Genomic DNA, 132252 nt, shown 5'->3' with positions numbered 1-132252 from the left:
AGATCCCACATGCCGCGGGGCAGCGAAGCCTGCGCGCTACAACTAGAGAAGCCCGTGCGCCCCAGTGAAGAGCCTCCGCATCACAACAGAAGATCCTGAGTGCCACAACTAAGACCCTACGCGGCCCAATAAATAAATATTAAATAACTTTTAAACAATAGAATTACCATATGATCCAGCAATCTCACTCCTAGTTGTATCCCCAAAAGAACCGAAAGTAGGGTTTAGAAGAGATATTTGCACATCGACATTTACTCCAACATCTTTCACAGCAGCCAAGAGGTAGAAGCGACCCGGATGTCCACCGATGGATGAACGGTTAAAGAAAACGTCCTCTCTCCATACAATGGAATACTATTCAGCCTCAAAAAGGAAGGAATCCTGACACATGCTACAACATGGGTGAACCTTGAGGGCATTATGTTGAGTGAAATAAGCCAGACAGAAAAGGACAAATATTGTATGATTCCGTTTACGTGAGGGACCTAGAGGAGTCCAACCCCCAAGAGCAGAAAGGGGAGTTAGTGTTTAACGGTTGTAGAATTTTCTACTTGCCGCGTGAAAAGCTCTGGGGAGGAGGAGGATGCCAGCTGCACAACCACGTGAGTGTACTTAGTGCCCCTGAAACTTACACTTAAAAGTTGTACAGGGACTTCCCAGGCGGTCCAGTGGTTAAGACTCCACGCTTCCACTGCAGGGGGCACAGGTTCCAACCCTAGTCGGGAAGCTAAGATCCCGCAAGCCGTGGGGCATGGCCAAAGGGGGAAAAAATGGTTAAGACAGTAGATTTATTTTATGGGTATTTTACAATTAAAAATAACAATTTAAAAACAAGTAGAGACAAGGAAGGCATTTCACTAAAAAGTTCCCTCAGGCCCCCTCCCACATCCCCTCCCTCCCCCCACCTCTGCCCCACGATCACTTTCTGATTCCTGTCGCCACAGACCAGCTGTGACAGCGCTTGGACTTTGGACCTCGTGGAAATGGAATCAGGCAGCCCGTTCTCGTCCTTATCTGGCTTCTTTAGCTAGCGTGATTTTTTAAAATTGAAAATCACATATCGAATGTTACCATCACAGCTTGTTTAAAATACATGGACGTTTGGACTGCTCTCAGGTGTTCCATTTCAAACTTTGAAAAAGGAGTTTTATACAAGTAAGAGGTAGTTATACTTGAGAAAGCCGATAAACTTAGATAAATTAGTAGAGGGAAAGAAAGAACTGGGACAGAGATCGGACAGCAGGGTAGGTTCGTGGGAGGAGGTGGGTCCCCCCTGGACCAGATGACCATGTCCACACACCCGACAGCTTCTCGTGCCCCAGCAGGGATCAGATGGACGACAGTTTTTAAAAACAGATTGGAATCCTGTCCCGGGCATTTTTAGAAAGTGAGACCAGGCCTTGGCATCCTCGGTGTTTCATTTCGATGTTTCTATCCACGGCATATGCTCTGAGTTACCAGGAATGGAGTTTGGATTTTACCAATCTGCCCCCTTCTCTGCCTGCCATGTGTCTGCAGCCCACATTTGAAGGGTTGTTAAGTCAACTTTTAATTGTAGGATAGATTCAGACTTACACAAAACATCAAAGAGAGCACGGAAAGTAGCCATACACCCCACACCCATTTCCGCATTAGTAACAACTTACTTCAGGGTAGTCACAACTGACGACCCAACATTGATACGATATTTATCATTAACTAGAGGTCCGAACCTTATTCAGATTTCCTCAGCTTTTCCCTAAGTCCCTTTCCTGTCCCAGGACCCACACGACGGTTGGTCGCCGTGTCTCCTGGGGCTCCTCTGGGTGGTGACAGTTTCTCATACTTTCCTAGTTTTTGATCATCTTGATGGTTTTAAGGAGGACTGGCCGGGGATTTCATAGAATGTCCCTCTATTGGGATTGGTCTCATGTTTTCCTCAGGACTGGAGTGATGGGTTTGGGGGGAAGACCACAGAGGCGAGGTGCCCTCCTCATCACATCGTATCAGGGGCATTTGCTGTCCACATGACTCATCACCGAGGACGTGGACCTTGACCACCTGGCTGAGGTGTGCTTCCAGGTGTCCTTGGTAAAGCTACTCCCCACAGCTTTCCTGCTGTCCTCTGGAAGGACATCCCCATGCACAGCTGAAGAGAGGGGGCAGTGCTCCCCTCCGGGGGGTGTCTGCATGAACCATCTGGAGTTCTTCTGCGTGAGACATTTGTCTACTACCCCCACTTACCGAGCCAATCATCTATTTGTATCATTATGGACTCCTGGCTATTTAGTTTACACCGTGGGTTAGAATCCAATAAGAAATTATTTTGTTGCTTAAATTTCTCCAGCTTTGGCCCATTGGGGGCTTTTGGGGGTTGGCTTTTGTGTCCCTTTGATATACACCCCACCATCGTGGGTTTGTCTATTTCTGGGAAGGGGGTTGAACAGTTCCTTACTTCCTGGCACCACAAGACGCTCCAGGCTCATCATCTGTACTTCCGGCCCCAGCCCTAGAATCAGCTGTTTCTCCAAAGAGCCCTGGATCCTTTCATCGGAGGATGGTGTTAGAAACCAAGATCTGGGCGCTGGGCTGCTCCTTGCCCTCGGGGTGTCATAGCATCTAAGCCCTCTCACAGTCAGAGCAAGGAAACATATGTGCACATTGGAACCTATGTATACACACATATCCATAAATATCTCTCTGTGTAACATCTGTATTTTTTTTTTTTTTTTTTTTTTTTGCGGTACGCGGGCGTCTCACTGTTGTGGCCTCTCCCGCTGTGGAGCAAGGCTCCGGATGCGCAGGCTCAGCGGCCATGGCTCACGGGCCCAGCCGCTCCGGGGCACGTGGGATCCTCCCGGACCGGGGCACGAACCCGTGTCCCCTGCATCGGCAGGCGGACTCCCAGCCACTGCGCCACCAGGGAAGCCCCTAACATCTGTATTTATATGAAGCTGATCACGGGTTCATACTGATGCGTCCAACTCGAATCCATCACCACAGGGACCATTCTAGCACCTCCCCTGCTCACCTGCAACGCCCACTCCAACAGTGACACCCTGGTTCCCACCATCCATTTACTTAAACGTGCCATTCCAAGATGCACGCACAGTGGGTTCAGAACTGCTACCCTGCGCTCCTGTGGAAACAATCTCATCACTGCAGCGTTTTGATGTCATCCACGTTATGTGCCTCTGTAGTTCCTTTCCAGTGCAGAGTATGTCCACCACGTGGCTACAGCACAGAGGCTGATTCACTCGCCTGCTGACGGACATCTGACTGGCTTCTGCGTTTTGGCTCTTACAAAGGAGGCTACCTGGAACATCCCTATACAGGTTTTTTGGTGAATGAGGTAGGCAGATTCTAAGACTGCCCCTAATGACTACCCTTCCATTTCGAGCAAGTGGGACCTGTGAATATGGCCAGCTGTTACTCCTGAGATCGAGTTACATTGTCTGGCAACAGGAGACCATGCGGTGAGAAGGACCTAATCACATGATCCTTTCAAAGCAAAGGGTTTGGGGGACTTCCTTGGTGGTCCAGTGGTTAAGACTCCAAGCTCCCAATGCAGGGGGCCCGGGTTTGATCCCTGGTCAGGGAACTAGATCCCATATGCCGCAACTAAGATCCCGCGAGCCACAACTAAGACCCGGCACAGCCAAATAAATAAATATTTAGAAAATAAGAATAAAATAAAATAAAAGCGAGGGTTTTCCCCAGTGGAGGTGGGGAGGGAGTCGGAGAAGAACACTGTGCTATTGCTTTAAAGATGGAGGGGGCATGAGGGTGACCTTTAGGAGTGGAGGGACAGCCAGCAGGAAGTGGGGACCAGATCTTACAACATGAAGAACTGGATTTGTCCCTGAGCCTCCAGACAAGCCCAGTCCGACTGACCTTTGATCTCAGCATCATGAGACCCACGTCACAAGAGTCTTCTGACCTATGGACCCATGATTTAATCAGTGGGTGTTCTCTTAAGCCACCAAGCTTTTAGGGGTTTGTTACGCAGCCACAGATGACTGATACAGTGATGTGTTTCCATTTCTCTCAGGTAAATCCCTGAGAGTCAAATTGCTGGGGTTTAGGGAAGATGCATATTTAATGTAGTAAGAAACTCCCCAAGAGTTCTCTGAACGGTTATATCGTTTTATATTCCCACTGGCAAAATAAGAGTTTCAGTTGTTAAATGTTCTTAATAACACTTGGTGTCATCAGTCTTTGGATTGTAGCCATTCCAATGGGTGTGTGCTGGTACCTCACTGTGATTTTAACTTGCATTTCCCTGATGTCTGCAGATGCTGGGTACCTCTCCAGGGTTGTTGGTCATTTGTCCATCTTCTTCTGTGAAATGTCTGTCCAAATATGTTGCCTATTTAAAAAATTGAGTTGTCTGTATTTTCATTGTTTGTTTGTTGGTGCTCTTTACATATTCTGAACACAAATCCTCATCAGAGATTGTACTGCGAATTTTTTCTCCAGCTTGTGGATTGCCTATTCATTTTCTTAATGGTGGCTTTTTTTAAAAAAAATTGAAGTAGGACTTCCCTGGTGGTGTAGTGGTTAAGAATCCGCCTGACAATGTAGGGGACACAGGTTCGAGCCCCGGTCACGGAAGATCCCACATGCCTCGGAACCACTAAGCCCATGCACCACAACTACTGAAGCCTGCGCACCTGGAGCCCGTGCTCTGCAACAAGAGAAGCGACCACAATGAGAACCCCACACACCACAACAAAGAGTAGCCCCCACTTGCTGCAACTAGAGAAAGCCCGCGCGTTGCAACGAAGACCCAACACAGCCAAAAATAAATGAATAAATTTATTTAAAAAAATTGAAGTATAGTTGATTTACAATGTTGTGTTAGTTTCAGGTGTACAGCAAAGTGATTCAGTTATGGTAATGGTGTCTTTTCACGAGAAGAAAATTTTGATTTTGATGAAAGCCAACTTGGCAGTTTTTTTCTTGTATGGCTGGTGCTTTTGTGACCTGAAAGAAATCTTTGCCTACCCCAAGGTCATGAAGGTTTTGTCTTATGTTTTCTTCCAGAAGGTTCTGGGTTTTTTTTGTTTTTTTTTTTTTTTTGGCTGTATTGGGTCTTCATTGCTGCATGTGGGCTTTCTCTAGTTGCTGCGAGCAGGGGCTACTCTTCATTTCGGTGCGCGGGATTCTCATTGCGGTGGCTTCTCTTGTTGTGGAGCACGGGCTCTAGGCACACGGGCTTCAGGAGTTGTGGTGTGCGGGCTTCAGGAGTTGTGGCTCATGGGCTCTAGAGCGCAGGCTCAGTAGTTGCGGCACACGGGCTTAGTTGCTCCACAGCATGTGGGGGTCTTCCCTGAGCAGGGCTTGAACCCGTGTTCCCTTCATTGTCAGACGGATTCTTAACCACTGCGCCACCAGGGAAGCCCAGTTCTGGGTTTTACGTTTAGGCCTCTGATCCATTCAGATTTCATTTTTGTGGGGAGAGTGAAATAAATGTTGAGGTTCAATTTTTTTCTCTGTGTATCCAGTTGTTTCAGCACCATCTATTAAAGATTTTTTTCCCTGTTGAATTGATTTGGCATCTTAGTTGAAAATGAATTGACCATATGTTTGGGAGTCTATTCCTGGATTCCCTGTTCTGTTTTCCATTAACCCATTTGTCTATCCTTCTGCCAGTACCACGCTGTCTTAATTACTACAGCTTCATAGTAAATCTTTAGAGTGTAGGCCCTTCAACTTTGTCAACTTTTCCAAAATTCTCTTGGCTATTCTAGATCCTTTGCAATTCAATTTCAAATTAAAATCATCTTTTTCTTTTGGCCTTGCTGCGCAGCATGCAGGATCTTAGTTCCTCTACCAGAGATCGAACCTGAGCCCCCTGCAGTGGAAGCGCGGAGTCCTAATCACTGGACCGCCAGGGAATTCCCTCAAATTAGAATCATCTTGTCAAAACCTTTTAAAAAGCCTCATGGAATTTTGATAGAATTTGCAATGAACTTCTACATTATTTTGGAGAGAATGAGTGCCTTAGAAGTATTGAGTTTTCTAGTCTACAAATACAGTATATCTCTCCCGTTATTTGGGCCTTCCCTAGTTACTCGCAGCAAAGTTTTCCAGTCTTTTTTTTGAAAGTCTTCTGTATTTTTTTTCATTATTTTGATTCCTTAATATTTTATTCATTATTTTGATTATTTGATGTTTTTAATGCTATAGTAAATGTTTAAGAATTTTATTTTCTGGGAATTCCTTGGTGGTCCAGTGGTTAGGACTCTGGCATGGGCTGGATTCAATCCCTAGTCGGGGAACTAAGATCCCGCGAGCCACGCAGTGCGGCCAAAAAAAAAATTTTTTTTCTCCAATGCTTCAGTACTAGCATATAGAAATATAGTTGATTTTTCTAAATTTACCCTTTATCCCTCAACTTTGCTAAATTTACTTATTAGTTCTAGAAGTTACTTTTGAAATTTTAGAAGGATTTTCTACCATAGGATCATGTTGCCCTTTTAAATTTGTATGTCTTCTATTTCTTGCCTCCCTGCTCTGGCCAGGACCTCCAGGACAAGGTTAAATGGAGGCAGCAAGGCTGGACATCCTGGCCTTGTTCCTGCCATCGGGGGCAGCGTTCAGTTTTTCCCCGTTATGCACGACTTCAGCTATAGGTTTTGGATATAGATGCTCACGTCAAGTTAAGTTCCCTTCCATTCCCACTTTGCTGAGCATCCGTGTCATGAATGTGGTTGAATTTTGTCAAATGCTTCTGCCTCATCCATTTTTTCAAAACATATTGATTTTGGCTGTGCCGGGTCTCAGTTGCGGCATGCATGCAGGATCTAGTTCCCCAGCCAGGGATTGAACCCGGGCCCCCTGCGTTGGGAGTGTGGGGTCTTCCCCACTGCATCACCAGGGACGTCCCCTTGCTTCTTCTATTGAGGTCATCACGTGGATTTTCTTGTTCACTCTGTTAATATGGTGCGTTATGCTGATCGATTTTAGAGCGTTAAACCAGCCTTGCCTTCCTGGGATAAACTCCCCGTGGTCATAGTGTAGTCTCCTCTTACATTTTGTGCAATTGGATTGACTAAGATTTTGTTAAAAGATTTTTGTGTCACTGTTTATGAGGGATATTGGTCTATAATTTTCTTTTGTGATATCTTGTCTGATTCTGGTCTCAAGATAACGGTGGCCTCATAAAATCTTATTTTCTGGAAGAGTCTGTGTAGAATTGACTTTTCTTCCCTGAATGTTTGGTTGCATTTGCCAGGGAAACTGTGTGGGCCAGGAACTTTCTCTGTGGCAAAATTTAAATTATAAATGGAATTTCTTTAATATTCTGAGTACATACTTCTTCTTGTGCCTATTTTGATCATTTGTGTCTTTCAAGGAATTTTTCCATTTCATCTAAATTGTCCAATTTTTAAAAATTAATTAATTTATTTTTGGCTGTGTTGGGTCTTCATTGCTGCATGCAGGCTTTCTCTAGCTGTGGTGAGAAGGGGCTACTTTTTGTTGCGGCCCGCAGGCTTATTGCGGTGGCTTCTCTTGTTGCAGAGCACGGGCTCTAGGCGTGCGGGCTTCAGTAGTTGTGGCACGTGGGCTCAGCAGTTGTGGCACACGGGCTTAGTTATTCTGCGGCAAGTGGGATCTTCCTGGACCAGGGCTCGAACCTGTGTCCCCTGCGTTGGCAGGCGGATTCTTAACCACTGCGCCACCAGGGAAGCCCTAAATTGTCCAATTTTTGGTCATCAATTGATAATACTGAAATATTATTCTTGTAATGTCTTTAGGGTGTGAAGTGATACCTTCTCTTTCACTCCTCGTATTGGCCGTTTGTCTCTTCCTTTGATTTTTCTTGATCAGACCAACTGGAAATTTATCCATTTTATTGATCTTTTCAAATAGCCAGCTCTGGGTTTCACTGATGTTCTCCATTGTTTGTACATTTTCTATTTCATCTATATCTACTCTTATCTTTATTATTTCTTCTACTTCTTTGGGGTTTAATTTCCTCTTCCGCAGTCCTTGGCAGGGTCTGGCAGCTCTGCTTGGCTGCCCGGGCAGTCTGGGTCCCCGGGAAGGGCAGGGCTGTGCTGGGACATGCGTCCTAACTTTGGACCCGGCTCTCTAGAGAGAACGGTCCTGGAGCCCCTTCCTCCTGCACTAGGGACGGGGTGGGTGACTGTTACGTCTGGAACCCAGGCCTCCAAGTACCAGACTCAGACTGTCCCTGGAGACTTGCGGGGCGGAGCAAGGGGTCCATGGCTCACCAGGTTCTGCCCTCACCCAGGCCTCAGGGTCCCCCTACAACACGGGCTGAGGGACCAGCATTCCTGCCAGGGCCTCAGAGACGGGGTGGTTGAACGGGCTCCATGCAGGGCGTCCTGCTGCCACAGGGGGGCAGTGCGGCCCCAGGAACGCCCACTGTGAGAGAGAGAGAGAGAGAGAGAATGAGGATGTGTGTGTGTGCCCGCGCAACCCTCCTCAAGCCACCAAGGTCTCACAGGACTTCTCTGACTCTCCCCATCTGAGCCCCCTCCGCACCTGAGCCACTCCCCATCTGAGTTCCCACCTGGGCCTCTGTGGTTGAGCCGGTGGAACACCGCAAGCGTCCACTTGGCCCAGCAGGTGGCGCCAGGAGCTTGGGGAACTGACCCGGGCGGGCAGGTGGCGGGCGGTGGGGGGGGTGCGGGGTGCGGGGCGGGGGCTCGCGGGGCTGCGGCTGAGCCCCAGGCGCTGGACTGGAGTGCGGGGGCACCGCCAGGCCTCACCGAGCTCAGTTTTCACCTCATTTATTAATCACCGCTGGGGCTGGGGGAGGCTGGGAGGGGCGGGGCCTGGGGGTGGGGATGCTGGGCGGTGAGCTGCGGTGGTCCCGCAGGTGGGGGCAGAGCACCAGGCCTTCCCGAGGTCTCGCAGAGGGAAGCGGTGGAATCCCGCCCAACGGGGGATGGGGTGGGGGGTGGCAGGAGGCGTGGGGGAGGGAACTGGGAGGAGTGTGGGACCTCGGGCTCAGGAGAGGCAGCGCACAGCAGGCGGGGCCCCACTCTGCCGGCCCCTGTTGAGGAGCAGGACGGGCCTGGGGCTTCGGCACTGGGGAGGTGACCATTCCCCCACTACCTCCTGGTATGGAGCTGGGCAGGATCCTCTCAGGCCTCTGGTCTCTCCCAGCAAACCCCCAGTCCTCTCCCGCCCTCTGGGGACTGAGCTGTGACGCCCCGTGCGTACCGCCACACATGGGCAGCCTGCCCAGCTGGGGCAGCGGAGGCATCGGTCCCAGGGCTGTGGGGACAGAGTTGGGGGAGGTGGGGTGGGGGGCTGGGGGGACCCCTGATTAGGGAGGGGCCCGGCAGGCTAAGAGGCATTTCTGTGGTGCCAAGGTGGCTGGGTGGGGTGTGCCAGGCCCCCCGTTCCCCCCAGGCCCCCCCCAGCCCAAACAAATCAGAGCAGCAGCATATGGTCAGCAGGGCCTTTGTTTGGCGAGAGAGGGCTGGGGTGCTGTGGAGGCCCCGTCCCAGCGCCTGGCCCATCCCAGCGCCTGGCCTGTCCCAGCGCCTGGCCCATCCCAGGGCCTGTCCCATCCCAGCGCCTGGCCCATCCCAGCGCCTGGCCCATCCCAGGGCCTGGCCCATCCCAGCGCCTGTCCCATCCCAGTGCCTGTCCCATCCTAGGGCCTGGCCCATCCCAAGGCCTGTCCCATCCCAGCGCCTGGCCCGTCCCAGGGCCTGTCCCATCCCAGGGCCTGTCCCATCCCAGCGCCTGTCCCATCCCGGCGCCTGGCCCATCCTGGCGCCTGGCCCATCCCAGGGCCTGTCCCATCCCAGCGCCTGTCCCATCCCAGCGCCTGTCCCATCCCAGGGCCTGTCCCATCCCAGCGCCTGGCCCATCCCAGGGCCTGTCCCATCCCAGCGACTGGCCCATCCCAGGGCCTGTCCCATCCCAGCGCCTGGCCCATCCCAGGGCCTGTCCCATCCCAGGGCCTGTCCCATCCCAGCGCCTGTCCCATCCCAGGGCCTGGCCCATCCCAGCGCCTGTCCCATCCCAGCGCCTGTCCCATCCCAGTGCCTGTCCCATCCCAGGGCCTGTCCCATCCCAGCGCCTGTCCCATCCCAGCGCCTGTCCCATCCCAGCGCCTGTCCCATCCCAGGGCCTGGCCCATCCCAGGGCCTGTCCCATCCCAGCGCCTGTCCCATCCCAGCGCCTGTCCCATCCCAGGGCCTGTCCCATCCCAGCGCCTGTCCCATCCCTGGTGCAGAGCCACAGGTCCAGGTGCTCCTGGGGAGCCTGAGCTGCAGGGCAGGACGCTGGTCAGGACAGTGCCAGGGGAGGACCCTGGTCTCTATCCCTGACACAGATGACGGGGGGGCGGGTGGCTCTTCTGAGTGATGGGGGAGGCAGCTGAGGGGCTCCGCTCCTGGTTCCCCCTCCCCGTCCCCGCCTGTGCCCCTCTCCCCTCTCCAGTGCAAAGCTAAGGGGGGGGGGCCCAGTTTTCTCACCTGTGGGATGGTGAGAAGGCTGTGCAGGGCCTTGCTCCTCCTGGCAGGTATTCAGGTCGGGGGCTCTCTTGGGGTTCACAGGACAGAGGGCTGCAGCCTTCAGGTCTGAGCAGTCCTGCCTCGGGGTCCTTGAGGGGCTGCTGGGTGCCTGGGCCCCCTGAGCCCAGCGGAGGGAGGAGGGGACTCGAGAGCAGCAGGTGCGGCTGCCCTGATCGACGGTAGTTTAGCCGCCAGTGGAGGGACGGAGGGAGGGCAGGTGGGGACCACAAGGGCTGCTGGTCCCCAGGCAGGTGGTCCCAGGAGGGAAGTGGGGCAGACAGTGGGCAGAGCTCTGTAGCTGGGAGGCCGCAGTGCAGGGGGTCAGAGGGAGCTGCCCCAGCCCCACCCCACCCTATTTCCCTCCTGGAGCGCTGGGTGAAGACCCCCCAACCTGTAGAATGCCCCCTTTCCCCCAGGCCTTCCGTTGGCCTTCAGGAACCTCCCTGGAGACCATTTAGCCCAACCCTTCATTGTGCACGTGGGGAAACGAGGCCCAGGGCCAACCAGCCTCCTGATGGCTCCCTGCTGGGACCTCTTCAGGCTGGGATCGCTCCCTGCTGGGACTCCCCCAGACACCTGCAGCAGCGTCTCCCCCACATTCCGGGCTGCAGCTCCAGCCCCTCCCCCCGCACCTTACCCCCCCACCCCCACTCCTGCGTAAACCTCCTGTGGTTCCTCTAGGTGCTCGGGACAAGCCCTAGCCCCAAGGAGCTGGGTGCCCACCAGAGGCCCCGCCCACCCGCCTCCACGAGGCCCCCCCTCCACGCTTGGAGGCTGCTGGAACCCTGGCTCCATCAACCTCCAGGAGCCCCAGGCTCTTCCTGCCTCTTCCCCCGCCCCTCCTCTCTGTCTGGCTCCTCCTGTGTCCTATTCCGGGCTCTGGTGTCACTTTTTCTGAGTGGCATCCTGGACCCCAAGCCCAGGTTAGGCCCCTCCTCTGGGCTCCTGAATCCCCAGAGACCGACTCCCCTTTCAGGCCCAGAGACCAGGAACGAGGAGACTTCCAGAGGCTCAGGGAAGTATTTTAATGTCTTTTAAAATCAGGAGAAAAAACTGAATTTTTAAGAACGAGAAAATGCTTTCATATATAATATTAATGTATTTGTCTTTAGACCAACACATCTGTAAGATCTAATTTTCACTCTTTTTGTTTTTTACGGAGGAAAGGACTTGGGAAGGCAAAGGGCCTGGGCTCACCCAGGTCACACGGCAACCTGGTCCCGGAGCCGCCTGATCCTGGGCCGGCCATGCTGGCACCCTTGCCTGGGACCAGCCTGCCTGCCTAGACCCGGGCTCCCCTGGGCTGGACGCGGTGACAGCACCGTCCGGGTGCCGCTGTCCCACCGAGGCCCTCGAGGAGGCCACGGCTACCAGCTACCTCCTTGCCTCTTCCTCCTGGCCCGTCCCCCTAAAGCCCGTGGGGGCCCCCAAGCGCAGCAGGTGGGTTCCCATCCTCAGGGGGCGGGCCTGCTGGTACCAGGCGGGCTTTGAAGCAACCAGAGGTCCCGTAAACTGGGTGATGGGGATGGTTAACCCCCAATAAACCCAGAAAGGAAAAGGGCCCTCACTGGAAGCAGCCGGGGAGTGGCTGAGGGTGTTGGACAGGCCCCTGCTGGCCTGGTACCTGGGTGGGAGGGCACGCCCAAGCCCGCCTCCCCCGGGGCCTGGCCAGCCTGTGGGGCGAGGGGGGGCGATGGCCCTACTGGGCCCAGTGGGAGGCGGGCGGTGGTGTGTGTGGGGCTCAGCAACTCACCCATCTCCCCGCAACTCTATGGTGTGGGACTCACGAGCGCCCCGTTTAATAGCTGGAAACTGGGGCTCCCCAAGCCACACAGTGCCCAAGCGCACGGAGCCTTCGTGTGCCCTAACCAGCAAGCCACACTGCCTCCTTCGGGCAGGGTCTGGGCACCCTGCCGTGGGCCCTGACTTGGGGCTGGGCCCGGCCTCCTGTCCGCAGCCCCAGCACAGCCCCTGGACACTCCAAGTGGACTTTCCCACGTCCCAGGTGTGGGCTGGGACAGCATGGGGGCAAGCAAGCCCCGCGGGGGGGTGCGCAGCTGTTTCTCGAGCTTTCCTATGAGAAAGGGCTTCTCCGGCCACGCCCTCGTGCACCGCTATCGGAAGCCAAACTCAGAGCTGGGGAATGTCAACACCGCAGGCACCCCACCTGGCATCTGGTGCCCGCGGGAGACCCCTCCGAGCTGAGAGGCTCGGAGAAGTGGGCAAATATTGTCAGCCCCTCCCACCCCGCTGTGACCTCCAGCCATGTGTGAGCTCTCGATGGGCAAACAGGCGGCGATAAGGCCCAGAGATTAGAGCTCCGAGTAAACACAGCTTCTTCCCCCCAAGCTCGGGGTGCCCAGCCTCAGCTCCTGGGAGGCTCAGGGAGCCCGAGTTGGTGGCTGCAGGGGCCCAACAGCCCAGACCGGCCCCCCTCCCACCTGGGGGCCCAGATCCGGCTCCGACACCCCAGCTCGGTGGTCCCCTGCGTCTCCCCCGACGTCTCCCCCCGCCCCCGTGAAGCTGCCCCATCCACTCAAGGCAGCCCCCGCCCCATAGGCTGGTGGTGTTGGGATCAGGCTGAGGTCTGCCTCCAGCACGGCTGACTGGGCTTCGGGTCAGACTGCCTCGGGTCGTGCTGTGTACGTTTGTGTATCACTGAGCCTGTCCGGCCCGGTTCCTCGTCCACGAAGCAGGGCGGGCGCGCTCCGCCTTTCAGGGCTGGCTGGAAGACGAGGTGGTGGAGGTGGCACGCTGGCTCACACGCTGGAGGTGGCATGGGTCCCACCAGGCTGAGCAGGCCTCCTGCCTCCACACCAGCCAGCCTTGGCCCCCTCGGCGCCCCCAGGCCTGCACTCTGGTCTCCCTCCTGCATCCGCTCCAGCTGGTCTGCGGACCTTTGAAAGTGCAGGGCCAGGAAGGGACACAGCATCCAACAGCGTGGACTGTCACCTTCCCGATCCCGGGGGCTGGCCCCTGCTGATGGGCAGCCCAGGATGGTCTCGGCCTGGGGGCTGAAGAAGCAAAGAGCCAGAGGTGGACAAAGCCGGAGTTGGACGTCAGCAGAGATGAGGCTGGTCTGTGCCTGGATCGGGGCCGGTCTGGTTGGGGTCAGGGGCTGGTCCAAGGCTGGGGTGTGTGCTCAGTTCACGCCTGTGTCAGGGCTCAGTCTGGGGCTGGGGTGAGACGTCAACCTGTAGCTGGGATCGGAAAGCAGCCCGTGGCTACAGTCAGGGGCATCTGCACCCGGGACCAGGGCTCAGCCAGGGCTGGGGCTGGAGCCCCATCTTCACGGCCTGCGTCCGCCCCCAGCAGCTCATCTGCTCCGCAGCAGCTGAACTTTGCTTCCTCTTTGGATCAGACCCGCCTTGGCCGGCGCCCAGCCGCTGATTCCTGGGGGAGAGGCCCTGTTCCCGCCAGTCACATTCCCACGCCTGCCTGGGGGGTTGCCAGGGTGTCGAGGGGCTGCCTCCCAGGGGGCCTGCCTCTCCGTCTCCCCAGCCTCCGACGGCAGCTGGTGACTCCTGCGGAAGGAGCTCTTAAGCTATGGGGCCCTTTCCCCAGAGCCCCGCGCCCCAGGCCCTCCTTCCTGCCCAGAGAACGGCCTGCACATCACGGCCAGGAAGGCCCGGGGCCTCTGGGGGCCCAGCTTGGCCCACGAGCCCAGCCGTGGGCTTGCACCTCCCTGGGCCTCAGTTTCTCCACGTGACAAGAGAACTGAGGAGGGTCTGTCCAGGGCGCCACTCCGGCCTGTCCCATGTCCCACTCTACCCCCGCCCCCCATTTCGCTGAGGCAAATGGGACAGGCCAGGTACTCATGCCACCCTCCTGGGGACCACCCTCGGCCTGGGTCCCCACTGGCCCTACAGGGGTGGTGCCCAGAGAGGATCCGGTTTTGTCTTTACAGCCAGAGGCCCACACCAGGACCTGGTGGGTTGAGGGGAACCACAGGCCGGCCTGACCTCAAATGAAATGGATTTGCTCAGGGGCCAGTCTGTCACCGGGGGGTTAGCCCTGAAGGGACTGGCTGGAGGCGGGGGCCCTGCTGGAGGGGGGCCTCCCCCCAGCTCTCAGCTGAAGAGTGAGCCTCACCAGGTCTGGCCGGAGAGATCCAAGGTCTTGTCCCGGGACTGAGTGAGGCTTGGGGGCCATCAGGCCTCTGTCCCCGCAGCACGTCAGCCTCGGGGGCCCTTAGGAATTCCTGGCCCTCTGTCCCAAAGTCGCAGCCGTGACGCTGCAGGGCCCAGGACTCCCGAAGTGTGGATTTCTTGTCGGAGCCTCCCAGCAGCCCTGAGGTAGCTGCCCTGTCATCCCACTCTCCAGAGGGGAAAACTGAGGTCAGCACTGCTGACCACACCGCAGACTCCGACAGCGTGCGGGGCGTGTGGGTGCACATGGGTGTCCCGACGAAACTTTACGATCCTCAATTTCCTCAGTTTCCAACTGAGGACCAGAGGGGGGCAGGGCCTTGGCCCAAGCCCCTGGGTCCACCTCTAGGAAGGATGGGAACCCGCCTCCCCAAGCCCACCCATGCTCTCTGTCCTCCCCAGCGGGGGGTAGGTGCCAAGGTAGGCGGACGGACTGGGACACGGGCCAGATGTGGGCCGGGCCCCCTGCAGCTGCTCAGCCGGTGTCGCAACCCGGCTCCACCACTCCAGGCCGTGTCTTGACTTGCGGTGGCCCCTGCCCCCAGGCCCAGAGGAAAAGCCTCGCCCACCTTCCCGGGATGGGGTGACAAGTCCCAGCACGCAGGGTTCGCCATGCCAGCTCCGAGCGTGAGAAAACGCTGGGCCGAGGAGGAAGGTGTGGCAGGCAGCGGGGTGTGGGTGTCAGCTGGTGTCCACCCTTCTGCTGCCCGAGAGGAGGCCAGGCCACCTCCGGCCCCTTCCCTGGCCCTTCCCGGGACTGGCCTGGAGACCACGCCCACCGCTGGCCCCTCCAGGGCTGACCCCTGGCAGCCGCTCCCTCCTACCCCATCGGTTGTCTCTAGCAGGAGCCTCAGCTGGGCAGCTTGGCCATGTGGCCAGTGGGGGTCTGCGGAGAGGAGAGCTGCTGGGACACTTGCCTCAGGCTCACCGAAGCCCGAGCCGCGCCGGCCCTTGGGGACAGGCCTGAGAGATGCCCAGAGGCCCTTCGAGAGACTATTGATCCCCGGCACAGGGGAGGACAGAGAGTCACCAGGCTCCCAGCAGTCCCTTGGGGCCCCGGCTCATGGAGGTCTGGTTTCTGGGTCTCTAGTTTGCCGGAGAGAAGGAGGGAGGAAGGAAGCGGGGGCCCAGAGCCAGGAGGGTGTGACCTGTGGGTGGGCACCTCCCTGACCCTGACTCCCAAGGGGGCATGAGCCAGCGGCGGAGCAGGAGTGCCATCCTCTGAGCCGCCAGCTGCAGTGGGCCCTGCCCGGGCATGTGCCGCCTCTCAGCACCTTGAGCTGCCTGGTGGGAATGGCGGGGGGAGACCCAAATGCCCAGCGGGGTCGGCGAGCGTGGGACCCCCTAACAGGCCTCCTGAGCGTCCTGGGTTTCCAATGTCCCGAGGGTCCAGTCGGGCCCCACAAAGGCCCCTCAGGGCTCCCTCAAGGCAGTAGGGAGATGCGGGCTCTTCCCATCTTCCCAGGACCTCTGGGGGGTGGCCCTTGAACGTCAGCACGACTTTCAAAGGGGGCTGAGCTGCCGCGGGAGCAGAGACGCACCTGAGGGATGGGGCACGGCTGCACCAGCGGCTGGGGGTGCTACCCGGGCGGGGGCACGTGGAGGGGCTTGGGCTCCTGTACAGAGGGAGAGGTAAGGCCCGGAAAATCTGGGCTTTGTGTGAGGCAGGGAGGTGGGGGTTCAGGGCTGTGGGGCAGCTGGGGGCTGCAAGGGTCCTGGGGGCTGGCAGAGGGACACGGTGCCGTCAGTTTGCTGGCCCTGGCCCTGAGCCCCTGACCAGAGGCTCCCCTGCGCCCACCTGCTCCCTCCACCGCCAGCTTATTCTCTGCCCCAGTCCTGGGTGCCTTACCAGCAAAGCCTATCTCCCACAGCCCCAGGCCCCTCCCGCCCCCCTGCCTTCTACAGACCTCGGTGGGATTCCAAAGTGGTTTGATTCCGGCCCTGGCAGAGCCCACAGACCAACGGGCCGGGATGGTGGAGAGAAAGGTGTCCCAGGGACCAGGAAGTGGCAGCATGGTGTGACCAGGGTGCCGATGGGGAGGGCAGAGGCAGCAGGAACACAGAGCTCACAGGGAAAGTGAGACCCAAGCTGAGAGCCATGGCGGGGGCGGGGGGCAGAGGAGTCAAGCTTCATCCCTTGGGGTGGGGGGGCATGAGAGGGTGCGTTGCTCCAGGTTTAAGCCAGCACTTGAGGAGGGGCTCCACTTCGAGCTTTGGGAAGATGCCTCGTGTAGCAGGACCACTGCCCTGACGACTCACTGTCCCTTGAGCAGTGCCCAACCTGCACACACGTGCAGGGCGGCCCTGCCCGCTTCAGAGCAGAGAGCAGCCAGAGGGGCCTGGGCCTGGTGCAGAGAGGAGATTGCCTGCCTTCAGGAGGCTTCTGGCCGCAGGGCCAGCCCCCTCCTCCGCTGAGCCCACCTGTGAGGACCCTGCTCTGACAGGGACGAGGCCCGTGGCTTGTTTATTCCCCGTCACCACTGCTCCTTCACCATCTGCTGCAGAGGAAGGAAGGCCCCACCTGCGGTGGCCTGTGCTGGGAACAGGAAGCCAAGGGTATCAGGCCACCTGCCCACCTGCCCTCGGCCTGCCCACCCCCCCAGCGCCCAAGAGGAGCAGGGGGGGAGGAAGGCTGGGCCTGAGGCTGGACGGGTCCTGGGGTGTCCAGCTAGAATCTAGGGGCCCCCAGTGCCCACTCACCCACCCAGACCTGCTGCTTCCTCCCAGCTCTGATCACGCCAGTCCTGAGGAAGCTTCCTAAGGCTTGGACATGCCTGAGCGGGACCCACCATCTCCCCGTGGCACCCAGGGTCCCCTTCCCACAGACCTCACGGAACCCCTCCTCCCAGGAGACAAGAGTGGGGCCGGCACTGGAGAGGCAGGACCCGAACAGCCGCCCGGCCCCGGGGCAGCCCTGGGCTCCTGGCAGAGTCAGGACAGCTCGGCCCTCTCACCTGGGGAGCAGCGTGGCACCCATTCTCCTGCAGGAGGCGCCCCAGGCATCTGACGAGGGTCTTGGGCAGGCGTCCCATTCCCGGATGGGGAAACTGAGGTGCAGGGACTGGGTGGACTTGCCCAGCTGCCAGAGGGTCAGGGGCTGGTTTCTTCCACAGCCCTGGCCGGCTGGTGGGACAGAGGCTTTTGCTGGACGGCTCCGTGCAGAGGGTCCCGTCTCGGAGCCCCCTTACGTGGGAGGCAGGGCCAGGGCAGTGCCCATGGCTGCCCTCCTGAGAACCTGCAGGCACGAGCCATGGGTCTCCACGGGGTCTGGGACCGGCGGCCCCGCCACGGAGAAGAGCTTAGTGGGACGGGCGGCAGGGGCACGTCAGGGCCTGAGCCCGAGATCGGGTTTCTGCGCAGCCCTCACGCAGTGTTGCAAGAGCTGGCAGGAAGGCTGGCCGCGGGCGCTGGGTGGGCCTGGGGTGGGGGCCCTGGAAGGCCCTTCACGTGGGAAGAGGGGCTTTCTGGGATCCCATTCTCCCAGGAACCCCTCTGCCCTCACGGGGCCCCGGGTGGGCGTGAACAGGTGTCTCCTTCCGCCCCCCGCTCCAGGCCACAAGTCATGCGCTGGGCCTGGCACAGGGGAGCCCCTGCCTGGGGCACGGGCTCGGGCCGGCAGGTCCCTGGCAGGGCCGTGCAGCCCTGGGAGCCCTGTGCAGGGGCGCGCCCGTGGCGGCAAGCACATCCCCGCCGTCCTTCAGCTCCCTCCGGAGTGGAGAGCAGGCAGCCAGGCCTGCAGACCGTGCGGCCTGCGTGGCAGAGGCCATCTGTGGGCAGGAGGCCGGAGCCCAAGCCCCAGTCTAGGCTCTGCTCAGACACACGTGGGTGTCAGGCAGTCCACGCTCTAAGTTTCCTCTCCAGCGGGACCCCCAGACTCACCCCGACAGCGCCCGCTGGGCTGAGCCTGTCCACCAAGTCCAGGGCCACCTCCCCGCTCCCTTCTCCGTGGCCACTGGGAGCCGGCCCTGCGGTGTGTTCCCAGCATCTATCTCCTCTCTGGGCAACTATCTCAGGCCGGGCGGGGCAGCTCCAGATACTGGGTGCGGGGGCGGGCTGGGAACGCCTCAGGCACCCCCGCCCCGTGCCCAGCCTGGGCCTGCTGAGGTCAGGGCTCAGTGGCCCCTGATAACCAGCCTGGCTGGGGGCTCTGGGCTCTGTATCCAGTGCCCCGCCAGGGGAGCCGAGATAACCAGGGTCCGACCAGCCCCTCCCAACCCCAGATCCGAGCTGGCCTGGGCCTGGGTGTCCTGGGGGGTGGGCTGCCGCCAGGAGCTGTGGGAAGAGCCGTCCTGTTATCCCCACATCGCCACCCCTGTGCCTCCCGCAGCCCGGCCTTCCCTGGCAGACCTGTGCCGAGGCAGGCCGATTCCTCACCTGGGCCCAACTCCTGTTGCCCTGGCCTTTGCCCATGGCCCCCTTGGCCTGCAGTGGTCTCTGCGGCTCCTCCCATGCACGGTCCACCCAGAGACACGCCTGACGCCCTCCCAGCCCTCCTCTCCCAACGCAGCCCCTAGGGCAGTCCCAGGCCGGTGAGCGGAGCCCTTTGTGACCCCCGTGTACAGAGGGGGGAAGGGTTTTGCTGCAGGGTGCACTTGGAAGAGGTGCTGACCAGGACTCCAGCCCAGGGCGCTCAGAGACCAGAGCCAGGCTCCGACTGAGGGCCAGGCTTCCTGCTCTATCCTGGGGGATCGAGGGCGCAAAGGGCAACATGATAGGGGCTGGGCTTGGACAGGCACCCTTGGAGGGAGGACAGTGGCCACTTGTGCGTGGGTGGGGAGGGTGGCCTAGCCCCTGGGAGACCCCAGGGAGGAGGCACTGGAGCTGGGTGGGGGATGGTGAGCGTGGGCCTCAGTGTTCGGAAGGGTAGTGGCGGCTGGGGTCCCATTGGCCAGCTCAGGTGGGGGTGACGTGTGGCCGTGGCTCGCCCAGGCCACCTGGGCTAGAGGGCCGCCTCCTGGGTGACCCCTCGGCCTGCCCGTTGCGTGCGGCCACAGGCAGCCGCTTTCCGGACCCCAGGTTCATTGCACAAGCTCACGAGGTCATCGGCACCACGGACCGGGTTGCACCACTAGGTTCCCAGCCTGGCTTCCTCTTTGCTCTGTTGACGGCCTCCCAGAGGGTCAGCAGCTCTCACGGCCGGGAGGGTGTGGACCTCCGAGCCCTTGGCAGGTCCCAGAAGCTGCTTCCTGGGCTCCTGAGATGAGAGTGTGTTGGGGGGGGGGGGGGCGTGCAGAGCATGGACCGGCCTCGGTCTGCCCAGGGCTCAGCCTCCAGGTCGCCAGGGCTTACCAGTGAACCCTGGAACACGACAACTCTTGGGCCCATTGTGCAAACGGGAAATAGAGGCACACAGAGGGAGCAGAAGCCCTAATACCTTCTTGTCCGTGAGCTCATCTGCTCTTTTCTGAGAAAAACAAACAAACAAAAATCTGTTCAGCCAGCGAGACAAGCATCTTCTCTCCATTTCACCAAGCGGTGAAGAGAAGTGACTAGCCTCCAAGAGCCCCTGAAATTCTTCTTCCTCCTCCAGGAAGTCTTCCTGGACTACTCCACCTAGAAGGGGTCTCAGCCTCCTTAGGCAACAGGGAGTCCTGCCCTACCTGCTACTACCCCCCCCAACTCACACCCACCCCTGGGCCCTCCCATGGCCAGCAGTGGCCCCTTTCGGGCTGCTCAGGGACAGTGTGTTCATCCAGTTCTTTCTCTTTTTCCTCCACTGGACTCAGCACACGTTAAGTGGTCCCTGAATGTTTGCTGATTGCCTCAGTTTCTTTACCTGTGGAAGGGGCGATGGCTCCCCTCGAGGGCTATGCCCATCTGTGAGCCATGGGCACCCAATGAGGCCAGGCCCCACCCAGGCTGTGGTCCGGGAGCCAAGCCTTGTTGTCGCCGAGCACTGTGCCCTGAGCCCTCGAGGGGAGGGGCGGCTGGCGCCAGCCTGCGGCGGAAGCAGGACAGGTAGCACTGTGTGAGGCTCGGCCCGCCCTCAACCAAAGGGTGTCTTGTTTACAAAACGGCCAGGCTGTACTGCTCAGTGCGCGGCAGGGAAGAAAGGAAAGAACGTGGGCGGGCAGGCGGGCGGGCCTGGAGCTCCGCGCTGTGGGCGCCGACGGCTGCTCGGGCCCCCTCCTCCCCCCAACCCAGACGGTTCTCACAGAACCAGAGCCACGCTGGAAGGGACGCTTCACAGTCCGCTGCCGTTTCCCCATCCTACGGCAGGCCCTGCACATCTTGCCTGACAATTAAACTGGGTTCACGTCATCTTGTCCTTTAGAAGGTTGAATCCTCGTTCAAACCGGGCCCTACTCAGGCTTCTCCCCGGAGTAATTGGCCAGGCAGCACCAGTGCCCCCATGCTCTCTGCCCTCCCGCCTGCCCTGTCCTACCTGGGAGCCCTGACAGTAACCCATCGCCCCCCACCCCGCCCAAGCAGCTTCTCCGCACGCTGCCCGTGGGCTCCAGGGTGGGTGGGGCTGCCCCATAATAGCAACGCTTGGGGCCAAGCAGGCCTGGGCATCGCATCTCCTTTCTCACATCCCTTTCTCCCGGTTTCGGCTGGTGGGGAGTTTATTGCCCTGAAATACAGGTTCTAGCCCTGGCCTGCCTGTCTCTGCACCTGTCCAGGAGGCCTCTGCGAGCCCTCCCCATCCGGGGCACCCCCGGAGCAGGTGAATGCCGGGGCCCAGGCTCCTGATCGCCCCAAACCTGGCAACTCCCTCGCAGCTGCTCCCCAGGTGCCTCTTCTCACCCACAATCTCCTTTCCTTTGCAGCAACTCAGCGTTCTGTTCCCAGTTCACAGGCGAGGCTCTCAGGCCCAGCGAGGCAGAGACTTGCCTGAGACCCCCTGGCTGGGCGGGGCTGCCTTCTCTCGGGAGCCCTCCCCACCCAGCGCCTCTGCACTGAGACTCACACCAAAGGCCTACGGTCCAACGGGGTCCCCACCTCCCCGAAAAGCACCTTGACAGCCGGCCCTAGGCCCTTGGGCTCGCCCCTTGCAGCTGGGCCGTCGGGCGCAGGGCCATCCCACAACAGGCCTGCAGCGGGGGCCCGATGCCACGGGCTGGGAACCTGGCCAGCCGGGCTGCCCTGGGGCGACCTCTCCCTGCCACCCCGCCCCCGAACATCTCAGCGGCCCTGTCCCCTCCCTAGCCTTTGGCTCAGGAACCTCCTGTCCTGGCACCTTGGGTCCCCCCACTCCTTGCCCCAAGCCTACCCCTCCCAGACAGGACAAGCCCTCTGGCCCAGGTGCCTGCTGACCTACTTCTGCACCAACTGCCTTGGTGAGGACTCCATTTCCCACCCAGATCCACGGCCCCGGGCCACGTGCACTCTCCGCCTTGGGCCGTCCTGAGCTCAGAGCCACCCCCCCCCAGCACCTCGGCCTCCCCGCTCTGGGGAGCGGTTGTGTCTCCTGGACCCGTCTGGGCCCAGACCCAGGGCTCGGCTAGGTCCCCACCCTCAGGGCCTGTTGGACCTCAAGGCTGAGACTCACTCCCAAACCCTCCCATCCTTCCCCTTCCCCCGCACCCCCGTGGTGGCCCATGGCTCGCTAACGTCTCTCAGCGTCCGCCACCCCTTGCACCCCTGAGGGTCTCCCCAGACCACCCTCTCCGGCTACCTCTTAAAGTCCAACAAGGGTGACAAACCCCTGAAACACCAGGGCTGGCGGGGGGCTCCTGGGCAGGACGGGTCCCTGAGCCCCCGTTCGGGAGCTGGGTCAAGCAGCCTCCCCGGCGGTCACCCCGTAGGCACGGGGTGTTTAGACAGCTGGGAGGGCCAGAGCCAGCCTGCGACCTGGCCCCGTTGCATTTTCAATTAGCCTTTTTGGAAGCGAACATGGAGGATGCCGAGGAAAGGAAGTCACCTCCGTGAGGGAAGAATAACTCAGCTGGAGGTGGAGGACCCCCACCCCGGCCGCGGTGGGGTTGGGGGGAGGGGGGGTTCCGGAGAAAGCTCTGGGGCTGGCTGTCAGCCAGGATCCAGGAGAACTCCCTCCTCAGGAAGGTGCTGGCAGGGGGCAACGTTTCCGTGACCCAAGAACGAACGCTCCCCCCCAGTCTTCCCCACCGCCCGCCCCCCGGCAGGAGAGCCAGGATGGACACACGTAAACAGCCGTGTGGCTGAGAAACTCCTGCTCTTGGCCCTGGGGTGTGGGCAGATAGAGGGGCTCCTGGGTCCCCCGCTTCCCAAGGCCGGGGCTCTGCAAAGCAGCAGGGGGTGGGGATGCTCAGGGGAAGACGTGAAGGACCCTGCACCCCCTCCCCCAGCCAGGACCCAGCACCCGCCTGTGCCTGCGCTGGTGAGGCTGCCAGGGGTCAGTCCGATAGGGCTGGAGGGTGTTCACGGTGTGACAACCACGCTGACCTGCTGTGCCTCGGTTTCCCCTGGGCACAGAGTTCCCCGCAGGCTCGAGATGTCTGTGGGTGCTCAGGGCTCACCTTGCCCCCGTGGGGCCGGTCCCTGTGGGGAGACGGTAAGCACTGTGACCTCTGTCTCCTGGCCTGGTGACGGGGCCCAAGCAGCCCACCCTTGAGCACGATGCAGGCCAGGCAGGACTTCTGCCCTGACCGGGGGCGACCCCGAAGCCAGCGCCCCCCACTGACCCAGACGAGACACAGCCCGCGGGGCACACGGCGCAAGCGGCCGCCGTCTTCTCAGGGCAGGGACGGTCCTGACGGGCTCACGGCCGGGCTGACAGGCGACTTGATGTGTCTTCCCAAGAGGAGGCGGGGGCCATGGTGGTGGCCGGGGTCCCTGGGCCGAGCAGGGGCAGGACAGGCCCTCGGAGGAGGTGGGGTGGGTGGGATCGGAGTAGGCTGAGGTGGCGGGGTCTCTGCCAGGGAGGGCGTCCGCGGGGGCAGGCGAGGGAGGTAGCCAAGCTGGCCCCCCGGCCCCCGCTGGCCCCAGCCTCTCCGGGCTCAACGGGACCTTTGTTCCAAGAGCCTCTGGGGTCCCTCCGGCTCTGACAGTCCAGCGGCTGCACTTCCTGAGCCCCTGCTGTGGCCGGGCCGGCGGGAGCTGGTGGGTGACAGTAATGCTCCCACCGTGGCGGGCGCTGCCCGTGCCCTGTTCATCCTCTAAGTGGCCTTTCGAGGCAAACAGCTCCACCCTGCCCCAGGACGTCTCAGCTCAGAGAGGTTGGGTAACTTCTCCGAGGTCCCACAGCCTGCAGTGGCCGACTTCCCAGACGGTCCCGGATCCCAGAGCGGAGGCGGACACAGAGAGGTAGAAGGAAGCCGGGGCTGAGGTGGAGCCGGTGGGCGCTGGCCTGCAGGACGGATGTGCTCCCAGGGAGGGGTGGCGGGACCAAGGCTCGGAGGTGGGACTGGGCGGCAGGAGTCGCGGGAACGCCGGGAAAGCAGGGCCTGTGCGCTGCTCGAGTCCTGAGCCCACGAAGCGCGCTCAGCTCCCCTCACGCCCTGCGTCTGCCAAGAGCAGCTGCTGGCAGGGGAGGGGTGCCAGGCTCCGCCCTGGGGGCCCCTGCATCTCAGGCTGGGGAGCTGGTGCCAGAGGGTGAGAGTGCTGGACCCAGGGTACACCCCTCCCCACTCAGGACGAAGCCTGCCAGGCCCAGCCTCGTCCCCAAGGCCCCTTCCCCAGACCCCCCAGCCATTACAGGGACCAGCAGGGCCAGTGTCATCCGGCCTGCTTAGCGCAGTGCTCGGGCCCTGCTCACAGCCTGGGCCAAGCCCCAGAAGGCCGAGGAGCCTCGTTTTTCGAGGACCTGGGCTTTCCTGCTTTTGCCTCTCCTGAAAATACCCCTCAGCTGGCATCTTCTGCTCCCCGGAAGATTCCAGCACGTTGGCAGGAGAGGGGCCTGGAAGCTGCTGGATGGGATTTAGGTTCATGGGGCCTGATCCTAGGTTGGTGTGTGGCCTTGAGCCACCTGCTTCCCCTCTCTGGTCCCTTCGGCACTCCCGTCCAAGGCCGTAGCGGGGGGCCCGCTGGGTGGTTAGGGGATTACAAGCCGCTTCTCCCCTGCCTCCTCTTGGCTTCCTGGGGTACACCCTTGGTACCTGGGAAGCCCCTGCTCTCAGTCCTGTGGCCACCTTGACCTCCGAGGCCCAGCCTGGCCCCTCCTGCTAGCTCAGCCGCCCAGCCTCCTTTCCAGGCTTGTCTGTCTGCTCTGACCTCAGGGCTCCCCACCAGCTGCTCCCTCTGGGAAGGCCCTTCCTGCCACACATGTCCCCGAGGGGTCTGCCTCCTCCTGCCCCGGGCCCAGCGACCCCCTCCTCCCCAGAGCGCCTGTCACCCCCCCCCACCCCGGTTCAGTGAGGGTTCTGTTGGCGGCTGAGGGGGGCCCCGCCCACCGAGCCCGAGCCTCTCAGGTCAGGGCGCGGAAGGCGCTCGGTCACCACTGAGGTCATGCGTGAACGGCCTGCTCTGTGGTTCAAACTGAGGTCCAGTGGTCAGCTGCTGGGGCTGCACAGGAGGCAGCCACTTCCTGGGCTGGCTGGTGACTCACAGTCCTGTTTCTGGGAAAACTACCCCCCCCACCAGATCTGATGGCCAGGGCTTGGCCGCGTGGGGGCCAGCTGTGGGAAATGTAGCTGTGATTAGGGGCCGGGGTCTGGGGGAAGGGAACTGGGCCCGGGACAGGGATGAGACACCTCCCACCCTCCGAGGCAACTGGGCTGTGCTCCCCGAGCTGCCAGGCTGAGGCTGGGCTGCCCTGGCCTCCCCAGCCGTTTTTATCCTAATGATAAAAAAAAAAAAAAAAAAGACCACACACACCTGGGGTGGGAGACGTCAGGCCCTGGACAGCCGACGAGGCTAGCACCCCTGGGATCCCCCGGCTCAGGGAGGCTGAGAAGCAGCAGAGCAGCCTCTGGCCAGGTCCGGGCTGTCCGGAGGAAACAGGCGGCTGCTGGCGGGGGTGGGGTATGAGATCTGTCCCCATGAGGCTTCCAGGCCAGAGACTAGATGCCATTTGCTCGGCGGGTCCCTGGACAAACATCCTTCTGGGAAGGTCCGACGGGGCGGGAGGGGAGGAGGGCTCTGGGCAGGTCAGGAGCAGGGCCCAGGCCTCCTGAACAAACAGCTCTCGACCCACGGCAGCCCGGAGCCAGGCCTGGGCCCCCGCTTCCCCATCCCATTTGGCCCCCGTGGCTACCCGCCCTCGTCCGCTGCAGGGGACACAGCAGTGGCAGAAGGCTCGGCCACTGCTCCTTTGTGTGGAGTCCGGGCTGGCACCCTGCCCAGCTGGGGACCCTGGGCAAGTCTTTGTTTTAACGGCGTGCTTGGGATAGAGTTCACGTGCCATCCACTCTACCCATTTAAAGTGTATGATTCTCTAGTGGGAAGCAGCCGCATGGCACAGGGATATCGGCTCGGTGCTTTGTGACCGCCTGGAGGGGTGGGATAGGGAGGGTGGGAGGGAGGGAGACGCAAGAGGGAAGAGATATGGGAACATATGTATATGTACAACTGATTCACTTTGTTATACAGCAGAAACTAACACACCATTGTAAAGCAATTATACCCCAATAAAGATGTTAAAAATATATATATATAAAAAATAGTAAAAATAAAATAAAATAAAAAAATAAAGTGTATGATTCAAAGGTTTTCAGTGCGTTCACAAGTACAGGTGGCCGTGACCACAATCAATTTTAGAACATTTTCATCACCTTCGGGAGAAACCCCTCATCATTTACCCCCCCCCCGCCCCCCAGCCAAGTCACCCTCCACCTTAAGGAAGCCCCTTTCTGCTTCCGTGGACTCCTCAGTTCTGGGTGTTTCCCACGAGTGGAATCGTACGTGACGCGGTCTTTGAGGCTGGCCTCTCGCTCAGCATGACGTCTCCAGCCTCATCCGTGCTAAGCCCGCGTCTGCACTCACTCCTCTCTATGGCTAAGTGATGTTCCACAGTCTGGAGGGACCACGTGTTTATCTGCTGACGGACACTTGGCTTCTGGCCGCTGTGAACGTATGTGTCCAGGTGTCGTGTGGACATGCTGTCATCTCTCCCGGTATGTATCCACCCAGGAGCGGACCTGCCAGGCCATCTGGCAGCTCTGTGTTTAATCCCCCGAGGAGCTGCCACCTGATTTCCGAGCAGCTGCCCCATGTCACACTCCCAGCATTAGTGTCTGTGGTTCTGATTTCTCCACACGCTCGCCAGCCTTCCCTGGACAGTCTGGGCTGCCCTCCTTCCGTGGGCAGCCCAGCAGGTTGTTGGTGTGAGCGCGAGGGCCCGACACGCACACGCACCGGCGGTCACTTGACGCCCGTGAGACTGGTCCGAGGAGGGTCAGCCCTGGGAGGCAGGAAGGCCGGGTCCCCATTTCGCAGGAGCGTACGGGCGGGAAATATGACCCACCTTGAGTGGGGGCCCCCGGCACGGGGGCGCAGGCCGCCTGGCCCGCCCCTCGCTGGGCAGTGTTCTCCAGGCTTCTGGGCGAGGCAGGAGCACAGTTCGGGGAGCACTTGCTCCCCCACCACTCACCCCGGCCCCGAGCCCCACGCTTCACCTGCCCCGGGCTCGAGCCGGCCATTGGGCCCGAAGCCAGAGAGCCCGGGACCAAAGCACATTCAGGCACGAGGTACTGGAGGGCCCTCGTGGCCCCCAGGGCTCCCTGCGTCACCGTGGCCAGCCTGTGAGTGGCCGCCCGGCTGTGATCCACAGCCCCCTGGGCTCTCCCCTCCCCCCCAGGCTCCTGTGGACGCGCACAGGGTGCGGCCCCTCCTCCCGCTCCTGCTTCCTCTCTGCCTGACCTCTCTGGTCCTGCGGGAGCCCCCTGCCCGCCCTGACCCCTGGTGGCCCACACTCGGTCCGCTTGCCACCCCCTGGATGAGGCTGGCGGGTGCCGGGGGCGCCGGGATTGGGGCGCCCAGGCCCGGATGCCGCGCTCACGGGGAGGGACCCTCGCCTCCCTGCCCTGGCTGGGCTGAGCTGCGGCCCCTCCCCCGCAGGAAGCGCCGGTGACCCTTCAGGCAGCACCGTCTGCCCACTCGCTTCCTAGAAACCGCCGTCCCTGCCCCAGGTGGTCTCCAGGGAGGTGGTAAACGGCCAGAGGGACATGCCAGGCACCCTGGCCTCTGGGTCGCCAGAAACCTCCGAGGGCTGGTGGAGTCGCCCGCACCAGCTGAGCCTTCTGGCGGGCTCGGGGGCGGAACGGCACCCTGCCCCTCAGCTGTCCGTGGGGTCAGGTTTCGACAGTTCCCCGGGTGAAGCCTTGTGAGGAGGCATCCGCAGCTGAGGCCACAGCTCGGGGTGCGGGGGAGAAGTGCAAACCCCAAATGCCATCCGTTCCCCCCAAGGCAGAGAGCGGAGACCCCAGGACCCCGCGCGCGGGGACAGCGGACTTCTGGCGGCTCCGACCGCCGTTCATCACCCCCTGCACCCTGTGTGCTTCCAGGCCTGTCAGGGTGGCCACCACCCCGACTCGGAGCCCCGTGGGGACAGACTGCCCAGTCACCTTGGCTCGCCCGCACCTCACGAGAGGCCCGACAGAGCGGACGCTCAGAAGACACTTGCTGAGTGAAGGGCAACCTCCTGGTGTCCAGGCCCCAAGAGCCCTGCTGTGTCCCCAAGGGTGGCTCCCCTGCGGTGGAGCTGGTCCCATGCCGCCACCCCCAAGCCCAGGGCCAGCTCATGGTTCAGGGACCCCGGGCAGCTGGTGGCAAGAGGCCCCGCGAAGAAAGCCCCCCTCAGAGGGGAGAAGGCTCCCAGAAGGGATGGGCGTGTGCTGCCCTGAGAGGAAGGGGAGCTGGGAGCGGGGCTGGGGCGAGCCCAGCCCAGGGTGGGGGGAGAGGCCAGCTGCTGGAAGGGGCCTGGCCCTGCCCGGGAGGCCTCGGGCTTCCCACAGTGGGGCAGGGAATGGGCTCCATCCAGGCGTGGCGACCCCGCCCATCCGCGGGACCCCCTCCTCGGAGCGTGGGCACCATCGGGCCTGCCTGGCACCGGGCCTGCTGCGGCCCAAGGGGAAGCCTGCGCCATGCCTTTCCGGCCCCCCAGGAGGAGCTTGTGTGGGGCGGGGGGCGGGGAGGCCTAACCACACACACCATTTGCCGAGGCTGCTGCCCAGCTGTCGGGCCTCACCCCCCCTGCAGAGAAGACAGCCTCGGCCCATTTGGCATTTGTGCCCCGACCAACCGAAGAGACCCTGTGGCTTCTGGTTTCCCAGGGAGCAGGCTGTGCTGGGAGGGGAGGATGAGAGAGAGGCTGGTGGAAGGAGACTGAGTGGAACAGGAGGGGGCCGGCCGGCCGCACCCCGCCCCCCGCCCCCCGCCCCAGGACAAGGCTGCCCGCCGAGGGGAGGGGCCAGGTGAGTCAGGAGTGGCCCCGCCTACTTGCCAGTGGGCAAGGGACAGAGACCCCTTTGCAATGGAGATCAAACGCTCGGAGTTTCATCTGAGATCCTGGGAGAGGCAGCGGATTTCGGGGCCTCACTGTCTAACGGTGGCGGGGCGGGGGGACAGTTGAGGCTGGAACTGCCTCTGGAGATCCACTTCAGAGGCCTGAAGGATCCTGGGAGGACTTCTGCAGACCCGTCCCTGGCCCCGGGGCGGGGGGGCGCCAGGCTGGAGGGAGGTGGTGCTTCCACACACAGGGCGAGGCCAGCAGGCAACTCTCGGATGGGCAGAAATGTGTTGGGAGCAGCGACTCGGAAACTGCACGTGGGGTGATGGCGCAGGGCTTGGGGGAGGGCTCCCGGGTCAGGGTGGAGCCGGGAGCACAGGTGCTGTTTGGCCCGGAGGCCCCATCAGTGCAACGCAGAGAGGAAATCACTTCCCTCGTTCTGAACGCCCAGGGCAGGCCCTCCCTCCCTGGCATTCCCGGCCCGCAGCCACCTCTGCTTGGCATCCCAGCCCCAGCGAGCTGGCTGGGCCAGCACTTGCATCTCCCCCTTCTGGGCCCCTGGGAACCATTCAGCTGCATGGTCCACGGGGGACTGGCCCGCCTCCCCCAGGGTGGCGACGTCAACGTCCCAGCCCTGCCCACAGAGCCCCTCTGGGCACACACTGGCCTCCTCTCTCATCGGCCACCCGCTCCACCTGCCTTTCTCCCTCTCCTGGGAGCGCGGGCTCTGCCTTCCCCACACCGCTGGGCAGCTCTGGGCATCCTGCCCCCCTCTCTGGCGTGGCTCCGGCCTGGGGCAGCACTCCCCCCGACTCCCCGCCACCAGCTCAAGGTGGCTGCGTGTGTGTCTGCAGCAAGAGGGCCCTGACGGCAGGGCCTGGGTAAGGGGCCGCCCGGGGCAACGCCTAAAGCAAACCCAGGATGGACCAGAACTTGGAGAGCCACAGGCAGTGGGGGGCCCGCTGCATGGGGCTGGGGGCAGACTCCCGAGAGCAGAGCTTCTAGGGCCTGTGCGTGGGGCAGGGCTGCTTGGTAGTGGGCGCTGCTGGAAAAACAGCAGTAGCGGGGTTGGGGAGCAGGCCAGGCTCCCCCCTCACCTGTCGGGGCTGGAGCATTCCACCCCGCTAGGGCCAGAGGAGCTGGGCAGACAGGCTGGGCTGGGCTCCTGGGGTGAGCGCCCACCCCATCAGCATGGCCTGGCAGCCCAGTGAGCTGAGCTCTGGGTCAGAGCCCCCAGGGCTCGCAGAAGGATGAGGCTCCCTGGCTGCACCCCGACCTCCACTCTGGGACTGACGCTCCTGCGGGACGCCACCCCCAGGAGGAGGGGAGGCCATGAGGATGCCCAGAAGCTTTCCCTCCCTGCCTAGGGACCAGCGGCCTTTGAAGTGGGGAGGTTTGGGGCAGGGAGGAGGAGAGGGGCCAGTGCATAATTAGAGACGGAGGTTTCACTCTCCCACACGGGGAGGAAAACCAGCCTCCGATCCCCAGGGCTGTCTCCCAGCTCCATGGCCACCTGGCTTCCATCCCCAAGAGGGCAGGTGGTGGGACCTGCTCCCCTGAGGACCACCTACCTGTCCCATCGTTGAGCAGGAAGGGACCAGGCAGAGGGGGAGGGGTGGCTCCCCGCAGAGCTTCTTTCCCTGCTGCTGGGGTCGGCGGCGGGGGGCTTCCTCCATCTCTCAGCATCCTAGCACCTGGGTGCCCGGATCCTGTTTCTAGAAGAAAGCTTGGCGGGGGGACCCCTGGGACTTTCCATGCACCCATCCATTCACACTCACCCACCCATCCGTGCCTCACGTATCCACTCACCCACTCTTCCACGCACTCAGTGCAGGTTCATGGGACATCTACTCTTGGCCAGGCTCCGCTCCGGGGAAGAGATACAGAGGAGAGAAGGAGACAGCACTGTGGGAGAGATGCTCGCAGGGGCCTCCGGCGGCAACCCTTATGCTGAGGCTGGGACTGGAGAAAGGGCTGGGGTGAGGCTCCCGCCTGTCCCAGCGGCCGCGGTCTGGAATGCCGGGCCTGGGCCATTGTTCCAGGGACAACGGGGCCTGCCAGCACAGAATGTGAGGTCACCTGCAGTACACCATTTCAGGGAATGACCTAGTTATGGGCGTGGGAGGGGAAGTGCGCACACACACACACACACACACACACACTCCTAATTCCTTGCGCCCCCTCCCTCCCAGACCCAAGGCCAGCACCCAGAACTGAGTGTCCGGAGCTTTGGGGAGGCGACTAACCACGCAGCTGGTGACTGGGCCCTTCAGATCAGCGCAGGGGCAGGGTGAGGGCCAGGGCTGGGGCTCCTGTTCCCTTGAGGAAGCCCCAACTCCCCCCGATGGCTGCAAGGGGCAAGTCACCAGGCGGTCCCCCTTCCTCTGACAGTACCTTACTTCCTGGCCCTTCCAGCCTGTCCCAGCAGTGCTGCCAGGAGTAGCGGGCACTGCGCTGGCCAGAGCACGGGCACGTCGAGTGTCCAGAAACCCCTTGCCCACAGCTCCCGCAGCAGCCCTCCAGCCTCGGGCCCCTAGCGGGCGGGGGAGGGGAAGGGACCCCACCCAGGACCTGTGAGGCCGGCCCGGGGTGGGGGGAGAGGCCAGTGGCTGGAAGGGGCCTGGCCCTGCCCGGGAGGCCTCGGGCTTCCCGAGGCCTTGCACTAGGACATCAGCCCGGTATTAATCAGCTCATTCTTGCAGGCCGGGGGCCGGGGGCTCGCTGGACGGCAGTGATGGCCTCCAGGCTCAGGGTCCAGCGTGGAGCAGATGGGGCAGGGCCGGACAGAGGGTGGGTGGCACGGGGCCCCCACTTAGTGGCCTCCCTGGGAAGGGGGTGGAGGAGGTGTCCGGAAGGCTTTGGTGGGGCCTGTCTCAGCTGAGGTCTAAAGAGGGACAGAAATTTGTCAGGTGAGCTGGGGCAGGGACAGGGGGAGGACGGGGACAGGGCAGCTCAGCGTGAGGACCTCCCCCGGGCAGGTGGGCGGGGGGGACCGAGGCCCGCTGTGGGCCACTGGGAGAGCTGGGTCCCCGGAGGTTGGAGCAGCACGCTGTCCCCGGGCCTGGCCCCCAAAGCGTCTGCATCAGCCACCCGCGCAGCCGGCCACCAAGGCCCCTCTGTGCCTCTGGGCAGCCGTCAGCAGCCAGAGGCCCTGCCTGGGGCCCGGCTCTGATTTCCAAGAGCAGATGTGCAGGCGAGGGGCGTGGCGCGTGAGCCCCCTCGCTGACCTCGGCTCCCCCACGGGCCCCCACGCCGTGACTCCAGCCACACCGGTCTGTGGGCAGATACTCCCACCCCCAGACTCGCATCCCCGAGATCGCCCGGCGGGGGTTCCCCCCGGGGGCCGATGCTGGCAGGGGTCAGCACCTGCATACAGTAGAGCTTAATAAAGAAATATTTGTTAAATGAACGAATGCAGAACCGAGACATGGAGATAGACGTGAACAGTTTGCGCCAAGACGGCCTGGGGTCAATCCCCCTGGAACCACTCAGCTGGCGGGCACCCGGGGCCGGGGACCGCTGGGAGCCGCAAGCTTGCTGGGTGCCCTGGCTCACATCCGGGCAAGGTATGGGGCACCTCGAGGCCCTTGTGGCCCTGCTGACCCTGGTCTGACCAGGTTGCTGCAGCCTCTCCCCGTCCCTGATGCCCTCTCAGGCCCCCAGGGCAGCCGGCCAGCCCCGGAGGCACTTGAAGCCAGGGCCGCAGTCACCGTTAACTGAAGGGGGTTGGGGGGTCTCAGAGCAGCCTGGGGGGGGGCCCTGAGCCCCTTCACACTGGGCACCCGGCACTTCGCCTAAGGGAGCTGCAGCCGCCAGCTCCCACCCCGCGCCCTGGGTCAGCAGGGACAGCAAAGCGCTGGGTGTCCCTGGGACGCGTGCGCCCTGCCGAGCCCTCCAGCCTGAGCCGCGTCATCCAAGGGGTGGGGCTGTGCCCGAAGGGCAGGTCCCTGGGCCTGGGAAGGCCCCCAGGCAGGCAGCAGGCAGGGGAAGGAACTTGTAAGTGTGCCCCGGGGTCAGGGCAGCCAGACCTAGAGATGGAGCCTGGGGGGACCGTGGAGGGGAGGGCAGGGCAGGCGGAGCTTCCCGACCGTGCTGGACACCCAGGTCCCCCCAGCCCTGGGCCTCTCTCTGAGCCTGTCTGGGGCAGCAGCGTGTGCCAGGCTCAGTCCAGGGGCTCGGTCTGGGGTCTGACTTGCTGGGAGACCCTCAGAACCGAAAATGGGAAGAAGGGCCTGGCCACGCCCGCGGGGGGATGGTCAATCAGTGCCGTCTTCCTGCAGGGGGAGGCATTTCCCCGGCCCTTCAAGATGATGGAGGAGGTGGTTCTAGGTGTGGGGTTGGGGGAGGCCAGACTCGGGGCGGGGGCTGACCTTCAGATAGGGGTGCCTGGGTCTCAGGAGCCAAGGGAAGCCGTGGACGGCTCCTGAGCAGGGAGGGCCTGGGGTTGGAGGCTGATAAGGCCCTGTGGGCATGGCTTGCTCGCGCTCTTCCCAGGACCCACCCAGCAGCTGATCCGGGGGCTCAGGAGAGCCCTAAGTGATGGGATAGGGGCCGCAGGGACACAGATTTCCTGTCCAGGAGCCACCCTGTCGAGGGCCCCAGCCAGGCCCTGGCTCTGACACACACTCCCTCAGGAAATCCTGGCTCCGGGGCGGCCCTCAGCTCGGGGAGGTCGGAGCCCCGAGGGATGCCCCTGTGGGGAAACGTCCAGCGGTCCTCCATCCAGCGCACCACAGCCCCCCTGCCCCCCACACCGCATGGCCCGCATCTGCCCACCACCCTCCTGACCCTCCATCCTCGCCGCAGGTGCCTCTCATCTGCACCGCGCCCCCCACCATGGAGCGACTCCCGCCCTGAGGTCCCCCCAGGGCCCCCGAGCCACACCCCCTGTGCACACCTCTGCACTGCCTCTGGGGCGACTCCCCCAGCTGCTGCTACCTCGTAGGGGCCTGAGACACCTCAGAATCTGAGCCCCTCCCTGGGGAAATGCACAACTGCGCAGAATTTCATGCCCAGTTTTCAGAGTCAGAGGATTACAGACCCCGGGAAGCTCAAACTCAGACCTGAGGAGTGCGCGGGCCTCAGGCTAAGCCCTCATCAGGGGAGGAGGTGGCCCTCCCACCCGACAGGTGGGGAAACTGAGGCCGGGGGGGCGGGGAGGGATGGAGACATGAAGGGTGTCCCAGGGGTGTGCATAGCTGGGCTGGCTGGGCCGCGGCCTGCTGGCAGAGGGAGAGAGCCTTCAAGAGGGGCTGGAAGCACAGATGTTCCCCACGGCTACCCCCCCTCCCCCAGCCAACCAGGCGGGGTCCCCAGGCTGCTCAGAGGCTGGACTTGTACAACCACACCACTGGGCCTGGAAAGGGCAGCCTCCAGCTGGCGGGCTTTCCAGAGCCCAAGAAGCTGGAGCTCAGGCTTCCCCAGCCTGAGGGAGGGCTTCCCCTCCCCTGCCCGGCCCCTGCCAGCGTGCCCAGGGTGGGTAAGAGCCTGGCTCTGGGACCCAAATCCCAGCTGCGATCGCGGGTTGTCAGAAGAGACTGGGGTCATGTGTGGTGTCCCTTGGCCTCAGTTCCCCTGACTCACAAGACCCAACCCCAAGTACCTGCCGGAGCCCTGGTTCCAGGCGATTTTACTGGGGACACTGAGTGACAGCCCCAAGCACACACCCTGGAGCCCGGCCCACTGGTGCAGACCCCACCTCTGCCTCTTGTCAGGTGGCTGCCCAAGCCTCAGCGTCCGGCTATGACGTGGGGATAGAACGCAGGCTTTTCGAGTTCGTGAGGGCTGGAGGGACTCCTGTACAAAGCGGTCAGCGCTCTGTAAGGGGCAGCCGGCCATCCCCGATCCCCTTTCCCACGCTCTCCGTGGCCTGTGACCCTCAGCCAGAAGGCCCAAGGGCTTGCTGGGTGAGGGGGTCACTGATGGGAAGCGGGCCACAGATGAGTGCTTCTGGGCACTTCGAGTGTGCCAGGAATTTAGGGGGGGCAGCGGGGGCGTATCAGGCCCCTGGCAGGGGTGGGAGGAAGCCGAACATGTTTGCTGAAGTGGGAGTGCGGAAAGCGTGCAGGCAGGGCCTTGGGGAGGGGTGGCGGAGACTGGGGGCCGAGCGCCCCCTCCCCGGGTCCACCAGGGGCTGCGAAGGGGCTGAGTCTATGGTCACCACCCTTTCCCCAGGACAGATTCAGGGGCGGGGCCTAGGGGTCCAGCTGAGAAGGCCGGAGGCTGGAGCTCAGGAGGTAGCAAGCCCACCTGGAGGCCTGAGGGACCCCTGGCCGCAGATGCTCCCTCCCCCCGCCCCCCCTGCCCTGCCCCCACCTCCTCCTGCAGGATCAGACGCCCAGGCGAGCTCGGTTCCCACGTTCCCAGGCTCCAGTGGCAGGTGTTCCTTTCCACCTGCACCGCCCCTCCCTGCCCGCCTCCCCCAGGACCCTGGGGACAGCCCCCCTCCCCGTCCCACCCACGCCCCAAAAATCACTGCCCAGAGACACAAGACGCTGCAGGCCCGGCGCCGGTGCACTGCCACCACTGCCGGCACTCAGAGCGAGCGGACAGAGGACAAGAGGGCCCTCCAGAGCCCCTGGCCCCGGTCACCAGCCACTAAAGTCCACCTGAGCCCAAGGGGGCCTGGGAGGACCGCTGGGGGGTTCCTGGGGCCTCCCCGTCCAAGGCGACTCCTGGGCCCTTTGGGTCCATCCTCATGCCGGCTTCCGGGAGAGGCTCTGTCCCCGCTCCCCCACTGCCCATCCTAGGGTCAACCCTAGGCGAGATGTCCTGAAGCCCCCAGCCTGGCGGTGGGTCCAGGACACCTGGCAAGAGCAGGCCTCCCCCTGCCACCTCCCCTGGTCCTCAACTTGGGGGATGACTGAGGGTCTCAGGAGTCCCTGGGAGGGGCCAAGCTGCAGCTGAGGTTCCCTACTGACCAGGGCACCCCAAGGGGCTCGAGGTCCAGGGTGGGAGAGGAGAGAATGTGCCCAGGAAGTGTTCGAACCAACACAGGACGCCAGGACGGGAGGAGCCCGCTGCGGAGCATGCGGGAAGGGGCGTGGGGGAGGGGCGCGGGGGAGGGGCGCCGGGCAGGGGTCTCCGCACAGAGCGTCAGACACATTCCGGACACGCACACACTCCTCTGTGGGCGCACACACGCACCTGCACACACACAGTCCCTGCCCGCCCTGGGCTCTGGCCTGCCCCCTTAGCCAGAGGCCTGGGGCTCCCTGGGCTGTGGCTCTGACCCCCGGGGTCTGGGCACTGCCCTGAGAGCGCTTTGAGGGGCTGTGTCCCGGAGGAGGAAACTGAGGCCCATGGGGTGTGGCCTCCAGCAGGCCCCTGAGCTGGCAGGACACGGGTGTGGAGGGCAAGCCTGTGAGAGGAGAGCAAGTGTGGGCCCTGGACAGGGTCAGAGGCTCGGTGGCCGGGCAAAGGGCCCTCTATGCCCCCACTGCCTGTCCTCCTGCCAGGGCTACGGTAGCTGAGCGAGCCCCCTGGAGGCAGCCCCCCACCCCCCAGCCATCCTGAGCCCGAAAGGCGGCTGGCAATGGCGGGCGGTGCCAGGCCCTGAGGTCTCGCAGCCAAGGCCCCCAAACCACGCGGGGCTCTCACCTCTCCCGACTCCCCCGCCTCCCAGTGCACAGCCCCCCACCAGTAGAGCCAGTGCCAGAGTCCGAGGGTCCCAGGAGGTCAGGTCTCTAGGGAGTCGGCCGTCCCATGGAACGGTCCCAGGAGGTCAGGCCACCTCCCCCAGGGCTCTTGCTGTGCCCCTGCTGAGATGGGCAGGCTCCCGCGGCAGTGGGCTTGCACAGGGGCAGGCGGGGGAGGTGGGGGGAGAGAAACTGTGGGGCGTTGGGGAGGCCCTATCTCCCAGGCTCACCCCGGCCCCCCTGCGGTGACCTTCTAGGCTGGGCGAGGCGAGGGCGGTGGGTGTGAGACACCCCTTGGTCTGCCCTCCGTGACTCCCCTCCCCTTGCCCCTGCCCGCTTCTTGGCTTCTGGCCTGGAGGCGGCAGGGCCAGGCTGCCGCAGCCCGCTGGAGCCCTACGGCTGACCCCTCAGGACAGGATGGGGCAGGCTGCGTCTGGGGGTCAACAGGGAGGCGGGAGCTGCCTGGAGGGGAATGTTCTGGGCAGCAGTCACTCTGTGGTCAGCACTCAGGCCCAGCCTGTCCATCAGGGCTCATCCGTGGCCCCCATGCACCTCAGGCACCTCTGGCGTGCGCACCTGCGGGGAGGGGCAGAGGGGGCTGGATCCCTGGCCCCGCCTCTTACTCAGGGTCCAAATCGCAGCGTGCTGGGGCCCGGGGCCCCTCTCTGCTCAGTGGGCACACAGCAAGGACTCATCAAGGACACTCTGCGTCCTGCCTGGTCACTGAGACAGACGCCCCTCCGAGGGCCCAGCGAGGGCTGCCCGGCCAGGACTCGGACGTGTGCACTGAAGGGGGTGTGGAGAGTAAAGCTGGGCAGAGCAGGGCCGGGCGGGAGGGAGGCTGCAGGTGCGCAGCTGTAGGCAGAGGAAGGAACTTGTCCTCCGTCCCCTCTGCCCAGTTTCAACCCGGCCTGGACGTCCCCGGCCGCTCACAGCCATCCAGGAAAGTGGGGAGACGGTCCCGGCCCCGGAGACAAGAGAGCAGGGGCTGGGGCTGCCCCTCACAGACTCCCAGAGGCCTTCAAGGCAGGCCTCCTCCAGCCCCCAGGGCCTCACGAGGAGCCCAGGGTCATGAAGACTCAGCACAGCCCCCCACAGTCAGGAAGGAGACTCGCCCACCCCAGTTCCCAGGTCCGAGCAGGGTGGGGGGACCCCGAGTGGCTGAGCACAGCGGGGACACCAGCAGGCCCCGAAGGTCGGTGGTCAGTGGAGACCCCCTGCAGCCCGGCTGGGCCCCGACCCACCAGTTTTGCAGCCACTGCAGGGCCCTCAAGCCCTGTGGGTCCAGCTATAAGACAAGGGCCACTGAGCAGGGTCAGGGCCAAGCTGGAGCAACCCCAGGATGCTTTGTACCCCCAGGAAGAGACTCACAACACGCTTGGGGGTCTGGGGGTCCACGATGGGGATGGGGTGACGGCTTCGGCCTCAGTCCTTTATCAGCTCATCCTGCCAGGAGGCCTGACCCAGATTCCTGAGGTGGACCCGCCCACAGGTGTCCAGCACCTGGGGAGAAAAGGGGAGGGCAGGACAGGGGATCTGGAGAACCTTCCAGGTCCAGGAAACCTCCAGCTTGTCCACACCCCAGGGACAGCCCCTCCTGCCCAGGGGGCCCTGCTTGCCTGGGTGGCGCCTACCCATCCCACACCCCCGCCCCAGGCCCGCAGGCCTTTGCACCCGTAAACACGCACACGCACACACGCGCTGTCTCTGCTCTGAGCGCTTGGGACGATGGTGGGGTCCATCCATGTGCCCAAAACGTTGCGCTGTGAGCTCCAGGTGAGGGCACCCACAGGCCCTGCCCTGGGCGCTCAGGGCAGCGGACAGACAGGCCCTGCACAGCTGCCGGGAGCCACGCTGACCAACAGCGTGAAACCAAAGCTGTGCAAACGCCCTAGACACAGGCTTGGCCCGAGTTACGAGCAGGAAGAAGACGGGCAGCTTGGGGCTGCTCCTTGCCCCGCCGGCTGCTGTGGCCGCGCTGGGGGCTGGCGGTGGGAACCCTCCCTCACCGCCCACCTCACTGGGCCACCTCCGCTCCGGCCTCGCCATCTGTAATGAGGCAGCAGCGGGGTCTCAGCGCCCAGGCTGCCTCCAGCTCAAATGGCCTGAGATTCTGCTTGGAAGTTTCTGGGCCTAGAAGTGAGGCCCGGGCAGCAGGGGAGGGCAGGTGGTGACCCAGGAAAGTCCAGGTGGGCAGCCCCAGGCCCAGCGGAGGGTTCACGCTCTCCCGCCAGCTCCACCCCTCCCCTCTGGGCTCACCTCCACAACCGGGAGCCTTTAGGGCCCCAATCTCCTGCCACCTGGGCCTCCACCCCTTCCCTTCCCAGGGCAGGAGTGCTGCCCTCGGGGGCCCACCCTCCCAGCTCAGGGCCACCGTGCGCCCACGAAGACCCTCAGACGGCCCCGGGTTCCTAGCCTGGACAGATATCCCTCCGGCAGAGAGGGGTTGAGGGGGGCAGGTTCCTCCACACTTAGACCTGCTTCTCACTTTCACCGGCACTACCGGCCCGAGGTGGCCCCTCCCCCGCAGATGCCCCCTGCCTCCCTGGGCCCCCGTCTGGACTGAGGGCTTTGGGCTGAATGTGGTCCAGGCCCGTCCAGACTTGCCTCCATTCCTGGAAATGCACGTGTCCCCAGCAGCCCTGCAGACCCAGGAGCCCGGCCTCTGGCACCCCCTTCCCTGGGAGCTTTCTCAGGAGCGATGGGGGAGGGGAGGCTGATGCTGGGAGGGGCCCCAGTCTTGGACAAAGTGAAGACTGAAACTAGGAGTTTCAGGTACGAGGCTGGGGGAGGGCCAGGTGGGCAGATGAGCCAGGTGGGCAGGTGAGCCAGGCAGGCAGGTGAGTGTTGCAGGCTGGTTTCCTAATTCCCCCTCGAGGTTTATCCCCTGATGCCGGCCTGGGTGGCCCGAGCCCCCTTCCTCTGATGTCATCCCTTTTCCAGGGCAGGGAAGGCCCGCCTGGGACCCTGAGAGAGTGAGATTCAGCAGGGGTGGGGCAGCTGCCCAGCCGCCTCAGCTTCCTTATCTGTAACTCGGGGCGACAGCGTCTGATCCAGCAAGGCTGTGGATGGTCCCCCCTCCTCTCTCCCAGCTAAGCTGTCAGCTCCCGGGAAGGCTGCTGCCTCCTCCAAGAGGCCCACCAGGACTGGGTCTGGAGAGGAGTCCACCCCCCGCCCCCACCCCTCCCAGCCACATGGAAACAAGCCAGTCTGGGCTCGGACTCCCGCTTAATCTTTTGCTGAAAAGATAATTTCTTTCTGTACCATTGTCGGGCACGGAGGGTGGGGGGGAACAAAGGGGCTTTTGTGAAGGCCCCCCTGGTACGACCCAGCAAGGCCCAGCATTTTCCCTCCGAATGTAAAACCCTGTAACGGGAAGTTTTTCTCATCACCCTCCCCTTTTCTCAAGTACAGAATCACTTGTTGCAGAGGCCAGCACACGGCAGCAGGGAGGGCCCTGGGTTTTCCTCCTCATCCCTTGCAAAAGGCCCTGCATCCTGAGCTAGAGCAAGGGGCCTGGAAGAGGGGAGGGGAGGGGAGGGGAGGGGCGGCAGCGTGCCCCTTCCCCTTGGTCCTCCCCTGGGTGGGGAGGGGTTGAAATAAACACATTCCTCAGTGCCTGAAGCCCTCGGGCTTCCACCGGACTGTTCCTCCTTAGGATCCATCCATCCATCCATCCATCCATCCATCCTGCCTGGCAGAAGGGCCAGAGGACACAGAGCTGTGACTCCCGCACGACTCCTCCCTGCAACCCCGCACAACTGTCCATCAGTTCTGACCTTTTCTCCCACATATTCACTGCAGCTCTTTGGGAATGCAAAAGAAAAAAAAAAAAGACAAATAACCAAAAAAAACGGGGTGAGGGGGGATTGCACAAAAAAAGAAGATAAAAAACCAGCAGTTATGCCTCCTGGCAGGGGCAGCTTATCAGTATCTGGGGCATATCCTTCCAGGTTTTCTGTACACATTTATAATGTGTGCTTTGCTTCACAAAATTGGAGGCGCTCATCATTCATCCATTCATTCATCCATCCATCCATCCATCCATCCATTCATTCAATCATCCATCCATCCATTCATTCATTCATCCATCCATTCATTCATCCATCCATCCATCCATCCATCCATCCATCCATCCATTCATTCATTCTTCCATCCATCCATCCATCCATCCATTCATTCATTCTTCCATCCATCCATCCATCCATCCATTCATCCATTCTTCCATCCATCCATCCATCCATCCATCCATCCATCCATCCACTCATTCATTCATCCATCCATCCATCCATTCTTCCGTCCATCCATCCATCCATCCATCCATTCTTCCATCCATCCATCCATCCATCCACCCATCCATCCATCCATCCATCCATCCATCCATCCATTCTTCCATCCATCCATCCATCCATTCTTTCATCCATCCATCCATCCATCCATTCTTTCATCCATCCATCCATCCATTCATTCGCCCATCCATCCATTCATTCATCCATCCATCCATTCATTCATCCATCCATCCATCCATTCTTCCATCCATCCATCCATTCATTCATTCCACAAGTAATTATCCAACAGCTCAGGGCCCAGAGCTTCCCCCAACAGAAGTGCTGTTGCAGATGAGCAGCGCGGGGGCCCTACCTTACGCTCCAGAAGGTGAGACAGTCATTAGCAAGCACACTGGATCGTAATCCCTCTTTCTCATCTGACAATAGATGGTGAGCACTTGCCTGGACCATTAGACATGTTTCTGCAACTCCCTCTTTACTAGCGGCACCGGGTCTCACGGAAGGCATTGTTCCATGGTTTATCAAACATGCTTTCAGGGCAGCTTAATTTTAAAGCTGCCGTTTGTGTGCCAGGCGCTTGGTGAGTATGGTTTCAGAGGCCCCGCGGATCAGGTGCGATGATGAACCCTGCCATGCAGATGAAGAGACTGAGAGCCAGAGAGACACCCTGCTGCGCCCACCAATGAGAGCAGGGGTCTATGTGACTTGGCAGCCAGCACTGCCTCCCAGCCTCCCATGGAGGGACCTCTCTGTCCCTGGGCAGAATCAGTCTTATCTGGGACAACTCTCCCCCACCAGGCTCTCGGCGGCCTAAGCAGGTGCCGTGGCAGAGTGAGACTGTGGGACCAGGCAGGGCACTTTCTCCGCTACCATCACATCATCTCAGGAGACTCCCACACCCGGGAGGGCTCGCCGTGACCATCGACCACTGACCATCAGATAGAGGAGGAAACCCTAGCTCAGGTGGCCCGGCTGGGGCTGGCAGCACCCTTGCCCTCACGGAGGGGGTGGTCCCGGCTCCCCGAAAAGAAGCACCGGGCTGAACTGTCCGCTCCTCGGTCCCACTGCTGGGATCTCCCAGCAGAGGAGTCTGAGTCGTCTTTGGACTGTTTCCGCGAACGGGACCACCGGGACCTCATCGAACGAGAATCATACAGCATTCGTCCTGCTGTGACCGGCTTATTTCACTCAGCACAAGGTCCTCGTGGTTCACACATTGTTACCACCTGTGTCGGGATTCCCTTCCTTTTCAGGGCTGCATGGTATTCCAAGGTTTGCATTGCCCATGTTTGGTTTATCTCTTCATCTGTTAGGGCACGCTGGGGTTGCTTCCACATTTTAGCTATGGTGACTAATGCAGCTGTGAACATGGGTGAGCAAATACCTGTTCAACTCCCTGTTTTCAGTTCTTCTGAGTAAACACCCAGAAGTGGGATTGCTGCATTGTATGGTAATTCTTTTAAATTTTATTTTTATTTGTTCATTTATTTATTGATGGCCGCACCATGCGGCTAGCGGGATCTTAGTTCCCCGACCAGGGATGCAACCTGGGCCCTGTCAGTGAAAGCACTGAGTCCTAACCACTGGACCACCAGGGAAGTCCCCTTATGGTAACTCTTATGTTTAATTTTTTGAGGAACTGTCACACCGTTTGCATTCCACCAGCAGTGCACACAGTTTCCAATTTTCCCACATGCTCACCAACACTTATCTGCTGGTGGTCTTGTTTCTATACCATGATAAATGGATGTGAGGTGGTACCTCACTGTGGTATCGACTTGCATGTCCCTGATGATTAGTGATGTTTCGCATCTTTTCACGTGCTTGTCGGCAAACCACGTATTTTCTTTGGAGAAATGTGTATTCGTGCTCTTTGCCCATTTTGGAATCGGGTTGTTTGTTGTTGTTCAGTTGTAGGCGTTCCTTATGAATTCTGGGTGTTAACTTGTTATCACGTATATGATTCCATGGGCTGCCTCTCCAACGACAACTGGAAACTGCATTCTCCCGGGACATCCTGGGGTGGGTGGTCCTTCCCTGAGGTTCTCCCCGGGGCACACCCGAGACAGAGACAGTGCTGGGCAGGGGGAGATGCAACTAGAGGCGGGTGGCTGCTGGGGTACACTATTAACCCGCCCCCTACCCTGGGATGGGGGTGTCAGCCCCAGGGAAACTCACGGAGGGGAAGTGAAGCACCGGGGCAGCACAGGCCCCCAGCTGGGTGCCCACCGGCAGGGGCCCAGCCACATGCTTCCTCCCAAGACCTCCCATTACAGACAAGGAAACCGAAGCTGGCTGGAGGCTGGCTTCCGGTCAGTCATTGCCCAGGGGCTGCCCCAGGGCCATTGACACCATGGCACATTATTGCCCAAACTTAGGGCTTGGCGGCCAGGATGGGTAGCCCGATCACAGTCACTTCTTGTCTTGTGGCCCGCGCTGTGTGAGTCTCCTGGAGCCGCCATAACAAAGGACCGTAAACCGAGGGGCTGCAAACAATAGAAGCTGAGGGTCCTTCCTGCCTCGCCCAGCTGCTGGCGGCTCCGGGGTTCCTCGGCGTATAGCCACCTTGCTCCAGTCCCTGCCTCGGCTTCCCAGGGCGTCCTCTGTGTCTGCGCCTGTTTCCTTTTCTCTTTTAAGGGCACTTGTCAGTGGATTTAGGGCTCTCCCCAATCCAGGATGATTTCATCTCAAGATCCTTCACTAATTACATCTGCAAAGACCCTATTTCCAAATAAGGTCACTTTCTGAGGTTCCTGGTGGACATGGAGTGGGCGGGGGCGCTGCTTGGCCCCTGCAGGCTCTCAGCTTCTGCCAGGCCCGGCACACCAGGGGCTGCTCCTCCCGCAGCAGTGAGGCCCGCTGCTAGCAGATGTCTGGCCGTAGCCCTCCGGCCGGGCTCATCCAGTCCTTTTATTCACGATGCCTCTGGCTTCCTGGGGTCTCCCGGTCCTGGCCCGTGGGGCAGGGAGGCCTGCCTCATAGCTCAAACTGGCTGCAGACACTCTCTTGCTCTGGACCCCACTCAAAACGGACTGTGTTCTGCCTCCCCCAACCAAAGGGGGTGGGGCAGCGCCCAGGGGCCTCTGGAGCGCCTCTCGATCCGCAGTGGCAGCCGGGGCCGTGCTGTCTCCTGCACAGCAGGGGCAAGGGCACCGTCGGCCCCGCCCTCAGAGACCAGTGGTCCCTTCCGGTCTCAGAGGGCGACGTGGCCTCTGCTGTCGGGTCCAGCCCACCACACCTCTAAAACGTTTCTGGTGGAGAAGCCGCTGAATCTCTGCCGGGCTCTTCAGCCCCCCGGCTGGACGGCGCTCGGGTTGCAGAATCCCATCCTGAGCCTCCCCCTCCTGGAGCCTCTCCGGTCCCAGCAGACCTAGTGTGGCTCTCCCAGGAACAGACCTGATGACCAGGCCAGCTCAGTCTTCGGGGGAGCTGGGGGACCACACAAAGCATGCCCCAGGGGGCTTCCCTGGTGGCGCAGTAGTTAAGAATCCGCCTGCCGATGCAGGGGACACGGGTTCAAGCGCCGGTCCGGGAAGATCCCACACGCCGCGGAGCAACTAAGCCCGTGTACCGCAACTACTGAGCCCGTGTGCCGCAACTACTGAAGCCTGCGTGCCTAGAGCCTTTGCTCCGCAACAAGAGAAGCCACTGCAAGGAGAGGCCCGCGCACCGCAACGAAGAGCAGCCCCCGCTCGCCGCAACTAGAGAAAGCCCGCGTGCAGCAACGAAGACCCAACACAGCCAAAACAAAGAATAAATAAAATAAATTAAACAAACAAACAAAACAAAACACGCCCCAGGACTCCCAGCCCCCCAGTGCTGTCACCCCTGGGGAAAGTGGATAAGGATACAGGCGCCAGCCGCTGGAAGGGAGGGGACACGGGCAGAGGACCCATGGATTGGGGTGGGAGAGGAAAGGAGTGACAGGCAGAGTGAACAGCCAGTGTGCGGACCAGTGGTGAGTCAGTAGTTGAGGCAATCGAGGAGGGCTTCCTGGAGGTGGCCAACACAGGCTTCACCCGGGAGGCTCCTCTACTGAAGAGGCCACAGGGCCTTTGGGGCCCAGCTCCCATTGAATGAGCCCATTGTTACCTCATTCAAGGGTACAACCTCATGGGGGAGGTGCTATCACCACCCCCACTCCCTGGGTGAGGAAAACTAGCCCAGGGTGGCCGGGGGCACCACAGGGGCTGCCCACAGCCTCCTCCTTCCCCTCCTCCAGCCTCCCAGGCAGCGAATTCCCTGTGCCCACAGGGTCCCCTCTCCTGGAGGACTGGCTGCAGGGCCCAGTGTTCAGACTGAACCTTCCTCCAGTACGAGCTCCTGGGAGGCCATGCCAGGTTCCCGGCTTTGAAGGACACCTGTACCCCAAGTCCCGGAGCTGCGCTTCCGCCCACCTCCCTCCGCCTTTCCACTGGGGAGAAAGCAGGCCTCTCACACTGGATGCCCACACCTGCCCCTTAACTTCAGTGGTGCCCCAGAAACTGCAGGTCCTGCTGGCCCCTCTCCTGCCCCACGTCACCATCCATCAGCGTGAGCTTCTAAAAAGTAATCGTGAACCACAGCAGCCCTGGACTAATCCCCTCGGGACTCCCTACTGTAGCCAGATCGAACTCCAAATGCCTCCGGGTGGCCTGGGAGATCCTGCGGGAGGGGCCCTGTCACTGCCCTGATGCCTTTCCTGCCCCTGCTCCCTGCAGCCTCAGTCCCCTCCGTCCTGCCTACCACAGGGCCTTTGCACAAGCTGCTACCTGGCCAGGCCGCTCAGCCCTCGCTCTTCTCCAGAGGGGCCTGACACACGAGGACACACAAGGCTGCTCTGCAGCCTGTGCGGTGAGCTCCTGAGAGCAGAGCTGTGCCCTCACACAGTAGGTCCTCTACGAACGAGTGAACAAGGCAGGGAGAGAGCGCAGGACCCACGTTCCCCACCCTCGGGGAGGCGCTGGCTCACCCGCCACGGCCCAGGGGTCCTGGGACACCCCTGCTGGACTGCAGGTTCTGAGGGGGACAGGGTGGCCGGGGGCCCAATGAGGGGCTCCCCATGGCAGGACCCCCTTCTTGCCCTGCCCCCCTGGGGTTCAGAGGGTCCTTCGGGGGCAGACCAGACCAGCCTGAGAGGAAATCCTTGTATTTTTTGAGGACAAATGGAAACAAACCGCTTCTTGTTTATTTCCTGGTGAATTGTGAGCAGGCCGGAGGGCTGGGGGCGGGTGCTGGGATTAACTCTTTCTCCTCTGGATTTAATTGTCCCCCCTTCCGGCCTGGGCTCCTCCGAGACTCCCAGAGCCTGGGGAACCGCTTTCCTGAAGCCGACTCCAAGGGGGAGGGGAGGGACTGAGAAAACACACACAAATCAAGCCTCAGCAATAAATAACCCCCGGCCTGTGGAGGCTGAGAACCCGGAAACGCCCCCAGGTCGGCCCCCATAACCGGGGCTTGGAGGCCTGGGGACCTGGGGCACCTGACCAGGAGCCCGGGGCTGGGCTGGCCCTGGAGCTGGGAGGAGCCACGCTAAACCTGTGGGCGTCTTCGGGGATCCTGAGCTGGGGGCCCCTCTGCGGCAAGTTTTTCCCATTACCTCACCCGGAAGGGCTGAGCCGGAGGGGGCGAGCCGCCCCCCTGGAGCCGCTGTCAGGCCGGCGTCTTCTTTGGCCAGGGTGGCTTTGAGCCTGGAGTAGGAGCAGACCCAGTGTGCCTGGGGTCCCTGCCCCCCACTGCCCTGGCACCCACCTGCCAGACAGCAGGCCAGCTTGGGGGGCAGACCCTGCAGGGAGGACCAGACCCACGTCCTCCCTCCCCTGCGCAGTTCACCCTGCAGGCTCGGATACAGAAACTGATAAAGGCCGAGGGATGAACCCACAGGCAGGGATGGGATCCACGCCCGGGATGCAGGTGGCCCCGCTGCAAGGAAGGCCACTCTGGGCCCGGCAGGGGCCGCCTGACCACCCAGCCTTGTCTACAGCCTGGAGGCCGCGCCAGGAGGGTCATGCCCACCCTACAGAAGAGGAAACTGAGGCTGTGGGAAGCTCCAAAGGGAGCGGGGCCAGCCCCCGGGGAAGGCCTGGGATGGACCTCGCCCCTCACCTCACCCTGTCTTGAGGGGGGAGTTTGCAGGCCAGGACCCCTCCCTGGGAGAGCCTGCAGAGTGGTCTCCCGCCCACCTGCCTCAGGCCCCCCCCCAGGCTTCGGCCTGGCGGCCTCCCGTTTCTGATCCCCCCACCTCCCACCAGCCAGGCTAGACTCCGCCCCCGGACACGCCGGTTCTCACAGTCCCAGTGGTGACACTCCCACACTGTCCCGCAGACGGGCCCCTCCTGGCTCCCAGCCCCCGCCCCCCAGCTTGCTGGAAACGCCAACCAGATGTTGGGACTGTGGCCCGGGGGGCGGGGGGCGGGGAGAGGGGAGAGGAAGTGGTTGGGGGCTGTTGGCCTGGAGTGCAAGCAGGGCCTGGCAGGACTCAAGCCTGTGCTGGGGCTTGGGGACACGCGCCGGCGCTGTCAGAGAGACAGGGCAAGAGCCCCCACTGCCCCCATTAACCAGATGGCGGCACTGAGGACCCAGAAGGCCCAGGGCTGAGCCGCCCGGGCCAGGGCACTCAGGCCTCCGTTGGCGTCTCTGCCTTGCTGTGCCTCGGCCGCCCTGAGCCTCGCTGGGCGCGAGCCCCGCGGGCACTGGGGAGTGGGGGCTGTGGAGGCTCCGTGCCCGCAGGCCCCTGTGACCCGCGTGGGTGCCCCCGCCTCCGCCCTGGGCCACCACCAGCCTGGCGCCTCCCCTGCTGCTGCCCACCTGCCCGCGCCTTCCCCACTCTGGGCCACACCGTGCACACACGTGCGCATAGGCACATCCAGACATTTACGTGCACACGTTCATCCACACACACGTGTGCGCACGTGCACTTGCACACTCAAGGGCACCCGCCCAGCACGCGCGCCTGAAGACAAGCACACGCTCACGTGTGCACACATGTAAGTGGGTCGCCCAGGCAAACGAGCTCAGCTCACACTTGCACGCACGTGTGTACACACACGTGCACATGCAGAACGCACACAGCATGCGCTCGTAACGTCGTGTCCTCGTGCACGCGGTGACGCACTTGCACACGGACGGGGCACACCTGCGTGCACACGCACACGTGCACCCACGCCCCGGGTACAGCTGGCTCCCCTCCTGGTGCCCGCTCATCACCAGGCCGGCGTCTGCAAGGCTCTGGGCCCCGGGAGAGGGGCAGGTGGGGGCGGGGCCGGGGCGACAAGGCAGCTGTGGCGCCCCGCGGGGAAGCGGAGGGATGCTCTCCAGGAGGACAGGGCACCTGCCCGGAGCGCCCCTGAGCGGCCAGAACCAGGACGGCTCCCTGCACGGGGCGCCGCACCCGCCACCTTGGGGACCTCCTGCCATCCAGAGCCCCGAGAACAGGACCCTCACGTCCCGGCACCCAGCCCACCCCAGGCTCTTGACTCAGCCCCATGTGTCACCGGATAAACATTTATTGGATATTTCCTGCCCGGCCCCAGGCCTAAGTGCATGACTCCGCCATCAGTGTGAGGGGGATGGTGAGTGTGTGCAGGCCAGGCCGTGTGGGAAGGTGTGTGTGGCGGCGTGCGTGTGCACCTGTGCTGGGGGGCCGGCCCCTATGGCCGTGGGGGGAGCCGCGGCCTGCACCGGCCCCTCGTCCTGGTCGGGGGGGGCAGGCCCTGGCCACCCCCTTGGGTGTGGGGCTCGGGCCCTGCGGCCCTGCCCTGCTCCCCACTGTCCTCCTGGCGCCTGGGCTCTGCCACTCCGGGGTCTGCCCCTTCCCGAAGCGCCCTGGGCCTCGCCTCCGGATCTTTGCCCGTGTTTGTCCCCGGGAGTACCACCTGTGCCCGCCGTTGGTTTATGTGACCCCGCTCATCCTCCTGGCCCCAGCCCCCACCTCCGGTGTCTCTGTGGACCCCTGGCGGCCCACAGGGCGGCCCCTCCTGAGGCTGAGCTCCCAGAGGCCCCACAGGCCCGACTGACCGTGAGTGCTCCGCAGATACGCCAGGGATGGAGGCGTGGATGGACGGATGAACGAACGCATCTCTGCTTGGCTGGGATGAGCCTGAGGAAGCAGGGAAGACAGTTCGGGGCCCAGGAGGGGCCCTGCCCGGCCTCTCTCCCCACCCCGCACAGAAAGGCCTTCCTCGGCACCACGTCCAAGTGCCGCCCTGTCCTGTGGTTGGCCTGTCTCCCCACCCTGCACACGCAAAGACCAAGGCTCAGAGAATTGGAAGTACTCAGCCAAAGTCACTCGAGCCCAGATCTCTGACTACGAGGGTGCGGGCAGTGGGGCGTCGCCTCATGAGGCACTCGCGTCGCGTTCGCTGGTCCCAGGAGGGACTGCGGGGAAGGGGCAGAGGCTGAGTCACAGGGAAGTGAGTCAGACCCCCGGTGTCCAGGCCCAGCCTGTCACTCACGGGCTGTGTGGCGTTTAGCAGGTTGCTTGCCCTCTCTGGGCCTGCCTCACTTTTCCCTCCTCTAACCGGCTGAGCGTCAGCCCCATCAGGCTGTGAGTAGGTGAGGGGGCCCTGGCTCCTGGGCTGTCCCTGCAGCACTTGCCCGGGACCCTGGGACCCAAGGCATGCAGGTTGGGCCTGGTGAGCAGCTCGCCTGCCCGCCTGCCTGTAGGAAGCAGCGGGGTGAGGTGGAAGGAAGGCCGGCTCCAGCCAGCCTGGGGGAGGGAGAAAGCAGGGACGCCCAGGGAGCCGCTCATTGTGACCAGGGCTGTGGGGGAAGGAGGGAGGAAGTTGGGGGGGCCCCGCAAACCCCAAGCAGGGAGAGGGAGGGGCGGGAGCTGGTGGGGCCAATGCCAGGCTCTCCAGCCACCCAGGCCACCCCCTGGAGACCAGCACCTCCCCGGCTGCAGCCCGGGGACGGTGGCAGCTGCTGAGTCCCTGCTGTCCACCGGGCTGGGAGGCAGGCACTGCAGTCAGAGAGGAGGGGACACACCCGTCCCGCTGCAGGAGAGTCCCAGCCGGGAACCCTGCAGACCCGGGGTGCGGGGGGCCCTGAAGATGTTGGGAGCACAGGAGGCTCCAGCCGGCCGTGCCTGGGGGTGGGGCATCTGGTGACACTGTTAGTGTCCCAAGCTGGGCAGCTTAAAACAACAGAAATTTATTTTCTCCCAGTTCCAGAGGCCAGAGTCTGAAATCACAGCGTTGCAGGGCCGCGCTCCCTCAGAGGCTCTCGGGGAGGGTCCGCTCCCTGCCTTTCCCAGGGACTGGAGATCCGCTGGTGACCCTTGGGGCTCCTGGGCTTGTGGGTCCATCACTGTGACCCCTGCCTCTCTCTTCACACGGCCTTTCCCTCTGCGTGTCTGTGTCTCTCTTCTCCTCTTATGAGAACGCCTGTCATTGGCTGTGGGGCGGCCCTAACCCAGGAGGGTCTCATCTCGAGCTCTTTACTGCATTACTCGGCACAGACCCCGAGTCCAAATACATTCACCTCCGGAGGTTCCAAGCGGACATATCATTTGGGGGCCGCAATACTACCCACTGCAAACACCGTGGACCCTCAGTCCAGCACCGGACATCCAAGCAGTCCCTCCCCAGATGCTATCTTCAGTCCCAGGGCCCTTGAGTCAGAGTTAGCTGGGGGAGGGCCGGGGACAGTGCTCCCGGCAGGGGGAGCAGCGTGGGCAAAGGCCAGGCGCAGTGGGGTGCTGGGGGCTCTCCCTGCCCTCTGGTGACCGTCCGCTGGGCTCGGCTTCCTGGCAGTGCGTCTGTCCCTCTGCCCGCCGGCGGCTGCTCTCCTGGCTGTGGAGCTGGGAGGCCGTGGGCCCTGCAGCCGGGAGCTGGGCCAGGCCGGGGAGCAGAAAGGGGACACCTCCTGTGGGCCCGAGGGCCTGGGAAGCCTGCGGCAGGTGCGTCCCCAGCCCCCGAGGCCCAGCCGGGCCAGGCTAAGGTTTCCCGAGCTGGTGCCGAGGCTGGGCCGGGGCCTCCCCAGCACGGGCCAGCCTGTGGCCCGACTCCCAGGGCGCCGCAGAAATGTCCTTTTGTTGGCCGAACAAAGCAGCTTTGAGCCGGGCCCTTATCTCAGGTGCGGTGAGATGGGACACCCAGCCGGCCAGCCTGGATGGGGCCCCAACCAGGAGGGGCAGGGCAGGGCTGCCGGAAGGGTCTGGGGGATAGGAGGTGAGCTGGGACTGCCTCCTGCTACCAGGGGCCTGCACGGGCTCACGAGGGGCATAGCTGGCCCATCAGATAAGGCCCAGGTAGACAGGCAGGCACAGCAGGCAGACATACACAGGTGGGCACAGGTGGGCACAGGCTGGTCTGGGATGAGGGTGGGTGCCTCCCTATGTGGCAGGTGCCAGTGGGTCAGGGGCTGCTCCCTGGCCCATGCCTGGGTCCCTCTGCAGACGAAACCCCGACCCTGGTCGCGTCCAGGGCAGATCCAGGAAGTGTGTCCTTCCAGGGTCCCCGGCACCTGGCCAAGCCAGCCCCCCAGTGTCCCAGGGAGCTCAGAGGCCAGCTGGAGTGTGGCCTGGAGGAGTCATGAGGTCGGGTCACCTCATTCTGCCTCGTGTTTCTGCCTCGTGTCTCTGGCCAACTTGGGACTTGCTGTTGCCTCGGCCTCCATTTCCCCACGTGTGTGTACAGTGACCCAAAGGGCTCCAGGGAGCCGCAGCCACCCTGCCCTGCTGGCTCAGGACCCACCTCAGCCCTCCTCGGGGGTGGGGCCACCAGGAGAGACCCCAGTGGAGAAGGATGGGGACGGAAGCCGGCCTGCTCCCCACACCTGATAGGCGGGAGACATCGCGGTGGCCTGCGGGGCACTGGACGCGGACGCGGGCATTCGGCCCCTCCCGGCCTGCGCCCTCTCTCCCTCATCTCTGTGTCTGGGGCTCAGAAAACATCCATTGAATGAATGAATGAATGACTGAGTGAATCAGTGAGTGAGTGAGAGACAGAGAGAAAATAAGAGGAAACAGGCAGGCCCACCAGCCCAGGAACCCTGGGTGTATCCAGCAGGAAGTTCTCTCATCAGGCCCAGAAGCTGCCAGGCCTTTCCGGAAGACCAAGGGGGGAGCTGTGGCTGGCCACCCCCTCGGGGCTGCAGGATGGGGGAAGGGAGAGGGCGCTCCCAGCAGGAACACATCCCTTCTGACGGCGGGTTTGAGGCTGGGGGTGGGGGAGTTTCCTTGCCCGGTGAGGGTGGGTCCTCGGCAGACGCCCTCCTCACACACCCCCAGACGCCTTGCGGGGCTGCCTGGCCACAGAAAGTCGTCCTGACAGCTCCGTTGGGCTGGGAACGGGCTAGACCACCAGTGGGCCCTGTCTGGACAGGCTTATTTCAGTGCCCGGGGCGGGGGGTGCAGGGCCCCCGCACCCTCAGCAGCTATAATTAGCCCCTAGTTGGAGGTGGGCCCCGGAAGGAGCAGAGTTTGTGCCGTACAGAGCCCCCGGCCCTCTGCCCCCTGGCCCGAGCCCCTGGAGCTTGGCCAGGCCGAGGGAAGTCCAGCCTGGTCTCCTCTGGCCCCCCACGTCCCCCCACAAGGCCTAGGGGGCAGGATGCTGCCTCGCTGGAATGAACGGTCCCCTTCCCGCCTGTGATCGGGGTCTTTCTGTTTCCTTTCCTCCCACCTCTCCCTGACTTTCCCACAAACATTTCTGAGCATAAAAATAACTTCATTGGGAATGACAGTCACTGGCTGCCTCTCTCTGAGCTCCCCGCCCGAGGGGACCTCACACACAAGCTCCGGCCCAGGACGGGTCTCTGAACACCAGGCCTCTGGCAGCTGTATTTGGAGAATCTTTCTCTAACAAAAATACCCGGGCTGGGTTTATTTATAAGCAGCCTGTGTCTGGGGGTGTAAAAGTGGGGTTGATGCCAGGAGCCTCTGGGGCAGAGCGGGGGCAGCCTTGCTACATTTTTTTATCCTTTGATGCTGTCCACTTCTACCAGGGAAAATGACTTTTGTCATTTAGGCCGTTTGCCAAGCCATTTAGAATCTTTATTTTATTGGTTGGGAAAACAGTCTTCACACAAAACTTAGCCCCCGCCCCCTAGGAAATAACGGTTCCCATGGGGCCAGGCCTCAGCCCTGTGGGTGCCCGGGCTGTGGCCTCCGTGGAGGTGGCTTTTCAGAGAACATCCTCACCGCATCACCTAAGGACAGAGTCAGCCGGCCCTGGAGGTGGGGCTGGCCGAGGGCTGGGAGCCTGACACAGTGCCCTTGGCCCCTGGGCCACCCTCTGAGGTTCAGTGTCCCCAGGCCAGCAGGGATCCCCGCGGAAGGCGCTTGGTACTGGGCCGCTGTGCTAACACACAGCGTAACTCGTACCATCACACGTGGGGAGAAAGGATCCCTTCCTGCACTGACACCCCCGCGACACCTGGTGCCCTCGGCCCCGCTCAGTGTTGCCACCTGAGGGCCAGACCGTCGTGCTCTCCTCAGCCCCCTCGCAGAGGCCCTTTGCTCCTACAAGGTTCCCCTCAGGGTCTTGGATTGTTTCTCTAGGTGTGCGCTGAACAGGGCCAGCTGTCTCTGGAAGACCGTGGACAGTTTTATGGGTCTTGTAGCCGAACGGACCCGTTGCCGATGCCGCCAGCGCGTCCCTGGCTTTCCGCAGCCTCACCACCGGCGGTCGGCGGCCCTCCACCCGGGTTTTGCTCACTCAGTTTCTGTGTTTTAATCTCACCCCTCTGTGCATTCATCGTCCTGCAGATATCTGTGAGGAGAGAGCCCACGGCTCGACAGGCCCTGTCGGGGTGCCGGGGGTGCTGCAGTGCGAGAGAAAGAGGACAAAATCTCTGCCTGCGCGGAGCCCACCTCGAGGGGGCGGGCAGGGCGGGTGGAGTGCGGGCAGCGTGGGCAGGGGGTGCTCGTAGTAAAGCAGGGGCTTGTGATGTGCTTGGCAGTTGAAGGCCACGAGGGGCCAGCGGGCGTGCGTGCGGGAAAGGGTGTTCCAGGCAGAGGGAACAGCTGGCGCAGGTGTGGAGGCGGGCTGGCGGTGGAGTGAGGGTGAGGGCCGGGCTGGTGGTGGAGTGCGGGTGAGGCCGGTGGGAGCGTCTGCCAGCCTTGGAGGCCACTCGGTGGCCCTTCAGGCTGCGACGAGGCCGCCCACGGGTTTGAGGCAGAGGGGTGGCTTGTTCCCACCTGCATTCTGAAAGTCTGCTCTGGCTGGCAGCATTGAAAATAGCCTGCAGGGCGAGGGCTGGGAGGGTCCAGTAAGACGTCCCCGGAATAATCCAGGGGGAGGGGCGGGGAGTGGGTGCATCCCGGCTTCATTCTGAAGCCCCAGTTGACGGGATTTGCTAACAAACCCACAGTGTGGTGTGGGGAAGGAGGGGGTCAGGGTTTCCAGGACCTGGGAGGCCAGAGCTGCCACTAGCCGAGGACCCAGAAAACTGCTGGAGCCCTGGGTCAGGGGGAGACGGGGCTCAGTCTCGGAGCTGTGGGGTCCAGGCGCTCACCTGCCACACTCACTACGACAGGGAATTCCGCTGGAGAAGCCTGGCCGCCATGTGACCTGTGGAGCCTGAGGTCGGGTCTTGCCCGAGGCAGCGGGGAGAGAGGAGCCTCAGCAGAGGCCCCACCAGGGAGGTGGAAGCGGGCGCAGAAGCGGCAGCAGCCAGGAAGGCGTCCTGGAGGCTGGAGCAGGAATGGCCCAGGGCGGCCGAACAAAGCCAGGGTCCAAAATCCAGGCGTGGCAGGGCCGCGCTCCCTCCCGAGTGTCCAGGGAGGGTCCCTCCTGCCTCTTCCAGCTGCTGGGGGCCCAGGCACCCCTGGCTTGTGGCCGTGTCACCCCAGTCTCTGCTCCGTCCTCACGCGGCTTCTCCTCTGTGTCTGTCTCTCCTCTTCTATAAGGACAGCGGTCCCTGGATTTAGGGCCACCCTCATCCAGGAGGACCTCGTCTCAAGATCCTTAACTAATTATTGGGTTGGCCCAAAGTTCGTTCGGGTTTCTCCATAAGATGGTACAGGAAAACCCCGAACGAACTTTTTGGCCAACCCAATACCTCTGCAAAGATCCTTTTTCCAAATAAGGTTCCATTCTCAGGTTCCATGCGTCAGGAGGTGGGCCTGTGCTGGCCACCGTTCAGTTCACTGCACCAGTGAACGAAGGTTCCCTCAGTTCCTCGGGAGCAGAGGCGAGCCCCAGGGCAGCCCCGCCACCTGAGGGCAGGAAGGCCAGAGGTGAGGATCGCTGTGTCCCGCAGAGTGGGCGACGGGGCACTGAGGAAAGGACGAGGGTCGTGACCCGTCCGGGCAGCCCCACCAGGCCCCCTCCTCTTTGATTCCACCCCCAAATGCTTCCCCAAATGTGACTGACCTCCCGCTGTGAGCCCCTGCCTGGCACGTCTCCTGCTGTGGAAGAGCTACCGGGTAAAGTCCAGGGAAGGGGGCTTCCTGGTGGCACAGAGGTTAAGAATCCGCCGGCCAATGCAGGGGACACAGTTCGAGCCCTGGTCCGGGATGATCCCACATGCCGCGGAGCAACTAAGCCCATGCGCCACAACTACTGAGCCTGCGCTCTAGAGCCCGCGAGCCACAACTACTGAAGCGCGCGCACCACAACCCCTGAAGCCCGTGTGCCTAGAGCCCGTGCTCCGCAACAAGAGAAGCCACCGCAACGAAGAGGAGCCCCCGCTCGCAGCAACTGGAGAAAGCCTGTGCGCAGCAACGAAGACCCAACACGGCCAAAAATAAATAAATAAAATTTAAGAAAAAAGTGCAGGAAATTAAAATTGAGAGAGAGAAAACCAAACCAAAACAAACAAAAATCACGTGTTGCGTAAAAATACAGAAAGCCCTCCAGGGTGAGGAGGGGTGGGTGCAGCCTCTAGGCACACATCGTGTTGGGATGACCCCGGCCACGTGGGCCAGGCCCAGACGGGCTCCACGGGGCTGTGCAGACAAAGGGCCCCCTACCAGGGGCCTGGGCAGTTGCTCTGGGGCCCCGCCCTGGCCTCCACTGACTCTCCGAAGAAGACCGAGGGCAGAGCTCTCCAGAAGGGCGACACCTGGGCCTCTGCGTCTCCCTCCTCCTCCCCTCGGGGCTCGCCTGCCTCTGCCAGGCCAGCCCTGCCCAGGGAATGCAGGGCAGGGCCCGGCCTCGGTGTCTGCAGCCCACCTTGCTCCGCACCTGGTCGCCATCCCCCTCCTGCAGAAGCACCTCTTGAGCCTCGCTGCCCTCACCAGGACTGGGGGCCTCACCCAGCTTCACCGCCGGAGGTGAGATGACACGGCGGGTGGAAAGTCCCCTGCCCACACCTGGCACCCAGTAAGCACCCAGTAAATGCTGGTGTTGATGGCGGCTGTGCCCCGACTCTCCTGTCTCTCTGCGGCCGACAGGTCCCTCTGGGCCTTGGTTCCCCATCTGCACCAGTGGAGGCAGGACCGAATATTGCTAAGATCTTTCTGGAGCAGCAAATATGTACGAGATGCTGACATGTAGCAGCCTGATCTTGACGTCCTCCTGCAAAGCACAGCACACTTGTTGACTGGGTTTTTTTTAAAAAGGGTGAAGGTGGAACAACCCCAAATAAACAGTGAGATGTGGGGACCAAGCACGAACGCCAAGGGGCCCTTAAGTGTCCGCTTTGCCCAATTATATGCAAATGGATTTTTAAAACTTGGACGAAATGGGCAACTTTATTTATTTATTTTTGGCTGCGTTGGGTCTTCATCGCTGCGCGCAGGCTTTCTCTAGTTGCGGCGAGCGGGGGCTACTCTTCGTTGCGGTGCGCGGGCTCTAGGCGCACAGGCTTCAGTAGTTGTGGCACGTGGGCTCAGTAGTTGTGCCTCGCGGGCTCTAGAGTGCAGGCTCAGTAGTTGTGGCGAACGGGCTTAGTTGCTCCGCGGCATGTGGGATCTTCCCGGACCAGGGCTCGAACCCGTGTCCCCTGTATTGGCAGGCAGATTCTTAACTGCTGAGCCACCAGGGAAGTCCAGAAATGGGTAGTTTTAACCAAACCTTACACTAGAATATTTAGAAAATGTGAACACACCAGTGCCAGAGAAGAAAGCAATTAGCGTGACCCACCCGCTTCCCACCGAAGCCCCGGTTGCAAGCAGGATTCTGGCGAACCGTCAGGAAGGAGACAGTTCTGATGCTGTTTAAGTTCCTTCAGCGACAGAGAAGGAAAAAAAAAAACACTTCCAATTTTATTTTATGGAACCGGTATAATATTAATATCAAACTCAACTAAAATTGCACTAAAATATATGAAAAACAGTAGACAAATTTCACCTTTGGAAATCAGTGCAAAACTCCTAGGCAGCTAACAGCTGGCAGAACCCAGCTGTCCTAAAAAGATGAAGCCCCCGCTTCTCCACCCCTGGCTGGCCCTGGGATGCAAGACTCTGGCCGGCACCCCTGCAGGAGTCGCCCACTGAGGCCACAGGCGGGCCTGGGAGAGGGACGAGGGTGGGTGAGGATCTCGGCTTTGCTGTCTCCCCCTCTGCGGTGGCTCATCCCTCCACCGAGGGTCACGGTGCCTGCCAGGCTACCTCTCTGCAGGTTCCCGTACTCACCTGTCCCTGCCCTAAAAGCTGGAGCTCATATGGCCCTCAGGCTGCAGGACCCCTTGCTGTTTCCCTAATCATTGCCCCCACCTCTGTAAATAGTCCCTTTACTAAATCTCCTGAAATTACCTCATTTGAGCACACCATCTATTTGCTTTTTGCACTCCACATTATATGATTGTACTTTACCTTTGAATAGCTCAAAAGAAAAAAGAAATTCATCTCCACTGATGTCCAAAAAGGCAGTTGACAAAATTCAACAATATCTAGATTTTTAAACAATCATAATAAAATATGACTAGATAAATATTTTCTTAACTTGATAAAATATCTGTCTTAACCCCAAACCAACATCTTGCTTAACGTGAAAATTCTAGAAGCATATCTATTAAAGTCAGGAATGGGACAATGGGGTCCACCAGTAGCTAACACTGTTGTGGAGGTACTGGCCAGTGCAGTTAGATAAGAGAAAGAAATAAAGTTTTAACTACAGGAAAAAGAGGAAATAAAAGTATCATTGTTTGCAGACAATTTTATTAAATATCTAAAAAACGGAAAGGTTTCAAACAATAAAAGAATTCCTTATGGTGGCTGGGAGCAAAATAAATACAGGACTCTCAGTACCCTTCATATGCACCAATACTAACCCACTGGGCAATATAGGAAAGAAGGATCCCCTATATGATTGTTGTAAAATTATAAAGTATTTGGAAATCAATAAGAAATATTCCAGATCCATATTAAGAAAGATTTTAAATGCAACTGAGGGATGTAAAGGAATATTTAAACAAATGGAAAGGCCTAACTTTTAAAATATAAAAATACCATAAAGACATCAATTCTCCTTAATAAATCCATAAATATAATGATATTTCACTTTTTAAAAACCAGTAAGATTTATTTTTAAATTAAACAAACTAATTCTAAGGTTCATGTAGAAAACCAAACAAGTAAAAACAACCAAGAAAATTCTGAAGAAGAACAAATATGTTTCGATAAGAATTAGGTTTGGTTACTATGACAGAGACCCATATTCAGAGGCTTATTCTGATGAGTGTTTATTTCTCTCTCCTGTAAAAGGAGCCTTGAGTGAGGCAAGCCGTACAGGGCTGCGGTGGCTCCATGGTATTCAGGACTCAGGAGCCTTCCATCTCTCCACCCTGCCCTTCTGTTGTGTGATTTCCTTTCCAAGTTAGCCCAGTGGTGCAAGATGGCTGCTGGAGTTCCAGCCATCACCTCATATTCCAGGCAGCTGGGAGGAGAAAGGGAGGAGAAGCATTCACACCCTCCTTTACAGGGAAAGTCCTTGGAAGCACTAAACCTCACTTCTACTTCCCTCTCACTGTCTAGAACCTAGTCGTGTAGCCACACTTCTCTGCATTGAAGCTGGCAGACGCAGGTTCTTAGTGCTTTTCTGCCTCAGATAAAACCAGGTTACAAAGGAGGAAGGGAGAAGGTCATGGATGTTGGTGTGGGCTCTGGTAATCTCTGTCAGTGTAAGAAGAGGAAACTCGCCCCACCAAGTATCAAAACAGTTCTAAAGCTACAATAATTAAAACAGTGTGATACTAGTGCAAGAATAAACAGGTAGATTAATGGAACAGAATAGAGCCCCAAAGCAGAGTCAAACACGTAAAAGAATTTAGCATGTGACAAAGACAGAATTTCAAATCAGTGAGGAAAGATGGATGGTTCAAAGACCCACCCATACCTGGGAAGCCATCTGGAAAGACTAAAGAGAGAATAAGGTTGGAGCTATATCTCACACCTCGTACCAAAATAAATTCCAGATGGGTCAGAGATTTCAAGGTGAAAAATAAAGCCACAAAGGCCTAGAAAGAAACAGTAGAAATTTCTTTATAAATTTGAGGTGAGAACTTCCTAAGCATGACATAAAATACAAAAACCAAATTTACACAAAGAAGTGTTTTGATCAATTCAAATACATGAAATAAAATTTCTACATAGCAAAAACCACCCAGAGCCACGTGGGGAAAAGACCTGCAAGCTCTGTCACACAAAGGGATCATTTATCTTATATGTAAAGTTCTCCAACAAATCAATAAAACGGTCACCAATGCATTATGGGAAAAAAATGAAAAAGCAAAGGATATGAACAGAGAGTTCCCATGAAAGGAAAAGCAAATGGCTCATGAACAGATGAAAGGTGCTTGGCCTCACTCTTGGTGAGAGAAATGCAAATTACAGATGCACCCATGGCATGTGTACCTATCAGACTGGCAGAGCCTCTGATGACACGCTGTTGGCAGTGCAGCGAGGATACAGGGACTCGCACATATTACTGTTAATTATTGGAAATGGCTACAATCACAGCAGGGGGCCGTTTGGCAAACTCTCAGAATTACGAACGCACATCCTTTGACCCAGTGGTCCCACCTCTAGGAAGGCATCCTGCTCTCAGTGATCTCAGTCAGGTACAAGGTCATGGTTCCTGAGCTGTCCAGAATTAAACCCTAAATGCCCATCCGTGGACTGTAGAAACCATATGGCAGAATATTCGATGGACAAAGAAAAGAGTAAGGAAGAAGGCCTTCAAGTTTTAATAAGGGGCCATTTCTGCGTGTCGTATGTGAACAGTGCTGCCCAGCGGTGTGCGGAATGGGTTCCCGACTGTGTCAAGGAACAGAGCAGGCTGGCAGAGGGATGTGCGCTCGACGTGCCTGCAGAATCCGGTCTAAGGAAGGACCCGCAGGCACGACACCTGCTGCTCAGGATGGGCTGAGAGCCGGGATGGGTGTGGAAATCTATCCTCAGTACGCTCTTTGGATCCTTGTTGATTTCAGAAGCAGGCGAATGCCTTCCCGTTGGAAACGCGAGTGCAGAGGGAAGCGTCGGCAACAGCAGGGCATGAGGAGTGAATGAGGAGCTGGGGTCCTGTCAAAGCCTGGCCCCCTCTTCCAGGTCTGGGTCGGGGCTCCGGGTGCGTGGGAGGAGGTGTGGAAGGCTGACTAGGTTGCTCATTCATTCATCAAACATGGCTGCTGGCCCCAGAACTCAGTCCTGACCAAGCAGGCCCTTTCCTCTGCAACTCAGACCTCAGCCGGGGTGCCGGAGCGCCACTGCAGGTGGGCAGTGACGATCCCCTGTGGCATGGGCCGCGCTGTGGAAGGCCAGACCCCGAGGAGGGGCGCCCACCAGGCTGGGGTCCCAGACAGAAGGAAGAGAATGTGTAAGGCCAAGGCGGGAGGCCGATGAGCCGCCCTCTCCACCCAAGGAATTTCCAGTGGAGGGGCTGGAAGTTGAGCCCACAGATGGGGCAGGGGCGGGGCGGGTGAGCCCTTCCCTCGGGCTGGGGTGGGGCAGCTCCCAGGACTCAATTGCTGGGGAATCCTGGCCCAGGTTCATCAGCATCTCATTTGCATGGCCATTCATCCTCCCCTGCATTCCCAGCCACCCCAGAAGCCCCTTCCGGCCTTGGAGAAAGGGACCGGGCCCAGGTCCCCCTTCCAGCGCTTGCCACACCGCCCCTCTCCAGAGGGAAGGACAATGGTGTAGGGAGGAGGTGGAGCAGGGGGTCTGGCTGGCCAGCCAGGCTGGCGGGAACCATTGTGTGTGGGGCCCTGAGTGTTTGCATAGCAAGTGCCTTGGCTGCTGAATGGGGCACAAGCATCCCAGGAATGCTCCCTGAGCCACCAAGAGGCCGCGGTCCCAGCACTCGGCAGCCAGGCACGTCCTTGTCAAGCTTCCGAGTCTTCCTGTCACTCATGCCTGTCAGGCAGAGGGTGGACAGGGAGAGATTGGCCAGGTTGAGGCACCAGGTGGGAGTGACCACGGGCTGCCAAGCACAGTGGTTCAGGTTGTGCACTGCACAACACCAGGGTACGCCATTCACCTGGGCAGCCACAACTACCAGCAACCCTGCAGCCTCCCTGTTGACCTTAGTGGTCTCAGCAGTAAAATGGTCTCAGCCCAAGGTGGGAAGGGGAGATGGGGCGGAAGGGAAGGAAAGAGGGAAGGAAATCTGCTGAGTCTGTGAGAAGGGAGAGGGCCCTTTTCTGACAGGCTCTGGGCCATGCAGGAGCGTGAGGGGCTGCTGTGGGCCGTGTGGGGTCCCGGATGCTGCGGTGGAGTGCCCCCTGCAGATCTGGGGTGATGGCCAGCAGCTCAGAAGTTACCCCTGCCCGCTCTCTGTGAAATGGGGGAGGCAGTAGGGATGGTGTCTCCCAGGGAGCGGGAAGTGAGTGGGTTGGTAAGTATCAGAGAGGTTGCCCAGTATCAGCTCCCCAGAAATCATGGCAGGTCTGATTGGCGTCGCTCCCAGAGACAGAGGTCCTGTGCTGTGCCCTCTGGAGAAGGGGGAGCGGGGGACAGGGGAGGGTGCACCTGGCAAAGGGAGCCAAGGGCAAAGGCCAGGAGGTGGGAACAGGCCTGGGGTGTGACCAGGTGCGGGGAGGGCTGTCGGTGACATCGGTGATCAGGTGGGTCACGGGGGGCAGGGGAGCTGAGGAGGACGAGGGAAGGGGGGCTGCCTTGAGGGGAAATGAGGCCAGAGGGGCAGCGGGAGGCCCAGCGTGTGGCGGCCTGTCCCCTCTCTGCCCCAGCCGAGGGACGTGCCACCCCGGAAGCAGGTGGTCAGTGGATGCCATAGAGAGCCTGGGGTGTGGCAGGGCCCCGCCAGCCCTGTCCTGGCATCCACGGCCCTGGCAAGGGACGCCGACAGGCAGCAGGCCAGCTGGGGCAGGAGACGGATCAGGCTGGGCTCCTGGGAGGCCAAAGCTTGGGGAAGGGCAGCCCCTCCGTCCCTTTTCAGTGGGAGGCACTGCCGTCCCATGGCTCCCCTGGGGACTTGACAGGGAGGGACGGACATTCTCACCTGTTCCAAGGGGACGTGGCCCCGCTCAGCCACACATGTGCTTTGTGGTCTTTGGCCAGCTGCTCCCTGCTCCCAGCCGCAGTTTCCCGTCTGTCAAATGGGGATGGCCGCTGGCCTCACCGGCCAGGGCTCACTGCGGCTCTGACTGGCTCCACGGAGTTGGCTGAGGGGGCTCCTGTTGGCATTGGAACAAGCCAGGAGGGCTCCCTGGTGGAGGCAGCACTGGGAGTGGGAACATGGCCAAAGGCGAGTGGGCCGGCGTCCCCAATGCTGGTAGGGCCAAGTTCTCACCGTGAGGCTGAGGAAAAGGCTCTGGGAGTGGCAGAGGCTTGCCAGGGACGTGGATGGAGGGAGGGAGCGATGGGCAGGGTGGGCTCAGGAACTTCTGGGGGAGGACAGAGGACAGAGAAGAGGAGGGACAACGAGGCCAGGAATGGAAACGGGGGTCTGAAGGTCTGGGCAGTCTAGGGGCATCTGGGGGGCTCGCGGCGCGGGCCAAACCTGGGGCATGCATCAGCGAGCTAGGGCTGGAGGGGCTGGGCTGACGGCCGGCAGCAAGGAGCGAGCCTGTCCACCTGCAGACCCGAGAAACCGCCTCATCGGAAGAGCCTCTCCCGGCCATACAGGGGTCCTGACCCCAGCCAGGGGCCCAGGCGAGCCTGCGTGCCCACTGCCAACACTCGGGAAGCCGGGCCTCGCTGCGGGAGAAAGGCCTCTCCTCCTTCCCAGCCCGGGGATCTCCCCAGCAGCAGACGTCAGCGGCCCAGCGAGGCTGAGAACCTGTACTGGGCCCCACCCCGGCACGTGCGCGCACACACGCATACACACCCGTGCACGCATGCACACACTCGTGTGCAGACACACACACGCAGAGCTTGGGACAGTCACGGAGACCTAGCTGGGTGCCTGGAGAGTGCAAGTCAACTCCTCCCTGCCCTAGGAGCCCCTGCCCGCCGTGAAGCGGGAGCCCAGAGGACACAGTGGCGGTGGGGCTGCCCTGACAGGTGGGAGGAGGAAGATGCGCCTTGGGGAGGAAGGGCCGGGGGTTGGGCGGGGGTCCCTTGAAGAGGCGGCCCGGAGTTTGAGCGGGAGCCTTGAGGACAGGCTGTGAGAGGCAGAGTCAGGGTGGGGGTGCACGCGGAGGAGGGAAGGGCCCCCCGCCTGCATCTCGGGGGTTGTAATCAACAGATCCACCCGGCCTCCAGCGAGTGGCCGGGACACCGGGTGAGGGCAGGGAGAGGGCACCACCATCCCCTCCCAGGGGCTAAGGTGGGCCCCACCCTGGGCAGCGGTGCTGGGGGCCTGTCACCCCGTTTCACGTAGGGTCCGAGTGCCAGGCGGGCCTGCCAGGCAGCGATCCCGGCTCTGGGCCCTGGCATGGGGCCCGGGTTCAGCCCCTGGGCCCTGGCTGAAGGGGAGGCCTGGCTTGGGGCGAGGGGCCGGAGGGACGGGAAGGGCAGGGGCGGGAGCTGTTTACACGCAGGGTCAGGCCCAGACTCCGGCCAGTGGCCCCGGATGTGGGCGGGACGGCGGACCAGACGGAGTCGAGAGTGTGGCCCACAAAAGGGCCGCCCGCCTGCCCCCCAGGCCTGGTCCAGCCTTTTCCTGACTCCAAGGACGCCCTTGGGGAATACAGACTCTCGGCCCCCAGAACCAGACCTCACCTTGCCCCTCACCCGAGGCCTGGGCTTAAGAGGGGGAAACCGGGTCGGAGGGCCTCCTGTGTGTCCACTCTGCAGCTAGGGAGCTGGGTCCAACCCCACCCACCACGTGTGCCCTTGACCAAGTCACCTCCCTCCTTGGGCTCAGCTTAATCACCTGGGAGGGGACAGTGCCAGCGCTCACCTCCGGGGCCAGAGTCGTGCGGGGGTAGGCGGCTCCCTGGGGAGGGTAGGCGGCTCCCTGGGGAGGGCACCTGCACCCGTTCATGCTTTGGTTTTTTCTCTTGAGATGAAATTCACATAACGTAGAAGGAGCCACTTTAAGGTGACCCGTTCAGTGGCATTTCATACATCCTCTGTGGTGAGCAACCATCACCACTGTGCAGTTCCAGAGCCTCCTCGGCACCCCCAGAGGAGGTCCCTCCCTGTCGGCGGTCACCCCCATGCCGGCCTGCAGCCCTGGAGGCCGCTGCTCTCTCTACCTGCTGCAGTTACCTCTCGTGAGCACTTCGCATCAACGGTGGCCTGTAGCACGTGCCCTTCCTGTCTTGTTTTCCTCACTGAGCGCATCGCGTGTAGACGTGTCAGGACTGCATTCCCCTCCTTCCTTCATTCATGCCGAGGGCAAAGCTCAGCCTGTCCCCACGAGGTCCCCAGAAAGCCCACGGAGCCGCTCCTGTCACCTCACGGCCCAGGAGGAAGGTAGCGCTGCCCCTATTTCCAGGTGAGAAGACTGAGCCCGGGGAGGTTAGCGGGGCTGCCCTGGGCTGTGCTTTTAGGAACAGGGAGGGGGTGGGGAGGGTGCGCTGGCAGAGGGAGCTGGGGGCAAAGGCCAGGAGGCGAGAGCAGGACGGTCTGAAGTCAGACCGGGGCTTCCCTGCACGTCCCTGGGGCTGGCTCCCCATCGGGGGGGGTGGAGGGAATGAGGGAGCCCCGGGTGCCCACGGGAGGCCAGCCTGGGCCCAACCCAGCCCCGCGCTCCCCGCAGCGGCAGCGAGAGATCAACACCCTCACTCAGCCTGGTAATTACTTGTGTCTTGTGCGAGCACCGAGATGATTAATGGTGAGAAAGCTGCCGTGCCACGCGGGGGTGCATCGGCCACCATGGGCGCGTGGCCTTTCCCAGCCTGCTGGCCTCCCCGTTTTGCTCCTGGGTCACCCCTGAAATCAGGTCTCAAGTAGAAAGAACGGAAAGTATTCTGGGGAGAGCTGTGCGGCCCAGCGCCAGCCAGATGGTGGGAGACTGTGGCAGGCTCCTCCCTGGCCAGCCCGGACCAGCTCCCTGGCTTCTCCCCTCTGCATGGCATGGGGACTTGGGGAGCCTGGTGAAGGCTCAGACCCTCTCCCCCAGGAAAACCAGAAGCTCAAAGTCATGCATCAGACTCCAGGGTGTCCTGGGAACCATGGAGAAACGCTGTGGCCACTGCCAGGGTGATCGGACCCAATCCCGCCCTGCCTTCCCCCACCCCCAACCACGTGACTCAGTTTCCCCACTTTTACATGGGCCTTCCTCAAAGGACGGTCGGGTAACACATTAGAGAAAGTAAAAGTGGTGCCCGCTGGGATGAACGTGGGCTGCTGCTGTCCATGGTCTCCCAAGCAAGAGCCCCCAACCTAACCCCGGCCGGCCCCAGAGCCCAGCCCCTGGGCCCACGCCAGCCGCCTGCGGAGGCGAGAGGAGAGCGGTGCTCACTGTACCAAGGCCAGAGTTGCCGAGGGCCGCCTCCTGACCCTGGCAGGCCCAGCCGCGGGGTCCTGTGCTCCCTGGGACCCACTAGCCCTCAGGGCTCACGTCCTCGTCGCCCCACCCCCCATAAGGAGGCCACGTACACCCTCCCTCTCAAGTCCCCTCTGGAGACCTCCCTGCACCTCCTGACCTGAAGGCAGACCCTGAGATCCCAGCCCCTGGGAGCCCAGGTGGAAGGTCTCCGAGTCCAGGGTTTTGTAAGAAGGTCCTCACCGTGGACCACGGACCAGAGCAGAACATGGCAGGCACCTAAACCACTGTTTCCCACCACGCGGAACCAGGGCGGATACGGAGGACACTTGAAATTCAAGGCTTCGTTCCGCATGGCCCGGAGATGCTGTCTACCGCCTCTTCCACCCCCCATCGCACAGGAAGCATTTCCCACGTTGCTGGAACTTTCCACAGGCATGACTTCTAACGGCTGCACATTATTCGATTAGACAGACATAGATGGGTTTCTTGGTCAGCCTCCCCACACGTCTGGGCTGCTTCCAGGCTCTGGCTGTAGCCAGAGAAGTCTCCAAGCAGCCGGTTTTCTGGGTTTCAGATTATTCCTCAGGTTAAATTCCCAGATGGAGAATTACTGGGTCAAAAATATGAACATTTGATGCCTGTCGCTGCACACTGACGTCAGAATAAATCCGGGACTCCGTCCGGCACTGAGATGGGACCCTGTGCTGAGCCATCCTCTGGGGCCGGGTCGCCCCCGGAACCGTCCGCTCAGCTGCACATCCCGGCGGGCTGGGAGAGGAGCCTGGGCTTCATCATGGGCGTCGGGTGGGCACCAACCTCAGCCCATGCCGTGGGCTCCCTGAAATTCCGACTTGGGACCCTGGTGGCCTCAGAGCTGGCTCAGCAGCTGGCGGTGGGAGTGAGGGGTGTAGACATTAAGAAGTCATCACTTCCTGCCTATTTCAAATATTTTGTGAAGCCCTATGACCCAGCCCTTCCCTTTCTCGCCGGGCTTCCAGCCCCCATGGATATTCCTGTTTCCTGCACCCCAGAGACTGTCCTTGACCCAGCCCCTCTCCTCTGGGGCTGGTTCCCGAAAGGACTTTTCAGTTCCATTTTCGGCCTCAGGACCCCAGGTCCCGGGCAGCCGGGCTGACACCAGGCCACACTGTCCCACCCAGCAGAGGAGGGCCCTGCTGCAGGCTCAGGGCCCTGGAGCTGTGATGGGCCGTCTGGCTGCCCATGGCCTGCGAGGCTGTGAGCCCTGAAGGCCCAAACCCAGCGCCGGGGCCGTGGGGGGCTTACTGAAGTAGGTTCTCCAAGTGTGAACCCAACCCAGAGCCTCAGAGCCTCAGGCCCACCCCATCCCAACAAACACATTTCCAAGTGGTCAGTTTGGTTGGGAGCAGGGCGGCGACCCCCACCTTCCAAACTCCAGGAAGAGCCCAGCCTGGGGGACGGTGTTGGGGGGAGGGGGCCCTAGTGTTGGAGAGACCAGGGTGCCACGGGGAAGGGTCCCATGCAAGAGTGTAGACAAACTGTAAAGTGTCAGCCTCGCTTTGTGGGTGGTCAAACGCCCGACACACTTTTGGGCGGATGCATCCCAAGGTGGCATGTGGTCCAGGGCCAGGCAGGTGACCTGGCTGGAGGAGTCCAAACTCTGCCTAATTCTTCCAGCATTTTCGCCCCCCGTTTTACCTTTTCCAACCTTTGGCCAATCCCATGGGGTGAATAGGGTAGGTAGAAATATTCCCGTTTTCCAGAGGAGAAAACTAAGGCTCAGAAAAGTGAGGTGACTTGTCCATGCTCACAAACCTGGCCTGCTACCATCAGGTGAGGGAGGGGACAGTCCCCAGGGGAACATTTCCTGTCCCCGGTGGTCTGGCCTTCCTGGGGCAGGCCAGGACGCTGGGGTCAGGGGCCCAAAAGACCCCCTGTGGACAGCTGGCTGAAGACCCGAGTGCCAGGTGGGGCTGGGTCCCAGGAGCAGGGCACCCCTCCCAGGCGAGGCCCAGAAGACGCCCCACCTTCTCGGTCGGGCATCTTTGGCACTGCGTCTGAGCCGCTGGCCACCCCGCTACACCCCCCCTCCCCACGTCTCACTGTGGCTCTCTCTGGGGGGGGTTGTTGGCCCCACTTTACAGATGGGAAAGTTGATGCAGGAGAGCGGGACCTGCCTGAGGAAGAGTCAGGACCCATGAGCCAGGGGAGAACCCAGCCCCACGGCTCCCACCTGGACACGGGCCCCTCGTGATCTTAGGACAGAAATGAGACTTGCCCAGCGAGGGCCAGGCTGGGCTGGCTGGTTGCTGGGGGACCAGCTCCTGCCGAGGAGGATGGGAACTTCTCCTAAGAGTCAACAGAAACCGTGGCCAAGCCGTGGGGCCTCTGGGGGCCTCTAATTCCCGCCGCGAGGCTCGGAGGTTCTCTGAGCGCCTGGGTGCGGAAACACCTGCTCGGCGCTGGGATGAAGGCGGCAGCGGGCACAGCTCGGCATGAGGGAAGACATCAGGGTCAGGACGCTTCCTGAGTGCAGCCAACACCCTCCCCTCGACAAGCTGCCGGGCCAGGGTTGAAGAAGGAAGTGGGCACAGGGGCGGATGAAGGGCCCGGGCTGAAGGGAGGGTGCCCACTGCTGGGCCCGGGAGGGAAGGGGGCTCTGGCAGCCAGGGCTGAAGGGAGGGTGCAGCCCCGGCCGGCCCGGGCGACCTGGGAAGAAAGTGGGTGGATTCACTGTCTGCTGTGACAGGCGGCGAGCCAAGGGGTCTGCTCCAAGCCCTGAGGTCGCTGACCACAGGGGCCTCTCAGGCTGACTTGGCTGTGGTCCAGAGACCGGAGGGGGCGGGGGTGAGGGCGGTGGGCGGCGCTGGGTGGGCCTTGGGAGGGTTTCTGGCTGTAGTTTGACATCCAGGCCTCCCAGCGCTGGCAGGGTACCAGGTCAGCTCAGGAAGCCCTGATGGTCATTCTCACAGCAGCCCCACAGGCAGGCAGAGCTTGCCCAGCCAGGGGGCTCCTGGAGGGGTCTGAGGAGGGAGACAGGCCTGGACTCTCATCCTGGTTCTGCTTCCAAAGCCTTGGGCCATCCTGAATGCTGTCCTTTTCTTGCAGACCTCAGTGTCCCAGCGGTCTTGCGGGCAGGATAGCCTTGCCCAGCCTCCAGCAGGGTCGCTGGAGGTAAAAGGCAAAGATGAATATTTAGTTGCTTTTTGGACAGTAAAGCCCTGGAAGGATAAACGGGGTTATTAAGAACAGCTTCAGGTAGGGAATTCCCTGGCGGTCCAGTGGTTAGGACTCTGCGCTTTCACTGCCAGGGCCCAGGTTCAATCCCTGGTCACGGAAGGAAGATCCCACAAGCCGCGCAGCACGGCCAAGAAACAAAAAGAAACACACAAGCAAAAAACCCCAACAGCTTCAGGTATGGCTGGATCCAGGGGCTCCAGCAGTGCCATCTAGACTTTGTCTCTGTCTGTCTCTGGGCTCCTGGGGTTCCACTCCCCACAGAGTGGCAGAGGCGGCTCAGGTGCCCCCTGCTCAGCACCTCCTGTGGAAGAGGGACTCTGCGTGTGCCCACCCGTGGACCCAGAAGTCCAAGCACACAGGCCGATGTTTAGGGGAACAGTAGGTTTCCAAACCACAGCTGTCCACCGAAAGTGCTGACCATGAGCCAGACCCAGAAGCACTGAGCATCCACTTAGCCCACTTCGTGCCCTCACAAGGCCAGAGGTGAGTCCATCCTCCAGATGAGGAGGGGCTCAGAGCAGGAAAGCCACCTGCGTAAGCCTGCCTAGCTTGCTAGACTGTGGCCAAGAGATGTGGATCGGGGGTCCTGACCCCAAAGTCTAAGATGCAACCCGCAAGCTCTCCCGCGGGCTTTAGGAGCGATCCTGGAACCCTTGGGAGTACAGAAGTCGATCATCACCCCGGTGCCAGGGCCCGCCCACCCCGTGTTCCTCCTATTGGGGGCTGACGTTTGAGGTGACGCTTCTTGAACTGGGGCACTTGTCGGGCACAAGAAGAGCCAAAACCCACGGGACAAAACCCAGCCTTTTTATTCTGAGCAGGGTCTCACTTAGGGGCAACGGGAACGTATTGGTGATGCTGTGGGTTCAGTTCCAGATCCGGCAATAAAGCGAGTATCACAATAAAAGAAGGACCGCGGTAAAGCCAGTCACACGGATTTTTTGGTCCCGGTGCAACTATAATGTAGTCTATTAAGCGCGTACTAGCATTATGCCTAAAAATAAACAATGTACAGAACTTAATTAAAAAATACTTTATTGCTAAAAAACGCAGGAGTTGTAGTAGTAACATCAAAGATCACTGACCACAGTCACTATAACAAATGCAATAATGATGAAAAAGTTTGAGGGCTTCCCTGATGGTGCAGTGGTTAAGAATCCGCCTGCCAGTGCAGGGGACACGGGTTCGAGCCCTGGTCCGGGAAGATCCCACATGTCACGGAGCAGCTAAGCCTGTGCGCCACAACTACAGAGCCCGGGCGCCTAGAGCCTGTGCTCCGCAACAAGAGAAGCCACCGCAATGAGAAGCCCGCACACCGCAACCAAGAGTTGCCGCAACTAGAGAAAGCCCGCGCGCAGCAGCGGAGACCAAACGCAGCCAAAATAAATAAATAAAAGAAAAAGCTTGAATATTTCAAGAATTACCAAGATGTGACACAGAGACAGGAAGTGAGCAAATGCTGTTGGAAAAATGGCTCAGATAGACCTGCTCAATGCAGGGTAGCCACAAACATTCAACGTGTAAAAAATGCAATATCTGAGAAGTGCAATAAAACGAGGTGTGCCTGAATTCTAAAACAAACGTAAACTCAATTACTTTTATTATTTTTCAAATTTATTTATTAATTTTGCTGCGTTGGGTTTTTGTTGCTGCGCGCGGGCTTTTCTCTAGTTGCAGCGAGTGGGGGCTACTCTTCATTGCGGTGCGCGGGCTTCTCATCGCGGTGGCTTCTCTTGTTGCAGAGCACAGGCTCTAGGCGGGCGGGCTTCGGTAGTTGTGGCTCGCGGGCTCTAGAGTGCAGGCTCAGTAGTTGAGGTGCACGGGCTTAGTTGCACTGTGCCACCAGGGAAGTCCCTAAACTCACTTTTTAAATATGAACACACACACTCGTGCAACAGCACAGCTACAGTGGGCTTTGGCCTGGAGAATGCCCCACTGCCTCTGCTCCCGGCACCCCACGGCACCTCGGGGGAGGCTCTCAGGAGTCTTCCCTCAGCTCCTGGGATGCCAGGTTGCCCGGGAGATGCTGGAATAGAACACCCAAGGTCCAGGGAAGGGCCTGGGGAACATGGGCCTCGGGGTCCCCTCCAGCCCACGATAGCCTCCACTGAGGAAGGAAGCAATGTGTCTTGGGCCAGCCCCCGAGGGCATGGTGTCTCAGATGAGCTCCACCGTCCAAGGAAAACAGCACCGCTCCCCAACGTGTGCCCTCACTCACCCTGGCCATGGGGACTCTGACCATGGCCACAGCCAGGCCACAGGGCCCTCCCCCACAGCTGGGTCACAGGATGTCCCCAAGAGACTCAAGGACTTTGGGACACAGCTCGTCGTGGTTTTTAGTTCCCTGTTCCATCCAGCCCGCCCAGAACCCAGAGCTTTCCTGACCTTGAGATGCAGAGGACCTGGGCTACAGGGGTGTGACCACAGGTAAGGTGCCGGAGAGTGGACCACGGGGTGGGAGGTGGGGACTGCCCTGCGCTGGCTCAGAAGTCCCCAGTTTATACTCGCTCATAGGACTGGCGCTCCGGGTGACTACACTGCGTCAGGCTCTGTGGACCCCAGGCAAACGGTCCCACCCAAGCCCTGTCCTCAGGAGCAGATCCCGATCCAGTGGGTGAAGACTCGTGAAAATAACCACGACGCCTAACCATAAGGGCAGGCCCAGAGGTCGGGGTGCAGGGCTGCAGAGGCTCCCAGGAGGGGAACCCCAAGAGTGGAGGGGCCTCCACCCCAAAACAGTCCACGCTGTGGACTCCAACGAAGGCGGAAAGAAGCCGCCAGACGCACTTAAAACACGGCTTCCAACATCGTAAATCAGCTATACTTCAGTCCAAATTAAAGAAACAAAACAAAACAAAAACAAAACAAACCCGCGACCTCTGCTGGGGTTGCCCGCAATGTCTGAATTTTTGTGACGGGGTGGGGGATGAGGCATTTTCACTTGTGTGAAAAGATATAACCAGTAAACACAAATATTTTGTTTTTCCCCCATTGGCCTCGAAGTGAAAAAAAAAATGTTGCCTTGCCACGGAGGCAGAGAGGCCCAGGCCACCCGCGACCCGCCTACAACAGTGGCCCCAGCCCCCGGCTTCTCTGCCTTGGTTTCCCCTCTTGGGAAGCTCAGAGGCCGCCGGCTCAGCTGTGACCAAGAGGAGGGTGCCGGGTCAGAAGACCTGGCCCTCCCTGGGCCTCCCCCCGGCTGTGCCCCTCCAGGTCCCTGGGTGCCCGGCCCCGGCCTGTGTGGCTCTCAGGGTCACCGCCCTCCTGCCCCTGCCGTGTCTGGACGAGGGTCCCCAGGGGGCTGGGTCGGTCCCGTTGGAAGGGGTCCACGGAGCGAAGCCGTTTTCTGGCTCTGGGCTCCAAGGAAATGGGGCCTCCCGCTGGGCGTGGGGTGGGAAAGCTGCCCCCCCACCGGGTGCAGCTCCAGCAGAGACTGGCCTCCCCGAATCTCACAGCACCTCCCTTCTTGGGGGGCCTCTCGGGACACAGGCCAGGGGTGTCCATCACCCCAGGGCCCAGTTCAGGACTGAGCAGCATGTGAGGGGGTGGAGGGTGGAAATCAGTGGTGTGGGGCGTTGACAAGGGCCTCGGGGAGACGGGCACTGGTCCCTACAACCTCCCAGTGGGACGCTGGTCCAAATCTCAGACCTGTCCCTCTGTCTCCTGGAGTCCTGCACATGTCCTTGGAGCTGGTGCCTTTCTGGGCCGTGCGTGGCAGGGGGGGAGGGCCCCTTCTTCCAGAACCTCCCAGACGAGCCACCCCTGCCCCCCTGCGGGGTCTGCGAGCAGGGGCTGGGCCACTCCACAGGGGCTGCCTCCCTGCGGTCTAGAGTCTCCTTTGGAACCAAAATCGCCCACTTTTGCACGAGAAGATGAACTGACTGAGAAAAGGCCAAGATGTGGTGTCAGTCCCCGCTCGTCGGGCTGGGACACTGGGTCTCAGGAGAGCAGGCTGTGTGCCCCGCGCACCCGGCTCCCTTACCGCACCCTCAGTTAAATGGAGGAGTCGCACGCAGGGACCGATGTCAGCCGCACGGGGACCCAAGCAAGGCCCAGAAGATTTGAGAAGCAACCGTTTTCCTCGTTCTGCAGAAACAGGAAGCACGGCTCCCTTGAGGACCCCTCATCCGGCTCCCTTGGGAAGAAACGCCCAGAAGAAAGGCCTCAGAGGGGCCGAGAGAAATGCTCCATCCTCACTTTTCACCTGAGTCACGGGGAACGTGAACCCACCCTGATTTAGTTTCCACTTTAAAGCCAACTTGGGATGTTTGTAACCCACACTAATCCCTCTGGGTTGTTTTGTCCTTTCCTCGGAAACGCTGAGCCCACGGGCTTGGATGTACGCAGTGGTGCAAACACAGCACAGTTTGCCAGTCGGAGTCTGCGTCTGGGGCCAGAGCAAGTTCAGGTTTCAGCGTCGTTGTCGCATTTTAGCAGAGTGTTCGCACCCTGTGGAGGCGGCGGGTCATCTCCTGGCCTGAGGAGGGATAGGCCCGGCGCCATGGACCAGTGGGCACAGAGCAGAGCCCTTTAGCTACCAGAAAGCCGGGGTGGGGGGGCACCAGAGCGGTGCTCTCCCTGCCAGCTGTGACAAGCGGAGTCCCACTCCACAATCTAACAGACAGCAAGGCCTCTCATCACGTTGTTTCAGCTAAAGAGGGACCTGATGTACCCATGTGCCGCCAGTGGGCGTGGAGGCAGGTGCGGCAAACCTCCCACGCTCCTTCCCGAGGAAGCGGGACCCCGAGACGCCCCCACTCACCTCGCCGCCATCCCCCCTTTTGCCAACTTCACACAGCCTAGCGCAAAGGTTGTGAAGTTCAAGAACCATTTTTCTCTGAGTTAAACCCCCTCGTGTTAGTCTCGTGGCCAGAAGTCCGAGATCGAGGTGTCGGAGGCTCTAGGAGAGGGTCCTTCCTGCCTCTGCAGCTCCTGCCGGAGGCTGGCAGTCCTTGGTGTTCCTGGGCTTGTGGCTGCATCACCCTGACCTCTGCGTCTGTCTTCACGGCGCCTGCGCCCAGGTCCAAAATTCCCTCTTCTCAGGACCCCAGTCACTGGATGGGAGCCCACCATACTCCAGTCGGACCTCATTTTAACTTGATCACATCTGCAAAAACCCTATTTCCAAGTAAGGTCACATCCACGGGTTCCAGGAGGAAACTACCCGATGCATCTTTGGGGGACACAGTTCAGCTCATAACAGCCACGAGTGGCAAGTGACAAACGAGGAGCTGCTCCCGGCAGGCAGAGCCGGGCACAGTGAGGGAGACTGGGCCGGTGGACGATGTCGGACTTGTCCGATTTTATTCCAAAGGCCCACCGTGGGCCGCCAGGCTAAAGGCACAAGCGAGCCCTTGGCCCCCGTGGCCGGTCCCCGTGGGAGCAGAGCTGGGTGTGCTGGGGCCACTCTGCCCAGACGTCCCTCACTTCCTGGGGTCTCTGCCTCCACCCACCCCCCCGTCGCCTCCTCAGAGAAGCCTCCTGAGCGGACCTCGCCCAGCGGCACCCAGCGCTCGCCTCCCGCCAGCCCCGTCACACAACCGGGAAGGAGCGATGTCCTCTGAGTCCACGAAAGGCCCTCTCGCCTCCCTGGCCGGGGCACCCGTCCTGCTCGACGCAGAGCCAGAGATCTTCTCACACCCCGGCTTAACCCCCTGCCATGGCACCCCTGTGGTCCGGGCGCCAGTCCATTTCTCAGCTGGGGGTCAGCTGGGCCGCGGGCCAGGCCCAGCCCGTGGAAGAGGTCGGGGCTCAGGTGGCCTCCTAGCACTGACACCGGTGCGTAACTGCTGCCTGGGGGTTGCAGCCCCGGCCCGGTGAGGGGCCCAGGCACAGGGACAGACAGATGGACGGATGGATGGACGGCACACCGCCTCAGGTCCTCTGGGACCCGCCGGCCCCCTGCAGTCACCGGGGTCGGGCGTCGGAGTGATAAGGCCTCTCCCCGCCCCCAGCTTTGCCAGGCTCCCAGGCTGCGGGGGGCAGAGCACGGGGGTCTCCACACAGATGGCGTCTGCTTTGCGTCACGTTTCTCCGCTTGAATTTACCCCAAGCCTTGCTGTTCTAAGTGAGGAACAGACGTTAGTCCAAGCATACTCAGGACCCCCAGCTCTGGGGAAGGGAGGACGGACCCGTCTGCGAGTCAGGGTCCCCAGGGAGGGGGGAGGCGCCCCTCTCCCCCAGTGCCCTGCACAGCAGGGGGGTGGCCGAGGGAGAACTTCCCCCACACTCCCCCGGCACCAGCAGAGCCCTGGGCCCCTGTCGCCCCTTCTCAGCCCTGCCCACAGGCACGGGAACCAGCTTTCCTTCCACGAGGTGCGTGGGAACCAAAGAGGGAAAAAACCCATGAGGCCCCTCACCCCGGCCTCATGGGTGCCCACGCAGATGCTCAGCGCACAGCAGACACCCCGGCAGGTCCCGCATGGAGGTGAGGAGGGGCGGCGGCCCCCCCAAAGGCCGCGCGCCCCTGGGAACCTGCAAGCTAATCCCATCACGGCCTGCTGGTTCCCACAGTGCTGAAGCGTGTTTATCCTCCCTGTGCCTGAGCGATAGTCGGTCTGATTTACGCTGTGCAAAGACCCTCCAGCGGCTGCAGGCCCCTGGGGCGGGCTCCGACGGCTGAGCGGTCCTCTCTCCAGCCGGGGCCACGTGAAAGACGGCTTTCCTTGCTGATTTTTGAGAATTATTGCAATGAATGTTTACCCACGAGATGCTGATTATGAAGATAAGGAGGCTGGAAAGGCCGAGGAAAAAGGGACGCGAGAGGGGGTTGCAAAAGCCCGTCTGGATGGCAGAAGCTCCAGTCGCAGGCTCGGCCGCTGGCATTTGTCACCAAAGTGCCTGTTTTTATTTAAATGGCCCAGAGCAAGTCTCTGACTAAACTAACATTCCCACGCCAACACTCTGCAGCGCCTCTGGTTTTTGGCAAATTTTTTCCTTAGCTGTCAAGGCAGAAATATAGAAGAATTCTGGTCTTACTTAAGGATTGTTGGGGTTTTTTCCCTTCCCCCTGGAGACATGAAAATAACTCACAGATGTGCCGTACCTGCTAATGCCTGTGCTCCGTTTACCTCGGGAACGCGATTCCCCGTGCTCCCTGTAACCCAAACCCTGATTTCCAGGCCCGTTTTCTTTGTAACAGGGGCCGCTGGGGGGAGTATGGGGGAGGGGGAAGCCCTAGACATGTTTAAATGTGTCTGAAGCAAATGGGAGGAAACCCAGGCGGCCCTGAGAAACTTGCTGAGGGGCTGAGGGTCCCCTCGAAGGCCCGCCTGGGGGACAGGGCAGCCGGTGGGGATGGGGGCGTGGTGCAGAGAGTGCGGGGGACAAACGGTCTGAGGGGACTCCTGGCTTCCTTCCAGCAATTCCCGCTGGGGCAGAAAGAGTTTGCTGTGAGAAGCCTATACCTTCCCTGTAAAAATAAAAATGGACTTTTTTTAGAAGGTAATTTCCAGCTATTTTTAACCCCGGAAAGGAAGAAAGGGAAGGAGGGAGGGAGGGAGGGAGGAGGGAGGGAGGGATGACAGACGGAAGGAAGGAAAAGGAAAGAAAGAAGGAAGGAAGGGGAGAGGGAAGTGGGGGGAGGAAGGAGCCTGGCCGGCTCTTCCCTGGGTGAGTGACTCAGGTCTGCAGAGGCTCCTACTGAAGCTTGAGGGATGGGGCCAAGCAGTTCCCACCGCCCCCCCCCACTGCCCCCCTCGGGGCCCTTTCTCTTTGGAGAAAGTTCTGAGCTGCAGCCAGCAGGGCCAGCCCCACTCCCAGCCGGCTCTGCAGGGGTCCCAGGATCCCCGGGGGTGGGAGGGGGAGACCTAGACCGGGCTGGGCTCCACAGTCCCCCCAGAGCATCAGTGTGCATAAAGTGGGCAGGGTGACAGCGTCCCTGCCGCAGCCCCTCTGCCAGGCCCTGCCAGGAGAGGTCAGCTCAAGCCCAGCCCCGCCCCACCGGGGTCCCTCCTTGGTTTCAGCAGGCCCAGCCTGGAGTGCCCTGGAGTCTGGGCAGGCTCCTCCTCCTCTGAGGCCGGCTGTCCCCCAGGGGCACCCAGAGGTGGGCCACCGAACCCTGAGTGATCCAACCCCAGGCCCAGTTCCGCCCAGGCTCTGTGGGCAGCGGAGGGGGTCGGGGGGCCTGGAGAGGTCCAGGCAGGCCCCTCCTTCTCAGAGCTTGGGAGACCAGGCCCAGGGCCCCCTGCCGTTGGGGCCAGTGCCCTGAGCAGTTAGTCCAGGGGCTCCTGGGGAGAAGCAGGTGGTCTCTGCCAGGGCCTGTGCTCCTCTGGCTGCCCCGCAGCCCATTCCTCAAATGACAAGGACCAGGGCCAGTCCCGCGGCCCTCGGAGCCCACACCAGCTGGGCCGCATCGGCTCACCTGCTCAGGGCGGCAGCTACCTGTCAGGGGACTTGCCCGGGCAACACGCTCCCAGGCTCTGTGCCTGTCTCTGAGATGCTGACCTTCCTTCCTGGGCTTCGTGGGCAGCAGGGCGGCTCACGGCCAACCTGCTTCCTGGCCCTGAGCTGCCGAGAGGCCTTGGGGCTTCCAAGGAGTGACCCCTGTGGGCGGCAGGTGGACAGGACCCTCAGCAGGGCAGGGCCTGGTGCAGGGTCCCGCGTTATGGAGCTGTCTTGGTCCGTCTGCATCTGTTGGAAGGGGCAGGACACACAGTGACAGGTCCTTACATCCGGGACCGCACCCCCCAAGGAATACCGTACGATGGTGCAGTAGTTGGGAGGCCCAGGGGCTCTGTGACACCTTCCTGGAGGAGGTGAAGGCCGATGAGGGTGGGGTCATTTCAGCAGAGGACACGACACGACATGCAGACAGCAGAGCGGGGAACTGACCCACTGCAGGGGGCCTCCCCCATCAGGCCTGGCAAAGCTGGCCCAGGGGAAATGCCGGCACCTGCAGTGGCCCCAACCGGCCCACTCCCAACACAGACAGGTGGGTGCACATCCGGGCCTGGGCGACAGTGGATCCCTGCTTGGGGGGGCGAGGGCGGGCAGGAAGCAAACTGTAGACCCCAGCCCGCCCCTTCCCTTCTCAGGATAAAGGGAAGTCCTCCAACGTCGGCCTGAATCCAACCTTGGGAAAGAAGGTCCAGGAACTAGCAGAGCTTCCACACGTAAGCACACAGGGACGCCCAGCCCGGGGTCCAGCACAGGGGGCTGGGGAGCCAGCCCTGGCCCGTCCACCTGAAGCCACGCCACACAGCCACTGAAACCACGTCCGGGAAAAACGCTCAAACCTCTGGAAATGTTCTGGCTTGGTTTCAAGTAGAAAAATGTAAACAGGACTTCGGAAATCTCTTGATAGTGGAGGAGACTGAGCCCAGGGAGCAGGGATGGTCCCTCAGTGGGCCTGCTGGTCACAGAGTCCGGTGCCGGGCCTGGGCCTGGCTGTGGTGGGGTAGGAGGCTGGACACGTCTCAGGTCCCTGGGCTCTCTCTTTGCAAGCAGTTCAGATACGTTTGACAATTAACTTCCAAAGGTGGACAAGCCCTACCCCTGGTGTTCTGGAATCGCCCCACAGCTGCCCTGGCTGGTATGACCCCCATCCGGTCAGGCCGGTGTGCCCGTCACAGGCCCCCCCACTCTCAGGCCCGCCCCCGAGCCCTCACCCCTCCTCCCGACACCCTGTCTCCTCTGCCTCAGGGCCGCCATCACCCACACCAAGCTGTTAGCAGCACATGAGGGCAGGGCGGGAGCGGCCCTGTCGTGGTCACAGACAGCCTGCCACACCACAGGCTTCCGGAGCCCATCTGCCTGCTGCAGAGCCAGGCGGGGACCTGGGTGACCCAGAACCAGTCCTGTCACAGCGTCTCGGAAAAGTCACGTGCATGACGCTACCCTGACCCCCGGGCTGCGGGGGTCACAGGGGCGCATCTGAAGTGCTAGGAACAGCCATTGTAGGAAAGAGAGGAGCTGGGGCCCCAGGACCAGGAGTCTCAGCCCGGCTGTGCCTCAGAATCGGGGGCGGCTTTAAACATGCTCCCCCCACCCACCAAGCAGGCCGAGTCATGCTGGACCCCCTGCAGGAGGGGGCTTGGGTGGGTTTTCTCTGCGGGGCAGGAATGGGCCACCGTCAGCTCAGCCCATCCTGACGATGGCATCTCTGGAGGCAAGAGACAGGGGAACTGACCCAGCTCAGCCTCGGGTGTAGAGCGTGAGGGCCTTCTCCCCCTCGGGGCCCGGCAAGCTGGACCCTGGAGAAGAACGTGGCCGCTGGACACTCACCTCTGGGAGCCGGGCCTGCCGCCTCACCGCCACTGGTCCCAGGTTCTTCAGACCGCTTGGGGGCTCTTCCTTCAGCGCCTGTGCAGGGGACTTCCCTGAGAACCTGGCCCCAGCGCCCAACATAAGCCAGCCAGGAAGCCCAAAGTGGTGTCCCATTGCCGTACCCTGATTCAACTTCTGCCCATCCCAGGCCCCACCCTCGCACTGGGCTCTGGAACCGGCCAGCACCCCAAATTCCCCTCCCCTCCCTGTTTCTCCTTATCTTCCCCAACATACCCCAACCAGGGCTGCCCCTAGGCTGCCCATCCTGAGAGAAGGTCTCCAGGATCTAGGCCGTGGGGACGCCCCAGTCCTCTCCTCCCTCAAACCCCCTGGCCTGGGAAGCTTGATAAAGAGAGGAGAAGGGGAGGCCAGAAATCCCCGGCCTAATTGGTGAATTTGTGAACGAAAAAGCTCCGTGCCCACTTGCCAGGGCCTGGAGGGGAGGGACGCCCAGCCCAGGCCCTGTCCTTGGCCTCACACAAGCCCCTCCCCAGCCCCAGGCACTTCTGGCTTTCCCAGGATCTCCTCGGGGGCCCGAGTCGCCCATGGGATATCCCAGGAAGCAGGTGGCACAGGGCTTAGAAGCTTGGGGGGCCTAGCTGCGCTGTCTGTACCACGGGCTAATGAGAGCACCCAGCTCCTGGGCAGAGGCCCAGGGTACTGGGCACAGCCGGGCAGACCCAGGTAAGACTCCCCGCCTCCCCAGCGCCCTCCGCCAGGGCTGCCCCTTGATGGAAAGCTGAGAACTTGCTCCCAAGCCAGGGCTGGTGGGCCTTCACTTTCGGCCTGGGGCCTATCGGCAGAGATGCTAGCTCTGATGGAGGGCACACAGGCAATGGCCCCGGGGGAGTGCCTGGCCGGAGGTCCTCAGTCCATCCCCGGGAGACGAAGGGGCTGTGGTGTGCAGAGCCCTGAGACTGCGAGCTGGAGGGAGGTATGGAGGGACTTCGCAACCCCCCTCTTCCTTCTACGGAAAATCTGCTCCGCCAGGCTTCCTGGCTGCCATTCTATAAACATCTCTGCTGTCTCCAGACGCCTCCTCTCCTGGGCACTGACCCCAAGAGAAGTTACCCCAGGCTCTGAGAAGCGCCCAGCTTCTGGGAGGCGGCAGGCCAGGGTGGCTCCAGTGGTAGCTGCCCGGGGGCCTGGACCGGCTGTCCCTCCTGTGCTCCCAGCAGCAGCCCAGCTGCCACCAGTGCCCCGCAACAGGTGTGCCAAGAAGGGCGGGCTGGGGTCAGGTGTGCGATCTGCCCACGACCTGGCAACCCCACTCTGCCCACCTCTCTGGGCCTCCCTGGCAAGGGCTGCTCCTCAGCCAGCCTCTGGGATTTCTGCATTCCTGAGGGTTCTCCTGCCCCGGACCCTTTACCTTGCTAGGTCCCTCTCAGCCTTTAAGGCTCCCCTTTGGTATCACCTACTCCAGGAAGCCCCCACCCCCACCCCCACCACAGGGTGGTGCCCGTACCCAGTGCGAGGCTGTAAACTTTGGTTTAGTAGGGTCTATGGCAGGCATTTTGGACGCCCAGCACTTAACCCGGGCTGGCACAGGATGTCCAAATCTGGCATCGTGGTGGAGAAATAAATCATCTGGAAGGAGCATGTGGGAGGGGCCCAGGGCTGCGTGAGCGCTACCACCAGGTCTGCTCGGCCCACGGGTGCTTTGCCGGGCTCCTTAGGCTGGAGGCGCCCAAGAAGGGGTAGGACAGTGACCAAGGGGCGTCTAGAGGTGGGTCCCTCCTGCGGGAGCTGGTGCGCAATCCGTCTGGCCAGGCGTCAGGCATTGGCCCCAGGATGCCTCCTTGGGGGCACCCAGAGCCCCCTTTGCAGAGGCTGCGGCCCTGGTACCACCATCCCTTAGGGTCAAGTGCCCCGACCTTCACAGCCACGGGTGTCTGGGCTCGATCTCTCAGAGGCTTAAAGTTGCGACCACGGGCTCCTAAGATTGGAGCCCCGGGCCAGGGGTGCACCCAGGACTGCCCAGGGCGCGACTTCTCCCAGAGCTCGCCTCCCAGAGTCCCCCAAACGGGGCTTCGGCAGCTCCTCCCCACCTGCCGGGGCCCAGCTCCTCGCGGGGCAAGGCCTCCCGCAGGCTCCCCTTTCCCCACTCGCCCCGCGCCTCCTCCGCTATTGAGATGTAAATCGTTGTCAATTGTCGCCGAGCACGGCTGAGGACAGAGCGGATCCTTCCGCAGCCACGGACCAAACTTTTGGCCTCCGAAAACTTTCGAACGAGAAGTAGTCCCTAGGGCCGGGCCCCAACCCCGCTCCGCACCGCCGCGGCCCCCAACCCCGGAGGACCCGGGTTCGGGACGCGCGCCCCACCCCAAGGAGGTGCAGGGCTGGTCCAGGCGCGCGGAGGGGCGCGGCCAGCGAGGGGGCGACGGCTGCGGAGGGATCGGCGGGGGCGGGACCCGGGGGCGGGGCCGGCGGGGCGGGGGCGGAGCGCACGGCGGCCCAGCGCCTCACTAGTGCCTCGGCCGTGGGAGGGAGCGCAGGGGTGCGGGGTGCGGGGCGCGGGGCGCGGGGCGCGGGCACAGCGGAGGAACGATCGCGGGCGCGGAGACGGGCCGGCGAGGTCGCGAGAGCGCAGCGTCGCCCTCCAGCCAGGAAGGAGAGGGCAGTAGCGGGCCGCCACCGCCCGTGGGACAGTCCGGAGCGCGCGTGTGCGCCCGAGCCCCGCCGGCCGGGCGCAGGAGGCCGCCACCGGGCGCAGCGGGCAGCCGGCGGGCAGGCATGCCGCCTCTCCTGGCGCCCCTGCTCTGCCTGGCGCTGCTGCCCGCGCTCGCCGCACGAGGTAGGCGACCGCCCGCCGCGAGCCCGCAACTTTCCGCGCCTTCGGAAACTTTTGGCAGCGCCCTAGGCGCGCGCCCCGGGTGGCTGGGAGCGGGCGGCCAGGGTGGGGAGGGGGACCGGGCGACCTGGGGCAGGGTAGGGGCCGGAGTCCCGGGCTCGGGGAGAAGGACTGACCCTCCCCTGCTCCGCCTGCCCCATCGGGGCGGACTCACGCGGCTTGCTCCTGGAACCGAGTTTGGGGCCGGGTTTGAAGCCGGGCGTGGGCCTCTGGGGGCCCGGGAGACCCAGTCCTGGGCTCGTCCTTCGCCAGCCGCGCGTGGGGCTCGCCGCCGGGGCGGGCGGACGAGCTGCCTACTACTTTTCGGTTTGAATCGAGTCGGTTTTGGTTTCCTGTTGCCTTGGGGCCATTTATCTTTTTTCTTCGCCTCTTGCCCGCGCCGGGGGCGGATGTTGGGGCGTGGAGCGTGGAGCGTGGGGTCCGGGGCGCCGCGCTGGTCTTTACGGAGCCGCACTGCCGGACCCGGCCGCCGGGCGTGGTGGGCAGAGGGGAGTCGGGCGGGCCCGGCGGGACCGGCCTCCTTCCCGAGTAAGAGAGTTTGCGCAGGGCCGGGGCGAGGGGCGCGGACCCAGGCGACCCCGGGCTCCTGGCCGCCCCGCCCGCGGTGTCCCCTCCCCACGCCGGGTCGCTGCCCCCATCCCGGCTCACAGTTTGGGGAGGGGGGCGTGTGTGCGGAAGACAGCTGCTACTGATGGGACTTTCACTTTGTGGAGTTCAAGTTTGGAAACCTTGCGGGGAGGGGGGGGGGCGGCGTGTGGGGGGGGCGGTCATTCCTCTCTCCACTTCACGTCAAGAGGATCTCCGAGGAATCGGATGGTGATTAATTCTTCTCTTCCGCTAAAAGTTGGAGGGAGCATTAGCTCCCCGGTTCCTGAAGTTAGGGTTCGGTGTCACACCCCGCCCCGGCCCCCGTGGGGGGCTTCATTACGTAGCCCTGGGAAGAGGAAGAGGCGGGAGCTTGACTGGTTGACCCCTTCCAGGGAATGGGGTCGAGTTCCTTCCAAATGGAGCATCTTCATCCCCCTCCCCTGGGGCTCTGTGTGTGTGGGGGGGGCTGCCACTGAAGATGCCCGCCCTGGGGAGCTGGTATTGGGTGTCGGTGGAGGCGTGGAGGCGCGGCCCGGTCCCTGGGGTGCAGTCCCGGTGCCCCAGGAGGCGGCCCTGGCGCGACAATGGGCCGCTCTGATTCCTCCGGCCGGCGCTTTGTTGGCGGGAGGGGCAGCGGGCCTTGCAGCTGTCGCATTTTCCCACGAGCGGAGGAGCTGAGTGTGGCCAGGGCTGCCCACCCCCCACTCAGCGCCGCCCCCTCGAAGAACTTGTTTGAACAGCAAGACAATCCTGGTGGTTGGATGGGGGCCTCAGCCCAGCCAGGGTCCCCAGTGAAGATGGGGTGGGGAGTGAGAACTTCGGGAGCGGGAGCGTGGCCCGGGGTCATCCCAGCTTTCCTCCACTGCTGTCCCCGAGGCGTCTCAGGCCACCCCGCCTCCACTTTGAGCATGACCTAGCCACCTGCCCCCCATCAATGGGCTCCCCCTCCCTCCATCGCTGACCCCAGAACTCTGGGCGGAATGTTAAATCCCCTTGGGGTTCACGCCAGGCTTCCTGGGGCCCCCAGCAACCGCATGACAGGAGGTGAGGGGTGGGCAGTGCCCCTTGGGGTGCTGGCCAGGCTGACGTCTCCCTTTGCCTCCCCCAGGCCTGCGATGTTCCCAGCCCAGCGAGACCTGCTTGAATGGCGGGAAGTGTGAAGTGTTCCCCAACGGCACCGAGGCCTGTGTGTGAGTATGCGCCCCTGCAGGGACCTGTTGCTTTGTTGGGAGCGGAGCCCCGGCCTCCTGCAGCGGGCCAGCAGGGACAGAACACTGGGCCATTGTCTTCTGGAGGCGGCCCAGAGGCTGGGCGCGGTCACGTGCTAGTTTTATTGGACAAAGTCTGGCAATTACCTAATCACCAGCAATTATGCTGCGTGTGGAGCTGGCCCGGCCCGTAGAGGCTGGAGCGCTCCCTTTTGGGCCACCTCAGGCTCCCGGGGAGCTAGGTGGGGATCGCTGGTACCCCATTTCTTTCCGGAGTCCCTGAGAAATAATTTGACCTGCCGGGGAGGCGCTGGAGCATCTGTAGAGAGGCCCAGCCCTCACCGCCCTGCCAACCGCCCTGCCAGCGGCGGGGGTACCTCTTCTGGGCAGGTGAGCGCCTCCTGGGCAGGTGACGCCTCAGCAAGAAACCGACAATGTCAAAGCCGAACCCACCTTCCCAGCCCTCTGCCTTCCCGGCCTCTTCTCTCTGGCCTCAGGTGGGGCTGGGGAAGGGAAGTTGGAACTCGTCTGGTTGGCTGTGCCCCCCTCCGTTGGGGGTGGGGGTGGGAGTGTCTGCCAGAAACTTGGTTTCTGTCCTGGCATCTGCAGCTCTGGCCTCCTAACCGGCTGGCCCTTCACCTTCCCAGCCTTGGGTCCTCAGCTGCGAACTGAGGTCTGTGGTCGGGTAATCTGGTTAGAATCTCCTGCCTGGCCGCCTGCCTCTGAGTACCAGTCAGCCTTAGGGAAGTTTTTCTGCTGTGGCTGATGCCCTTCAACTTGAGTTCGTCCCTGATGGGAATAATGAGGAGGTGCTTGCTGGCTGGAGAAACGCCCCCCTCCCCAGGCTGCCGAAGTGGCGCGCCCTCATTCCAACTGCTGAGGACCCATTCCCTTGACAACCCCCAGCCCGGGCTCGCTGCTGCCCAGCCAGTGGGCAAGCAGCCCCTCCTTCCACTGCCTCCTACCCTCCCCAGACTGAAGCCAATTAAGCAGGTCTGTGAGCAGTTTAATGGACAAAGTGCATTGTGTCTTTGTCAGACGCTAATGAATGCACACTACTTTTTTTTTTTTTTTTGCTTTTTGGGGGCCTTTTTCTCCTGCAGAAGCCTCACCGACGCTTGATGCCCTAAATCTTGTTTCCTTTCATTCAGAGACCGACAGCTGGGATTCAGTGGAAGTGCAGTGCCTATTGTTGGGGAGGTGGATTAATGCTGGGTGATTAATTATGCGTGGCTTCCCAGAATGCAGACTCCTTCCCTGCCGCCCCTCGAGCTCGAGCTCCTGTGTAGGGGCGGGGGGCAGCCTCCGCGTCTCTGCAGAGGGCTTTGGGAGGGTGGGGGGCAGTGCTGTGCTGAGGAAAGTGGGAGCAGTCTCTTCTTGTCTGATCGGGGAGCCCGGACAGCCCGGGGCCTCCCGGGGCCAAAGCTCCAGCCGAGTGTTGCCTGGGCAGGGAAGGGGGTGCCTTGGGGTACATGCTGCGGCGGCTTACTCGCTGGCCTCAGGGGATGGGGGTGTGCTCTCCCACTCTCCAAGCCTGGGCACTTTGGGAGTCCTGCCCCCCAAGACGGCCAGGGACCAGGGCTGTGGTACCGGCCTTTCTCCTCCCTTGGGCCCGGCGCCCCGCCCCCCCCTTGGCGGGAAGCCTGCCTGTCTGGCCTGGCACCCGGCCGGGCTCGGCACACAGAGACCCCATTGTGCACACCCCACAGAGCCACTTGGAAGATGAACGGAAGCGCCGTCCTCGGAGGCCGCACCACTGGGCATCCCGGGTGGGAGGCAAGGGTATCAGAGCTGCGACCGGCTGGCCAGTCCCGGCTCTGCAGAGGCATGGGTCCAGGCTCACTGGGCAGTTTGGGGGGCGCTGCGGCCACCCCGGGGCCTGTGCCTTCCCGCTCTTGCCCATCACCCACCGTTGCGCGGAGGCCCCGGGAGGTCTGCTCATGGGGGAGGCCCTGCTCTCCTAGCTGAGGGGGAGCCACTTTGTCTCCTCAGAGGTGTCCGGGTGCAGGCTTCTGGGGCCCTGCTGACCTGGCTGTGAGTTCCAGCTTGGCGGCATCCAGCAGGACCCTCAGAAAGTTCCTAGACTTTCTTGTTGACTTGCTGGCTCCCGCATGGCCAGGGCGTGGGAAACGGTGGTGTCATTGTGCCAGGCGCGTTAATAGCAGGTGACTCATCTGTTTCCACCCCAAAGAGAAGGAACCTTCCCCCGAAGCTGCCAGTCAGGTGTCTGCAGGGCTCAGGGTGGGAAAAAGAGGTTCGTGTTGGTGTGAAGGCCCTCCGGGAGGTCACAGAGAGCCCGTGCCCGGCTGGCCAGTGGCCGCGGCGGGAAGGCTGCGTGTCCCCACGGGCGGAGTGCTGTCTCTGGACGTTGGCTGTGTGTGGTGGCCCGGGGGCCGCCGGGGGAGGCTGGTGGCCCGGGGGGCAGGCTGAGGCGGGTCTTTGCGACCCCCTGTGCATCTCCAGCCTCCGTGCCGCCCCATCAGTGCTGAGGAGATACCGAAGTGGGCTCCCCCTCTTTCCTTTTGATTGGGGTGGCAGTGTGGGAAGGCCTCTGGGGGCTGCCATCTGTGGGGTGAGCGTGCGTTTTCCGTCTGAAAGGCTTGTTGGTGGGGGGGTGCTGCCCGGTGCTGGGCTGGGAGCTGAGGCCCCAGGATGGCTCAGATGCTCCCCCTGCCTGCGAGAAAGTCAGAATTTTACCGGGACGTCTTCCAGGTGATTGCAGAAGTGGGGTGCACCGTCGTCGCACCCAGAGTACCTGGGAGGGAAGTCCGGCCAGCCAGCGTGTGGCGGCCCTCAGCTTTGGCCGATCCTGTATTTGAGGCCTGGCTTTGCCGCCCAGTGGCTTCGTGACCTCAGGTCATCGGGTCACCTGAATCCAGATCCCCCCCTCCCGCCCAGTCTGTCATTCAGGGCTGACCCACGATTGATCTCTCAGTGATGCATAAGGTTGCGTAAGAGGGGCACGCAGCAGGCACCGGGCCAGGGTCCGTTTCCTCCCTGTCTTCTCCTTTTGAGTTGATGCTGCTGGTTTCAGGATCCTCATTTGAGGGTGTTTAGTTGGCTAGCGAGTTAACTCAGAGAGCCCGAGAGGTGCGGCCTGCTGGGCGCGAGCGGCGTGCTGCCTGGGAGGCGCCGGCCAATGCGGAGACTTCCTCGCCCGCGATGGCTCCTATCAGCGTCTCTTCCTCGTTCGCTTCTGCGGTTCTGCGCGCCTGTCGCGTGCTGGGCTCTGTTCTGGACTTGGGCGCCGTGGGCTCAGGGCAGACACGGCCCCTTGCCCTCATGGAGTCCACTTTCCGGTGTGGGGGCAGGAGAGGCAGCGTGACACGTGACGTGTCAGGTGGAGGCGAGCACGGTGGGTGGGGCTCGGAGCAACCCCGTAACCGTGGGATCAGGCATGTAACGGAGCACAGAGCAGGTGGCCCTCGGCCCCAGCATCACACAGTGCAGAGTGGAGCCCAGCCCTAGCTCTTTCTCCAGAGCGTGTGTTCCTAACCACTGCCGCATCCTGCCTGCACTGCCCCGGGCCCTCGCTGGCCCTTCTGTGAGGAAGCAGGGCGGGGACGGCAACTTCCCTTAAAAGAGGAGGTTCAGAGGGTCGGGTGGAAGTGACTCGGCTGCCCGGCTGCAGAGGGATGGAACGTTCTGCGTCTCTGTCACCTGGTCCGTCTGTTTCCAGTGAGTCACCTGCGAGCCTTGGGCGAGGCGTGGGGTGGGGGTGGGGGGAACAGGTTAATTCTCATCCTCGCTCCTAGGCTGAGAGCAAACAAGGTCTGTACAGGACTTCCTCTGTTTATGCAGAGCCCGGGCTCCAAGGACGCAGGGTTAGAAAAACACACGGTAAACGCACAGCGTCAGCTAGAAAGCTTCACCTCCTGCCTCTGACCGCACAGGGACATCCAGGGACACGCGATCTCTGCAGGAAGGTGCCTTCTGGGGCCTGGCCCTGCCTCTGTACAGCAGCCAACGTTTTTCCCGTTGAGAAAATAATAGTGACGTGTTTTAACAAAGAGAAAAAAGGAAAACTGTGCCCTCGGCTGGAAGAGAGTGGGGCAGGGCAGATAGCTGATGGAGAAGCTCTTCATCAGGACCGCTGAGTGGGGTCTGGCTGGCGGGGGGCGTGGGCTGCGTGCTGGGACCCCGGGAAGCTGGAGTGGAGGGCCGGGGGGGCAGGTCCGGAGGGCGTCACGGCTCCACTCCCCGAGTGCTGGGTGGCGGTCCGAAGGTCCCAGGAGAGCTGGGACTGGCTGTCTTCCTCATTGACTGTGACCCTGATGGGTGGCCATGGCTGTCGCTGGCAGGTGGGGCCCACTGGGCAGTGCCGGGCTGGGCTGAGGGGCTGCACCCTCCTGGGGTGGGGAGGGCGCCTTTCCTGCTTCGTACCTTGTCTATAAATAGTGAAAGGATGTGGCTCTGCAGAGCTGATGAGCGCCCTGATCGCTTTCCTCAAGAATGTAATGATGAGGCCTCCACACACAGGCAGCTGCTTTTATCCGGCCTCAGAAAACCCCCGGCAGACTTTTCCTCTCCAGGCTCGTGCCCCCTTGGGGTGGTGGCCAGCTCTGCTTTTCTCTAAACCCCCAGTTTCCCCAGGTGGGGAAAGCTGAGGCTGAGAGATGAAGAGGCTGGGAAAGGGGGTGGGGATGTGAGGCCAGCTTGCATCAGCTTCTGCCTTCGTGTACGGGCATATCCAGAACTTTTCAGACTCTTTCCGGAGGCTTTAATGAGTGGCTGGCTCCGGGGCATCATGACTGTGGGTCAGGATGTGTTTGACGGTCCCGAAGCTCCCGGCGGGGCTGTCTCTGGTGGGCCCCGCCTCGTGCCCCGCCGCAGACGACCCAGCAGATACAGAGCCAGCTGGCTCTGGTTTGCTGTGCCCCTTCGGACTCGCGTCTCCTTTCTGGGCCCCAGGTTCCTCCTCTGCACGTGAGGGTGTGGGGTTAAGTGGCCGCTGGAGCTCCCTTCCAACTGCATCCCCGCAGGACCCTGGGATGTGCCTGTAGATGCCCGGATGGTGGCAGTGGGCAGCAGCGTGGTGGGAGAGAGGTGGAGAGGTGGCGTGGAGAGGTGCCCAGGAGTCAGACCTGGCTGTGCAGCTGGGCAGCTTCTGCCGGTCTGGGGCCAGCTCTGGGCTCTGGTGTCCTTACCGCCTGGCCCGCTGGGCTGGGGACACACCCACTAGAGAGGGAGCAGTGATTGACAGGTACTGCAGAGGAGGGGCTGGCGGGCAGAGGAAGGCCCTTTGCCAGAGTGGCTTCTGTTGGCTTCTCCCCCGGCATCTCCTTCCTCGAGGCCTTGCCACCCTCCCCGACTCTGCTCTCTGAGAGCACGGGGAGCTGACGACTAGATTGGGGGGATCGATATTTGCTTTTAGGTGGCCAGTTGCACACATCCTGAGTTTTATGATTTTAGCTGGTTAACGTGTGCATTTCAGTGGCGTTCAGTACATTCACAAGGTTGTGGACCCATCGCCCGTATCTCGTTCCAGAGCTTTTTCATCACCCGGCACAAAATCCCGTACCCATTAAACAGGCACTCGCCCTTCTCCTCCCCGCCAGCCCCTGGCGAGCACTCGTCTGCTGCCTGTCTCTGGCGTTACCCGTTCTGGGCGTTTCACACGCGTGGAACCGTGCCTCTCCTCTCTCTTACCCGTCTTCGTTCACTCAGTGTGCATGTCCATGCCTCGCTCCTCTGGGCGCTGGACTTGACCTGCCTGAGACTGTCAGGGACTGGCTGGCGGTGGCACCAGCATCCTAGTCCGTATGTGGGCTTGGACAGAAGTCCAGAGGGGGTGGGTGTTGGGGGTGGTGGACGTGCGGGAGGCTTCTTGGAGGAGTCGGTGCTCATTTCCGTGCCTGTGTGGCCGCCGCCTGGCAGCCGCGGAGCCCCTCGAGTGGGGCCCGGCACGTATTGGGTGTATTCGTTAGGATGGCCCAGCGTGCCCGCGGTGCCAGCCTGCTCAGGGCTCCACGTCAGCTTGCGGCCTCGGCTTCTGCCCCTGGGCCTTGGCTGGCGCCGGCTGAGCGCCAGCGGGCGCAGAGGAGGGGCACCCGGGCTCCAGGGCCAGCGCCCCACCTGCCCGGCGTCAGTGTCAGGAATGCGAGGGGAAAGCGGACTTTTATTGAGCACTTACTAGGTGCTGGGGCTGGGGCTGGGCGGGCAAGGCAGACGCAGGCCCGGCCTGTGCGGAGAAGGGGGCTCGTTGTTTCGGAGCCAGACTTCCGGGCAGACGCCTTAACTGCCTGTGGTGCGAGGCCAGTGCTGTGGGCACAGCCCACCCGGGTGCCCCAGGCCTGCCGCGGCCTTGGAGTGAGCCCACCGCGGAGACAGCGGGCAGATGGGCTGGGACAGGTCAGCAGGCAGTGCAGCCGCAGGCAGGAGAAGCAGCTAGGGGCAGCGGCGGGCAGTAAGGCTTTGGATGTGAGACCCTCGGCCCCTGCCCACGTCATCTGCCTGCTTCCCGGCCTCTCCCTGGGGTGGGAGCACATCCTTTCCTCAGGGTCAGCTCAGAGTTACTGCGTGTACCCCAGCAGGAGGCACTCAGCCTTGTGTGAGAGGAGAGAGGGCCAGGGGTCTGGCCCTTCGCTCTTAGCCACAGATGGGTCCCCTCCAAGTGGCCCTCGGGGCTCAGGGAGGCTCCGTGTTTCCTCCAGGGCACCAGAGGGGCCCGCAGGCCCTTGAGAAAGTGGCCCTCCTACGGTGTTAGCATCATCCCAGTGGGGAGGGTCGAGCTGGTCCCCGCGTCACGGGTGGGGGTAGCTCTCTGTGCATCTCTGGGACGCATGGAGCTACGGGAACAGGGTTTCACCACTGAGTGGTCCCTTCTTCTGAGGCTCTCCTCCCGCCCCGCACCCTCTGCCCCTGCGATGGGAGCATTCTGGGAAAGGGGGCCCTCGACCTCGCCGTCCACTCCCCCAGGCTTGGGGGCAGGGGTCATCATCCCGTCGTCCACACTGTGGAGTGTATGAGGTCAAGCACTGCCTGCTCCCCGCTCCCTTCCTGACACCGAGCTGCTGCCTTGAGTGGGCACCCATCAGGTGGGGTGTGGACACCTCCAGAGGGCCCGGCCTCTCCTTCCAGGCAGCGCGCCCCACTCTGCGGCTCAGGCCTCCCGGGACCCCCTGCCACGTGCTGCACTGGGGGGTCTTGGGCTCTCCTGGGCTGGGGCTGGGGGCCGTCTTCGGAGGTCTGACCTGGAGCCTCTCTCCGCCTGAGCAATGGCGGCGGCCCTCTGGGGCCCTCACGGTTTCCTGGAAGGAGTGCCCGGGGTCCTGGCTCCCAGCGAGCCTCGATGGGGGCGGGGGATGCCCTGGGGAGGCCTCACCTCCAACGCCTACACGGCGGTTCCCAGCCCTGAGAGTCGCTCGGGCGGGCCGCCAGCCCCCGCCAGCCTTCACCTGGGAGTCGTTGCGGGGCGGGTGCCGGGCGCACAGAGCCCACTCCCACCCCACGGCTGCCCGGGGACAGGTGGGTGCCGGGTGGGAGCCGCTTTCAGCGGCAGTAGGCCAGGCCCAGGCCCAGCTCTGTTGTCGGGACTTTCGCCAAAGAAACGGCCGCATTGTGACCCTGCCGCGCGCAGCCTGGCCTGGCTCCGTGAGGTGGGAGCCTCGTCCCCGCCCGTCCCGCCTGCTCCGTCTGTCACCGGGCTGGGTGTCAGTCGTGTGTCTCTGAAGGGCTTGAATTGGTTGCTCTTCTCAGCTGGGTAAACGGTCCCTCGTCCCTCTGTTGACACTGTGATTTGCTGAACAAACTCTCGCCGCACAGGTGGCACGAAAGGCCAGCCTCACCCAGCCCAGCCGAGGGCTCGTGCAGGCGGGTCCCGCGTCGTCACATGGACCTTAGTGTGAGGGCGGTGGGCCTGGGAGAGGGGCTGAGGGTCTGATACACGCTGGATGGGGGACAGACAGCTGGAGGCTGGGAAGAGCCCCGGCTCTGGGCCTGGTGCCAAGGTGCCGCTCGGGCCCGGGGCCGTCCCCTTCTCCGGGGATCCCTCCCGGCCTCCCGCCTCCTTCACCCCAAGATCATGGGCCAGCACGCGTCACAGCCGAGGGCGGCCCCTCTGCCGAGCCCCGGGGAGGCCCCCGGCCCCGTTTCAGCATCGGCCAGCCTGCTGGGCCCCAGAAGCTGCCGGGAGGTCGTGGCGCTGCCCTGGACCCTGGCCGCCCCGGCAGATCGTCGAGGGCCCACGGGGAACGCGTGTGCGAGGAGGTGGGCGGCAGCCTCTGGGAAGATCTGTCAGCACCCCAGCAGCAGGGCCTGGGGCACGGGGACCTGCCTCCCACCATTTCCTCTCTGTTTCGGTTGTTGATAAGCGGAAACTGCACGGTTACTGGAAATGAGAGGTTTGGGGGAGAAGCCAGAGTTTTGAGTATGCGTGTTTTTCCCTGAGAGCTTTTCAGTAAGAGCGATGCTGAGCTAAAGGCCGGGCTAAGGCGGGGACAGGCGGGGGCCTGGCCACACTTCCGCCCCTTGGGGCCTCCGTCTCCCGTCCATCCAGAGGGCTGGGGGAGGTGACTACCTCTGGGCCTTCTGGGTCAGCCGAGGGTCTCATTACCCCGCTCCCCAGGCCGGTACCGGCTCCTAGGGGGCGGCCCCAAAGGGCGGGGCTCCCCTCACTTCCTCCTCCGGGGTCAGGATGTCTGGCAGGGCTGTGTGTCCCGGCACCCACCATGGCAGGGGCCCAGGTCATGGTGGCCTCCCCCCGGGTGGTCCAGGGCCCAGGGCACTTGGGTCCAAGTGCCTCCAGCATGGGCACTCGGCAGGTATGTGGTGTGCGCGCCTGGTTGAGGGCTGGAGCCGTGGGCGCGGAGCAGGGAGTGGAGGCAGGTGGGCAGATCCAGGTTTCGGGAAGGCCCGGCTTGCAAGACGCAGGGAGGCTCGGTCTGAGCCGGTTGCCCAGCACTGGGCTTCCCCCGTCCCAGCACGCTGCTCCCGCCTGGCCGGGCTGGGATGGTGCGGCCACGTCCGTAGCGCGGCCTGTGCTGGGCTGTGTGACCTTGGGCTGCTCACTCACCTCTCTGAGCCCCCCTATGAGAAGTATCACAGGTCGGCCCCACGTGGTGGCCCCGTGGATCGATCCCAATGGGACGCGTCAGCGTAGCTTTACTCCACCCTGGAGCTCGTTCCTAACACTCCGAGGCCTCGTCCAGAAAGTTCTCCTGGAGACTAGCCGAGCTCAGGATTTGGGCAGAAGGTCATGCCCCGCCCAAGAACCTACTGCTTTCCCCACAGGGAAGAGCCCCCCAGACGGCCCTAGACCCATACCAACTGGCCCAGGATGCCCGGGTGGCCCCAGGGCATGACAGTGCAGGCCTGTCCCACGCAGGCCTGGGTGCAGCTGGCAGGATTCTATCTTCTGGTGTTTCCTGGGCCCCCCAGTGCCTTGGGGACTGTGCTGGGCCTGGGGTGAGAGCAAGGGCTATAAGTGGATGGCCAGGGGTACCATGGGCCCGTGTGCAAGCCTGGGGAGGGGGCACAGGAGCCTGGGGGGCACGGGAGCCTGGTGGTCTGCCTTGGGTGGGGTGGGTGGCGGTGGGCAGGTGGCCTGCCTGAGCTGGGAGGAGGGTCCAGAGAGAGGGGCGCTGGTGGTGGGCCCTGGGATCCCACGGAAGCCTGCGCCCTGTGCTGCGGCTCAGTCAGGGGCCGGCTCTCCTTCGGCCTGGCCTGGGGATGGCTGGCTGTGGCCTCCGTCCCCTCCGTCCCCAGAGCCAGACAGGACAGGAAGGAAGGCCACGCAGGCACTGTGGGTGAGGGTGGTGACAGGTGTCCGGTACTGGTGGGGCCCTCCTGCTGCCTGGAAGGGGTGCGGGGAGCTGGGGCCCAGAGCGGTCCCACCCACTGGCTGGGAGCTCCCCAATTCCCAGGCTTCTCACCCAGACATCCCCCCCCAATCTGGGGTTTTGAGTTTCAGCTGATCTTGTGGGGTTGTAAGAATGCATTGTCTGCTCCGGCCCTCCCGGTCTGGGGAGAGCAGGCGGTCAGGCAAGAAATCCAGGCTGCTGGGGGCAGGGGGCGGGGGACAGCTGGGGCGCAGGGGACCCACACATTCCTTCCCTGCCCAGGGAGCTCCTTCTGGCCCTTTAGCTGCCTCTAGGGGGGCGGCTGTGCTCTGACTGCGCCCTGGTGGCCGGCGTCGGGCCACCCTTGGGGGCAGGAGAGGTTAAGAGCTGAATTCAAATCCAGGTGGTGCCGTGGGCATAACCTGGCTGAGCCCTGCTTTGCTCATCTGTAAAATGGGCCCGGTGTGTCCTTGCAGGGCTGTTTCAAAAGTAAGATGAGATACAGCTGGCAGAGTCCAAGTAGGTCCGGGAGTGCGGGGGGGTGCTGTCCACAGTGTCTTCATTCTGGGACCCATGTCAGGGGGTCCTTGGTGTCCTCCCCCTGCATTCTCGACCAGACGCTGGACACAAGCGGGGCTGCCCCCCGCGTCTGCCCTGGTCAGTGGGAGAGGACAGGAGCGCCGCCGGGCCACCCTTCCCTCTTCCCGAACCTCTGGGACGGCATCTGCTCCTGAGAGCAGAGGCGGGAAGTTGCAGAATGGTTTCTGGCTTTGGTGCGGAGCTCGGTCTGCAGTTGCTGACTTAATTCATCGCGTTTTGGATTAAGCCCTCCCCGTGGCGCCAGGCTGCGCGCGCGTCCACCCCTTCATTGCATCCGAGCGTCTGGGGACGCAGGTCTGGCTCCGTCCTGCTTGGGAGCGGAGGCCCCCGGCAGCTGTGGGGATCCCTGGCAGTAGGGGCGGCAGGCTCGTCCACGTGGGTCTCGGGGCCGTTGGGGTGAGCCCAGGGAAGGACGCCCATTCCAGCCTTTCTCCGGCTTCAGGCTCCATCTTTTGGGGGTGGTTGGTAAATTCCCCCAGCAGAGTGTGGGCGTGGGGGGCAGCAAGCTTTTCTCACACCCAGCAGCCCCCGGGGCTCTCTCGGGACAGCCCGTTCCCGGGACACCCTGGCCCCGTTGGCTGTGCCTTTTACAGTGTCTGGGGTGGGGGGGGGCTGGCCAAGCAGCGGCCGTCCCTGCCCCATGGGTGGGTCTGGGTTGCCTCTGCCCGCTGCAGCTGGGCCATCTCCGGGAAGCCGCTAGACCTCTGCACCGGCCCTTCCGTCCCTTCAGACGGGCAAGCCACTTCCCACGTCAAGGGTGGGGCAGCTCTGAGCGCCGCGGGGGGCCCTGAGCCACGGGCGGGCATTGTTTTCCCTGCAGTGGGAAAGGTGGCTTCCGTCCCACACACAAAGGGTTTCCCCGTGCTCCAGCACTTCCTATTTCCAGCATATTTTAAACCATCCAGAGATGCAACTTGGGAGAAAGATTCTAGACAAAGAGCGGAGAGTGCTGGGAGCAGCTGCGGGGGCCCAGTGCGCTCCACACCCCGCCCTACCCCGGGGCCAGGTCTCCTCCTCGGCTGCTGCTGCCACTCCGGGCTGGGGACCACTGTTGTTCGGGGTTGGGGTCTGTCTGCACCAGACCTGGCTGGTCCCTTTCCAGGGTCCCCCATCCCTCTGCAGCCCTGACTGCCCTTCTCCTCCTTCCCGACGCCCTGGGAGCCAGGGCAGGGACCCCCCCACCCCCCGCCCCGCCACCGCCCCACGCAGCTCTGAGCTGCCCCAGCCCAGCGCCTGCACAGGCTGGAGGGAGACCACAGCTCTGCCAGCTCTGGTGGGCCCCCCTGCAGTCACTTCCTGGGGCAGTGGGGCGGCAGGTCGGGCAAGGGGGCAGCAGTCCCACACTGTAGCCTCCAGACGCATGGAGGGCCGACCACGCTCCGGGCTGACCCGGCACACCCCACCTGACCCGTGCCCTGATGCAGGAGGGGGCAGAGATGAGGGGAGTGCAGAGGGCCATCTTCCAGGGACCCGGCACACCCCACCTGACGCGTGCCCTGATGCAGAAGGGGGCAGAGATGAGGGGAGTGCAGAGGGCCATCTTCCAGGGACCCGGCACACCCCACCTGAGCCGTGCCCTGATGCAGAAGGGGGCAGAGATGAGGGGAGTGCAGAGGGCCATCTTCCAGGGACCCGGCACACCCCACCTGAGCCGTGCCCTGATGCAGAAGGGGGCAGAGATGAGGGCAGTGCAGAGGGCCATCTTCCAGGTGGCCCTCGGGCACAGCAGAGTCACAGCTGGGACCCAGCCTGCCCCTCAGACCGGTATCTGGACAGAGGACCCTGCAGGCTTGAGAGAAACCTGGGGACGTTGCCTGCTGTGGCTCTTCGTCCTGGGGGCTTTGGGGAGCTGAGGGCAAGGGGCCGTCGGAGTCACTGGGCGCCCTCGCACCCTGGCTCTCATGTCTCCCCGGGGGGCTCTGTTCCCCGGAGCTGAGCTGTCCTGGCTCTTCCCAGTGAGGAAGGACCCCAGGACCCCGGGTGGGCGCAGTGGGGGTGGCCAGCAGGTGTCACCGAGCACGCACCCACACCTGCCGTGAGCACGTCATCCATTAGCAGCTGGTGCCTCCTGGAAGGTGTGACCCCTCAACTGGGATATGGGGGGCCTTGGACTGGCCTCTGCCCAAAGGAGCCCAGGACCGCCCCCCCACACCTTGGCCAGGAACACAGTTGGGCTCCTTGGCCCCGCCCCCTCTAGGGGAGGAGCTGGGGACCCAGAGTCTGGAGCCCCCCTGTCCTGCTCTCTCCTGGCCTCAGTCTCCCTGTTCAGTCTGCAGGTGGCCCCAGTCGCCTGGGCTGGGACAGGGGTCTCAGAACCTCCCGGCCAAGCTGCCCAGGGGTGGGCGGGCCTGCCTGCCTGGTGGAGGGCCTTAGTGCCCTTTGTTCAGTGCCACGGACCACCTCTGGGGAGGAGTGCGGGTACCAAGATGAGCCACCCATGCTCCCTGGCCCCCGTCATCAGGGGCCCTGGTGACACTGGGTTGGAGGCTCCTGGGCAGAAAGCCTGTGAGAGGAGGCTGTGCTGGTGTGGGGAAAGGGCTTCTCGGCCGGAACCCCCTGCAGGCAGAGCTGGGCCAGGCTATGGGGTGGGAGGGGCCTTCGGCTGTGGGACCCACAACTTGGGGACGGGACCCCAGGTCCTGACTCAGCCTCCCTGGGAGCAGGCGGCTTGGTGGCCCCCAGCTTGGGGGCGGGTGTTTGGGAAGGGTAACACTCCCACACACACCTTTGTTGCTTGTGAGTAACCACGCTGCCCTCTGCGGCCAGAGGAAACTTTGGACTTCGGAGGTGGCGGGAAGATGGGCTGGAACGGACGCTGGTGGAGGGGCTGTCCCAGGGGCGGGCACGGGGAGTCTGCCTTCCCTGCTACTCCAGAGCCAGGTGGAGCCAGGTGAGAACAGCAATCAGCCGGGGGCTCCTTCCCCCTGGGGCTCGGGATGCAGGTTGCCTGCCTGGGGGGCCAGGGCCCAGGGACCTGCAGAGCTGTCCCTTTCTGTGTTGGGTGGCACGGCCCCTGCCCACCTTTGGGGTGCAGGCTCCGGGCCCTGCAGATGTGGCCTCCGGCAGGGGTTACAAGCTCGTCCTGCACACCCCGGCCCCCAGGCAGCGTGGGGTGGGGGGGCCCTCTGTGCCTGGGGAGCCCTTGTGTCCCTCACGGCTTTCCTTAAACAGGCGCACCTCCCTTGGTGCAGCGAACATGTTCCCAGAGACACATCGGTGAATTGCGTGCAGATCAAATCCATTAGTGCTGGCTAGAGCGAGAGTCTCCTCTGCCCACATGGCCAGGTTGCCTCTGCGTGGGGCCTTCTGTGAGCCCACGCAGTCCCCTCGACCCCCTGCCCGCACTCACAGGAAGCCGAGGCCCGGGCAGGCGGGGCACACCCCAGAGCCGGGGCTGGCAGAGCGGAAGGAGGCCCCTCTCGGCCCCCAAAGTCCCTTTGACCGAACTGTGTCTCACCCACCCATTGGGGGAGCCCCCAGGATGGCCCTCCCTGGGGCACCTCTGTCCCTCCTGCAGAAGGAAGGAGGGCAGCGGCACATCACTGATCCCCTGCCCCCCCCCCACCTCCCGTCCCGGCCAGGGTGCAGGGCCCGTGCTCACCCCTGGCTCTGCCCCACTGGACCGTAAACTCCTTGAGGGCAGAACTGAGTAAATCCCTCCTCAGTACTGAGTCCCTCCCCCTTGGAACTGAGGGGAGGAGGGAGCTGTCATCTGTCCCCTGGGGGCAGCAGATGGCCTGCTTAACTTAGAAAGGAAAACAGCACAATTTAGAATTAGTCCCGGGTGAAAGGGTGAAAGGGTGAAAGGTCGAGGCAACATCTGCGTCGGGATGTTTCTTTCCGGGGTTGCATTTCTGTGGAGCGGGCTGGCTGGTGGGGTGTGGCAGGGAGGGCCGAGCAGCACAGTGGACACAGAGCTCCAGGCCGGCGGGACCGCGGCCATTTGGCGCTCCTCCGGGGGTGGGGGTGGGGGTGGGTGCGGGCAGAGCCGCTGTGGGGGGAGCCGGCCCCTCTGCAGCCCCTCTCCTGGGGCCTTCAGCCCCACCTGTCACTCACCTGCCGCTGGCCAGGTGGGGCCAGGACAGGTCACCCCGGCCAGATGGCCAGGTTGTGTGTGGGTGGGAGAGAAGGCCAGCGGAGGGGCAGGTGCTGGGGTGACCTCCTTCCGGAGGGGAGCAAGGAACGGGGAGCCATCGTGGGCCCCGGCTGCCGGGGGTGGGTCCTATCCCGTCTGCAGGAGGCTCGTGCCCCCCACCCCCACCCCCCCCCCCACCCCCCCGTCTCGGGTTCTCCACATGGCCCCCGACGGCCCCTGGCCTGGAATCGCACGGCAGGTGTTGGGTGTGACCTCCCTCTCCAAGCCCGGGCACCTGTCCCCGCCGGGCACTTACACTGACCTGCCAGGACAGGTGTCGGGGACAGAATGGCCGAGAGGGCCTTGCTCGCTGGTGCTGGTGGCCTTGCCCCTGCCTGAGCAGCCTCACGGGCCTTCCGCCTTCTTAGGGACGGGTCGGTGCCGTGGGGGCCTCCCCAGGAAGCCCAGCACTGCAGCCAGGGTAGGAGAGAGGTGCAGACAGGTCCAGGGGACAGAGGGGGCATGGCTGGAGGCTGGCCAGAGCAGGGACAGGACTCGGGGGGGGAGGGCGCTGGGGAGCGGCCTCCGGGACTGGCTGAAAGCTGCTCTGCCACCCCCCACCCCCCCCAGGCCCAGACCCTGCCCGCCTGGCTCAGGGCTTCCTCCCTCCCAGCTGAGGCTCCTGGCCAGACCCTGGTCGTACCTCACACCCCACGAAGCACCTGCCTCGGCAGTCCTACCCCCGGAGGCTGCCCCTCCCTCTGGCCCTGCCCATCCCCTGGCTGGGGTGCTGGTGGACGGTGGCCAGGCCTGGGCCCAGCCCCGGAGCCGGCCCGGATGGGCAGCATGCCTTCACGGCAGCGTCCACCAGGCCTGGGCGGGAGTGGGGAGGACAATGGGCCCCTCAGCTGCCGCCTTCCCCCACAGAGGGGCCTCCCTGGCTCCTGCCCCGCCCACTGGGTTGGCGGCCGCCGCGCCCGGCCGACAGCAGCTGCTGCCCGCGTACCCAGCCACAGGCGCACCTGCTCCCCAGCCGCCCTTTGTCCGCGCTGCCGACGCCTGATTTACTGGGTGCGTTTTCCCTCTTGCCGGCCCAGCATGATACAGCCTTACTGGCCGGGATGCCCCCGGTCCAGGCGGATTCTCCCACAGTCCTCCACGTTAGGCTCCCCACTCAGGCTGGGACGGAGGGGGGCTGGTTCGGGAGCACACTGCCCCATGGCTGGAGGGTGTGGGGTTGTGCCTCCGAGTGGGCCCTTCTGGTCCACTTGGGAACACGGCTGAGCAGGGTACTGCTCCAGCGGTGGCAGGCCCCGGGGTGCCCGCCCCCACCCCCGGGACCAATGATGGAGGCCTCGCCTACGAGAAGGACGGTGCTGGGCAGCCTCGTGTGGATTCCCCTGAAAGCCGTGGGGCGGGCCCGCCTCATCTCGCCCGTGCGGGTGGGCTTCCCTCCCCTTGGAGCTGGCGGGATGGGGGCAGGGCCCAGAGGCGAGAGGGAGGCGTGGACAGGACTGGCTCCCATCCCGCTTCGATGACCAGGCACCCTCAGTGCAGCACCCACCGCCTGCCTGCTCCGTCAGTAGCTGGGGAAGAAAAAAGAGCCTTTTCTCCAAGTGGGAGCCGTGGCCAGCTCCCGCCTGACAATGGAGGGCATTGAGAGGTGGCGGAGGTGCTGCCTCCTGGGTCTCCCCCCTCCCACCCCCGGGGCTCTGGGTTCCCAGTGCCACTCGGGCCGGAACCAGGCGGGCTGTACCTGGATCCACGCACAGTGGGGGTCACACCGCCTTCCCCAGGCTCTGGGGTGTGGCCTTGCAGGAGCCAAGGTGCCAGGGCGCCAGCGGCACGGGGGCCGCGTGCTGGGGTCTGTGCCCCTCGCGAGGAGCCAGCCACCCCCCGCTCCCTGAGCGGGCTGGCTCGGGCCTGAGTTACCTCCCCCGGACCCCTCCCAGAGGGCAGCTGGTTTTCTTTAAGCCAGTTGGTTTGGGGCTTTCGGCTTCTGGCAGCAGATGGTGGGCCGGAGTGGCCATTGCGCGTCCTCCCCGCCGGCCCTACTCAAGCCACAGCCACAGATAAAAGGCTTCAGGGAGACAGATGCCTCCCAGGCCACGGGGACAGGGGAGCAGCCCAGCTGCTGAGAAAGCACAGACCCCGGCCGCCGAAACCGCCACCGCCAGCCCTGGGGAAGGGCCTCTCCAGGGGCCGCCCCTCCCCTTCTTCCCTGTGCGACTTTGCTTTTAGCCCCCGGGGCAGGCAGGTGGGGGGGGGGGGGCTGGCATTTGTCGGGGGCAGGGGTTCTGGTGGGCTCCGGAAGGTGGGATGGTCCGGGCTCAGGAGGGCCCTCTCTTCATCCAGGGGAGCCCAGGCTCCTGGCAGCACCCCCTGCTGCCCCGCCAGGCGGGAGGAGGCTCCGCCCACAGATGCCCAGAGCTGTGGGCCCAGCGTTGGGGCCGCCTTCTCAGGCTGCTGCAGGCTGGGGGCGTTGCCGCTGGGAAGAGTGATGCCTGGCTGGTCCCAGAGCCTTTCCTGAGATTTTTCCTCGAGTGCAAGGCCGCGAGGTGACTTCGCAGGGCAGTTTATGGCCCAGCCCCCAGAAGCCGAGGCGACAGGGGGCCAAGGGGGGCCCTGGGGTGGGGATGGCAGGCGCTGAGCCCTTCCCTGCAGGGAACGCGTGGCCCCAGGCCTGGCACCAGGAGGGCGGCAGCCTGCCTCCCCTGCCCCAGTCACAGCCTGGGCAGTGAGTACCCGGGGAGCGTGCCGGCCTGCCAGAGCGGTGGTCCTCCTGGACCCCGGCTTCTGCAGCCGGGCAGCGGGTGCCTCTGCTCCTGGCTGGCGTTGCGTGGACCTCTGTCGCGAAGCCTTGACCCCCGCACAATGGAAAAGCCGTGTCTGGGTGCTATGTGTGGGTGGGGATGGGTGCTGACCAGCACGGCCCCCAACGCATCAGACCCCTGACAAAGAACTCCACGTCGCGAAGAAAACGGGAAGCCAGGCCACGTCGTGTTGGCAGTCGTTTCCACGTTTGCTATCCTATTGATGTTGAAAGAAAAAAAGCTGTGAACTCTTTTATTAACCAAATAATGCACGTTCATTACCGAAAAGCTAAAGAGGAGAGAAAGCAGACAGCCCCCCGAAACTAAAGATTTTACCGAGCGCTGCTCCCCTCGGCAGAGAATGGCCGTGTCTGCCCGTGTGGTCCCCTTCTCGGTGGCTTGCCAGGGTGCAGACACGTGCCCCCGTGAGTTCTGAAACCTACGCCGGCGCCCACCGGACACTCTGGTCTCTAGTTTCTCCAATTAACATAATCACTTTTCTTTATGGAGGTGAAATTCACTTAATATAAAATTAACCACTTAAAAGCGTACAGTTCAGTGGCGTTTGGCACACTAGTGATATTGGGCAACCCCCGCTCCCTCTGGTCCCAGAACTTCCCCTCTCTCCTCGCGGGGCCTCACCCGGCTGTGCCCGCTGCCCGGGGTGGGGCCCCACCGACGCCGGGGCTGGTGGCGGGCGGCTGGCTGGGGAGCGGGCACTCACCGCCCCGGTGTGTCTGCCGCAGCTGCAGCGGAGCCTTTGCGGGCCAGCGATGCCAGGCGCCCAACCCCTGCCTCAGCGCCCCCTGCAAGAACGGCGGGACGTGCCACACGGTGGAGCGCGACGGCCTTGTGGACTACGCCTGCCGCTGCCGCCTGGGCCTCTCGGGGCCGCTGTGCCTGACGCCCCGCGACCATGCCTGCCTCGCCAGCCCCTGCCTCAACGGCGGCACCTGCGACTTGCTGACTCTCACCGAGTACAAGTGCCTCTGCCCCCCGGGCTGGTCAGGTGAGGACGCCGGCGGGAGACGCGGCTGTGGCGCTCGCGAGGGGTGGGCAGGCCCCGGCCCTCCCCCAGCTGCCCGCACAGCAGTTGCCGGCCCGTCTGTGTGGCTGGGGAGGGCTCTGCTCGGCCGTTGGGGTCCGTGATCCAGAAGTGGCGCAGAGCCCCCCCCACCGGAGGGTCCCCACGCCCCTCTCCAGCCCTGGAGGGCCCCACCCCTGCCCGCCTCTGTGAGCAAAGCGGACACTCCCACCTCCCTCCTGCCAGGAGTGCAGGCCCCCCTTCAGGAGCCGTGACGTCACTGCGGGCACCAGAGTTTAAGAACACGGGCTCTGGAGGGGCGCCTGCCGCCGTGCATCCTGCGACGGTCACTCAGCCCCTAAGCTGTCGGGGTCCTGAGGTGTCAGGAGCCGACGCCGTGGGGCCCATCCCCGGCGGGCACCTCCGTGGTGCCTGGAGGCCGCCCCCGGCTCTTGGGACGGCCTGGCTCGGGGAGCAGGGAGGCCGGCTGACCCCCTTCGCCCCTCCCCCGCCAGGGAAGACATGCCAGCAGGCGGACCCCTGCGCCTCCAACCCCTGTGCCAACGGGGGCCAGTGCCTGCCCTTCGAGGCCTCGTACATCTGCGGCTGCCCACCCGGCTTCCACGGCCCCACCTGCAGGCAGGACGTCAACGAGTGCAGCCAGAACCCCGGGCTCTGCCACCACGGTGGCACCTGCCACAATGAGGTCGGCTCCTACCGCTGCGCCTGCCGCGCCACCCACACCGGCCCCCACTGCGAGCTGCCCTACGTGCCCTGCAGCCCCTCCCCCTGCCAGAACGGGGGCACCTGCCGCCCCACGGGGGACACCGCCCACGAATGCGCCTGCCTGCCAGGTACCGCCCGCTGCCCCCTGCTGGGGGTGGCCGTGCTCCCCCTGCCTGGTGGGAGGGCGGGGGGGTGCCCAGGGCGGAGGGAGCACAGGGCTGGAGCGGGGCCGGCTGGCCCTGGGGTTGGACGTCCACTGGGCGTGGGCGATTGGAAGGCAGCCTTGGGTGTGGTGTAGGGGCGGGGCTGGAATGGGGGCCACCCATTAGGCACCTGCCCACCCACTTCTGCCCGCGGACGGGTCCGCTGTGACCAGACGGCTGGGCCCATGACCCCCGATGCTCCTCCCCTGCCGCCAGCCTTCTCCAGGCCACTCAGGAACCCCCGAATCTTGAGCTCCCTGGGACCACGTGCACGTTATAGAACTCTCCACGGCAGCAGGGAGCACCCTCCCTCGTGCGGCCCCCGGGCTTCCCCTGTGTCCCCGAGGTGGGGCTGGGGCTTATGCGTCACTTGCCCCAGCGGTGGCCCTTCCTCCTGGCCCCGCTGGTCTCCCACCAGTGGGGCGACAGTGGCGGGCACAGCCCCCCACCCCCCAGCAGCTCCACTGTCCCTGTTGTGTGTCCCACACTTGCCACTGTAGTTTTCATCTGAGTCAGTTTTGCTGCCGGTGATCTAAAAATACTGGTAACGACAAAGAGGTTTGAAGAGCTCTCGTCTGTCGTCTGCGCACTGGTGGTTAGGCGGTTAGGCAGGAACGAGGAGGGGAAGGGTGTTTCAGGAGGGGGGCGGGATGAGGTTTGGGTGCTGGAGGGGAGCCCAGGGTCTGGCGGACCCAGGGGTGAGCCGAGGGTCGCCCCAGCCCCCATGCTGCCGCAGCCCAGCTCGGCCCCTGCAAAGAGGAAGTGCTCTGCCCGCCCACCGTCCATGAGCCCCGGGCCTTGTCACTGCAGCGGCCGCCTCTGCGTGCAGACGCCGGGCGCATGCACTTCCTGCGTGTCAGTGGCGCTCCCCTCGCCGCCTGCCTGCCGCGGCGCTGCTGGCCACCCGGCTGGGCTGCTCAGCTGTCCACAGGGGGCTGGGCCAGGCGTGCCTCCCGGTTCTGGGTTCAGATGCCTTCTTGGTGGTTGTGGGACCCCAGGCCTGGGACCTTGTGTCTAGCCACGTGGGTCAAGCGGGGCTGTGGAGGTGGGCGGAGTGGGGGGCCAGCCAGTGGATGCTGCACACCTGGGGCAGGTGTGGCCCCACCTGGGGGGGGTGAGGTGAGACCCAGCCCGCTTTAGAACTCACCCTCCAAGGCCAGGGAGAAGCAGCGCTTCCGGCCCACCGCATACAAGGGGGTCTGGAGTGAGGGCTCCGGGCTCCCGTGCGGGGGCCTCAGAGGGAGGGGCAGGAGGGAGTCCAAAGGCACCCCGGGAGGAGCACTAATCAGTAACTGGCTGCAGGTTGGGCTACTACCAGACGCCCCTTTCTGGGTTGATTATTGAACCAGCGGGAGTTGAATGGATTAATAGCTAACTGGCTGGCCACGGAGCTGGCGCTGCAGAGGCGGGCCCAGGCTGGGGGAGGATGTGGGCCCTGCTTGGGGCGCCCCCGGGCCCAGTGCAGCCCCTGCAAGGCGGGGTGTCTGTGGCCACACACGGGGGTGTTGCAGAGAACCCCCAGCGTGGGGCGAGCCAGCAGACGGCGCCCAGTTGCTGGAGCCACTACACAGAACGTCTTTTACAGCAGAACCTCTAGAACCCTGTAATCCCGAGTCCCTGTCTGTTCAGCCGGCTCTTTACAGAATGATTCCTTAGAGAGGAGTGTGTCGCCTGTCCCGGTCACAGGAGTGGGAAGGGTGGGGCGTGGACCCCCGAGGGCTGTGAGGCAGCGGGCAGCACAGGGTAGGCCATGGAGGGACAGCTCTCTGTCCAGAGTAGGGTGTCGTGGGTGCAGCCAGGAAGGTGCCAGAGGCCAGGTTGAGCGTGGCAGGGAAGGTGAGGGCCGGGACGCGCGCTGCCCAGCCCCGTGGGGAGGCTTGACCGGGCCCCCGGCTCCCCCCTGCCACACAGGCTTCACCGGCCAGAACTGCGAGGCAAACATTGACGACTGTCCAGGAAACAACTGCAAGAACGGAGGCGCCTGCGTGGACGGCGTGAACACTTACAACTGCCGCTGCCCCCCGGAGTGGACAGGTGCATGCACGGGGAGGCCTGGGTGGGCACCACCACTGCTGGAGCACACGCACGTGGCGGGCCAGAGGGGGGCCGAGAACCTGGTCCAGGCCGGCAGGGATTCCGGAGTGACCAGGGGCTGCCCCGCCGCCGGGCTCCCAGGCCTCCGCCCCAGCAGCCAGCACGGATGTGGCAGCAGCTGGTCTGTGCGGGCCATTTGCAGCCTGGCCCCGGACAGCCCTGAGCCAGAATCAGGTCCCCAGTTTGAGCCCAGCTGCTGGGCAGGACACGGGGACGCTGGCCGGTAGGACGCCGGCCCCGCCCACAGATGAGCGTGGACCCCAGTGCACCTGTGCCCGCACGGCAGCCAGATGAGAGCCCCCTCTGGCGCCAGGGGTGCAGGGGAAGGAGTGATTCAGGCTGGCGGCAGGTGGAGGAGTCATGAGGGAAGGCTTCCTGGTGGAGGGGGCCCTGCGCCCCGAGGGGGAGGGTCTGGAGGCGCCGCCTGGCCCGACGGTCCCGGCCCCCGCAGGTCAGCACTGCACCGAGGATGTGGACGAGTGCCAGCTCATGCCGAACGCCTGCCAGAACGGCGGGACCTGCCACAATGCCCACGGCGGCTACAACTGCGTGTGTGTCAACGGCTGGACAGGCGAGGACTGCAGCGAGAATATCGATGACTGCGCCAGTGCCTCCTGCTTCCACGGTGCCACCTGCCACGACCGCGTGGCCTCCTTCTACTGCGAGTGTCCCCACGGCCGCACGGGTGAGCGCCGACGAGGCGGGTTCTCGCTGCCCTCGCCCGGCGGTGGGCCCCCTCGGGTCAGGGCTCGCGTGCGTGGCCTTGCACAGACACACGGACTGCAGCTTTGCGGGGCCCGTGAGGGTGACCCCAAAAGGGGCCTTTCTGGGGTGAAGGGGCTGGCGGGGCTGGGGCGTTGCCTGCCGTCAGGGCTGCTGGCAGCGAACCTCCTGGAGTGACTCGGGCGTCATGGGACGCTCCACAGGGTCACTAGCAGCGGCACAGTGCGGGGGGGCCCTCCCTGGGTAGCCAGGCGGGGGTGGACCGCGGCTGTGGGCAGCCCGCGTCCCCAGGCCGGGGGCAGCGCCTCGGCTGACCCCCGCCGCCCGTGTCCAGGCCTGCTGTGCCACCTCAACGACGCCTGCATCAGCAACCCCTGCAACGAGGGCTCCAACTGCGACACCAACCCCGTCAACGGCAAGGCCATCTGCACCTGCCCCTCGGGCTACACGGGGCCGGCCTGCAGCCAGGACGTGGACGAGTGCTCGCTGGGTACGGGCGGCCGAGGGGGCAGCCAGGGCGCTGGGAACCTGGTGGAAATAGTCTGATGGGGGAGGCGGGCACACCCCAGAGTGTCTGGAGGCCAGGGCTCCCGGAGCAGCCCCTCACTGCGCCGTGCCCGCCCACCCCCAGGCGCCAACCCCTGTGAGCACGCGGGCAAATGCATCAACACGCTGGGCTCCTTCGAGTGCCAGTGTCTGCAGGGCTACACCGGCCCACGCTGCGAGATCGACGTCAACGAGTGTGTGTCGAACCCGTGTCAGAACGACGCCACCTGCCTGGACCAGATTGGGGAGTTCCAGTGCATCTGCATGCCCGGTACGCGGCCAGCCTCCCGCCCGAACGTCAGGGCGCCGCCTGACAGGCGGGGGTGGGGAAGCCGTGTCAAGGCCGACGGACCCCGGCGAGCACCCCGGCCGCATGTCCTCTGCCCCCCGGCCTCCGTGCTCACCCAGGCCGCGGCCCCAGCGGGTATCTGGGGGGACCGAGCCAGGCCCGTGGGGCACAGCGGAGAGGAGGCCAGAGCCGGGCAGCTGGGTCAGCCCCGGGGAGCAGGTGTGGGGGGGGCATCCCGAGCCCTCAGCTGTGGTGAGGGCCGCCCAGGTGGGTCACGGTCCCCTGCACCCCTTGACCGCCCCCTCCCCCAGGCTACGAGGGCGTGCACTGCGAGGTGAACACGGACGAGTGTGCCAGCAGCCCGTGCCTCCAGAACGGCCGCTGCCTAGACAAGGTCAACGAGTTCGTGTGCGAGTGTCCCACAGGTGAGGCCGGCCCCAGCCGTGCCCCCCGCGCGGGAGCACCCCGCTGTCCCTGAGGGCTGCCGGGTTGGGTCCCCCAAGGGCTGGGTGGGAGGCGGCTGACTTTCACCCTGGGAGCGGGTGGGGTGTTTTCAGGCTTCCCCCAATGGGCAAGGCTAGGTTGGGCAGGGGGTCCTGGCCCCCGCCCTTGCTGAGGAGCCCGGGACCCAGAGACCCTCCTTCCTGCTGGCGGGTCCCTGGGAGCAGCAGTGTGCTCGCCGACCCCTGAGGGACCTCGACAGGAGGAGGTCTAGCCTGCCCTGGCCGCCCGTCTCCGCCAGCCTGCGGTGGACATGATGCCCAGGAGGGCCTAAGGAGCCTTTGGGGGCCCGAGTCTGTCCCGGGGGGGGGCTGGGGGCTGGGGGACGCCGGGCCCGGGGAGGTGTCGTGGGTCAGAGCCTTGGATCTCCCGAGATGCAAATCAGCTGCTCTAGACACCGAGCCGGGAACCTGATTCTCAGCCCGACGAGGCTGTAGCCATAGCAACCGGAGTCAGTCTGGGGCAGAGGCCCCTGTATGAGGGAGCGGGAGGCGTGTGACCCGAAAGGCAGGAGCTGAAAGGGGCCGAGAAGAGAATGGGGCGTTGGCCCAGCCCCGGCCAAAGCACTCTCCAGGGGCCCTCCCAGGCACTCCCTGCCCTTGGCTGGCTGCGGGCCGCGGCGCCCGTCGTGTCTGACCGCCGTCCCTCTCCCCGGCTGCAGGCTTCACCGGGCACCTGTGTCAGTACGACGTGGACGAGTGTGCGAGCACGCCCTGCAGGCATGGCGCCAAGTGCCTGGACGGGCCCAACACCTACGCCTGCGTGTGCGCAGAAGGTGCGCGGCCGCCCGCCCGCCAGGCTGAGCGGGGGGAGGGAAAGCAGGCGCGTAGCGTCCAGGGAAGGGGAACAGCCGGGAGCTGAGGCTGGGAAGGTGACCCCTCATTCTGGGGCCTCTGGTCCAGGGGCCAAGAGCAAGGTGAGGCTTTGACCCGGGCAGTGGGGGACGTCCCCAGACATCCCCGGTCTCCCCCGGCGGGAGCGCAAGTGACCCTGGGTTGGCTGGTGGCATCCTGGGATGGGACGGCCGCGTGCCCGGGGAGCAGCCCCACTTAGCTTCTCAGCCCCCACCCTGCAGGCTACACAGGGCCCCACTGTGAGGTGGACATTGACGAGTGCGACCCCGACCCCTGTCACTACGGGTCCTGCAAGGACGGCGTTGCCACCTTCACCTGCCTGTGCCGGCCGGGCTACACGGGCCACCACTGCGAGACCAACATCAATGAATGCCACAGCCAGCCCTGCCGCCACGGGGGCACCTGCCAGGACCGCGACAACGCCTACCTCTGCTTCTGCCTCAAGGGGACCACAGGTGCCTGGCCGGGGCTGTGCCTGGGGGGCTGGGGGCGGGGCAGGAGCTGACCACCTCTTGCCTCCCACCGCCAGGCCCCAACTGTGAGATCAACCTGGACGACTGTGCCAGCAACCCCTGTGACTCGGGCACGTGTCTGGACAAGATTGACGGCTACGAGTGTGTGTGTGAGCCGGGCTACACGGGTGAGCCGCTCGGGGGCCCGCAGGGCTCTGTCCCCCCGGCCCTCGTCACGGCCTCGCCTCGGGGGCCCAGGCTGTGCTCGCACCTCAGGGTCTCCGGGATGGGCCAGGTCTGGGGACCGTGGGGGCAGGATGGTGTAGGCCGCCCACCGCCCAGGGCCCAGCTGTCAGACCACCAGCTTTGGCAACGGTGGCAGAGACCACGGAAGGATCGGGGCTCCGGCCGGCACCGGACGGGCATCCCTGAGGCTCTCGTTCCTGGTCAAAGCCGGCCCAGCAGGCCCAGAGCAGAGCCAGGCTCCCGGCACACGTGCTGCCCTCCACGGCCCTCTGCCCTGAGGGTGTCCAGGGTGTCCTGAGCCGCAGCCCTCCTCGGCCAGCTCGGCCCCTGGGCCCGGGGAGGGGAGTTCGCGTGGGTGGGCGTTTGTGCCTCGGAAGGACCTGGGGAGGGGGTTTCACGGAGGGGGAGACTGAGGCCCCGAGGGCTGGGACCCACTCTCCCTCTGGGGTGTGGGCGTGAGTGTCTGAGCCGCCGCCCCGTCCCCGCCCGCAGGGAGCGTATGCCACATCAACATCGATGAGTGCGCGGACAACCCCTGTCACAACGGCGGCACCTGCGAGGACGGCGTCAACGGCTTCACCTGCCGCTGCCCCGAGGGCTACCACGACCCCACCTGCCTGTCCGAGGTCAACGAGTGCAGCAGCAACCCCTGCATCCATGGGGCCTGCCGGGACAGCCTCAACGGGTACGGGGCCGCCCCACACTCTGCATCCTCGGGGGCCCTGCCCCAGGGAGGCGGCCTGCTCGGGGGCTGGCGGCTGGCGGGCCAGGGAGGGGCCGTCGCGAAGCCCCGGCCTGGCCGGCGGTGGGCCCCGGGCTGAGTGGGTGGGTGCCCCTCAAGAACGGATCTGCCGTTGGTGCCCGGAAATGTGCCGTCGGGCACTCGCTCGGCTCCTGGCCTGAGCCCAGCGCTGCCCTGCGCTCCGTGTGCGCTCGGGAAACACATTTGTGCCGTGGCCGCAGGCAGGGTTTCTGTGACATCGCGGTGTGATGAGATGATTGCTCTGGGCTTTGTCCTGGTTCCTGAGATCACTGAGATCTATAAAAGTGGAAGGAGTGTCTTTTGTTATTTGTCAAAGCCCCTTTCAAGCACACCTGAGGATGAGGCTGGGTGCCGGGGAACTGTGATGAGGGCGTTGGATCTTTGAGCCCCGCCCGGACCTCCAAGGAGGGGAGAGGGGCGGCAGGGTGTAATCACCAACAGCCAGTGACCTAAATGGGTCACGCCTGTGTGAGGAACCGTCCATAAAAATGCAAAGTGCAGGAGTTCAGAGAGCTTCCGTGTCGGTGAACAGGTGCAGGGGTGGCGGGCGCAGCTCTGAGCCCTTCCCTGTACCTGGCCCTGTGCACCTCTTCCATCGGGCTGTTCCTGAGTTTCACCTTTTATAATAGACCACTCATCTTGTAAGTAAACTGTTTTCCTGAGTTTGTGAGCCATTCTGGCCACAAGGAAGGCGTCTGATTCGTAGCTGTTCGCTCGGAAGTACCGGTGACAACCTGGTGCTTCAGGTTACTGTCTGACTTGGGGCCGGTCTTGTGGGACCGAGCCCTGTCTGTGGGGTCTGCGCTGACCCCAGGTAGTTAGTGCCAGAAGTGAACTGTGGGATACTCGGCTGGTGTCCCCAGAGCTGGAGGATTGCGTGGCGTGGGAAACCCCCTCCGTATGGGGCGTCAATATTAGAGTGTAGAGAAGCTTACTTTTAGTTTCTGACACCCATTACGTGCCTGACACCGCTCTGTCTAGATGGGGCCATTGACATGGGCAGGGACCCCACGCCCCCATTTGGCACAGAGAGGGTAAGCACACTGTTCAGGGCCACACAGCGAGTGAATGGTGGAGGGCTTTCTGACCACTGCCCTGAACTGGGCACTGTCCCCAATCTAGTTTAACAAACCCTCACCACCTTCTTGGGCAAGGTGGGCTATTTAAAGGTGTTTAAAGGACTCCGAGGGTCGGAGCGGACCAGCGCCTCCGTCCAGTCAGATCATAGGAAGGTGGCAGAGCGGGGAGTGCCCCCACCTAGGCCCTCCCCTCTTGGGCCACACCTGAGCTGCTGTGTGGTCACCTCTGCAGGTACAAGTGTGACTGTGACCCCGGGTGGAGTGGGGCAAACTGTGACATCAACAACAACGAGTGTGAGTCGAACCCCTGTGTCAACGGCGGCACCTGCAAGGACATGACCAGCGGCTACGTGTGCGCGTGCCGGGAAGGCTTCAGTGGTGAGTGGGGCGGGGCTCCTGGTGCAGAGCGGGCCCCCCAGGACGGCAGCGCGGAGCCAGGACACAGGTCCAGCCACCGCGACCCGTGGCGGCTCCCTCCCAGGGTGGGGGGTGGGGGGTGGGCGTGCAGACCTGCTGGGGTTGACTCCAGGCCCCAGGCTCAGCGCAGGGCCCTTCCTCCACACCAGGTGGGACCTGGCCACAGCACCCAGGGTGATGGCCACACTGACTGCTGTCCCTCCCTCTCCAGGCCCCAACTGCCAGACCAACATCAACGAGTGTGCGTCCAACCCGTGTCTGAACCAGGGCACGTGTATCGATGACGTGGCTGGGTACAAGTGCAACTGCCTCCTGCCCTACGCAGGTGAGGGCGGGGCCTGGGGGCGGGGCCTGGGGCGGGGGCGGGGCCTGGGCCACCCACGGGAGCGGTGCCCGAGGGGTACGCAGTGGCTTCCGGGGCTGGCCTTGTCTGCATTGCTCGGCGGGCATCTCGAAGGCTCTGCTCTGTACTTGGGCCTGGCCACATTAGGGCCTCGCCTGGCAGGTGTCATTGCCAGGTGAGCCCACAAAGTACCGGGTGCCTGGGAGGAAGCTTTAGTATAAGTAGGTCCCGAGTATTTTACCTGGTGAGGTGGCCCCTTGGCGGCAGAGCTGGGAGCTGGGCCTGGGTTGTTGGCCTCCACGGCCCAGTGTCCATGCTGCCTCGGGCCCCTGGCGGCCAGGCCGCCCTCCGCATCCGCTGGCCGGGCCTGAGGGATTCCTTTGATGGCGGGCCCTCTTTGTGTGGGGGAACAAGGAGCCTTCTGTTCCCGCTGAGAGCGGCGGGAGACGCGTCCCCGGGCGTCTCAGCCTCCGCCACTGGCCTGGCCAAAGGGATCGCGAGATATGGTCCCCTCCTTAGAAGAGATTTGCCAAGTGTTAGAAAATAAAAGTCCACAACGACTAGGGCCACCAGCCCCACGGGGAATGGGCAGAGGGGGCTGCCACTGGGGACGGTTGTGGCCCCCAGCGGTCCTGAGAGGGCCCCGGCGGGCGGGGTGGGGCCCATGGCTGTGGTTCTCATGACATCGGGCGGCCCATGGCCAGAGCAGTGTTTTCTTTCACCAAAGCTGGGGAGCTGGACTTTCTCTCTCGCACCAGTGAGGAAACTCTCCTCTGGTGGCCGCCCAGGGGCTTCCGCGCCCAGGGCGCACCCGAGTCCTTTCGGACACGTTGACATCGGGGCCGGCGGGCCGGCGGGGAGGAGCCGGCCTGTGCTGACCTGCTTCCCGTCTGCCCGCTTCCTGCTTCCCTCTGCACAATTGTCGGAAACTCTAGCGAATTTCCTGCCTGCCCGGGTCGCCGTGGAAACCGATAGAAAGAAAGGCCCTGGACAATCACACCCGCGGGCCGGGGAGATAATGGACCACGGGGAAGATAACGCTTCCTCGCGGCCTCAGGACTCAGTCCCGTGGGCTGTAAACAGGAAGCCCTGCATAGGGCTTTCAGGGAGGAAAAGTCACCCGGTGCGCACGGGGGTCTAGCCAGACTCCCATCGCCGTCCCGGGGTCCTGACACCTCACCCACCGCTCCCCTGATAAGTAGCCCGTGCTCGGGGCTGGGGCTGGCACGTCCCCGGCAGCGAGGGCTCGTCCCCTGTTGTCACAGCCTTTGTTCAGTGGCCTCCTGCGTTGGGCACTTGCTGCCCTTGACACAGAGCCCCTGGATTAGCTCCCAGGCCGCCGGCTCAGTGCAGGGCCCTCAGCTACCAGGAGGCGAGGAGGGGGTGTGAGGCTGGGAGCAGGTCCAGGGCCCCTGTGACGCTGGGGGGGCATCAGTCCCAGCCCAGCCCTTGCTGCTGGTGCTTTCGGTGGGCTGAGGCCCAGGCCGTGCCCCACAGCCTGTCGCGGGGCAGGGGGTCATCTGGGTCGTGTTCAGGTCCTGACTCAACCAGGCGCTCACGGGGGTTCCGGTGCCACACCGTATGCCCCACTGCGGGGCAACCAAACGTGCTTTGGTGGTAGAGCCACCCGCAGTGGTGGCCACAGCGGTCTCTGCCCGGCGGTGCTGTGGGGCGTTGACCCTCCGGGCCGGGGCTCCCCGCCTGCGCCTCTTCCCCTCAGGAGCCACGTGCGAGGTGGTGCTGGCGCCATGTGCCCCCGGGCCCTGCAGAAACGGCGGCGAGTGCAAGGAGTCCAAGGACTACGAGAGCTTCTCCTGCGCCTGCCCCGTGGGCTGGCAGGGTGAGCCAGCGAGCCCAGGAGGCGCTGGGACAGGGAGGGTGGGGGTTCCGGGGAGCTTGGGCATCTGTAGAGCAAGAGGTAGTGAGCTCCCCGTCCTTGGAGAGGAGCCAGCGGGCTGCAGAGCCCTCCCAGCCTTGGACGTCTGCATCCGGCTCGGCCCCACGCTGGGGGACAGCAAGTCGGAGAGCCCCTCCTTCCCGGGACGCCCCCAGAGGACCACCCCGCGGCTGCGGAGGCCCCGCTCCTGGGGGGCGGGGGCGGAGCTAACGGCTCCCTCTCCCCCTCCCCCAGGGCAGACCTGCGAGATTGACATCAACGAGTGCGTGAAGAGCCCGTGCCGCGCGGGAGCCTCCTGCCAGAACACCAACGGCGGCTACCGCTGCCACTGCCAGGCCGGCTACACGGGCCGCAACTGCGAGACGGACGTCGATGACTGCCGGCCCAGTGAGTGGCCGGCCAGCTCCGTCCACCTCCGAGATGCTCAGACCTGTTTCCCCAGGGGGCTCAGGGCAGGGAGCTCGTCGGGGTCGGCTGGGAGAGTGGACGGGGCAGCACCGGGTGCAGGGTTGGCGCTGGCCAGCTGGACCCTCCAGGAGGGTGCCCCGGTCAGGGGCCGGAGGAAGTGCTGGGGGGTGGCCGCCGTTCACCAGCGAGGTGTTCTCACGTGGTTCTGGAGGCTCTGGAGCCAGGTTGCCAGGCTTCAAGCCCGTCCTAGCATCTCCCCACCAGACTCCAGGGCTCCGCCCCCAGGGCCTTGCCTGCCCGGGCCCGGCGTGGCGCCCTGAGGAGCGGGGCTCTCAGACCCCTGGTTCACATGACCTTGGCATCCGGAGAAGCCGAGTATGTCATCTGGCGTCACTGGCGAGCAGGGAAGACTGACTTCAGCCTTGCTTGGTGTCACTGTTAAGCCCGGGCGTTCTTCCTGCCCTTGTGGCCTGGGGACCGGGAACGCGGGGAGGGGTGTAGACCCCAAGCCCGTGATGCAGCCTGCCGGGTCAGGGGCTCCTGGCCAGACACTGTGGGGGCAGTGCCGGGGTCCCCGCAGCTTCCGTTGCCCTGGCAGCGGGGGTGGTGCCCGCCCATCAGGCCTGCCTTCCCTTCCCCTCCCAGACCCGTGCCACAACGGGGGCTCCTGCACAGACGGCATCAACACGGCCTTCTGCGACTGCCTGCCCGGCTTCCAGGGCGCCTTCTGCGAGGAGGACATCAATGAGTGCGCCAGCAACCCCTGCCGCAATGGCGCCAACTGCACCGACTGTGTGGACAGCTACACCTGCACCTGCCCCGCGGGCTTCAGTGGGATCCACTGTGAGAACAACACGCCTGACTGCACGGAGAGGTGCGTGGGGGCCACGGCCACCGGCATGGGCGCCGTGCAGGGCGGTTCCGGGCCTTGGGCTGGCGTGGGGAGGCAGATGGACCGCAGGGCCACGCAGTGTCTGGCAACCTGCACACCGAGCAGGTGTCTGCCAGGTGGGCACACAGTGCCAGTCGGGTTGACTCAGGTGCTGTTCCTCCTAAAGGAGCTATTGCCCATTGGCCCGTGTGACTTAGAAGCAGGAGCCCTGGTGGTTTATCCTGAAGAACTGGCGTTCCTCCTTCTATCAGACCAAGGACCTTGTAACCCATCTAGTTTCCTTATTTGCCTTGGCTGCCAGGAGGCTCAGTGTTGAAGCTCATTCCTGGTTTCTGACATAACTGTCTCCCGTGTTGTCTGTGCGATTCTGTTTCCTGCCTTTTTTATCTTAACCGCTGTATACCACGTGTGTAATGAAGTTCCTCAGCGTGAGTTGTAAGGAGGCAAAGGAAGGGAGTGTGACGTGGTGTGAGAATCTGAGGTCCCTGGTCCTGAGTTGGCGACCTCCTGGGACTCCTGTTGGCTGACCTCAGGGAGGCTGTTCCTGGCCTGTCCCAGCACTCAGACCCCTTCGGCCACACTGATTCGAGGGGGAGACGCCAGCGTGGAGGTACCTGCTTCGGCAGGGTCCCGCTGCCCCCACCCCCGCTCACCACCGCCCCCCCCCTGCTGCCCACCCACCTCCAGCTCCTGCTTCAACGGCGGTACCTGCGTGGACGGCATCAACTCGTTTACCTGCCTGTGTCCGCCAGGCTTCACGGGCAGCTACTGTCAGCACGACGTCAATGAGTGCGACTCGCGGCCCTGCCTGCACGGTGGCACCTGCCACGACAGCTACGGCACCTACAAGTGCACCTGCCCGCAGGGCTACACTGGCCTCAACTGCCAGGTGAGTCAGGGCCGCAGGGGTGCCCACCACTCAGCGTCACGGCCGCACCACTGAGTCCCCCTCGCCTCAACTCCAGCTGGCTTCACCACCCTGGGGTACGAGGCTCAGGGGGCGGGGGTGCTCCTGGAGATCTGGGCTGCCAGCCTGGGGCCCAGCCCTGGGCTTAGCTGCCAGATAAGGAGTCAGAGGTGAACTTGAACTCAGGTAGCAGAGGTTTACGGAGCAAGAACGAGGACCACTGATCTGGGGGAAGACAGCTAAAAGCCAGTGTTTCCATAGGAAATACGTAAAGGTATTGAAGGTTTACGTTCATTGAAGATTTTCACATAAAACGTCCGTTGCGGGCTTCCCTGGTGGCGCAGTGGTTGAGAGTCCGCCTGCCGATGCAGGGGACGCGGGTTTGTGCCCTGGTCCGGGAAGATCCCACGTGCCGCGGAGCGGCTGGGCCCGTGAGCCATGGCCGCTGAGCCTGTGTGTCCGGAGCCTGTGCTCCGCCACGGGAGAGGCCCGCGTACCGCAAAAACAAACAAACAAACAAACAAGAAAACGTCAGTTGCAAAAGAGCTGTTTACTTTTTAAGAAAAATCTTCCTTCAAGAAAAAGCAGCTGGGAATTCCCTGGCTGTCCAGTGGTTAGGACTCCGCACTTTCACTGCAAAGGGCGCGAGTTCAGTCCCCGGTCGGGGAACTAAGATCCCGTAAGGTGCGTGGCGTGCCCCCTCCCCCCCCCAAAAAAAAGGAAAGACAGCTGGTGGTCCGGATTCACCGAGGGCCCAGGACAAGAGAGAGACCCGCACCCCAGCCCCTGGCGGTTCCTGAGCAGGGGGGCCCATGGGCCTCGGGGTCAATTTCTATAGGATGGGGTCACGAGCCACCTCGGGTGAGAGGTTCTCTGGCGCATGTGTGTTCCCCTGTCAGGTGGGATGGGCCCCTTGGGAGTTGACGGGTGGGGGCATGTGAGCGAGGCTGCCCACTGCCGTCCCCAGAACCTCGTGCGCTGGTGTGACTCCTCGCCCTGCAAGAATGGCGGCAGGTGCTGGCAGACCAACGCCTTGTACCGCTGCGAGTGCCACAGTGGCTGGACTGGCCTCTACTGCGACGTGCCCAGCGTCTCCTGTGAGGTGGCCGCATGGCAGCAAGGTAACCGGCCGTGTCCCGACCTGGCCCGGGCTTCCTCACAACCACCGGGCGTCTGTCCTCTGAGGTCAGGAGGTTTGCTGTCCGGAGGGGAGCCCAGGCCTCACGCTCCGTCCACCTCGTCCCCTGCAGGCATCAATGTTACCCACCTGTGCCGGAACGGAGGGCTCTGCATGAATGTGGGCGACACGCACCACTGCCACTGCCAGGCGGGCTACACGGGCAGCTACTGCGAGGACCAGGTGGACGAGTGCTCGCCCAGCCCCTGCCAGAACGGGGCCACTTGCACCGACTACCCTGGTGGCTACTCCTGCGAGGTGGGGACCCGGCCCTGGTGAGGGTGCGCGTGTCTGGTATGAGTGTCGGCGAGGGCTGGGCCCCGGGCTGGGAGCCGGTGCAGCAGGGAAGACCAAGCCCACAGACGTGTACAACTTTCAGTCTTATTAGGGGAGGGCTCGGTAATCAGGAAAGACTGCCTGGAGGAGTTGTCCTCTGCGGGGGGGCACCTGGAAGAGGAAATGGGACGGGGTTTCCCCTCCCCCAGATTTGCCCCAAGGCCCCCACCTCTATGCTAGGGAACCAGGTCTAACACCCACCTTGGCCAGTAAACTGCAGCTTCCTGGGGCCCTTCCCAGGGTCTCCCTCTGGGTCCGCCAAGTGGGGGGAGCCCCCAGCTTTGCTGGGCAAGAGGGCAGCTCATGGGCCCCGTCAGCCTGCACAGGGAGTGGGGGGCGCACTGAGCCCGGGCCCGCCCCTTCGCTGTCCCCCTGCAGTGCGTGGCTGGCTACCACGGGGTGAACTGCTCCGAGGAGGTCAACGAGTGTCTGTCCCAGCCGTGCCGGAATGGGGGCACCTGCATCGACCTCACCAACACCTACAAATGTTCCTGCCCCCGGGGCACGCAGGGTAGGCGGGGCCACACCCGGGGAGGGAGCGTGCGGGCCGGCGGCCGGCGTCCATTGCCTGGGCGTCCAGGCTCCCTGGTCCTGACCGCTGGCCGAGGGGCGCACCTGTGGGAGGACCTGCCGCACGGGGTTTGACGGTGCCTGGGCCTGCAGGCGTGCACTGCGAGATCAACGTGGACGACTGCAACCCCCCCATCGATCCCGTGTCCCGGGGCCCCAGGTGCTTTAACAACGGCACCTGCGTGGACCAGGTGGGCGGCTACAGCTGCACCTGCCCGCCCGGCTTCGTGGGCGAGCGCTGTGAGGGTGATGTCAACGAGTGCCTGTCCAACCCCTGCGACGCCCGCGGCACCCAGAACTGCGTGCAGCGCGTCAACGCCTTCCATTGCGAGTGCCGCGCCGGCCACACCGGTGGGTGCCGCCGGCCGGGGGCAGGGAGCGGTGCCGGGGTGGGGGTCAGCCCCTCACACCTGCTGTCGTCCCCAGGGCGCCGCTGTGAGTCGGTCATCAACGGCTGCAAGGACAGGCCCTGCAAGAACGGGGGCAGCTGTGCCGTGGCCTCCAACACCGCCCGCGGGTTCATCTGCAAATGCCCAGCGGTAGGTACAGCCGGGCAGGCGGTGGGAAGGGCCCTGTGCGGCCAGGAAGGCTCCCTGGTCTGAAGGTGACAGGAGGACGCGCCCGCTTGGCGCACCTGGGATACTGAGGTGGCCAGAGAACCCCGCCTCCCCCCATCCCGCACACGTGCCGGAGGACAATGGGTGGCTTGAGTGTCTGGACTCCAACCTCCTTGTTCCCCTCGAGACCGTGTGCTTTGTGTCAATAAACTTTACCTTTAGAGCACTTTTATAGAAAAATCGTGCAGAAGGAGGGTTCCCGCGCACCCCCTCCCTCTACACACCTAGTTTCCCAGTTGTTGGCAACTTGCCCTCACGTGGAACATTGTTACCACTTGCCACCAGCATTAATACATTGTTAAATGATCAACACTGATACGCTGTTAAGTCAGGTCTGCTCTCCTGTGGTGTTTGGGTCTGACACACGTGTAGTGTCACGTGTCCACTGTTGCAGGGTCACGTGGGTTTGCCGTTGCCCTAAAACTGCCCCACGCTCCCCCCTCTGTGCTCCCTCTTCCCTCACTCCCAACCCCTGGGAACCCCCGAGCGTTTTATGTTGACTTTCTTTAAAGGGTCCGGCTGCCCGGGGAAAGGGGGATGGGGGATGCAGAGGCAAGGTCAGGCCTGGGCGGGTCCCTGGGTGTCTGGGGAGCCGGCCCACCCCGACACCCCCTGTGTGGCCCCCTCCCGGCAGGGCTTCGAGGGTGCCACGTGTGAGAACGACGCACGCAGCTGCGGCAGCCTGCGATGCCTCAACGGCGGCACCTGCATCTCGGGCCCGCGCAGCCCCACCTGCCTGTGCCTGGGCCCCTTCACCGGCCCCGAGTGCCAGTTCCCTGTCAGCAGCCCCTGCATGGGTGGCAACCCCTGCTACAACCAGGGCAGCTGCGAGCCCACGTCCGAGAGCCCCTTCTACCGCTGCCTGTGCCCCGCCAAGTTCAACGGGCTCCTGTGCCACATCCTGGACTACAGCTTCGGCGGCGGCGTGGGCCTCGACATCCCCCCGCCGCAGATCGCGGAGGCCTGCGAGCTCCCCGGCTGCCGCGAGGAGGCCGGCAACAAGGTCTGCAGCCTTCAGTGCAACAGCCACGCCTGCGGCTGGGACGGCGGCGACTGCTCGCTCAACTTCAACGACCCCTGGCAGAATTGCACGCAGTCCCTGCAGTGCTGGAAGTACTTCAGCAACGGCCGCTGCGACAGCCAGTGCAACTCGGCCGGCTGCCTCTTCGACGGCTTCGACTGCCAGCGCGCGGAAGGCCAGTGCAAGTAAGGCCCACGGGGACGGCCGCTCTGCACCGCGGGGGCCCCGGGGCTCACGGGGCAGCACGAGGGAGCCGTCCGCTCATGGGCCAGGAGAGGGCAAGGGCCGCGGGCGGAGAAAGGACCCCGAGCTCGCGGGCAGGGCGGTGGGAGGGCAGGTGCCGGCCGAGGGTCCCCGGGGGCCCGGCGTGGAGGGAGCCCTGAGCGTGCCTCGTGCCCACAGCCCCCTGTACGACCAGTACTGCAAGGACCACTTCAGGGACGGGCACTGCGACCAGGGCTGCAACAGCGCCGAGTGCGAGTGGGACGGGCTGGACTGCGCGGAGCACGTGCCCGAGCGGCTGGCGGCCGGCACGCTGGTGCTGGTGGTGCTGATGCCACCCGAGCAGCTGCGCAACCACTCGCTGCACTTCCTGCGCGAGCTCAGCCGCCTGCTGCACACGAACGTGGTCTTCAAGCGCGACGCCAGCGGCCAGCAGATGATCTTTCCCTACTACGGCCGCGAGGAGGAGCTGCACAAGCACCCCATCAGACGCTCTGTGGACGGCGGGGCCTCGCTGCTCCCGGGCAGCGGGGGCGGGCGCCGGCGCAGGGAGCTGGACCCCATGGACATCCGCGGGTGAGTGCGCTCCCGCGGGCCCCCCCCGCCCCCGAGCGTCAGCGCTCTTCCCACTACGTGGTGAAAGAGGCCCAGGACTTACGGGGCCTGTGTGGGGTGAGGGGCGGAGACAGCGTTCCCCCGGGGGCTCTTCACCCCATGGCCCAGGCCCTGGAGCCTGGGGTCAGCTCCAGGGGAGGATCAGCTTCTTGACATCTCTTCCCTTCCGAGATGAGGAACAGGGATGCTCGTGGCACTCAAGGGAGCCCCGGGGCCGGGGTGGGGCGGGAGCTCTCAGAGGAGTGTCTGTGACCAGCAGCCATGCGTGCCCTGCTGGGGCTGACGTGGGCCGGCAGGGGCGCCGGCCACCTCCAGGGTTGTTCCTGTCCAGACCCAGCTCCCCGCTGCCCCAGGCTGCCCCCCTGGGTTCTGGGAGTGCCTCTGCCCCCGCCCATCAGGGTGAGGCCACAGGGGCCAGAGCTGGTCCCTGGAGGCAGTGGGCTGGGTGGGCGCAGGGAGGAGGCTGGGGTACGAGCCCCCCGACCCCGGTGCGCCCCCAGGTCCATCGTCTACCTGGAGATCGACAACCGGCAGTGCGTCCAGTCGTCCTCGCAGTGCTTCCAGAGCGCCACGGACGTGGCCGCCTTCCTGGGCGCGCTCGCCTCGCTGGGCAGCCTCAACATCCCCTACAAGATCGAGGCCGTGCAGAGTGAGTGGCCCGCCCTGCTCGCCCAGCCACACTCCCTCGGGAGCTTTTGCGTGTACTGGGAGGGGTCCGCCGGGGAGGGGCTGTCTCCCAGTTCCCCTCCAAGGTGCTCACATTCTTCGTGCCATTTGCCACCCACGGGGGTGTCACGCCATCCAGAGTTTAGGGAGTGTCTGCTGGCGTTTTCCGCCCCGCACGCTCTCCCTCCCCACAGTGACAGCTGTCAGCGAGGCTGGCCCAGGGGAACCAGCACATCCCAGAAAGTGGGAGCCTTTTTCTCGCCCCACCCCTTCCTCCTGATTTTTCTTTGTTGGGTATTATTTCAAAATCATTACAGCTTTTTTTTAAAAAAAAAAGGAGAGAGAGAGAAAAGAATTGATCGGTGTCATGTGAAGTGTTGAAGTTTGTATCTCGAAAATCCCCCTAAATCCTTTGTCTTAACAGCTCAATGCAAGTGCAGTGATTTGAAGTTGGCTAATCCTTCTCCCTTAAAGGAGAAAAAAGTAAAAGCCGTCTCCAGATAGCCGGCTGGTGCAGGAGAGAATTTAGCGATAGTTTGCAATTCTGATTAATCGCGTAGAAAATGACCTTATTTTGGGGGGCGGGATGGAGGAGAGTAGGCGAGGAGGCGCCCGGCCGCGGAGCCAGTGCGCTGCCCCCGGCCGCCGGCCTGCCTGGTAGCTCGGCCTGATGCCCGCAGGTGAGACGGTGGAGCCGCCCCCGCCCGCGCCGCTGCACTTCATGTACGTGGCCGTGGTGGCCTTCGTGCTGCTCTTCTTTGTGGGCTGTGGGGTGCTGCTGTCGCGGAAGCGCCGGCGGCAGCATGGCCAGCTCTGGTTCCCCGAGGGCTTCAAGGTGTCGGAGGCCAGCAAGAAGAAGCGGCGGGAGCCCCTCGGCGAGGACTCCGTGGGCCTCAAGTTAGTGGACGTGGCCGCGGCATCTGGGGGACTTGGCGGGAGGCGGGGCCGCCCCCTGTGGACCTACGGGCCCCACCTCGGATGCCGGGAGCGGGCGGGGCCCCGAGGGTCTCCTGGGAGCCCCGCTCAGTCCCACCTCCCCACCCCCTCACCCCAGGCCCCTGAAGAACGCCTCGGACGGCGCCCTCGTGGACGACAACCAGAGTGAGTGGGGCGACGAGGGCCTGGAAGCCAAGAAGTTCCGGGTGAGTTGGTGCCCCAGGGCCCCCGCCCCCGCCCCGCCCCTCCCCCCTCCCGGCCCCTTTGGACGTGGCCCTCCATTCGACCCTGTTCCTTAGTTCGAGGAACCCGTGGTCCTTCCCGACCTGGATGACCAGACAGATCACCGGCAGTGGACCCAGCAGCACCTGGACGCCGCTGACCTCCGCGTGTCCGCCATGGCCCCCACGCCGCCCCAGGGCGAGGCCGACACTGACTGCATGGATGTCAACGTCCGCGGGCCGGGTAGGTGCCGCCGGCCCCCCGCACCACCCTCCAGGGCTCCACCCTGGGGCACCTAGCCGCTGCGGGCAGCCTGCTCTTGCCTGACCTCGTGACCCGCCTGCCCCCCTCCCCTGAGCCCTCGGGGTCAGTACCTGGAAGCTCAGCTTGGGGGGATGAGACCTGGGAGGCGGTGGGGACCCTGGGGAGTCGCTCAGCCTCCTCGCCGGCTCCCCGCTCGGGGCGACGGTCTCAAAACTCACTCTGCCCTCCGAGTTCATTTCTTGATCCGAAACGCTTCTTTTGAGACACCCAAGGTGTTGGTTTCCTAACCACCCATTTCTTACGTGGTCTCTCCTGGGTGGGCTGTTGGTGAAGATCTCGGGCAAGTCCGGAGGCGGAGCGGCGGGCGTCTCTGTCTCCCACCAGCCCGTTGGAGCTGGACTTGCCTCTGCCCTCGGGGAGCTTGCATGGGCTGCGTTGGCCCCAGGCAGGGTGGCCTCCGTGGGCTGCGCGTCTGCAGTCCCCGAGCGGCTGCTGGGGGCCGGCCTTCCTGACCAGGCCCCGCCCCTGCCCCGCCCCTGTCCCGCCCCTGCAGACGGCTTCACGCCCCTCATGATAGCCTCCTGCAGCGGAGGGGGCCTGGAGACGGGCAAGAGCGAGGAGGAGGAGGACGCACCCGCCGTCATCTCGGACTTCATCTACCAGGGCGCCAGCCTGCACAGCCAGACGGACCGCACCGGCGAGACCGCCCTGCACCTGGCTGCCCGCTACTCGCGCTCCGACGCGGCCAAGCGCCTGCTGGAGGCCGGCGCTGACGCCAACATCCAAGACAACATGGGACGCACCCCGCTGCACGCGGCCGTGGCTGCCGACGCGCAGGGTGTCTTTCAGGTGGGCAGCCGTGCCCGCGCCCTTCTGCTAGCTTGCGCGCGCCTTCCCTCCTCGTGGCCGGGCCCCGGAGCCCTCATTCCGAGCGTGCCCAGAGCAGGGGCAGCTGACGTCTCCCCCGCTTCCCCACCTCGAGCCTTTGCACCCTGAAGGGGGCCCGAGGCCGGGGAGGGCATCAAAGCCCCGTGTCGTCCTCGCGGGGGGACCCGTCTAGCCGCGGTCTAGCAGGAGGCCGTGGGGACCCGCAGGAAGCAGGGCCTCCTCGCCTTCACCCAAGACAGGCTCCGTCCCCTGCATCTGCCCCTCCCGCCTGGGCTGGAGGCGTCGCCTCTGGCGGTGGGGAGAAGGGCTAGAGGCTGCTGTTTGCTGCCTGCAAACCGGGGGCTCAGGATCGGGGTGGATTAGGGACTTGGGTACCTGGGCCTCTGGGGAGTGTCCCTGGCACAGGGTGCTTTGAAAGCCGCCGGCCGGTCCCCCTGCCGCAGACCAACCAGGCCCTGGGCCGTGGTGCTCTGCACAGACGGGCAAGTAAACAGGGCGCAGACCGGGGTTTTAATTTAGTAATTTTTGACGTGCTGTCTTTCTATGGAAGTAAGAGATCAAGGACGATTTAAATGAGCCCCTGGAGGCAGGCCCTGGCGAGTTCGCTCTGGCAGCCTCTCTGGCGCTTAGAGACATAAATTCCCACGGGCGCTTGTTTCGGAGCTCGGCCCGTGCCGCGCATGGCTTGGTCCCCAGCTCCGTTCACCCACCAGCAAACAATGACCGTCCTTCTCACGGGTGCTCTGGCCCCGGCCCCTCTAGCGGCGGCCGGTGGCTCCCCCCTGCCCCAGCTCCATGGGGCCACTTAGACCCCAGGAGGGGCTGCTTCCACGTCAGGGATCGGATCCCAAGCACTTGTCCCAGGTGGGCGCTTGGCGCTCACACTGGCCGAGCCTGAGACCCTCCCTGTCGCCTAGATCCTCATCCGGAACCGAGCCACGGACCTGGACGCCCGCATGCACGACGGCACCACGCCACTGATCCTGGCCGCCCGCCTGGCCGTCGAGGGCATGCTGGAGGACCTCATCAACTCCCACGCCGACGTCAACGCCGTGGACGACCTGGGTGAGCCGGCTGCGCCCGGCCCGCGGGGGTGCCCGCGTTCACCTGCTGCTCCCTAACCCGCCCCCTGCTTCCCCTCGCAGGCAAGTCCGCCCTGCACTGGGCCGCCGCGGTGAACAACGTGGAGGCGGCCGTCGTGCTCCTGAAGAACGGGGCCAACAAGGACATGCAGAGCAACAAGGTGCGCCGGCTGGCGGGTCACGGCCCCGACGCCACTCTCTTCCGACGGGGGCCCCAAGCCAGTGACTTCAGCTCCTGGGCCTCAGCTCCCTAACCTGTAAAGGCCCAGGAGGACCCCCTGGCGCACAGATGGGGACCCCTCAGCGAGTGCCTGTGTGTCGTTGGCTCTCCCTCCCTCCTTCCTGCCGTAGTCACGGGTCCCCTCTCGAGCGCAGGGCGTGCGTTCCCCGCTAGCGAGTAACCGGCTGCCGCTCTCCGCTCTCTGTCACTGTGACCTGGACCTCAGCCCTGTCCTTGGCTGTCCCTGGGCGGGGTGGGGGGACGCAGATGGTACACGCTGAGTCAAGAGGCTGGTGGGCGTGGGGGGCTCTGCGCCTGGGCCGCCCCGTCTCCCTCAGCATTGCCACAGTCTGTGCCCCACGTCTCCGGAACTTGTCGCTGGGCTCCTCTGTGTGTCCAGCCCCACCCTATACTTCACTGACCCCTGGTTGCATTTCAGACTGTCCTGGGGGAGGGGCGCAGGGGGCAGTGTTGGGCCCAGGAGCTCCTGAGTCCGCGGTGGGGCAGAGACGTGATCCCACCTCCCGTTGGGGAGACTCAGCCTCGGAGACGGAGGGGCTGGCCGAAGGGACTGCCGTGGCGTGGCGGCGGCCGTGGCCGAGGCCTTGTGTGTACCAGGCCGGCACCATCAGGCCTCACCCCACACGCGCACAGCAGCCTTGGGGGCATATGCGGCATGTCCGCTGTACAGATGAGAAAGCCAAGACCCAGGGACAGAGCTAAGATGTCAGGGTCCCTGGGGGACCGTGTGGTGCCCACGGATGCACTTTAGACATCCCCAAGCCCCTGAAATTGTGGCAGGGTTTGCGTCTGTGCAGGTTTGGAGGGAGGGAAGAGGGGCCACAGTCTGTTAGATTTCCTGCGGGGCCTATGACCCCCGGAAGGGTGAAGCTTTACTGATTTAGAGTTTAGGATCCCACAGACCGCCTCTGGGTGGGTCTCAGAAGATGTATTTAAGGCCTTTTTTGTTAACACTTAACAGGCCAGTTAAAGGTAGCATGCTGGGGAGGGTCGAGATGAGCTGCCCCCCGCCCCGTGGCCGGGAGGAGGGGCCAGACCGCCGGTCCCTCTGGTGACAGGTGACCTCCTCACCTGCCCCCGTCCATTCCCCCAGGAGGAGACGCCTTTGTTCCTGGCCGCCCGGGAGGGCAGCTACGAGACGGCCAAGGTGCTGCTGGACCATTTCGCCAACCGGGACATCACGGACCACATGGACCGCCTGCCCCGCGACATCGCGCAGGAGCGCATGCACCACGACATCGTGCGGCTACTGGACGAGTACAGCCTGGTGCGCAGCCCCCCGCTGCACGGCACGCCCACCCTGTCGCCCCCGCTCTGCTCTCCCAGCGGCTACCTGGGCAACCTCAAGCCCGCCGTGCAGGGCAAGAAGGCCCGCAAGCCCAGCACCAAGGGCCTGGCCTGCGGCGGCAAGGAGCCCAAGGACCTCAGGGCGCGGAGGAAGAAGTCCCAGGACGGCAGGGGCTGCTTGCTGGACAGCTCGAGCGCGCTGTCGCCCGTGGACTCCCTGGAGTCCCCCCACGGCTACCTGTCGGATGTGGCCTCCCCGCCCCTCCTGCCCTCCCCTTTCCAGCAGTCTCCCTCTATGCCCCTCAACCACCTGCCCGGGATGCCCGAGGCCCACCTGGGCGTCAGCCACCTGAGCGTGGCGGCCAAGCCCGAGATGGCGGCGCTGAGTGGGGGTGGCCGGCTGGCCTTCGAGGCGGGGCCGCCGCGCCTCTCCCACCTTCCCGTGGCTTCCGGCACCAGCACGGTCCTGGGTGCTGGTGGCAGCGGGAGCTGCGGTGGGGCCGTGAATTTCACCGTGGGTGGGGCCGCAGGCTTGAACGGCCAGTGCGAGTGGCTGTCCCGGCTGCAGAATGGCCTGGTGCCGAACCAGTACAACCCGCTGCGAGGGAGCGTGGCGCCGGGCACCCTGAGCACGCAGGCCCCCGCCCTCCAGCACGGCATGGTGGGCCCGCTGCACGGCGGCCTGTCGGCCACCGCCCTGTCCCAGATGATGAGCTACCAGGCCCTGCCCAGCACGCGGCTGGCCGCCCAGCCTCACCTGGTACAGCCTCAGCAGCAACAGCAGAACTTACAGATGCAGCCGCCGAACATGCAGCCGCAGGCACCGCAGCCGCACCTCGGCGTGGGCTCGGCCACCAGCGGCCACATGGCCCGGAGCTTCCTGGCGGGGGAGCTGAGCCAGGCGGACGTGCAGCCCCTGGGCCCCGGCAGCCTGGCAGCGCACACCGTCCTGCCGCAGGACAGCCAGGTCCTGCCCACGTCGCTGCCGGCCGCGCTGGCCCCGCCCATGACCACCGCCCAGTTCCTGACGCCCCCCTCCCAGCACAGCTACTCCTCCCCCGTGGACAACACCCCCAGCCACCAGCTGCAGGTGCCCGAGCACCCCTTCCTCACCCCGTCCCCGGAGTCCCCCGACCAGTGGTCCAGCTCGTCGCCACACTCCAACATCTCCGACTGGTCCGAGGGCATCTCCAGCCCGCCCACCAGCATGCCGTCCCAGATCGCCCACGTTCCTGAGGCCTTTAAGTAAACAGCCGGCTGCCCCCAGGGACCCTGTGCTTCCTTTCCCAAGCCCTGCTGGACGTTCGCGTGCGCTCCGTGGATGTCGGGGCCGACCAAAGGAGCTTTTTTCAAAACATGAGTCTTTATACAAAATAAGAGGACAAGAATTTTTAATTTTTTTTTTTTTTTTAGTATTTATTTATGTACTTTTATTTTACCTGGAAACACTGTCTTTTTATTTATATGTACTGTTTTGTATATCACCAGGTAGCAACTTCTATCTGCTCCAAGAAAATAAACTAGTTCTCTATCGTGATTTCCCTGCTTAGGATGAAGATTCCCAGGTGTTTGTAAAATATAAACAAAGATTCATGATTTCCAAATGCCATTTATTTATTGATTTCCTTTTTTTTTTTTTTAATCCGAAAAGAAATGTCAGAGAAGGGAGGTTTTCGAGCCAGCATTGTTCAGAAAGCTCCCGGGGTGCCCGGGCCTGCTGCCCGTTTCCCCAGACAGCCCCCTCACCCCTCCTCCAAAGCGGGACCACTCCCCCGACCCCCGCTCCCAGGACCACCTGCGTTTTGCGAGAAGATGCATCTAGAGAGAGAAAAGCAGACCCTTTACTCCTTACGCACATGGGTTAATTGGCTTCTAAAATAGGGAAGGAGCATGTGGAATGATGTGGTTTATGTGTTTTGGTGTTCTTTTAAATGACTTTTTTAAAACACGCTTTTAAAAACGTGTTCTTGGGGTATACCAAGGGTACGTTTCATGGTACCAATCATGAATCTTTGTTTCGGGTTCAGTATTACTTAGTTGTTCATTGGTCTTGTGAGTTCTTGTTCTTTCTGGAGGCTCCCAGGCACCACCACCCCCGCCCCCACTGATACTTAAGCATCGTGCGGAGTGAGAAGTCAGAGGTGTGGTACCCACCTGGGACCCCACGCTGGGGAGGCCTACCCCTTTCTGGGGAGAGACACTGCCTGGGCCACCCCGTCGGAGGCGTCTCAACTTGAACTGCGTCTCCCAGGTTCAGCAGAAGATGGATTGGTGCTCCCGGGGCCCGAGCGCTGATGGGCCCTGTCTTTATAGGAGACTCGGAAAAACATGGTTGTGTGCAGCCTCACTGCTCAGAGACCCTCGTGCCGGGGCCCGGCGCGGCTCAGTGGGGCGCTTGGGACGCCGGGAGCCTGCTTGCGGGCCACCCCTCCCGGTTTGGGGAGGGGGGGGCGTGCGCCCGGGGGAGGGAGCAGATTCTTACATTATCAAGTATAAGCCTGTGGCAGAGTAAATGTCTGTAAATACATTTCTAAATGGGGGATTTTGTTTAAGAAATCTGATGGAACAAATCTGTCAGGGGTCATGTTGGTAAGGGATGTCAGAACCCAGGCCCCACGACCTGACCTGCAGCTGCTGAACCGTAGCTCCTGAGAGCAAAGCCAGGGAGGGTCCTGCCGCCCACTGCGCTCGGGCAGCTGCTCGGGCCTCGCCGGGCACAGTGTTGGGCCACCCCTAGTGGGCATGACCAGACACTTCCTAAGATGTTGCTTCTTACTGTGTTTTATAAAATAGAGTGTAGTTTACATGAAAAGGAAACTTTTTAAAAAAGTTATCTACATGCAAAACTGCAGGTGATGAAAATGATGTATTTTTTTTCATCTTTTTTGTCTGATTTGCAATAAAAATGATCCTGATGGTTGTCCAGATTTTGCTAAACTCGGCTGTGGTGCTGGCTTGCTTTCTGAGAGCGGGGAACAGCAGGGCAGTCCTCTCCGAAGTACCTCCCGATGGGAGAGCAGTGGTGAGACCACCCAGCCCTGGCCCGTGGGCGCCGGCGTCACTCTGTCCGCTCGGAAGGTGTCCAGCGTCCCTGTCTACCACGGGGAGGCAGACACCCCGCAGGGAGCCGGGCACATACAGCCCGACACCACCAGGCTCCGGGCTCTCCCGTCTGTCTGGGCCACGGAGGGCGAGGCACTCCTGACCAGCCTGGGGACCACGGCCCAGGGGCCGCTGCAGGAAAGAGGGGCACAGGGAGGGGCCGGGAGGCCACGGGAAGGAGTCCAGACCCTAGCGTGAGGTCAGAGGAAGCCACAGGAATATCCGAGCAGGGGCACCACAGGGGTGACCCCAAGGGGTGCAGGCTGGGCAGAGCCATTGGCTCAGGGAGCCTGAGTTGGGCCACCAGACGCCCACGTGGGCCTCTCCCCGTCCCTCCTGCCTGTGCCCCTCCTCTCACCTGGCCCCGCCTGCCTCTTCTCTACCTGGCCCCGCCCCCAGGCCAGTGACTTCAAACCAGATTTTGTTTTTTTAATTTAAAAAAATTTTTTTTTAACTTTATTTTTTGGCTGTGTTGGGTCTTTGTTGCTGCGCGCGGGCTTTCTCTAGTTGTGGAGAGTGGGGGCTACTCTTCGTTGCGGTGCGCGGGCTTCTCATCACGGTGGCTTCTCTTGCTGCGGAGCACGGGCTCTAGGCACGTGGGCTTCAGTCGTTGTGGCTCGCGGGCTCTAGAGCGCAGGCTCAGTAGTTGTGGCGCACGGGCTCAGTTGCTCCGCGGCATGTGGGATCTTCCCGGACCAGGGATCGAACCCGTGTCCAAACCAGAATAACAGAGAGTCCGGTGACCCCCTTCCACGGCAAAGTGCCGCCTGCCCCTGGGCCTGGCCTATTCAGGCACAAAGGTGAACCCAGGATTTCCTCACTGAGTTCGGATGCTTCGTTCCTGGGACAGGAGGTTCTGGGAAGTGGGATGTGGCAAATGGCTGAATTTCCATCTTCGGGGGGCGGTACTCAGCTTGAATTCTGCCCAAAGAACAGCCACACCGCAAAATTACACTCCTAGGTGTACACTTGAGAAAAGTGAAAGCAGACTCGCACAAGTGCGTCCACAGACGTGCTCACAGCAGCCAGGAGGTAGGAACAGCCCAAATGCCCGTCCGCTGCCAAGTGGATGAGCCAAGTGCAGTGGCCCGCGCTGTGGTGGTTCATCATATGCGTCAACTTGGCTGGGGGGCCATTTGGCCAAACGTGAGGGTGTTTCTGGATGAGATTAGCATTGGAATCTGTGGGCTGAGTAAAGCAGACCACCCCCCCGCCCATGCGGGTGGGTCTCACCCAATCAGGTGAAGACTTGAATAGAATGAAAAGGTTGGGTAAGAGGGACGTCCTGCTGCCGACCACGTGAGCTGGGACGTCAGTCTCTTCCTGCCTTTGGATTTGCACCAAAGCATCAGCACCCCTGGTCTCAAGCTGCTGACCACAGATCTGGGGACTTTGGAGCCCCCATAATCGTGTGAGTCAATTCTTTGTAATCAATTTCTTTATGTATTGATACATCCTGTTGGCTCTGTTTCTCTGGAGAACCCAGACTAAATGCACATATGATGGAATATTATTCAGCCATGAAGAAGAATGAAGCTACCGACACCTGCTACAGCACAGCTGAAACCCAGAAACATCATGCTGAGCAAAAGAAGTCAGACGCGGGCTTCCCTGGTGGCGCGGTGGTTGAGAGTCTGCCTGCCGATGCAGGGGACACGGGTTCGTGCCCCGGTCCGGGAAGATCCCACATACCGCGGAGCGGCTGGGCCCGTGAGCCATGGCCGCTGAGCCTGCGCGTCCGGAGCCTGTGCTCCGCAACGGGAGGGGCCGCAGCAGTGAGAGGCCCGCGTAGCGCAAAAAAAAAAAAAAGCCAGACGCTAGAGGTCACACGCTGTATGGCTGCATTTGTGTGAAACGTGCAGACCAGGTAAACCCACAGGGGCAGCACGCAGACGAGCGGTTCCCAGGGCTGAGGGCGGGGGGGATGGGAAGCGACTGCCCAGTGGGGCTGGGGCGTTACGCTGGGCGATGAGACGCTTTGGAACTTGATAGAGGTGGTGGTTGCACATTTTTAACGTATTAAGTGCCATTGAATTTGCTGTAAAATGATTAATTTTATGTTCTATGAGTTATACCTCAATCAATTATTTTTTTAAAAGAAAGAACTCCCAGCAGTGTTTGAACTCCCAAGAAGTTCACTGGGGCTGTGGGATTCCCACAGATGCAGCAGGACGGGCCTCAGGGGACCCAGGGGTCATGAGGAGCGCCTCTCTGCTACCCAAATCTTTGGGGCCCTCAGCAGCAAGGAGAAGGGTGTGTGCCTGGAACCTGGCCCTGCCCACCGCTTTGCGGGCAAGGTCCTGGGGGGAGGGGCAGCTGCAGCCACAGAGCGAGGGCTCTGCCCTCCCCCCCCCACCCTGCCCGAACCTCCCCTGCCCCTCAGGAGCTCAGCCCTCAGCCGCCCCCAGGCTCGGAGGCACTGGCGGAGGTTCTGCAGGCCCCAGGGTGCCCACCGGATGCTGAGAGGGAGTGAGCAACCCACCCGTTTGTCCCACTGGGACCTGAACCTGCTCCCGCTGCCCCGGCTACCCTGCCGGCTCGCCTCCCTCCAACTCGCCATTCTCATCCTGGACGTACAGCCCAACTCGGCCTCCTCTGCCGGCCCCGCCTTTGAAGGACCCCCGCCTGGCCACCATGCACCTCCCAGGGAGGACACAGCCCCTCCCTTGGGGCTAAGCTCACCCAAGACACCCCTGGCTTGGGGGTCTGTCCTGGGCTGAACTCTGTCCTCCCAGAAGTCATATGTTGAAGGCCTGGCTCCCCGGACCTCAGAATGTGGCTGTGTTTGGAGGTGGGTCTTTAAAGGCTCGGTAATTAAGGCAAAGTGAGGTCGTTAGGGTGGCCCTAAGCCAATGTGACTGGTGTCCTCGTACGAAGAGGCGGTCAAGACATAGACATGCCCAGAGGGAGGATGGAAGACCCAGGGAGAGGGCGACCACCTCCCAGCCCAGGAAAGAGGCCTCAGGAAGTCAACCTCGCCAACACCTGGATCTCGGCCTTCGGCCCTCAGAACTGTGAGAAATGAATTTCTGTTAAGCCACTGGCCTGTGGTACCTTTCTTTTTTGGGACCACGTTGTGCACTTGTGGGATATTAGTTCCCCGACCAGGGATTGAACCTTGGTCCCGGCAGTGAAAGGGCTGAGTCCTAAGCCCTGGACTGCCAGGGAATTCCCTGTGGTACTTGTCCTGGCAGCCCTAGCTGACTAACAGAGCACACCTCTCAGGTGCCACACGCATGTCCACATCCCCAGCAGCCCCAGCCAGCTGGCCCTGGTGCCGCCCTGGTTCCCTCTCCCTCCTCAGCTCGTCACTCCCCAGGGATCTGGAGACTTGCACTTTTCAACATGCAAAACACACGAGGTTGACACAGAGCCGCCAATCCCTATCCACCTCCTGATGCTTCCTTCCCTCCTGACTGCTTGTGGTCAGGGGCCGTTGCGGGGGGACCTTCCTCAAAGCATCCAGGGTGGTTCAGAGCAGCGCGGTCCAACAGAAAGGTAACGCCAGCCACACGTGCGCTTCAAAGACTTTAGCTGCCACAGGAAACATGAAAAGAAACAGGTGAAGTTTATTTTAATACAATTTAGTTAACCAGTAGATCCAAACTATTACCACCTCAGCCTGTCATCGACACAAACAGTTAATGGGATGTCTTCATGCTTTTTGGGGGGT

At 63.0% G+C, this 132252-nt stretch overlaps 1 protein-coding gene and 2 long non-coding RNA genes across 9 annotated transcripts; 1 reads left to right on the top strand and 2 right to left on the bottom strand.

Moving 5' to 3' along the window:
• Positions 1-11493: 11493 nt before the first annotated feature.
• LOC117312727 (uncharacterized) lies at positions 11494-21639 on the bottom strand. 3 transcript variants are annotated; one of them, XR_004527210.2, is made up of 4 exons: positions 20412-21639; positions 18515-20039; positions 17590-17870; positions 11494-17171 (listed from the first exon to the last, which is right to left on the bottom strand). It is a non-coding gene; the product is annotated as an uncharacterized lncRNA (long non-coding RNA). The 3 variants fall into 3 exon arrangements; XR_004527209.1 differs by having other exon boundaries at positions 11494-14011; positions 14580-17171; positions 17590-20039; positions 20412-20426; XR_004527208.2 differs by having other exon boundaries at positions 17590-20039; positions 20412-21344.
• Positions 21640-69732: 48093 nt separating this feature from the next.
• LOC117312726 (uncharacterized) lies at positions 69733-82611 on the bottom strand. 3 transcript variants are annotated; one of them, XR_012332773.1, is made up of 3 exons: positions 82061-82611; positions 77152-79091; positions 69733-76200 (listed from the first exon to the last, which is right to left on the bottom strand). It is a non-coding gene; the product is annotated as an uncharacterized lncRNA (long non-coding RNA). The 3 variants fall into 3 exon arrangements; XR_004527207.2 differs by having other exon boundaries at positions 69734-77420; positions 79014-79091; XR_012332772.1 differs by lacking the exon at positions 82061-82611 and adding an exon at positions 80521-81564 and having other exon boundaries at positions 69734-77420; positions 79014-79091.
• Positions 81610-128414, top strand: NOTCH1 (notch receptor 1). 3 transcript variants are annotated; one of them, XM_033859099.2, is made up of 34 exons: positions 81610-81849; positions 83603-83684; positions 101716-101978; positions 102509-102847; positions 104834-104956; positions 105468-105701; positions 106074-106229; positions 106371-106556; positions 106886-106999; positions 107737-107850; positions 108151-108384; positions 108459-108569; positions 109120-109312; positions 110702-110847; positions 111098-111211; positions 112950-113069; positions 113361-113513; positions 114180-114408; positions 115114-115315; positions 116301-116454; positions 116584-116768; positions 117225-117357; positions 117510-117767; positions 117843-117955; positions 118668-119239; positions 119457-119852; positions 120392-120540; positions 121238-121454; positions 121612-121699; positions 121793-121958; positions 122533-122828; positions 123785-123932; positions 124013-124110; positions 125284-128414. In XM_033859099.2, the coding sequence occupies exons 1-34, from the start codon at positions 81789-81791 to the stop codon at positions 126724-126726; spliced, it is 7590 nt and encodes a 2529-aa protein (XP_033714990.1). In that variant the 5' UTR covers positions 81610-81788; the 3' UTR covers positions 126727-128414. The 3 variants fall into 3 exon arrangements, 2 of the variants coding, with proteins under 2 accessions (XP_033714990.1, XP_073662934.1); XM_073806833.1 differs by lacking the exon at positions 81610-81849 and adding an exon at positions 83064-83247; XR_012332771.1 differs by lacking the exons at positions 81610-81849; positions 125284-128414 and adding an exon at positions 83064-83247 and having other exon boundaries at positions 122567-122828.
• Positions 128415-132252: the final 3838 nt, after the last annotated feature.

Source organism: Tursiops truncatus, chromosome 6, assembly GCF_011762595.2.
Source record: "Tursiops truncatus isolate mTurTru1 chromosome 6, mTurTru1.mat.Y, whole genome shotgun sequence".
Classification (NCBI taxonomy): domain Eukaryota; kingdom Metazoa; phylum Chordata; class Mammalia; order Artiodactyla; family Delphinidae; genus Tursiops; species Tursiops truncatus.
The sequence above is the reverse complement of the archived record's forward strand: the minus strand, read 5'-3'. Positions and strand labels throughout refer to the sequence as shown.

Coding starts and splice junctions, on each gene's coding strand:
- NOTCH1 (XM_073806833.1), top strand. CDS start 83,079: ATGGGCCGCTCTGATTCCTCCGGCCGGCGCTTTGTTGGCGGGAGGGGC. Junction 83,248..83,602: donor TGAACAGCAAGACAATCCTG/GTGGTTGGATGG, acceptor TGCCTCCCCCAG/GCCTGCGATGTTCCCAGCCC. Junction 115,316..116,300: donor ACACTGGCCTCAACTGCCAG/GTGAGTCAGGGC, acceptor TGCCGTCCCCAG/AACCTCGTGCGCTGGTGTGA.